We start from the raw sequence: 104,511 nt of genomic DNA on the forward strand, positions 1-104,511 counted from the left end.
AACAAACCATATTAAGTAAAATGGGACAATAAACAAGAAACATGCCAGGCTAACTTTGGGTAAATATGAGACTATTCTCTACATAGTATATGAAATAGATATAATTAAGAAATTAATAGACTACAGCTACAGTGGAAGAAAAATGGGCTTAAGTTTGAGAAGTCTCCTCCCTGGCTAGTTGTTATGTCACTATTTTTTATGTCTTCTATTTTTTTTTGTTTGGTTGGTTTTTTGTTCTGTTTTCTTACATTTAAAATTGTTAAATAAGCCATAATTCTGGAAAATTTCTAAGGCATAAATGCTTATGTCAGTTTAAATGAAAATGCAGTTCATGGTTGTATGGACAGACATTTATTCACAGTGAAAACGCACGTACCCAGAGTGAATGTCACAAGATACAGAGTACCGCCCAGTCTGGTGAGCTCACTATTGTTAAGCATTCTCTCACCTGCACAGGTTCTCTCTCACTCATTTTCACCTTTTCTCCCTTTTTTATCTATTACCCAGGTTTCACCTTAAAAATTAACAAATATTAATGGCTAACCTTCGAGCAGTAGTTACTAAGGGTAAAACAAGTTATCTGATCTTCAGCCCTAGGTATTTTAAAGCGGAATTATCTTCTAAAATAGAAAACAACAGTACATGACAACAGCTGTAACTTAAGTCAGTCAGTGAGATAAGGTTCACAGGTGCTGGGAAAAGAACTCAGAAGTACAGGTCTTCCACTGGACTGAACTTTAATCTGCACGAAGAGAGACGTGGCCGTAATATGTGTAAGGCTCAGCTTGAGTGCCAACATGAAATTCTCCCCTTTCTGTTCAGAATCTAGAACTTGAGCATACATATAATCTAATTTATTATTTCAGTTTCCCAGGCCAACTGGGTAAGAATTCCTGATCTGAATGATAGTTCTCTGAATAGGTTTTCTTTTATTAATTTTGGAGATCGATACCTCACATAAATTAATTACCAAAACAGTGAATGTCCTCATAGGGAAATTCCTCATTTAACACTCCCTGATTAGGTGTTATAATTTTACACTGAAGTATAATGCAACTAAGAATTTTAAAGGAATACCAACCAACTTCTTTTCTTATGGGGTATTTCAGTAAATTGTTAATAAATTTCAAATACTAACTGAAACTAAATCTACATATTTTATTCAACAAAAAAGCTGTAAGACTGACTTAACTGTTAACTGGCTCTGTGAAGCCTTAGTTGGGTATATGGCAAGTTTGCGATCTAAAGGTAATTCACCTTTTGAAAAACTGATTTACTTGGTAATAAAGATATCCCACAGATGTGTACTACTTAATACTTCATCTGCAAATCTGCTTCTCTGTTACCACACACAGAATCAACTGCTATCTCAAAACGCAAGTTTGTCTGAAGGCATACAGAGCCTTAATATTCTGGTACATAAAATTTAGTTCTATAATCCCTACTTGAAACAGTTTGGTTTTTCATGTAAAATTACTCACAGTGTTACTTGTTTGTGCAGGATTATACAACACTTTTTTTTTTTAAAGAACATGGCAACATAGATAGCAACTGAATTCTGGAAAATACTTATCTGATAATTATGTAAGTTCTAAGTGTTCTAAACTTACCCAATTTGAAGAGAATATTTATATTCTTTAATAACTTCACCAATATCCAGGATACCTTTATAACCTGCCCTATTCTTGCACAGGAATAAGACATGCAGGTATCTAGACCCAACAGCAGTAACACTGATATTATTTGGAAGCCTGGCCTGATGGCTGGCCTTTATATTAAATTCTGTATTTCTCTAACTCTTGCTCTTCTCTAAATCTCCTAATCACATTGAACAGTGACTTACTGCATGGAATTCAACATAATTTCCAAAAAAGTTACTTTACAGGTAAGTCCAAACTTTATTTAAAACTACATCTTAAATTTAACGATACCAAACATCACAAGGGGAGGAAAAAAAAAATGACAAAAAAAAAAGGAAAGAAAGAAGAAAAACAACCCCACAGTGTATCAAGGCTTCAATCTGTCCAGAATTCAGTTTCTGATGTTTTAAACTGCCATGGGCAGAAATCAGCACACCTATCAAGAATGCAGTGTCAAACTAATTTACATTTTTATACAGATCAAAACAGATGTTTATTTAGTGCCATATCATATATGCATTGACTATGTAAAGCGAGTTACATGAGCCTCTGAAGACATCTCATACGCTTTGGGCTCCCACTGTTTCTGAAAAACAGAATAATTAATGCACTATAAATTACTGAATTAAGATATTACTTACTAGAATTTATTGTTCTCTTACATTAAAACTTTTAGCATAAAGTTATAAAGGAAATACTAATCTAGTGTAAAAACAGGTGAGGGTTTCTGTTTGAAGATGGCAGACTGAACAGATACTTCCTTGTCTCTTAAAATTCCACCAGAAAAAAAAAAAAAACAAACTATGAAACTAAATGCCGACCAAGAAGAGTGGCTGAGGGAGAGCAGGCCCGGAGACAACAAATCCCTGGAATGCTCAAAGCAGATGGAGGTGCAAGGAAGGGGGGCGGGGCTCAGCCTGGACCCACTGGGAGGGGCGCAGGTGAGGTCAGCTGAAGGTTTGATACTTAGTCTGCCCTTCTCTTCACCCATTTCCAGGAAAAACAAAAATTGATGAATTGATAAAGAATAACAAAAAGAAAATCTTTGATTTTGATGCAAGACACATTCTCCTCTGAGTGGCCCAGGGGTTGTGCTATTAGATCCATAAAGAAGGAAATGTGGGATTATCACCTGACTCTGCAATGAGTCATGTTTACACAGAATGGTCTTCAGAAAAAGTAGTTTTAACTATTACAATTACAAAAATGTGTGTTTGCTTTTATAACTTCAATGTGAGAGGATGAGTAAAACTGAATAGAGAAAGCAGAAGGAAAAGGGAGTAGCAGCTGAGTAATGACGAAAGCTGATGGAACTAGAAAACATATATATTAAAAATAACAAAGGTAACACAGAGAAAAACCAAAAATAATAGTGAAAGAGAGAGGTCCAAATGCTCACTTTTCATAGGGAAGACAAGAGATGTCTGAATTTTTTAAATTAAGAAAAATTTTAATATCATTTAGAGATACAGAGGGTCTCATCCAAAGGAACTAAAAACCAACAGTTAAAAGAAATGGGCTCCCACCAGTTTATCATGAATTCTTTTGTACCTTTCCTTCTTAAAATTGTGCTTCTGTTACCTTGCTTTTAAAACTCTCTAGACTTTTTACAGAATTATGCTTCCCTTCCAATATTTGGATTAAATCTTCCAAGTACTAGTAGTGGATTTAAAAAATAAACTGATGGTATCAAGGTTCCATTAATTTTTCAATATGTTATGGTTGAAAGTGGTAACCCTTACCAGGTTCCTTTAGTGTCTGAGAATTCCCAGCTAATTCTTCAACTTGCATTTCACATAGTATTTCACCAGATAAATGGTTTTTCTGTTCTTCTTCTACCATTTTCTTTCTTAGATCTGCCTTTGAAATAAAAAAAAAAACAAAATCAGTTTTCATCCCAGTAGTATTTGTCATATAAAGACAAGTTTAATTAAAGAGAGCAAAATACCTCTGAATATATTGTCAGTTTAAGTGGTAAATCTTCAACTTTCACAAAGTCTTCTTCATCAGATTTTTGACTTATGTTACCAGATTCCGCTTCCTGTAAGATAAATTATATTTAATGGGGAAGGCAATCCACTCTATCTCTGGATCTAAGCCATCTAAAGTCATACATGCCAAGGATAAAATGGATAAAATGGATTCTTAGATACAAGTATACATCAGTAATTCTGTCCTATTTGGTTTTTTTCTGTGTTCAGCTCTATGAATAAAGCAAAGCGGGAGCGCACAGGAAGGGCCATGTACTTGTAGCTGTGGGCCACACTGTTGAGCGTTTCTGTCCCCATTTGAAAAAACAAAGAGCCAGCTTATACAGGTTAAAGGAAGAAACAGTAGTTACACTGAGGGCTAAAAGCATCAGAACAACAACTCTGGTTTCTTGGTAATGTTTACAGAACACATCAAGAGTGTATCCAGCAGAATTTACATACAGGCTTTCAGTATCAACTCCGTGGAAGCTGAAAAAGATGAGGTATGACTCTAATAGCTCACTTTTGTGATCACTTCAGTGTCTCTCTAACACTTGAATTCTTTTATTCTCCTAGTTCTCCTTTCTGATTTTTAATAGTATCATTTTACCAATTACCCAAGTGGAAACCTTAGATTTTTCCTCTTCTTTCAACATTTCTCACCCACCTCTCTCTCATTAAGCTTGTACTTGGTTCCTATGGTAAGGGAGCCTCCTAATGTAGCATCCCTGACAACAGTCATCAATCATCAGATTCATCCTCAAAAAACCATGACTCTGGCCATTTGACTTTCTTGCGCAAAGAACTTCAGTAGTGTCCCCTGCCTAAATTTCAAATTCAAGTCCCTCTATAATCAAACTTTAAGTTAATTTCACTTGACTGCCTCCTAGAGCAACTCTATGCACTCATTAAATTACAGTAAGAATAAGTCTAACAGGTAACTTTCAGAGTTGTAAATGCTAATTTCACTGTTGGTGAAGCCATCAAAACGGTTAAATTACTCTTTCTAGTAATGGTTTTGAAATATTATAGGCTTCCTTTCTGAGAAATTAGGAACTCATAATTGTAACTCTATCTTTAGGAAGAAAACTAATGTTAATTGAAAAAAAAAAACACTCTATTTAGATCTAAAAGTACATTGTTATAAATTCCTCAATTTTTGCCGACAAGAGAAAGTATACAAAACACAGTCCAAGATCCATATTATAACCTACATGCTATAAAATTAAAGTGAAACAAAAAAGTCCAGAGTAAAACTCAGCTTACCGACCTACATCCTAAATACAGATTTGCTACCATATATTTCCGTCATTTGCAGTAAGGAGTTTACTGCTGTCAAACTGTAAACTTTTAGGTTTATCAAAGATTTATGAAATGTTCTAAAATTGTTGAGATGTCAAGCCTGGGCACTGTAAGAGATTAATGATTCACACATCATCTGTTCGGGTCTGAACTTGAACTCTCTCAAGGTTGCCACCTAAAACTCAAAATCTGGGTCATAAACTTATAAAAAAGTAGAACAGCTTTTAGGTTTTGATATATGATCATCTTAATTCATTATCACCCTTCTGTTCAAGTGTAAACTAAGTAAGAAATTTTTTTTGGCAGTTTCTAAACACAAACACAAACAAACCTAAACACAGTCTGTGTTTACAGACTGAAAATGTTAACCTGAAAAGGAAGAAATCCGCATAGAAATGAAATGTAGATGATACATACATAGTCATTCACTAACACCGGAGATTCAGTATCAGGACTTCCAGCCAGAGAGCTCTCAGGAGTTTCCTGAGCAGATTTAACTTCTTTGACTGTAGGCACCAAGGTTTCAATTTCAGTTAAAGGTAAAGGCAGAGGGTTAGGCTGTTTAGATGAATCAATGGTAGTGAGAGAGTCCTTCTGGACAGCGCTATTTAAAGGTTGCTCGTTTTCCAAAATATTGAGGTAACAGGGTTTCACAGGAGTGCTATCTTGGTCACCTGTCATCAAAAGAAAGTCAACTTTAGTGAAATGCAACAGTTGTTAAATTTCACTATTATACCAAATAGACAGTATGTATGAATGAGTAATCAAGACCTTTAAGACTCAAAAGACAACTACAAATTTTCCTTATCAATGATTCCTAAAACTAGTTGATCAGATTCATCTGGGGATGTTTTAAAAATCAAATTCCTGAAATCCACTCAATTTCTAATGAAGTATGATATTAATGAGTAATACCCAGGAATGGGTATTTGAAAAAAATCCTCCATGTTTGTTATCTAAAGATGTTTTCTTTGAAGATTTTTTCTGTGTGTTTAATTATTTGTCAACTTTTCTTGAGCAGCTGTTTGCAGAAACCTAGCCCTTGTGTTTTCTATAAAGGATTTAGGGGAAGAAGAAAAGACATACATCAGGCCCAAAATACCTTCAAACTTACATTAGCTAAGAATTTAGATTTTTTTTTCTTTAGCTTTCAAGCACTATGGGCACTTTAAATAATCTTAAAATTGAACACTTTAGATTTCTTGCCTTTACTAGTAGTGAGTTCTTGTTCTGATGAGACATTTTTGCTTTCTCCTGATTTTTCAAAGTCATGTTGTAGTACCTAGAAGGAAAAAGTGATGTCTTAATAGCAGGGCCTAAAATATATGGCCATTATATAGGAGATGGTTAGGAGTGTATGGTGTCTGTCCAACCTGAGACCTTCATACAAGGGAATTTAAAAATATCTTCTGAAAGTGTTTCAAGGAGGCTGTAGTTGAAACTTTAAGATGGCTAAGTACAATGTTTCATTTTCTTCTTAACCTCAAAATAATAGAGAACTAGAGTATTATGGATTCCACTATGTTTTTAAATTTTCTTTTTTTCAAATCAGACTTTTTTTAAGATTTTTTAATTTATTTTTTAACAGAGAGAGACAGCGAGAGAGGGAACACAAGCAGGGAGAGGGGGAGAGGGAGAAGCAGGCTTCCCGCTAAGCAGGGAGCCCGATGTGGGACTCGATCCCAGGACCCTGGGATCATGACCTGAGCTGAAGGCAGACACTTATCGACTGAGCCACCCAGGCGCCCAGATCAGACTCTATCTTGAAAGAAAATAAAAGATACCCTTTTATATGTAGATGTTAAGTGAATGGAAGAAGAACTGACCAGGAGGGGAGAAAGATAAAGCCAAGTGCCTTCAGCAGGAGGAGAGAACAAAAATCAGATTCCCCTCATGCTTGGAAGAAGAATACAGTGGTGGATGAAAAGAGGGTGGTGCTGGTGGTTCTCTGAAGCTGTTAAAAGAAAATGCAAACATCGAGGTTCCCTCCCCCAACTTTAACAGAAAATGGGAGATTTTGGATAAACCGAACTAGTGAGCCTCAGACCCGGGGGCTGCCAGGGGTAAGGGTGGGGTCCAGAAAGCACAGAGGAGGACAGGATAAAATGTCATGCTGAAAACAGAAGGATTCAGCACAAGTCTTAGTGATGGACCCTCAGCACCACTCCCACATCTAGCTCCTGAACACAGGCAGCCAAGGAGGTATGAATACCTCAGCCTGGGCAAGAGGAGAATGGAAGACCCTTCTCTGGAGAAACAAACCGCCCCAGAGAAAAGGCCAATCAGTATTAACATTTAGGATTTTCTGTCAAAAAGCTATCTACCCAAGCACCCTAACAGTGAAACCCAGAACAACCCCAACCAGCTTTCTGGTGTATCATTTTTTAGTATAAACACTGAAGGTACCACAGACATTTGAAGAAAGCCTCCAGGTGCATAAGAGAAGATAGCGCTTCTTTGAACTAACAGCATGCTATAAAAAAGTAATCAGAAAATAAAAGTATTTAGAAATTAAAAATATGACATTCATGTAAGTTATTAATCAAAGAAATCTCCCAGAAAGTAAAACAAAAAGAGCAAGGGGATGATAAAAGGAAGAGAGAAGAAAATCAGAAAATCAACCCATGAGGGCTAATAATGTCTGATAATATTAATTCCAAGAGGAATGAAAGGATAAAATGGTGGGGAAGCAATACAAAAAAAAAAAATTTACCAAAATAAAGGACATGGTTATTGACTGCTTACAGACCCACTGAGTACTGAGTACAGTGAATGAAAAAAGACACACAACAATGTCTATCACTGTAAAACTTCAGAACTCCAGGGGGGAGAGCTCTAGTTGGGCAAAAAAAGAACACAAAGAATCAGAACGAAAAAGGCATCAGCCTTCTCAGCAGAGGCACTGAAATGATGTTTCAACCTGGAAGAATTTAAGATTTTCTTAGACCTATAAAGTCTAAAAATATTTATCTTTCATGCACTCTTTCTCAGAGAGGTACTAGAAATGTGCTCTACCAAAATGAGGCAAAAGGAGGACAAGACTGGATTCCAGAAACAGAATAAAGAATGACAAAGGGGATTCCCAGGCTGCTAGCTAGTGAGCAGGTCTAATGAAGAGCAAAGCCAGGATGGAGCAGGAAGGACAAACTGACAAACTGGTACATGCAGAAAAGTCCCCTGAGTTTATACAGCTATTGCTGGGCAGAACAGACTTGGGTATGTGGTCAATCAGGCAAATAAAAAATGGAGACAATTATCAATTTCAAGTGAAAAAAATGTCTGAGACTAAGCAATAAACAGTATTTGCTTAGTTCAACAGCCGGTAATATTTATGTAGTTTGTTTAGATCTATGGTCAAATGTAGGTTTAAGCAAAAGATACAACTGAATGAGGAGGATAGGATTAATATAATTAAATGAGGAGTTTAATTAAGTGACCTAAAAGTCTTCATCTACTATAATAGGAAGTCAACAGAGAATGTCATATTATTCAGAAATACAGTTACATAACCGAAGAAATCATACAAAGTGCTACCTATGGGACAAGATGAGGTGGAGGTAGGAAAGGGAATGATTTTTGTTATATCCTGTTTCCATGTATGACTAGGAAATACATAAAGATACATGAAAAATCCAGATCTTCTAGGTAAGTTGACCCCCCACCCCCCCAAAAAAGATTAAAGTGCTTTATATATAAGCATTGCTAAATATAAAAATAAACTAGTGTTTGACTGAGATTTCAGTAAGGATATTAAAAAGACTTGTTTATTCATGAAAACGAGAATAGGGAAGCCGTAAATTCTGACATCCTTAAGGAGGATCTGCCTTCAGGAGTTAGAAGACGGGGGAAGGTGTGTTAGTGCGGACCAGAATACCTGATCATCATGTTCAGTCTCTTCTATAGCTTCGGTGTTAGCCTGAAGTGAAGTCTGGACGTCCACAGGTCCCTCTTCAAATTCTTCAATTTCTTCATCATCATTCTCATCTTCTCCACTTCCATAATTAGTCAAAGCCTGAGTTTCAGCTTTGGACAAGTCTAAGTTGATTAATACACAGTTTTTAGTAAATTTTCAACACTAAATTTTAAGAGCAGCCACCATGTACTGCATTCCTGCACTGCCCAAGTCCTTTACGTACAGTATCTGAAAGCTTCCCAAACAGCAGGCAGCAGAACACTGCGGTGCAGAAAGGACAGGGCATCTGGTCAGGGCCACACCAGATCGCTCAGAGTTGGTGGACACCTAACTCTACCTTCATTACAATCCACCCAAATGCTGGAATAAGTGACCTATAAAGAGCCAACGTAGAAACCCAGTACGGAGCCTTTACACTTACTAATAGACACCGGACATTCTTCACTTTCTTCATCTTCCTCTTGGTCAGAAACATCCGATCTCACATTTTTGGGACCATCATCGACATACATCCCCGATGTCTGAGTCTGCTTAACTGTTTCAGTTTCATCCTTGTCCTAGCCACAAATACATGTAATGAATTCCTTAAAATACATTTTAAAAGGTATATATAGTAAGCCCATCACAAAAACAGTCATGATCTAATAAAAAATACAAAACGTTGTTATTTTTAAGAGAAAATAAAATTTTGGCAGAAGAAAGGCCATTTGATGATAAAGCTTTCTCTCAAACATTAAGGTAAAAGCTATTAAAGTTATTTAATCTTTTGTCTCAAAAGCATTGTTTTTAGGCACAAATTAATTAGCCACTTACTTTGTCTTCATCATCAATTTCTCCAACAGGTGAGTCATGATCTCCTTCAAGAATCCTTTTGGCCTATAAGCAAATTAAACAGAATTTAGGGGTGACCTTTCAGCATTATACTTAGATATTCAGTAACTTTAACAAATGCTGCAGTTTTTGACCACAGTCCCAAGAGTTGAATGTTTTTAGAAATGTAAATTCAACTCTTTTACTGAAATCTTTTAAATGAGCCAAACAAAAATCAACACTGCTTACCAGACATCTCCCTGAATAATGAGCATCTCAAATTCATTAATTCCAGAACAAAAACCTTGACTCCCTCCCCAAACCCCAGCCTCCTTCAGTCTTCCCAATCTTAGTAAACGGCCCTTAATGCACCCCATGTACAAGTCAGACACCAGGAAGCAGCCTGGGCTCTACCTGTATTATCCACATCTAACCCATAAGAATGCCTCATTGATGCTATCGTCAACATGGATCTGCAGGTGCGCACTCGGAGCTAAGTCACATCATCTCCTACCTGCACTAGGGCCAAGTCTTCAGACTCGTCTCTGCTTCTGTCTCTTCTCTCCTACAGTTCTTATACAACATGGTATCTAGACCAAACTTTTTACTGCACATGAGATTATGTCCCTCCTCTATTTCAAAATTTCCCATGGCTTTCCATCATGCTTAGAATAAAATCAAACAGAAGGTCCTTACCGCTGTTGCTAAGGCCCCATAGTTTGGCCTTACCTACCCAGGTGACCTCATCTCCTACACTCTCACCTCTGGTGAGGTGTTCCTGCTACCCTGGCCTTCTATACATTCTCCAAACTGCTCAATCCTGTCTCCGAGTCTTTGAACTTATAGTTCTCTCTGCCTGGAATGTTCTTCCTTTTCATCTTCATTATAAACTCCTTTCTTGCCTTAGTTCATACTTCACCCACTCAAACAGCCTCATGAGACTGCCTATCTTAAAGTAGTCTTTCCAATCATTTATTATGGTTTTATCCTGTTTTATTTTCTTCAAGCTCTTGGCAATGACTGAAATGATCTGAAACCTATCTATGTCTAGAGTGAAAATATTAAGAAAAGTGTGAAATGGATGGCTTGACTTTCTACTTTAGATTTCAGGGAGAAGGGTTACCTCTTTGTTTTGGGTCTTGACGTGCCTTCCTTCTCATGATTAGACAATCAAGAGGAGGGAAAGGTCTAAGGGAGAAACCTCCTGGTATGCCTCAAGTTGAGGGGAAGAATCCCATCCAAGTTCATATGTGATCAAACTAATTTAACAAGGTATAAGAAGCTACTGAGATGTGCAACCAAAGTCTTAACTTGTAAACAAGCATGTGTGTTGGTTGGGGTGATAAATACACCTGGTAGATCTGAGCTCTGTCAGGGCTGAAATAGCTACTGCAGACAGCTGGTCAGGACAGAACCCCAGTCCTCCTCTCTTCTCTGGAGACGTGAGTGACAACAATGTAAGACAGCTGATAATTCCTGTCACCAATTCCTATCTGCATTCCTGATCTTTTAGCCACTGCTGTCACATCTGAGATTCGTACGTGGCTAGCATATGTACTGATTTAGGTAATCTGATTAACTGCTATTACCTAGAAAATATGTTAGCTGAGGTCAAGTATGGTTTTAGCTAATAATGATCAAGCAATATATTTTAATGCTAATTATAACTACTCCTAAATTCAAAATGAATGTCATTTACCTCTTTGGCATAAGACTGTATCACTCCAGCTGCTTCTATTTTCCTTTTGCACCTCTGTTTAACAGTTATACTATTGTTATCCAAATCTTGCATGAGCTTAAAGAAAGCCAATTCATTAAACAACACTTCAGATATCTCTACGAGAAGATCTTCTCCACAGTCTTTCAGTTTTCTGCCAGCAAATTTTGCCAGTGAATCCTATTCAAAGATAAACCATGTAATTTTAAGATTATAGTAAACTTCAACTGTAGGTAGAGCAATACAGAGGATTAACAAGTTTAAATTACAATACTCACCTAGGGAAAAACAATTTTATTACTTTTTAGTATGCAAAAAGCTAAAACTAATGGCTAAGATTACTACACAAAGAGTAATATTTGTTTTTAAAGATTTTATTTATTTATTTGAGGGAGAAAGATTGAGAGTGAGAGGGCATAAGCAGGCAGAGGGAGAAGCAGACTCCCCGCTGAGCAGGGAGCCCGATGCGGAACTTGAACCCAGGACCCTAGGATCATGACCTGAGCCAAAGGCAAATGCTTAACCAACTGAGCTACCCTGGCATCCCATTCTTTTTTTTAAAGATTTTGTGTGTGTGAGAGAGAGAGAGAGAGAGAGAGAATGCATGAGCAGGGGGAGGGGCAGAAGGAGAGGGAGAGAATCTCAAGCAGACCCCCCACTGAGCACAGAGCCCTACATGAGGCTTGATCTCAGGACCCTGAGACCATGACCTGAACGGAAACCAAGAGGTGGGACGTTTAACTGACTGAGCCACCCAGGTGCCCAAGACAGTAATATTCTTTAGTGATATTAACGTAAGTAGGAATCATGCCAGTCTCCTCTGAAGAGTATACAAAAGGAAAAGAACAGGGCAGGTGATCATCCACAGATTTAGTCCCTAATAGAACTGGTGGCCACAAATGAGTAAACCAGGGGATACATATTTACCACAGTGAGAAGCTGAGGTGCCCAGGAGGAAAATACTAAGTCCTCCTTTTCTCAGTGTTAACATCAGAGTACTTTTCAAGTTCCCCCATTTTATATAAGCCAGGCAGTCATTCTAATTTAAACTTTTTCTTCAGAATCAATTTAAAAGCAAACGTTAGTCCTATTCAAGTTGAAATACAGCATCATCAAATAAGTCAGTCAGCTATATTCTAGACATTTTTTATAAAACTGCATTTCTTTTTCTTCCTAAAAATATGGACTATGCATTCTGAAAACCAGCAAACAAGTATATTGTCTCCTCCCTCCAAAAAACCACCTCATCTAGCATAATTGTGCAAGAAGTACAAATGTGGCTGCCTCATAAAAAAAAAAATTCACTGAATAGGTTTCTTAGAGAAAAAAGTAGAAGATAGTATTTTAAAGCTCTACCTCATGAAAAATTTTCAGTAGTCTGGGCAAGATTTACTGTAAACTAATCTTTATTCTTCTCTAAGTCCCTTTGCGGAAAAAAAAAAATCAGGAATGGGATGTAAGAAAAGCAGCCAAATTTTTCTCAGAAAAAAATCTTATTTTCAAACTAATACTTTGGCATCTGTCTCAATTATGTAACAGTAGCCAAAACTGAGGGAGGATTGCACAGGTCTTGATAAACAAAAATATTTAATTATAAAGGATTTCTCTTTGAGCCTGATTCTAGAATGGAGTTCTTTCTTTCTGTAGGAATAAACTACTTAAATTTATAAAAACATATTTGTCTAAAAATTATCCTAAACATCTTTAAACTGCAGAACAAGAGAGATGTCTTATAGTCCTTATAGATTATGTGTTAATTACAATTAGATTAAATAGAGCCAGCATGACTTAAAACCTATTATTGAATTTTACTTTACCTTAATAAAAACAAAATGGAAAATTATAGTGATGGAAATTTGCGTCAAGCCTCGGGTTTTAAAAGCTATTAATAGACAAAATTATAATACTTTCTCTAAAACCAATTTAAACACAGGAATAGGAAGTAAGGAAGAGTTTTATGGGAAATTTTTGTAATAAAGATGAAAAGAAAAACATAGGGGCGCCTGGGTGGCTCAGTCGGTTAAGCGTCTGCCTTCGGCTCAGGTCATGATCCCAGGGTCCTGGGATCGAGCCCCACATCGGGCTCCCTGCTCAGCGGGGAGCCTGCTTCTCCCTCTGCCTCTGCCTGCCTGCCTGCCTACTTGTGCTCTCTCTCTCTCTCTCTCTGTGTCAAATAAATAAATAAAATCTTAAAAAAAAAAAAAAATTGGCCAAGTGATTGTTTTAAAAAAAAAAAAAAAAAAAAAAAAAAAGAAAAGAAAAACATATTTCCTAGTTTGGAGTAAAATACACATCACTGAACTATCTTAATGGGAAAACATATCAGTGTACTGAACTGTAAAGATGTTTATTATATGAAGTAAGGTACCCTTACTTAACAAAGGGATCCACACCTCAGCACTATTAACATGCCACAGGATGTTAGTACCAGCCACTTTCTGCCTGTGTGACAAATGTCTGTGGGCATTGCAAAATTGCCCCCAGTTCAGAATCATGACCTTAACATTAATTTAAAGTTACTATTACAGCCTAAGAAGTCTCTACAATCAACAGATGGTTTCTGGTTTCTAAAATTTCCCACACTGGAAAAAAATTATTTGAGAAAATATCACAGAATACTTCCTAAACAACAACCTTGAAATGTTCTTACTGGGTAGGAGAAAAATCAAGACAAAATTTTATTATAGTTTGGCTAGGCCTTAGAGATGATCGAGTCAAAGGAAGACATAGGCCCTAATACAATTTTTTTTTAAAGATTTTATTTATTTGGGAGAGAGAGCAGGGGGAGAGTGAAAGGGAGAAGCAGGCTCCTCACTGAGCAGGGAGCCCGATGCTGGGCTCGATCCTAGGACCCTGAGATCATGACCTGAGCTGAAGGCAGACGCTTAACGACTGAGCCACCCAGGCGCCCCATAATACAATATTTTTTTAAACCAGATAAAGGAATAACCTAAAAAGGTACTGAAATGTCATCTCCAATGGATACCAGAATGGACATTTATTTGAATAAATTGCATATTGCCAGGAAATGGCAAAAAAAAAAAAAAAATCCCAACTAGAGGGTGTATGTTGGTAAGTCATACAAGTATAAACTCTTACCTGTAATATACTTCCCAATTGTTTATGAAAGAACTTTACAAATTCTTTGCTCTCATCATTTTGCTGGGTGAGAGTCAAAACCATACGTCTTACTGAAGTTAGAAGTTGAGAAGAGCATACTTCATCCATGTGCTCCTGAGAAAAACCCTAGTTGGTTAGGATGTAAACTTACCTATCATTTAAAAAAATATTAGTTCACATAAGACTTTTTTCTTGCATAGATGCTTCTCAACTTTCAGATACACGTTTAGAAATATCTGTTCATAACAGCCAAACTCCTGCTCTACACATGTTAAGGGGTTTGTACCTTTTGACCCACCACAGCAGGTAACAGCCGGTAAAAAGAAACGAGCTGATTCAATACTTTTCATTACTTCCTTCCTGCATCTTAAGGAGAACTACTCATGCCCTAGTCACCATAGTGCCTGTCTCCCCATTTGCAGTTCAGTTCATTTCAACCACACTCTCACAACTCACCTCGTGCATCTTCAACCTCCGCTTTCTCAGCCCCATTCAGCATTATGGACATTCTGTGCAGTGCGGGAGGTTCAGCAGCACACTCTGGCCTCCACCCACTAGATGCCAAAAGCACCCTCCACTCTCCCAAGTCCTGAGAGCTAAGACTGTATGTAGACACTACAAAATGCTTTTAGGGTCAAAATTACTCCCAACTGAGAACCACTGTCCTAACGTTCCGAACAAGCCTTTTTGGGCATCTCCTCTTCTTCATCTTCCTTTAGAAGCACGTGCAAACTACCTAATAATCCAAATCATGGTTCACTTTCGGAGGTGAGTCCATAAAACACCCACATCAAGTACCTCAAGGTTCTCATCCCTCTTCTGCCACTAAGCTCATCTGGGCAGGTCTTCTAACCTTTACTCAGGTAGGTTCATGTTCTGATTTTGTTTTTTTCTATAGAAATCTATAAAGTGAGGTGACTAAACTAAACTAGATGATTTCTAAGGTTCCTTAAATTGAAAGAATTAAGTTGTTTTTTAAAAAAAAAATCATTTGACAGAGCAGGCAGTTAAAAAAATAAAAACAGAGAAAAAAAGTCAAATACATGAACAATCAATCACTCCATGCTATGCACTGTCCAACAGATGATACTTTTTAATTCCAGGGGCCATTTCTTATTTATCACCTAGCAGTGGCCGGCTCACGGGAGACACTCATTACTTGCTGAATATACGATATCTTAAAAGCAGCACACACTAGGTTCTGCAAGGAGTTATGGTAGCATATTAGAAACAACAGTTATCTCTGAGGAAAGGATATTTCTGCCAAGCAGAAAAGAGTGAAGGAATTTTATATTTTCAATGACAACTTGTACAAAGGGCTGATACATGAAAACGCAATGGCAGGAACAGGAAATGTTGAGTAACCTGAAGTGAGAGAGTGAGTGAGTGAGTGAGGGGACCAGATGGAGAGTGGGGAGAGACAGGGCTGGGGAAGTATACCAGGTCCAGTAGTGAAATCTCTTGAAGGCTAGGGAGTCCGCTTAGTAAACGTTCATTTCATGCCTACCATGACAAGCTGTCTAGGCAAAACATGAGGATCTGAATTAAGGTTATGCTATTGGAGAGAGGAAGGAAAAGTGACTGCTCTTAAGGGGAAAATCAATTTTTGACTCACTGGTGATAGAGGGTATGAGAGTCAAGAAGTCTAGCTTAGGTGACTGGATATAATGCTGACATTAACAAAGAAGTTCTATGATCCTACCAAGAAAGTCAAGATTTGAAGTGAAATGAGACATAACAAAATAGTTAAAATCAGATCATTAGTTCTACTCATTTTGTCGGCCTCAAAAACTTCTTGAAACATTAAATTTAGTTAAGTGAATATTTATGAGGGGGTATCAATTAAATGAGACACAAAATGGTAAAAGCAATAAAATTTCCTAACTGTAGATGACTGCATTCCCTAAGCATAAACCTAAATCATTTAGATTTTTTTAAACCTTAGAAAGTAACTGTACATATTAAATAAATATTGCTAGCCGTATATATAATTTTACCAAAAAAGACATGCTTAAAAGTATTTATTGGATCAGTCATAAAACAAAAATGTAAAACAAAAAAGGCAACACTTAACTATGCCTAAGATGAAAGCAAGTAACCACTTATGTAGTTTAAGTCAACTCACTTGAAGGAATGGTTTCAAACTCTCAAATATATCTACCCATCTATCTACATGAACAAATGCACATTCTTACAACTTACAGGAAGTGAGTACATATTTTACAAATAACGGGAGATAAATTTACAGAATAACTGATGAAACTGATGTTTTTAGCTTTCTTATTTACCTGTTATTTTCTGAATTTACTACAGCGAAGTCTTTTGTAAGAATTAAAGACCAAAACACAAAGTATTTATTTAAAAAAAAATTACTGCTTACCTTCAAAAAAGGAATGACTTCTTTCATAATGGCTTTAATTTGCCGGTCCAGCTGCTGAGTATCAATTCTAGGACATGGGACAGTAGAAACTTCGTTTACGGGTTGTTGTGAACCATGATTTTCAATAGGAGTTTCTATTTTTAAAAAGAAAATGATTTGTTAGCAAAATAAAGCCTGTGACATTATACATACACATTTATTCAGAATTCTAAATATTAAAATCTGATGATTTTACGCTAATACAAAGGAGCATTTATGTAGTTTTAGCACCCTTAATGACTAAAAGAAAGTGGCAATTAAATTATTATATATCAGGTGGGGCTATACATTTTCTTTACACATGGAACTGTAGTTTCTGTACTTTCAGTCAGCGGAAGAACACACCTTCCGAGTTAGTAACCGTACTCGTGGCGGCAGCACCAACCCCATCCTCAAGAATCCTGCAGGTGCATCTTCTATTTGTGCTACTTTCAGCCTCAGTCTTCATACGCTCGTATTCCCTCATTCTGGCTAATGCCTGATCTAAGTGAATCACAGTGTTACCTACATATGAAACAGAAACATTGAGAAAATATAAAAGCAAACTTTATCATGTATTCCTCACAAAAAAAAAAAAAAGTCTAACTGTAGGTAAGGAAAAGTAGCTTTAACAAGTTCCAGACACTATACTAGTTGGGTGACTTGGCATACATTACTCTCTTAGACTCTGAGGTCCATATCGATTTCACTAGTCATCGTATCGCTTCACGTAAAAATAAATCCCAAGATGTCACCCAAATTCTGAGGAAAAGGATCCAACTGAATATAAGCAAGTAAGGTTAGGAAAAGGCCTAAGAAAGAAATTTCCCCGTTTTCCTTTGTCCACTTCAGACAAAGCTAGTGAAGGATTTTGAGGAAAAAAATCAGTAAATGAAACAAAACAGATAGGACTCAAAGCCATTTGTAACTCAGAGAGGGGGAATAAACTCAAGGGGAAAGGGAGATTTTTCACCAAAATGACAGGTATTTTACTCATAAGGGAGCTAGGCTTAGAGTCCATGACAGTCAGGATAAGACAAAAGGAAGACTTCCTGCTTTGGTAAAAGGTGTGTATCTAGTAACAGGGCAAGGCTTGGCCCTTTTTCTTGTAGGAGGTCTTTGGAATTATCTAAATCTTGTTCTCATCATATGAACAAACACTAGAATAATAGGGCTTTGATCCTTTTATCAACTAAGTGCCCTGGAGGTCTGAATGCTTGAATCTCAGTTATCTCTTGATAGGCTACAGCCAGGAAAATGAATCGGGTACCTATACATTTTTCTTTTCCCTACTTTCCTTTCCAAGTCTGGGACTCTGGGTTTTCTTCTTCCCTTTGAGTTATACAACCCTCCAAGCTTCTGTTTTACGAATGATGAAAAAAAAAAGCATAATGCATCATGCACATTCAGTTACCTGGCTTTCTCACTAAAGATTATCTATGCTAAGAAATTTCAGTTATTGCAAATTATGAAGTGAATACTGTTACTGAAAATGTGATTGGATGAGGCCCTGATACCTCTGAATTTTTCCCATTAAGTAACTAGAAAATCTTAAAGGATGACCTTTCCCTTACAGGAAGGAAATCAACATTTCTTCAGCTCCTATTATAAATGCTAGAAAATTCCATATATTTTTCAAAGAACACAGAGCAAGATAGGTAGGACTCCCATTTCCTTAGAACATGTAATCAGAATGATGAGATGATTTGCCAAAGGCTAAAGAGTTAACAGGAGATTCCTGACTTTACACTGAGAGACTTTGAAGTCCAAAGTCTTTCCACCATCTTGCCTTTTTTGGACTTTTGTTTCTTAATCAATGTAATTCAAAGACTGTATTAAAGTCATGTTCTAAGATTATAAAAAATTCTCCTTACCTAGATCATCTGTTGCAAAAGGCTCAAAATTTGAAGACACAGACATGACACTAGCATTATCAGCATCATTTTGCTCACTTATTTTATGTGTTTCTCTCTCAAAGTTCTTCTCAAAAGTTTCCTAAGTTATAGTTTAAAAAAAAATAAAAATCACTAATATTTCTTTTAAAAATTTTATGATGAATATTAAAAATTTAACATAGAAACTAAGTATTTGCATAAAACTACATACTTAAAATTGGGATATAACCAAAGTTATCAAAGGTTGAACAGTCACAAAGAACATTAAAATATTAAATAATCTTGCAGAACATGTCATCAAGTAGATAAAAATACACAGAGCCAGCTACTAATTAAATTTTAACTTGGAAAAGTAAACATTTTAAATTATTTCTACACCCTCAGGGAAATCTTCCCATCTCCAAAGCCTAACAATTACTAGGACCTTACTATATCTGGTTTTATCAGAAGAAAAACATGACAGCATCATTCGTATTTTTTTAATGAACTTTATTGAAATAGAATTTACATACAACAGTGCACCCACTAAGTGTACAGAGTTTGATGTTCTAAAAAAAAATATATATATACACCCATGTAACCACTTTCCCTAAAGATAAAGACCATTTCCAACAGCCCAGAAAGTTCCTTTGTATCCCTTACTGTAGTCAGTCTCCACTACACCCCGCTTGTAAGATTTCTATCACCACAAATCAGCTTTTCTGGCTCTAGAACTTGATATATAAATGGAACAATTCAGAATATACTCTTCAATGTCTGGTTTCTTTTCTTTTGCTCAATAGGCTTCTGACATTAATCCGTGTTGTCATGTGTCTCAGAAGTTCATTATTTCTGAATGGCTGAGTAGTATTCCATTGTAAGGATATACCATATTTTGTTTATCCATTTATCTGCTGATGTTCTGGTTTGAGGCTATCATGACTAAAGATGCTATGAACATTAGAATACAAGTGTTTTTGTGGACATATGTTTTCATTTCTCTTGGATGAATACCTAGAAGAAAAATCCCTTGGTCACAGCCAAGTTTAGGTTTAACTTCTTTTAAGAAATGGCCAAACTGCTTTCCAAAGTGTTTGTACAATTTTATAATCCCATAAGCAGTGTGAAAGTTCTAATTGCTCTACATTCACACCAACATTTCTTACTGTCAATCTTTTTAATTTCAGCCTTTCTAGTGCATGTGAGGAAATTTCTCATGTGGTTTTAATTTGCACACTGGCCACCATTTATAGATCTTCTTTCATGTAGTGCCTGTTCAATCTCTTGCCCCTATCTTACAGAGTTGTTGGTCTTATAAGCAAATTGTCAAAGTTCTTTATGTAGTCTGGATTTGTCATTTATATAGTCATTATCAGATATGTGTATTAAGATTATGTTCTCGTAATGGTGTCTTTTGAAAAGCAGAAGGATTGGGGCGCCTGGGTGGCTCAGTTGGTTAAGCGACTGCCTTCGGCTCAGGTCATGATCCCGGAGTCCCGGGATCGAGTCCCGCATCGGGCTCCCGGCTCAGCGGGGAGCCTGCTTCTCCCTCTGACCTTCTCCCCTCTCATGCTGTTTCTCTCTCTCTCTCTCTCAAATAAATAAATAAAATCTTTAAAAAAAAAAAAAAAGAAAAGCAGAAGGATTTTATTTTTAATCAAGTCTAATTTATCATTTTTTTCTTTTATAATAAGTTAAAGCTTTGTGTACCCTAAGAAATTTTTGCTTATGTTAAATCAAGAAGATTTTCTTTTAGAAGTTTTGTAGTTTTAGCCTTTTCAGGACTTTAATTTCAAAATAATTTTTGTGTATAGTGTGATTAAGGGGAATCTCACATTCTAAAACTCATTTCACAATTGTGTTCTTTCTCCTAGCTACTAATCTTTTAAATTTTTCTCTTCAATTATGAAATGAAAGCTCTGTCTCTGATTAAAGGAAATTCAGGCATTACAGAACACATTTTAGGAAATGGAACCATTCTGTTACTCCTTCAATTAAAACTGGAAGGTAGATGTGCCTTTGCCATTTTATGGCACATGGAATAGAAGATACAAAGTGCTTCTTCCTCTTCTTAAATTTCAATTCTTCATCCCCCCTTTGACTTATAATTCCCGGATGCCTACTTTTACTTCTCTCTTTCCTGGCCATGAAAGCTCTTACACACTCTGAAATGTGCCTATGCAAGCTCCATAAATGGAGCTCAAATGACCTTGGCCTGGGGCGCCTGGGTGGCTCAGGCAGTTAAGTGCCTCTCTTCAACTCAGGTCATGATCCCAGAGCCCTGGGATCCAGCCCTGCATCGGGCTCCCTGCTCAGTAGGGAGTCTGCTTCTCCTCCTCCCTCTCCCTCTGTGATCTCTCTTGCTCTCTCTCTCAAATAAATAAATAAAATCTTAAAAAAAAAAAAAAAAAGACCTTGGCCTAGAAACACGGAGAATGAGAGTCTGTATCTGTCCAATATGGAAACCACTAGCCTGTGGTTATTTATATTAAAACTTAAAACTTAGTTCCTCAGTCCCATTAACCACATTACAAGTGCTTGATAGCCCCAAGTGGCTAATGGCTACCGTTATTAGACAATGCACATATAAAACATTTCCATCACTCTAGGAAGTTCTACTGGACAGCACTGCTCTAGATGTGTGGGTGGGAACACTGGATGCTGTGCTGCTGATGATTAAATAGCGTTAATAAAGGGAGGATGTTAACATTAATGACAAACTTAAGTTTTGGATGAAAGATTAAAGAACTGATTTAGTTATTTAAAAATAATATTAAGTAGAGTTATTTGTGCCAAGTCTATATGGTTATAGATTGAGTCTCTGTGTTCCCCACCCCGCCCCCACCAAATTCATGTCTGAAGCCTTAACTCCCAGTGTATTAGGAGGTGGGGCCTCTGGGAGGTAATCAAGGTTTTAGATGAGGTAATGAGGGTGGAGCCCCCTTGGTGGCATTAGTGCCCTTTTAAAAAAAGAGACATCAGAGCCATGTGAGGACACAGAGAGGAGGTGGCCATCCGCAAGCCAGGAAGAGGGCCTTAACCGAGTACCAAATCTGCTGGAACCATGACCTTGGACTTCCCTGCCTCCAGAACTGTGAGAAATAAATGGCTGTTGTTTAAGCCATCCAGTCTACAGTATTTTGTTGTACCAACCCCAACTAAGACACCTCCTTATTAAGCAGGTCAGTATCTTTAAATTTTATTTAAGTCTGCAGCAGTTATAAGGAAAAACCTTTAAAATCCTGTCAGGTTAACTTTATCATATATTGTAGCTCAATTTCCAATTTTCAATTTGCTATTGATGGTAAAGGCCAATGTGCTCAAATATTTTAAATTAACAAAGTAATACCATCTACATGAAATCTGGATAAACAGGGAGGCAATGGAGTTACGAGAGGCAGAGAAACCATTCAGGCTCTCAGCAAGTTATTTCAGGGCCTAATAAACTTTAATGTAACCGCATATCACCTATTTATCTATACAGCTGGACCACTCTCTTTCATTTTCCACAAAAATTGTACGCAATTTTAATTAATTATAGAAACAATTACTTAATTTACATTTGACACTGTAAAGTGAATTAAAACCATTATCATTTTTACTTTGTGTTCAGAGTGGTAGAAGAGTTGGAGCCTAAGGTTTTAAGCAAAAAAGATGACTTGGGGAAGCACTGTTTTAAACATGAGCATAAGTTAAAGAACAAGAATTCAGGAAAAGTCCTCAACAGTTATAAGGAAATTACTGTATGTGAAAAAAAAAAAAAAAAAAAAAAAAAAACAAGGAATCTTTGGAGGAAAAACTATCTTTTTAAAAAAACTTATAATGCTAATATGTCAGCAATGGCCAGAAACACAGTAATACTGCTTCCAACTCTCTACACAGAGCAGATATTTGCTTATCAATTACAGCACTCTTATCCATGAAAATCCACGTACTAGAGTTGGCATAGAAATGTATTTGCTATCCGAGAACCCCATCATACCTTTTATGATAGAATCAGGGTCTGAACCTTTAAGTAGTGAATTCCAAATACCTAGGCACATTACCTCCTAACCTAGCAGTCTGCCATCCGGTCATTCCCTGCCTTACGCGCTACATGGGGGCTAGCCGGAGAACACAGATTACTGAGAATGCACCATTTTCCTCACCACTCTTTTCCATTCCCCAAGTTTCTTTATTCAAAATTTTCTTCATAAACTTGAATACATTAAAAATTACAATTTTTTTCCTGGATGACTTTCTTTTTGTCCAGGCTTCTCTTCTAACCCAAAGACCTGATTTATCTTGTATTTATTTATTTTAGGGCTCTGTGATCTGACTGCAGTCTGATTTACTGAATGTTTTGAATAAACACAACAAATTTTACTAAATGTCTGTTGTGAGTCAATTCCTATGATGGGCACCAGAAATATAAATACAGCTATTTCACACCTTATAATCTATCATTTATACATAATTTCTGGTATTTGCTGACATATTTTAATTGAGTTTTATACCTCACCTCAAAATAACATGTTACACTTTTTAAGAAAGCTAAAAACCAAGTATCAGGTATATTCACAATGTACAACTACTTATTTAACTTCTGTTCCCTGCATAGTGAAATTCTATCTACGTTCATCAATCATGATCAGCTTACATCATCAGTGGTAGCAAGGCTTTCACTGGGGGTAAGTTCTGAGTTTGATGCTATCCAAGTACCAGAATTCACTGACTTTACATTTTCTCCTCCTTTTTCACGGTTCTCAGAAATATGTCTGGATACTATGTCCTAAATAAGGAAATAAGATAGTTACTTATGTAAAACATTTATTTTTTATCACCAATTTAAACACACAAGCAGACAAAAGAGCAAATGAATGCTCCTCACCTCATAGGTTAATTATGAAGAAGAAATAACATTAAAGATAAAACACTAAAAAACTGCTCAAAGAAAGACTTTATCTAAAGGTTACTGAAGCTACACAAGGAAGTTTTAAATAAAATGGCAAGAAAGCACATGAAAAACAGATCATAATACATATGGAACAGGATGTACTTCAGTCTAAGAAGGCAACCAGATACAATCATGAAGAAAATTGGTACCAGACAGGGTAGGAAAAAGAATGTTAGGTACCAGATACCTGCAATGCATATAAAGCCCTTTGTCTCAAGTAGTCCGTATTAAGTAGCTGAAGTTCATGGAAGAGTTCAATAAGAAAATGTGGACGAGATTCATTTTGAGAAATTAATGTAGCTACTTCAGAATAAATAGTATCCCGCAAAGCTTCGAACATGGAAAAATCACTCCCAGTTTCTGGAAGATATAAAAGATCAGGAAGTTAACAATGATAAAATACATTCCTGACAATTTCTATTACCTTGAATCATTACTCAGGTTTAAATAACTTAAATATCAGAACAGACTTAATTCTATTTTAGGACTTTTAAAGTAGAAAAAGAAAAAGAATCTTAAAAATTACCAAGATAAAAATAATCTCAAGAAATATCAAGATATATACTATATACTAGAGAAATACTTAAATGTATGGATAATATTACCTAGCGTTACTCAGACCATACTTATTTCTCAAAAAAAAAATTATCTGGAAAATTTTACACATTTCATAGGAATAATCAGTAGAAATCTTTCAGCACTTGAATGAAATAAACTGCAAATAATTTTTTTTTTTTTGCTAATATGAACTTTGTTACAGAAAAGGAAATTCATTTAATGTTTAGAATAAACTGAATGCTGGCAATAAAAGCTACTATTTTAAGGTCTATCTAGTCAGGTCTACTAATTCTCAAATCTCAGCTATCATGCTGTATTGATGGAAAATTGAACTTTTGAATGTAACACAATACAGGTCAATTTTGCTACTGTCTTACTGCCACACTCAGTATAAGTTGGACCAGGCATGACCTGATGCACGTTTTCAGTTTCAGAGAATCTAGGCATCACTCAACAATTCTGCTATATATAATTGTTGGTAACAGAATTACCACTCTTAAAGGTATACAGTCATACCTTTATTTTTAAGAGTGCGAATTAGAAACTGTTTCCATTTTGAGTGCTCTATTTAAAAAAAAAAAATCTCTGGGGCACCTGGGTGGCTCAATCAGTTAAGCACCCAACTCCTGATTTAGGCTCAGGTCATGATCTCGGGATCATGAGATTGAGCTCCACGTAAGGCTCCACACTCAGTGTGGAGTCTGTTTGAATTTCTCTCCCTCAGCCCCTACCCCCAACTCCCACCCCTGCTCTTGCACATGTGTGCACACTCTCACTCCCTAAAATAAATAAAATCTTAAAAAAAAAAAAATCTCTGAGTAGTTCTTCTGGCTATCAAACTCTGTACCCTTTCTAGAGCAATAGTAGAACCATGGGTAAATATTCAGGTTCCACAAATATCTGTGACAAGTTTCTAAAAAAGAGAAAGTAAAATGTTGAATGTTTTAATATATTGTGATTTTTAAATAAATATACAAAGATCATAAAGATTTAATTCACCTTTTGTAAGAGAGGGTAAGAATATGCAAAGGAAATGAGGCCTAATGAAAAAACTTCCTAACTTACATCTTATATCTTAACATCTTCAGACCGTAATTTCTACAAGTATCATAATAAATATGCAATTTCCCTATCTTGCCTCATTTATGACTATAAAATAAAATACTAAATTTCTCTTATCAGTTTAAAAATATTCAAATGTGATACCATAAGCAGGAACCAAAACTATCTCTAGGAAATCTCTACTTAAAGGAAAAACCCAGATAAGAAGATATGATTTAATATGCAAACTTCCAATTTATACTATAGTTTGACCAGCTAAATTAGAAAATGTTTATTATTTCAAAGAACAAAGCATATTTAATGACATCTGTCATACCTCTATATGTGATAAAATTATCATTCCAAATTATGTATAATTCATTAAAGATGAAATTATTCCCGAATAATGAATGATGCTGAATACATGCTTTACTGCCCACCTCCCCCAGCCCTGCAATAGACAGGTGGAAAGTTTTTGCCAGTTTCTCCTCCTACTAAAATGCATTAGTGTAGGCTACAAAAATCCTTGATCTCAGTCAGGTTTCTCTGAATCCATCTTATTTTTATCCTATTTTTCAGAGTTCTTTTCTTTAGGACGTGTCACAGATATAATTCAAGTTTTGTCTGTGCTAGATCCTTGTTTTTTCCTTTAGATTCTCCTAAAGATTCATAACAAGCTTTTATTTTTCACTTATGTATAGTGCAGGAGGCGTTAAAGAGTATTTATAACTCTAAATCACACAGAACCATGTTTAAAGAAAATACATAGTGTAAAGCCCAAAACAGTGTTTTGGAATCTTTGTAATTTGCCATGCATTTTTATTTATCATGGTCTTTGCATGTCACTGATTTTATTCAATGGTTTACTGGCTTATTTTTTTTTGTAGATGTTGACTAGTAATGAAAAATAAGCAAGTACAACAGAAGTTACACACAAAACACTGTAAATCAAAGCTAGGAAAAAATAACTATTTTGTTTCAAAAAATATTAATGCTTTTATGCATTTAAGAATTACAAAATAAATAACTTCAAATAAAACAATCAATTATAAAAAGATTTTCTATTATCCTTATGAATGTGTTGGTTGTTACATACAGTAACTGAAAATGAAAACAAGAAAAGCAGCTAATTTTACCACCCAAGTAAAAACTACAAATGAAAGCCTTCAGAATTTTATATGAATTCTCTTTCACTTTTACAAACCAAATGACATATAAACACTAAGCTATATCTAAAAAAATAATAATAATAATCAGAGCAATAAAACTAAGGATATTTAAGACTAATGGAAAAAAATTAACAAAAAGTGGACACCAAAACTAAGCAGATTGTTACCTGGCGCTTCATTGCATGCATTTCTGTTAGACTGCTGTAGTATTCTCCTAGCATGTGCTGTAGGAAAGGGCAGACATAAGGATGAACATAAAATGTATATGAATAGTAAAGACAGGGTCCATAATATGAGTAAGTGAATTTAAAAAAAAAAAAAAGCAAATTTCTTTAAAATTGTTTGCTTGAACTGAAATGTTATCACAGGTATGGTTTATAATTTGTTTAAAAAATAATCTTATTAGGGAAAATATCAAAAGATTTGCTATAAACTTATATATAAACTTAATGTGACTGATGATGACTATCATAATAAACTTCTGCCATTCACTCTTAGAAGCATACACATCAAGGTGAACCTCCCACAACTCCTAAGGGGGGAGAGGACTGTAAAATTCAATACTAGCAGTCATATATGCTACTCTCTAGTAATCACGTAACAAAAACTACTAGTCCATGCTATAGAGAATTTTAGAGTAATGATTAAAACTAAAAATAAGTCTTTTTAGAAAGTGAATATGTAAATACCCATAGGGTATATTTACACAAGTCATTCAATCATTGTATTTTTCTAATAACAGTAATAAGGTCTGAAGTCCTATGACCAACTATCCATTATTTAGGTAACTTGATAATCCAATTAATTAATAAGCCTTTCAATTTAGTGCCCTTCCCCAACCTCCACCAACTGTTTACTCCTTGAAGATCTCACTATTTGATAAAGACAGTGAAAGGAGATAAAAATTATAAAATTTTGGTAAAATACTGGGGTTACATCAGGAAAATTGATAGTTTTGCCAAAAGGATCCTAGACTTAAGAGAAGGCCAGGATTAAAACTTCCACTGTCATTTCTTAGCAAGATGACCTTGAGGAAGTCAGTTCAAAATACAAATGTGATGTTTCTTTTCTGATTACAAAAGCAGTAAATACTCGTTATGAAAGGTTTAGAAAATATACAAGAGTTTAAAGATGATAAAATCACTATTAGCATTTTGATGCATTTTCTTCTAGTCTTTATTCATTCTGATTTTTTGTTTAAACATAGTTGGAATCACAGTTCAGACAACACTAAATCCCAATATTTTTTTCATTTTTGTTTCCTTAGCATAGATAAGTACAATTACTGAGATAAAGCCATGACTTTTGAAGCTTTCCAGAAAAACTGTACCAATTTATGTAGCTAGCTCTTTATGATGCTGGGAAAAAAAAACAGGGATACTCTCTGACCACATTTCCTCATCTGCAGAATGGAAATAAAACCATTTCACAGCATTATGAGGCTCAAATGAGACAAGTAATTTGTTTAATTTGTAAATAGTAAAGCATAATACAAATGGTAGCTGATACTCTCACTTTTCACCAACGATTTTATTGACACCTGAGAATTGAGGGTCTCTATTTACTGCCTGCCTCCCCATGTTTCTTTGAGATGTACTTGTTCTTTATAAATTAGCAAAGTACCAGTACTTAAAATAGTGGAAAACACAAACAACTCCATTCATTCATTCATTCAATTAACACTTAGTAAGTGCCTACCACATGCCCAGTGCCATGGGAACATTTAAGGCACAAATATGAAAAGGTATTTTCTGCTGCCAAGGGACTCAAAAAAGGTGACAAAGACACTTACACAAGTAAACACTATATAATGTGATAGGGGCAACAGAAGAGATTTACACAGGCTACAAGAGAAATGAAAAAGGAGAAAGGGGAAATTATCTGAGCTTCGATGTGATGCAATTTCAGAGTTGCAGAATTAAGATTTTGCAGGCTTACAAAGAGCAAAAAGGACTCCTGCTGAGGTGAGAAACATAGCAAGATAGCTATGGGAAAACTTCAGTTCAGTGCCACAGAAAGAGAAAACTTCAAGGCAGAGAGGGTGGGGAGAAAGAGTCTAGAGATCAAGAGCCAAATCTCTGCTGGCCAGATGTTACATGAAGGCACTTGGACTCTCCCCTGTAAGCATGGTAAAGCCAAAGATTTTAATCAGGGAATGACAGGCTTTTATATCAAATTCTTACTCAGAGAAGATTTTCAGAATTTCAAATCAGCTCCAAATTAATGTCGACGATGCTTTTTTGTTTAAAATTTCATCGGAAAGTGTCAAAAGCTACTATCACAATCTTAAAAAATACTTCCAGGGCGCCTGCGTGGCTCAGCTGGTTAAGCGACTGCCTTCGGCTCAGGTCATGATCCTGGAGTCCCGGGATCGAGTCCCGCATCGGGCTCCCTGCTCAGCAGGGAGTCTGCTTCTCCCTCTGACCCTCCCCCCTCTCATGTACTCTCTCTCTCTCATTCTCACTCTCTCAAAATAAATAATAAATCTTTAAAAAAAAAATACTTCCAGTTCACATTTCTTGATATCAAGGAATGTATGCTGTAATCTCTACTTATATAAAACCTTACACATGACAGAAAAGTGTGACAGACCAATGGCTTTTCAAATCTAAGATGAAGAAGTCCTTAAATTAAAGCAAACCAAAAAAGAACATACCTGAAGATATTTCTGTAGACCTACTGTATTTTATTACTTTTTCCAGCTGCTCATGATTCTTTCTGCTGAATACTTTTGCTTGAACAGGATCTTCAGTCTGGGCTGAATGTCTGTTCCTACTTTTGCAAGGTTCACATGTGCTAGACATACTGGCACTTTCATACCCTTGAGTAAAAAAAGTGACAACTGTTATTAGTTGCAACTAACTCAAACTGAAAGGGAAACTGATTCCCATAGTGCAATAGTACAGGTAACTCAATTTCGAATGCTGTATAAATAGAAAACAGTAAATACAATGTCTTGCAATAACCTTTGGAAGCATGGGGTACAGTAATATATTCTAACGCTTCATCGTCCTTTAGACACCACCTTCATGAGTACATCCCAACTCAAACTATACTGTAAGCCTTATATGACCCAAATCCTCTACTGGTCAGTCTCCAAGTTAACCATTTTTCAATATTAGGAAATACATGAAAGAATCACATCCAATCTACATAAAATGTCCGTAACAGAGAGAATAATGGGCATTAGTCAGATATGTCTGCCTTCTTATAACTTGTGTGTAACAGGACTTGATTTAAAAGGTCTTACCCACTCATAGGTTATCCATATATTCTACTAAATTTTCCTTGCTATATGGCACAAGTCTGGAATTCAACTTTGTTTTACATGGATACTTGGTTATACCTACCCTATTGCCAATGAAATAAAATGCAACCTTGGTCAATATATTAAGTCTCCATATTTCCTGAGGTTTATTTCTGGGCATTCTATCTGTTTATCTATTCCAATGCCATCTTCATTCTTTTAGCCATAGGAGTTTTACAGAATGCTTAAACATCTGGTAAGGCAAGTCCTATGTAGGCAGCTTCTTTTCTTGGCTATTCTTAGATACTTGTCCTTCCATATAAGCTTGGATTTTTTTTTCCAATTTTAAAAATAGTCCACATGGATTCAAAATGGAATCACATTAAAAGTATTTATTAATTCAAGAACTGGTATTTAATAATTTTACACAATTTTTAAAAACATGGTTATGTTTTTTACATTTGTTCAATCTTGCTTTGTGTTCTTCAAAAATATTTACAATTTTTTATGGATCTAGTACTTTCCTTGTTAAATTTATTCCTAAGGATTTCCCCCCCAATAGCTTTGGATACTACTATGGGAAGACTATTTCCCCCTGCTTCCATTCTACTGACTGTTACTATGATAGAGAAAAGTATCTGCATACTTATTTCATAACCAGCTGCTTTACTAATTTACTTTAGTAGCTATTTTCCAGTGTTTCCTGGGCTCTCTCAGAAAAAATTAAAATATTTCCTTTTTCAATATTTATGCCAATTATTTAATTTCTTGTCATAGTGTATTCCAAACAATGCTAGATAATGATGGTGGTAGAGAGGGAACCCCTGTTTAATTTCTAATTTTGATATAGATTATATTTGGAGTATTTTCATTTACAATGTTGTTTATGACTGACATTAGCTAACTGCTTTCATTATATTAAATATTAAATAACTGCCTTCTTTGGTGCATTTTACTTATAATTTTTATTAGGAATGACTTCAAATTTTATCTCATCTACCACTAAGGTTGTATGACTTCTGTCCTTCAATTTACTGACATGAAAATTATGTTGACAGACTTCCTGATAACAAACCATGGTTACATTTCTGTAATAAACCCTACTGACGACAGTCTGATATTCTTTTTGATATACTGGCAGATTAAATTGGCTAATATTTTACTTTTGAGTTTATATTAGTAACTGAGATTTATCTATTGTTTTCTTTAACTGTAAAGGTGTCTAATCTGATTCATATGTTGTTTCTGTTGTTTTCCTGAGATAAGATGCTTGACAAGTGAAGGCTCTAGTTTGAATATAGGATTCTTGAGCTGCAGTACTATTTTTTGTCTGTGTATGGACATTATCTCACTTTCTTCTACTTCTTGTGTTGTCTGTTGTCAGTTTGGTTCTTTCTCATTGTAGGTAACTTGTTCTTGCAGTCTGGAAGCTTATTAGATTTATACTTTCTCCTTGGAATTAAGGAATTCTATTAGAATATACATAAGGATATGTGTATACTTTTCTCCCTTGCCTCCTGGCTGCACAACAGTTAGCTGTTTTGACCTGCAGTCTCCAGTCTTTCTTCATTAAAGATTCCCCTTTATTATTATTTATTTAATTAGTGCCTTTCTACCTGTTTCTTCTTCCTTTGGTATTCCCTATATATCATATCTCTAAGATCTGTCATATAAGCCTCTAATCATTTTCTTCTTGATTTTATCTTAGTACTTTCTGCTCTGTACAAGGGCGTATTTCTCCCCCTCAATTTTCTAGGTCAGTAGTCTGAGACTTACTACCAGTCATCCTCTTTTCTCAACAGTCTAAACATTATACGTGAAAACCATGTTTTCTAGTTCTACAACTCAATCTGCCTAAGTGTTACGATTCTGTTCAAGCATGTATTTTCTTCAATAATAGCTTTTACTCGATTTTACCTGTTCTAGTGTTCTGCTTCTTGTCTCCTCTCTGGCTGCTGGCCCCTTTTACATGCATTTTTACATTGACTGGGCTAGTCAGGACTCGTATCTACCCTTAAGGCTGGACCCAATTGCTGGGTAGCTTCACTGGCATGCTGACAGTACTCGGAAGTCTCATCCCATGGCGAAGCAACGTTTTGGCTAGCAAGCTGTCAGTCTCCCATCGAGAGAGTAAGAAGCTGCTTCTCTTTTCAGTCTCCTCGGCTGCAAAGGCCAAATGCTGTCCCAGATGCAAGGTAGGGAGGATGCCACCTACTTGTTCAGTGGCACCCTTTCCCATTAGTGCCTTGAAATGACAAAAGACTGCTATTCTTGGAAGGAAGGGAGGTGTCAAGAATAGGAGGTGCATGGATGTTGGTCCTCCAAGTTTTCTCCAAGAACTGTAGAACTCTGATCTTTGCCCCTGACATTCACTGAATGAGCCAACAGAACCTAAAGCCTTCCTACGTACATTCTCCAGACCACAACAGCTGCTCTGCTAATAACAAGTAGGTTCCCAATATACTGTCAATTCATTCTCTGTAATATCCAATCTGGAGTTAACCTTCCCTTTTTAAGGCCATCAATCAAGTTGGGACTTTATCATCTCTACTTGGGTTCCTGATTTCTTTGTTGGTCTCTGAGACTAAAGTCTAGCCACTCTGATCCATTCTGCATGAAACTTACTGGAAAAAGAGCTCTCTTGGGTTATTTTTGACCTTCACATAAACAGGTCCAGCAATAAGGGTATACAACTGCCAAAAGTAATAGATAAAACAGAATTAATGAACGGTAACAATACGTCTGAGTTACACTGGCTAGGCCAGCTAGTATACCACCACCACCACCACATGATGGTCATTAGCGTAAGGGCGTGACCTCCTATCCCACTCATCACTCTTTGCCTGGCGCACAATCTGTTTTTCTCAGTACGAGTGGCAGGGTATTTAGGAAAAATAGTACTTCTAGTTGTGTCTCCACTTTTGGGACATGGCTCAGCTGTGACCTGTGGTGGCACCCTGGAGACCTTGCATATATCCACACAGGCCACAAAGGTTAAGGACTGAACTGCAGCTGAGTCTAAGTCTTGACAGAAGGCCTGATGATCCTCCTCCTGGAGCACAGAACACAAGAAAATGGGAGGCCCATGAGGAAATGCTACGTGGCCATTGTTCACCCGTCTCCCGTCCTCCTGTAAAGCTGTCCTGAAGAGGTTCTTATCTCCTCCTGGGTTCTGATGAAATAGGAGACCTCGGAAACCTCTCCTTCTCACTCTGAGGACACACCTCCAGACTATAAAGTGGTCTGTAGCTGCAGCATAGCACCAGCTCCTCAACAACAGGGGTCCCAACACTCATGCTATAATTGTCACCTGGACTCTTTTGTTTCAGTGTTCCCCTGGTGGCCTGTGGAACAAAGAACACAGGGAGTTGGGACTTCCAGCTACTCTTACTTTCCCCGCCTGTGTAAATAATCATCTCTCTGAATCTAAAAAGGATTGTTTCTTTCCTGGCCACATCTGTCAGGCCTTGCCCTTCCTAACACTTAACATCCATTTCATCTCATTCTTCATTCGTAAACAAGAGGAAAGGGAAGAGAAAAGAAATGAAAAGACTCAGGGATGGTTACAGTACATTAACAGTTCTATCCAGTTTTCTAAGAAAAGAATGAGGAAGATCTAGATTATATGATCCCACTACTCTCTAGTAATATCAAAAAAAGAAATGGACCTAGTAGAGTGTAGCCAAATTATAGGTCTGATACCTGAAGCACACAAAGAGGCAAGGAAACATGCTCAACTCAGAAAGTCTGAACTGGAACGAAAGTTTAAAAGATGATTATCACTATCACATAATTTGTAAAACCTTACTTCACATGCAGTGATAATGTACCTTTAATGTATATGTACATATAAAGACCTTCTAAAGATTAAAATACAATCTAAAGATTAAAATTACCATCACTAGAAACAAAGTTAAATGAAGATTTAGCATGCCACCTCTGAAAACTGTCCCCAAGTGCAAAAACACATACCAACAGTTCAGTCTAGTAAATCTGGGACAGCATAACTGGCTGTGCTGTGTCTCTCAAGACAGAAACTGAAGTCCCACCATGCTGGTCTATGTATCATATCCTATTGCCTTCCCCAGCTGTTCTCATCTTCTTTTCCTACCTCTAAACTTCTTTTCATTGTTACTACAGTTTGGAATGCCTTCCAATATTCTCTCCATCCACCTACATTTAAGACAAGTAAATATTCTATTTTCTAAGAAATCATGGCTATTCCTACCCCATAAAATAGCACTGGACTAGCTCAGTGCCTCTCAGACTTTAATGGGAACATTTTCATATTAAAACATCTGCAATCTTGCTAAAATACACACTGAAAAACAATGTGTATTCACTTGGTTCGTGGAAGGTGGGACCTAAGAGTGCATTTTTAATAAGCTCCCAGAGGATGCTAATGCTGCTTGTCCATGGTTCACACTTTGGATAGCAAGGGTTTAGCTGACTAATTTGATTTTGCTACATATTAGTTTGACTCTGCATATATTAGTTAGATTCTACTACCAAGTCTTTTGATTTTTGTGTGTGTGTCTTAAAGCAGGGCTCTCACTGACAGATGGTCTTGAATGCCTGTCAAACAAATAAATGTGTATTATGTTTCTGGTAGGTATTTTTATACTCAGAAGAGACATAGATCAGAATGTCAATCTTTGCCTTGAATCAAAAAAGCTGAATTGTATATACGGAATCATAATTCCTCAGAATAAAGGGGTTTCAAAGTTAAATATACCAATTATTTCTAGGTTTAGGTAGTTATGGCCATTAGTTGGCCTAAGAGTTCCCTAAGACCCTGCTACTTAAAGTGAAATCCACAAACCAAGATTGATGAGACATGGAAACCTGTTAGAAATATAGACCTTTGGGTTCCTACCCAGACAGAATCAATCTGCCTTTAAACAAGATTCCCAAAGAGAAACATTAAAGTTTAAGAAGCACTGCCCTAGCACACTCAACTGGCTGAATGAGAAAATGCTAGAAAATAAGTATTAGTGTTTCTTCATTTATTCATATGACAAAGAGCATTTCTGTGGGGGCAAGGTAATAAAGAAGTTTGATGAGTTACCCAAAGGGCCACTCTCTAAACATGGCCATGGTTCATTATGTACTTAAATGTACTCTGGTGGCACCAAGAGGAATCTTGGAGAAAGCAGAATAGTTGGACTTTCAGTCATTTGAATTACTAATTTGCTACATAAAATCAGCTCCTCCCAAACCTATATAAATGATCGAATATTTTCAAAGATGATAACATGTGTGCTGAGAAAAACTATCATCCCTGTTCAAAGTTGCTTGTTCCACCATCAAATCAGATTCTTCAGATGAGAGTAGCAGTAGCCAAGGACATGAAGGATATATGAAGAACTGAAATGAAATAAAGGAGCAGGTATTCTTTCTTATATCCACAGTTTTCATCAGATTTTTCAAGTGTTTCATTAACCAAAAATGGCTAAGATGAATGCTGCAAATGTTTACAAGTCGATTTTTTACCACAGGGTTTCCTAGGACCTTCATATCCTTGCATATATTGGGAGCTTCCAAGAGAGAGTTAGCTGGTATGTGGTGATTTTTCAAACTTTTCTGATTATAAGTCTTAAATACTTTGTCCTTAAGCACCAAGTACAATCTCCTTGAACCCAGAACAACCTCTCAAAGCCATAGCCAAAAAGCATCCCTTGCAAACTTGAAGGAGCATCCTTTAACTCTAATACTCCAGATTCTAGTTAATAAAACTATTTTTACCTAGCATTAGACTTGAGTAAATTCTTCAAAATTCAAAGAACATCTTTTTTTTTAATGGCATGCAGTTAACACTATAAAAAGAACTTTGATAAGATATCCAATGACAAGATTCAATAAAACATGGGTTAATGTTTCACCTTATTAACTAAAGTTAATTTCCTTAAGGACTAAGAGCAAACTTGTTTTAAAAGTGATTTCATCTATGATATTCAAAGACTGCACTGTAGTTACAGACCCAAACTTCTTTGAATGAATCAACCAAGGATGTACCAGAAGTCATAACTAAAGTGTTGGATGTAAGAGTAGATGTAATATTAAGAAAGAATAACAGTAAAAATTGGACACTGGCAATTTTTAGTAACCTACAAGATTTGGAAAACATCTTCTAAGCTCATAGTAACCACATACACAGGAAATATAAGAAGTTTTAAGAACCACAAAAAGAATAAATATGTCTTAAAATATCTACAACATTAAACCCTATTTGATAAATTTTATATTAAAAAACTGTAAAGGTGACTAAAAATAACTTTATTCAACTAGGTCTAGAACAGTGCTTATCCATTTAGCCACAAAGAAATGAAGTATGTCGACATGCCAGAATAAAGTTACCAACATTTACACTGATCAATATTCAACAAAGTTTAACACTTACCAATATTTTTAACTCTGCTTTTCAGCTGAGTAGAATGCCTTTTCTTACTCTTTGATTTAGGAGTTTTATCTTTAGATGCCAGGCTGGCCTGTGCAGATGCTTTCCTTGTCTTGAATGTTTTGGTTACTGTTGTTGGATCCACTGGATCAGGCATACTGCTAAAGCTTTCTAATGACTCTTCATCAAACTGGTGTCTTCTCCGGCTAGTATCTAATTGATTTTTGCGATTACTATTTGTAGTTTTCTCTACAGACACTGGAAATCCAGTCTTGGTAAATGGTTTTTCTATGTCACCTTCTTGGTCATATAACCACGGTGTCCTACTGTTTTCCACCTCCTCTTCGGGCTGTTTTTGATTCCTTACCAATGGAAATAAATTTTTATAGATATGATGATACAGTTCTAGGCTTACTGGAAAACTGCAGACATAGTTAACAGATTTAGGCAAATAAAAACATCAACAGGCTATAAAAACATTTTCACAGAAATATACTTCAAATATGTAAGTATTATATAGCCTAATGTACTTAATTACTTCAAACTTTTTTGAGAGAGAGCGAGGGAGAGAGAGAACTTTTTTTTTCTTAAGATTTTATTTGAGAGAGAGAGAGTACAAACGACGGAAGGGACAGAGTGGACAAGCAGGCTCCCTGCTGAGCGTGGAGCTGGACACAGGAATCAATCTCAGGACCCTGAGGTCATAACCTGAACTGACGTCTGACGCTTAACTGGATGAGCCACCCAGACACCCGAGAGAGAGAATCTTAAGCAGGTTCCACACCCAGCATGGAGCCTGAAATGGGGCTCGATCTCACAACCCTGAGATCATGACCTGAGCCAAAATCAAGAGTCGGATGCTTAACCGACTGAGCCACCCAGGGCCCCTTTAAACTTTAATCAGACCCTTCTCACTAAACCATTTTCACTGGCAAAAGTTGCAAACAAAAGATCTAGCACTCATGATGAAAAAGAGTGGGAAAGAAAAATTTAAAGAAAGGATGGGACATACAAGGAAAAAACAAAACACTTGGAGGAATAGCTGAGAAAGAGTTATATGTTGTAGAGGGTTTGGGAATATACACAAATCTATGTCACTTAAAGCAGTTCAAATAGAACTGGAACTTGGTGAAAACAATCGTCCATGCAACTCATAATTTATTCCTCCACACATTAAGTAGAGTTTAGTTGTGGTGGTCTGGTGTCATTTTCCAAATTTTTATCTGCTAAACACTGACTTCCTTTAATATGTTAATAGGTATTTACTGATCATCTGAGTTTGGGAAACAATAAAGTTAATCATGTCTGCAAGATTTCTCAAAACTTTAAACATGCTAATGTACTATACAAATGTCTTAGAAGGGAACATAGTAGGCAAGATGTCCAAAACTTTTATCACAGAACCTGACATAAACAATAGTGTTCTGAAGAACATGATTTAGCAGAGACCTACAGGGTTCAAATTAAGACAAGATTAGCAAACCTATAGTCTGCAGGCCAAATTCAGCCTGCTATCTATTTCTGTACAGCCTGAGAGCGAAAATGATTCTTTTTTTGAGGGGGGGAAGATTTTATTTATTCATGTATTTTAGAGAAGGGGGGAGGGGCAGAGGGAGAGAAAGAATCTCAAGCAGACTCAGAACAGAGCCCAACTTGAGGCTTGCTTGATCTCACCACCATGACATCATGACCCAAGCCGAAATCAAGAGCTGGGCACAACTGAATGAGCCACCCAGGTGCCCCTAAAATGATTCTTTCAAAATAAATAAGATAAAATAAAATAAAATAAAAGTCAGGGAAGTCAACCATAGGATTCCTAGAGTCAAATACGAAGTTCAATTATTAGGTTTTGTTTAATCAAGTAAGAAAAAAAAAATCCATGATTTAATAATTAAATAGTGCCAAAATGATTATTTAAGTGCTCCAAGACATGCCCAATCACACAACTAAAGAGAAAAGTAATGTGAGTTTTATATTTGTAAAGGGCTTACGAAAGACAAAATCAAAGAGATACTTCTTACAGAAGAAGTACTAGGCTGAACTAACCTCTAATTTTTCATCCTTCTAAAAAGTTTTTTTCTGAAGTAAATAACAGTAACAATAAAAAGACTATAGTTTTACCAGCTGGCTATCAAAATCATTTTCTGGATTAACACAATCATCAAGAATATTATTTATTGGGCATCTGGGTGGCTCAGTTGGTTAAGCGACTGCCTTTGGCTCAGGTCATGATCCTGGAGTCCTGGGATCGAGTCCTGCATCAGGCTCCCTGCAGGGAGTCTGCATCTCTCTCGGACCCTCTTCCCTCTCGTTCTATCTCTCATTCTCTCTCTCTCAAATAAATAAAATCTTTAAAAAAATATTTATTTAGCTATAAAAATAGAGAATGATTGACCTGACTCAATCCAAATAGTCTTTTACACTATTTGAGTCAAAAATTTTATTTGGGAAGACTATCGTATTAAAAAATAATAACACTGAGGAAAAAAACACGTTAACACTAAGAAACAGAAAGAAATCCTGACTATGACTGATAGCATCTATCAATAATCTAATAGTGCTCAACATTACATTTAAATAGGCCTAAAGAACTTATTCTAATCAGGAGCTATGGATCAAGGAGCCATTACTTTACAACTATCATCTAGTATTTAATATTAGTTTCTCGCCCTAAAGTGAACTTAAGGACAGATATCAAATCATGGCAAAAAGACACTATATGGGTCAGGTCTTATCCTTCCACTCTGATCAAAACACTGAACTGTTCTTGTATCAGGGTAAGTGGCAGGTGTATGCCTGAGAGAGACCTGGTAAGGTGTCAGTTTAATATTCTCAATGCTAACAAGCCAAACAATAACAAGCATCCTTCCTACCTGTTTTCAAATTATGTATAATTAGATATAATCACAAAAGTGACGTTTAAGAAAAGAATGGATTATGTTCACAATCGAGTACCTTTGTTTTTCTGCTCCAATAGAAGAAGTGCTTTCAAAAGGTTTTGGAAAAGCCATATATTCTGTTTTCCCTGAAGAATTCTGTGCTAATGGTTGCTGCTGTTCAGTGGGTGTAGAAATATTCTGAGAAAAGTCTCCAAAATTAGAAGGAAATAAAGGGCTGAAATTCATACCTAATAAATAAAAGCAATGGGTAAGACAACAACAAAGAAGGACCTAAAGGCCTTAACACGATATTAAGACAGTTTTAATTAAATGTGCTGCTCAAATCCACCAAAACAAATAACTGTTACAATAAACTAACATTCATTTGTTCAATCACTGTTTACAGTTCAGCCCACTAGGTTTCTGGCATTGATGATTAAATAAAATAACAGGTAAATGGCTACAAGAGTCTGGTACCCGGTAATTTGATGAATGTCAAATACTATTACCTCTAACTGTTAGCTCTGAAGGGATGAGGATTATTTATTTACCTGTTATTTCATTTAATGCTCAAAACAACTCTATGACATAGGTATTATATTTTACCAGGAAGAAAACTGGCTCAAAGATTAAACAGCTAGTAAACTGAAGAGCAGGTCAGACCTCAGGTCTGCACAATTCTAAAGCTTATGTTCTTTCCACTCCACTTTAACTGAGAAACTAGAATAGAACTAAATTCTTACCATACAGTGTCGTGTCAGATGTATTTGCAAGGGGCGACTAACAACTTGGTGGGGGAAAAGGGGTGAGAGAGGCTTCACAAAATTAGTTCGTGAAGAATGAATAGTCTTTGCCCAGGGCTGGCACAGGCATGAAGCATATTAGTGTAAAGGAACTGCATGTGCAATTTTTAGTATTATCTGTTACCTAGAAATCTACTCAAAAAATGTTTGCTGCCAATATTCATCAGTGTTCAAGAACTAAAATGCTTCTTAAATTTGTTAATGCCATTGTTTTTATTATCCTGCTAAGAAAATACACTGCTATTTTCATTGATTTATATTCAAACAGCCTTCCGGCCCTCCCAGCCCTTTTTCTCCTCCTGTATTCCCTGGCAAACACTTTCAACTCCATCTCTTTCATGACTCACCTTATCTAACTGATCACCTAGTTTATTCTACCTCTAGAAAGTCTTTTGAATTACTCCTAGTTCTGTACCCCTCCTGCCAATGCCTTAGATCAAGCTGTCATTCTTTCTCTGCTATTACTACAACAGCCTTCGGTTTCCTATTCACCAGCGATACTCTTAGCTCCTCTCTCGAATCTCCGCAACGCTATTACTAGTGCGATATTCCTAAAATAGAAATCTCATGCTATCCCCCTGCACAAAATCCTTCAATGGCCCCTCTGGAAAGCAAAGAAAGTCTAAGCTTCTTTGCACTGCACAAAAGGTCCTGCTCTTCTCCGGCCATATCAATTACTCTTCCTCTGCTAAGGCCCTGAACACTAGCCATACTTAATGACTTCTAAATTCCCTACATGACATACTGTTTCATTGCTTTGTAACTCTAAGTGATCCCATTGACTGGTTAGGAAGTCCTTTCTCCTCTAATATCCCTGGAAATAAATTCTGTTCATTCTTTAAAAAACATGCTTTCTGGGGAGGGGGGGGGGGGGAGGAAGACTTGCTGACAATCTCTTGCCCTAAGGAAAGGCCACTCATCTCAAGTTGTACCACGGCTACCGCCCCCATGGCACTGCACTGAGCACCTAATGACATGCTTAGCTTCCCCACTAGACTCTAAATGACTTTAAGCGTTCATTTTACTCATCTGAATCCCAGTCATTTATATGTCTCAGGACATAACGGGTGCAGAAAAAAAAGTCTGAATACAAGCCAAAGCTAAATAAAATTAAATCTAAGCCTAAGCTAAGCTTTAGTCTAGTAACGTCTCCCTACTGCACAGTGCCTGGTGTGTAGCAGCCATGGGACAGGTTAAGTCCCCTCTTCCTTAATAAACCGCTGCTGAATAATTCAAAGGTGTAAGACTGAGAAATCTTTCCTAAGTAGTTGACTTAATTTCATTAGCAACCATTTCAAACTTAAGTTTTCACCATAAAGAATCAATGTAGAGGAGTTCGTAACTTTTTTTGCATACACCTCCTACCATTCCAGAAGAGACCCATTAAACTCCATGCAAGAGACAAACAATACTCTCAGGCATTTTGCATTTATTTATTTTCCTCTCAAGTTTTCAGTCACTTACCTGGTGCAAATGATGAAATATTAGTAAACCCAGGTAGGTTAAACAGATTTACAGGCTGTGATGGAAAGCTGAAAGGACAAAATAAACTGGGAGAAGAAGGGTGTGAGGCACTGCTGCCTCTTTCCTTGCTTCCAGGTTTTTCTGGGTGCTGATTTTGCTGGCGCATAAGTTCATTTAGCATTTGTTTCAACCTATAAATATTTAAGAAGTCAGTAACTTACAAATCAGTTATATTACCTTCTGTTTGCAATACTTTCAGAAAAAATGATTCAAGAGCATGCAAAAGAGAGGAACTGTTTTTGACATTTACTACAACAAACATCTGCTTGTCCTGCAGGCTTACTTCAATAACTTGGCCTTTGGAACAAGAATTGCACTTATCACTTTGACCAGATAAAAAGCGTAACTCTAAGAAACTCATATTTTTGTTATTAAAACTTTACCGAGATATAATTTACATACATACAGTTCACCTAATTTAAGTGTGAATTTGAACACTGAAAATTTTTAAAAACTAAAGTCTACAATATTAACAGGGAACATTGGGAAAAATCACTGTTTATAAAATTTTCGGGTACAGAGAATGTTTGAATATTCAATTTTGCTCATGTCTTTTTCTCCCAGAAGATAACTATAAAACACATGCTCAGTTTTAGCATTTACTATACAGTTTTACTGCTTCTAAGAAACAGATTACCTTTGCACATTATTCTGTTGCCATGTTAGCTGAGTATAGCACTGGTTCAACTGGTGCATTATAAAGTGTACTTGAGGAGATGCAACATTGCTCGGCATAACACTGTAAGGACCCGTAAGAAGAGTTTGTAGCAGACAAGAGAGCGTCTACGGAAAGACAAATTGTCATGACAGTTACTGATGACTTGAGAAAAATGTGCACTGCTTCAAAAACAAGATATAAAAAATGTACTTTCATAGTAAACTTTACCTGCTGGTCTTGCATCAAAGTCTGACAAATGCTGACACTGAAATCAAGTTGTTTCTTTAGCTGATTAATTTGTTCTTGCCATTGTTCTTTCTCCTCTACATAAGAGAGTTCTGACACCCAACGAAGGTTCTCCTGACGCTGCATGCTGATATTCTGCTGTCTTGTCTTGGCTAAAGGACGGTAATTTCCATCTGCTGAAAAAGGCCGATTGTTCTTCCACCTAACACAGATTTAAAGCATTAGGTCATCGTATGTAATTATCTGGTTTTTAAAATCTGGCAATAGGGCGCCTGGGTGGCTCAGTTGGGGTAAGCAACTGCCTTCGGCTCAGGTCATGATCCTGGAGTCCCGGGATCGAGTCCCACGTCGGGCTCCCTGCTCAGCGGGGAGTCTGCTTCTCCCTCTGACCCTCTTCCCTCTCATGCTCTCTCTCAAACAAATAAATAAAATCTTTAAAAAAAAATAAAAAAATAAAATAAAATCTGGCAATAAATCCTGTTACCATGGTTCATAGACCAGTATTTTCTTAAGATCAAAGTTCAAAGGACTTCAAAAGTATGGAAATGAGGGGGAGATGGTTGGGGGAGGGAACTCCAGATTTCTAGCCTTGTGTAATTATCATTTTTAATTCCCCCCCTTTTTTTTACTTATGTCTTACACAGAAGTATCCATGTAATTTTGTATTCTACAAAATGAAAATATATCACAAGCATTTTTCCGTTCTTCATGCTTTAAACTTAACCACATGACATTCCATCATCAAGTGGAACTACTTAACCATCTTCTATTCATGAAACATTTTTCACTGTTAGAAATAACAATGTAATGAATATTCTGTTGCTAGGTCTTTTTCAATATCTGTGATTTTCAGTTTTGCTTAATTCCCTACAACAGAAGCCAAGATCAAAGCTTATATTCAAAGCTTGATTCAGTCTAGCTGGGATCTATCTTGACAAAACTCTTATGATACAATAAAAAGTACATTTGGTCTTTGTCCCAAGTTCCCAGCATAGAGCTCCCAAAACTCTTGGCATCTCCTGAGACCTAGAAGTGTCTTTTGTTATTCATAATGGACACCTTTCAACCATAGCTAAGTTTATGCTAATGACTCTTGGAGGCCCTAGACAGCTTCATGGAGGGGGACTGGTCACTAAAAAAAAAAAAAAAAAAAAAAAATCAACCAGGTATTTACAGGGTTGGAACTTTCAGCCCCACCTCCAACTTCAAGAGGGGAGGGGCTAGAGTGAGTTTAATGTCAATGGCCAATTATTTAATCAGTTGTGCCTAGGGAATGAAACTTCCACAAAAACTCCTTACCAAGCTGCTTAGAAGAGCTTCTGGGTTGGTGAACACACTGAAGTGCTGGGAGGGTGGCACACCCAGAGAGAACATGGAAGCTCTGCACCCCTTCCCCAACCCATCCCTTGCCCTATCCATCTCTTCCATTTGGCCATTGCTGAGGTGCATCCTTTATAATAGGTAGAGTTCGTAAGTTGTTCCAACAAATTATGAAACCTGAGGAGGGCTTGTGGGAACCCCCAAATTTTTAGCAAAGTCAGACAGAAGTGTGAGCACATGGAGACTTGGGACTTGCAACTGGCATCTGAAGTGAGGGCAATCTTGTAGGACTGGGCCCTTAACTTGTGGCATCTGCCCTAATTCCAAGTAGTTAGTGTCAGAACTGAATTAAATTATGACACCCAGTTGGTTCGGAGAATCAGAGAAGTGCTTAGTGTCACAAAGACCTGAGACTTCAGGAATCAAACAAAAAGTTAACACAGTGAAGCTAACCTATTCTTAGTTTCTTTTACGTTGTAAGAGTTATGATTCGCACTGTTAGGAGGATACATAGAAAAGTTATCACTGGAACTGGCATCTTCCTCTTCTTCTTCCTCCTCTTCATCTGTCCGAACAACTCCTTCAGAAAGGTAACCATCTTCATCTCCTTCTTCATCCAGTGCACACTGAGTAGAACCTCCCCAAGTTGCCATTGTTCTAGAGATTAAGAGACAAAAAATAAGAGATCATTTTGGAGATCAGCTAAATACTTTACCATCTAATGTGCCAGACATTGTACCATGTACATATGTATGCATATGAAACATGTTTGCCTGTTTATAAAATTTCACTGAATTCCACTGCTGATATGTGGAATATGTTTATTCTGCCTTCCGCAAAACAATTCTTCAAATAAATTAAAACAGTAATTGTATCTCCTAGAACTTTTTTCCTAAACTCCCTCAGTTTTTAACTTTACCTTGAGCAACAGTTTTCTAGATCAGAGCTGTCCAAAAGAACTTTCTGCAATAGTAGTAATGATCTATACCTGTGTACCCAATACAGTAACCACTAAGTACACATGGCTAATGAGCACTTAAAATGTGGCTGGTGTGACTGAGAAAATGAGTTTTTAATTTTATTTAATTTAAATAGGTACATACAGGTAATGTAACAGCTGCCACACTGGAAAGCCCAAGTCTAGAGCCATGGTTCCCAAACCTAGATGCGTACTATCAAAAATACCCAAAGAACTTTTCTAAAGTTCAGATGTGTGGTACTCAGAATAGAAAAAAAATACTATAAATATAATTTGATAAATAAAGTGCATTTGGGACTTCAAAACAGAACAAGTTCCTGTATGAGGAAGAGAAGTTTGGTGCAATGTTCCATAAATATCATCTGAGGATATCAAAAGGTAAGGTCACAACAAATTTGAATTTCAAAATATTAGCTCTGAATACTCCCATACAGATAATTAACTGACCTTACAGAGGGCCAATTTTTTAGAAATATTCTAAATATGGAAATTTCAAATGTAAGTCCTAAAAACTAAATTTTTTTAAAGCATTACTTTATTAATTTATTTTTATTTTTTGATTTTTGAGAGAAAGAGAGCAATCATGCAAGGGGGGTGTGGGAGTTGGAAGGGCAGAGGGAGAGGGAGAGAGAATCTTAAGCAGGCTCCATTCTCAGCGTGGAGCCCGATGCGGGGCTCAATTTCACAACCCTGAGATCATGACCTGAACTGATATCAAGAGTCGGATACTTAACTGACTGAGCCACCCAGGCACCCCAAAACTAAATTTCCTAATCCTTAGGAAATTTACAAATAGGAGATTCCTCATTTAAGTAAAAATGTGCTTATTTCTGGCCTGATATGTAAGTACTACAAAGTAACGAGCATTTTCACTTTTATAAGCTTAAAACTTAACTAAGAACATAAGGCTTATACACTCAAGAAAATCTGTATCACCATTTGATCAAGTGCCTTGAGAAGTTAGAACAGAAAATAGCTGGATTTAGTTAAACTGAACCACGAAGGTGATGCTTTAACAGAAGCCTCAGGGAAACAGCAGATTTGAGCTGAGAGGGGAAATGAAGCTGCCCACTCTACATGCCTTAGGTAAGTGATGTTAAAAAAAAGATTTAAACACCTCTTACTTTTCGGTTCTACTCTGTTGAGGCGTACACAGGTTCTCAGATCCATCACTTCTCAACGACACGGCCACGGGTGACGTAGTTTCCGCTAGACCCTGCCTCCTCTGATGTTCCGCCATCAGCGCTTCAAGCTGCTTTCTCCTCTGTCGTAGCTCTTCCCGTAACATCTCATGTCTTCGCATTTCTGACCACAGCTATTATTTTAAAAGTCAGAGTCGAGTTAGTATAAATATCTGGATTTGTTTTAGCCTTAAAGACTAAAATACAAAGACTTCTATTCTCACTCTATCCTTTTTACACCAAGATATCCCATGGTGAAAATAGCATTTCCGTGATAAATAAGAAAAAATCAGGCATTAATTCTTAATGAAAGCAGCGGCCAGATATTTAGAGAAAGGTATAAAGTTTTCTACAAATCACACATAAATAAAAGGCCAAAGAACAGGTCTTTCTAACTGAAATGATTGCTGTTCATTGCAACTATCTCTTAAATACAATTCTGCCAAATATTTCCTAATAATTTTGAAATTATTTTGAAAAGATCCCAACTTAATTACTTTTTGAAAAAATTATTTCCTCCCAACTAAAAGACACAAAACAGGCTGCATTTAAAAACATGTTTCATAGATATTCAGTTTTCCTTCTCTAAGATGTGACATGAGACTTGGGAACAACAGGTACAATATACAATACCTCGTTATCTACTACTGAAGAATCTTCAGGCTCAAAACCAGATTTGCTTGTACTGGTTTCATTTCCATTAACAGCTGGGGTTGAAGTAACAGCTGGGATATATTTTTTTGTGGGAAAATTACCCGCACTCGTGGCTGACAGCTAAAAAAGGATTAGTAAAAACCATTATGAGGAATTAGAGCAATTATGTTAATTTCATAAAAGCAGTTATTTTACCATTTCTCTGGGGGCTCTAGTACCATATTTAATTTGTTATTATCAGACCTCAATTGCCATCATGATCCAAAGAAAGCCTGACATAAGGAAAGAAAGAAGAAAACACAGGGTAAAGTGGATGATTAGCAGCCGAGCCTCAAGAACAAAAGAGACAAGAGGGAGGGATAAAATGCTACTGTGGAAAATTTCATATACTCAACCCAACTCTCATATATATTCTTCCGGACATTAGATTAGGGAGAAGGGAAAAGGATTAGATAAAAGTAGAAAAGGTTAAAAGTCTAGGGAAGAAAAAAAAAAAAACTGTTACAGAGAAACATCATTTGATGTGGAAACTTTCTTTGAAAACAAAACCTGAGGAATAAAGCTAACCAAAATATTTTAAGAAAAATCTCAAAAAGACATGGGTGTTTGCTTCCTGTGTTAACTTTACTCCTACTCCTGATTACCTGATATGGTCAAAGATTACTCATTCTCTGTTCAGTCCCAGAGGGTACTACTTAATAAGCGAACTACAAATATTTTCATTAATTTCTTTAGGTAATTCATGATGGTTTAAGGGCTTTATTATGTAATTTTAGGCCAATAAAAGATGGAAATGCTATTCCCTTAAAGGCAAAGCTGAAACCAGAATATTTTAATAGTTATGAATACTCATGTTCTGAATCTAAAGTAGCTAGCCCAGCAAGTGAAAAAATAGAAGTAATGAGAGTCAATTCCTATATGCTATCTTTCATAGTGTAAATGTACATCCCTAACCTGTTTCATTAGTTCATCTGTTTTATTAATCCTAATATTGATATGAATGTGTCATCTCAGTACTAGAAAAGGTAAGAGTACTTTCCAGTGACATTAGGTTTTAAACATCTTTTTTCATACAAACGGAAAGAAAGAACGTTCCTAATTACCTGTAAGTCAGGACATGCCTTCTGCAATGCTTGAATTTTCTCTTGAATCTCAATCAGTTTCTTTCTTTCTTCCTGCAATTGTTTGAGTTCTCTCTGTTGCTGCTGTAGTTTAGCCTCATAAAATTTCTCTCTATAATTAAATTGACATTTGCAGACTCCAATAAATCTGATAGCATTAAGCATGACCTAATATAGAACCTAGTCAAGTAAGTACCTTCTCTACAATAAGCACTAAATTTTTATTAAATGAAACCCATGAGCTTAACATACCTTGCCTTCTCATTTATTCCAGCATCTTTCTGTGTTTTATTGGCATTTCCTCTAGTATTATTTGCATTTTGTTTGTTGTCATCTTCTGCTGGGTAGAAATCATCCAAATTTGAAGTATTGGTAGAGACAACTCCATGATCTGCTGCATCATCATCCTAAAAAGCATCATTAAAATAATCTTGAAATCTAAAGGCATTATCCAATTCAAAGCTTAAATATCACTATTTTGTAAAATTTACATGACATAAAAATTAGAGATTAAGTACATGATTTTTAGAGAACACTGAAGTTCATCCTCTACCAATGACAGGAAACAAAGTACTAAAACAACAAAAAAGTACATTTATAATCTGAGCTGTCAATTACCCAATAATGACTCATGTTACGTTGCCTTTTCTTATCTTGACCAGATATTGAGCTATCAAAGAACAGCTTTATACAGAATACAAAAAAGATCAAAAACACACCATCAGATACGGGAACTCTTGATACTAGATAATTTTTCATAGAATGTAACTTTTTTAAAAGATTTTATTTATTTGAGAGAGAGAGAGAAAACACGTTAAGTGGGGGGAGGAGTGGAGGAAGAGAGAGAGAATCTCAGGCAGACTCTACACTGAGCAGAGCCTGACGCAGGGCTTGATCTCACAACCCTGAGATCACAACCTGAGCCAAAACCAAGTCAGATGCGTAACCAACTGAGCCACCCAGGCACCCCTTAAAATGTAACTTTTACATTAACGATTTCAAATAATCAATGTCCAGTCCACTGTCACTTGCTTACAATTTTCTATTCTCTGCCTTTGGTCTTTAGTTGGCCAAACCAGTGCCAATGACTCACAATACAAGAACGAATGAGAGTATCTCACATCTGTCATGACTAACGGAAAAACAACTAAGTTCTCAGCTTCCTAAGGGTAGGTCCCCATCTTCTGTTAAAATCAATGTAGTTACTAAGGGAGGGAGATTGCTGGGGTGAACTACTACATTTTTAAAAAAACATTTAACTCTATATAATTTTATATTTACTCATGCTTTCTCTGACAACCTCAACTGAAACTTAAACCTTTGGAAATATCATTCTAGTAAAACCTTAAAGAGTTAGAGCTGACTCAATTATAAAACTGGGTAGACAATTTTAAGTTTGTAGATGGTGTTATCTGGTATTCTTATTCATCTAAAAACTAGCCCAATTCATTCCTAATATGGGTAAGAAGATGGAAAAGAAACTGAGTTGGGATTCAGGAATAGAGAAGCTATAATTATGAGGCCTTTTCACATAATAAAAAGTGGAAAAATTAAAGTACAAGAAAAAAATACAAAACAAATCTGCCTGATGTTTCAGAAGGCAGTGAGAAGGTACCTGAACAACTGAGTATCAACTCTGATGCTTAAAGAAATTAAGTGACTCAAGAATTACTGTTTTAACAGTCTTTTGAAAAAATCAAGCAGTATTTACCTGTACCATAGCAACAAGATCTTGCAACTGTCTTAGTTTCTGTTTTGCAGCCATAAGTCTATTAATCTTCTGTTCAAATTCAGCATCTTCGGGAGCCTCATCAACCAGACTGCTCCTATGACTAGTTAATGAAGCGCCACTGACTCCCTCATCTTCTGCTTCTTCCTCTTCTTCCTCATCATCTTCACCTTGTGCACCATGAATCCCCTGTTCTCCTTCTCTATTATAGTGACAATCTGCTAAAAGTATCAATGAAATCAATAATTTAATAAATTTAAGAAGAGCACTAATGAAAGAAAATCCACTTCAAAAAAATAATATGGCAAAATTATCCATCATCATACCATACCATAGTCAATCATACCTAAAGAAGGAGGCATGTTCAGAGCCCTTATGTTGGCAGCAGATCTGTTGTTAATTTCACAATTAGAATTAACTGATCTCCCCTCTCTATTATTAGAAACACATTGTGCATTAGAATTACTATTTACTTCATTCCAAGTGGCAGCTACTTGTGGATTTCTAAAAGAAAGAAGACAGCCTGAAGTTATTTAAAGTAAAAAATTAAAAACTAAAACTCAAAGTTTTAGAACTGCTGATAAAATAATTCTGAACTGTGAATATCACTAGCTATTTCTCCATTTAAATTCATACTCTGAATAACTGGCTCTTGCTTTTCAAAAACTTCTGCTCTTTGGAAATTTAAGAAGAAAAACATCCAAAAAATCAAAGTTATACCTAAAAATAAAGAGGAAGGAAAATGTTAAGTTAGATACTTCTTATGACTTACCTGCATTTGATCCTAACAAACAGCAAATTTACCACACTACTGTACTCAGTGCTTCTCTAGTTGCTTTTCTTCACAAGGCCAGTAAGATCACACTGGCCAAAATAGTAGACTTAAGCAGACTTACAGGAGAAAAGCTTAAATAAAAAGTAAGTAGCATTCTATTGAGGTTTTTCTGCTCCATATTAGAAGCATTAAAAAGTTAGGAGGAACATGTTAGAAAAACAAACTTCCAAGTTCTTACCGAATGTTAGTAATAGGTTCAGAGTTTTCATGTTCAGACTCATACTCTGACTCTTCAGTTTCTTCATCTTTTGTGTTTTCATTTACAGCATCTGTCATCATATCTGATGTTTGTTCATAATAATGAACCAATTCTCTTAGTTCATTCAATCTCTTTCGAACTTCATTTAACTTCCTGATAAACAACAAAAATGTATATATAATAACTATTTTAGCAAAATAAAGCATGCAGTATTTCCATATAAAAGCAGCCAGCACGGACAAAATTCAGACCTAGTGCAATATCAGGGGGTGTGACTATAAAGCAATGAATTCAATTTCAAGGATAGCTTACTCAATATCTCATCACTCCATTTTCTTATAACCTATTAGAGACAAAGGCATTAAAAAAGCAGACTTGGTTTCTTAATAAATAGTGAAGTACTAAATACTCAATTTAAATACTACCTCTCAGGCAAATCAGGGATGCAGACATTATTAGGCATTTACAGAAGGTTCCTAATCTGTAACACACAAGGGATCTGTAAGGTGTATAATATGTTTATCCCAAGTATTAAGTTTGTTGAGTTTCTATTAAGTGCCAGAAACTATGCCAATGTTTTTTAATCTGTAAAATACCTTTATGAACAAGTACATTATTATCCCTATTTTGCAGATGAAGAAACAGAGGCTTAGTGAGGTTATTTGTCCATGGTCACACAGCCTTGTAAGAGGATTTCAGGGCTTTCTGACTCTAGGGACTGGGCTCTGAATTTAGAATCATTTGAAATATAAAAATCTTTTAATGCAATCCCATCTATTTCTAATCCTTTAGCTAGAAAATGGGAATGCATTAGCTCACAAAAATTACCTGTATTACAATGTCACATTTTTCTTGGATAACTCAAAGGATGCAGATGTAACACACACACACTTCTTCTACCACCTCTTAATTTAAGAATATTTATATTATGTAAATTCAGTTTTTCCAGAATTTTCAACAAAGGAAAAAAACATAATTTATCCCCATTATTCAGCTGTATTCTATGTAAACAATATTTGTAAAAATGTTTTACTGGAGTTTTTCAGTTGGATTTAGATGTCCTTCATTTTCACTCTCATTCTGAGAAATTAGAGAAGCAGGAGGATAAGGAACAGATGACGTGAAGCTATTGGATTCTCCATTGACAACTGGTGCTAAGCCTATAGGAGCAGAGGGAGCTGAAGTTGTACTTCTCTGATCCACACTTCTTTGTGGAGAGGCTGAAGAAGGCACAACTACAAAAAAAAAAAAAAAAAAAAGACCAGTTACCATAAACAAATATGGAATCAAACAACACTTACTCAGTTTGCTTACATATAAAAATAAAAAGTAAAAATCATTAACATCTTACATTCTGCAGCTTTAAATTTCAGAAACGTTAAGTGTATAATAGCCAGGCCACTTATTCAACCAAACAGACTTAGGGGGAAGAAAAAAAAGGAAAGACAAGGTGGAAATTGACAAAAACTATTATATTCTACCTTAAAAAGTAACCAGTATATTCTTTGATAAACCTGATTCTAGGTTAAGTTAAACAGGGCAAATGTGGGGCACCTGGGTGGCTCAGTTGGTTAAGCGTCTGCCTTCAGCTCAGGTAATGATCCCAGGGTCCTGGGATCAAGCCCCACAACGGGCTCCCTGCTCAGTGGGGAGTCTGCTTCTCCCTCTCCCTCTGCTACTCCCCCTGCCTGTGCTCTCTCTCTCTGTCAAATAAGTCAATCTTTAAAAAACAAAAACAAAACAAAAAAAACTTAGGGCAAATGTGTATGATGTTCAGTACAGCATCTACAACTCTTTACAACCCCAGGGGTTGAGGCCCCAAAGAATGTCCCAAATCCACAGCTCAGAGTAATTTTATCTAGTCTCCAAGATGGAATTTTCCTTGTTCCAAAAGATAAAACAAACTTAAAGTAACTGTAGTACATTCATACCATGAAATACAACTCAACAATACAATTTTCTAATTAGATGATGGCTTATCTTCTATAGTCTTTGAACTATATGTTAATTACTTTTCTGTCCACATGGATCAAAGATACTTTATGCCTTCAAGGAGAATGAATGAATGATTAAGAATCTTTGCACTTCTCAATCTCCGTCACTTTAAAACTACTGTCATTTATCTCTTTCTCACAGGGACAACCATCATTATTTGTTGCTCACATTACGAATTGCTACAACTGGTTTCCAGCAGTCTCTTTGCTCTATTCCTTGACTGTTCAACCTTTTGCTACTGCTTTCACACTGTTTCCCAGTATGAAAAAAATCATTTTTTAGAGTCATCAGTAGGCAAAGTGCTACTTTATCATGTATGTAAAACTGACCACCGGGCCCCTTCAGTACAACTTTCGAATTTTAAGTTTTTCTTAGCTGTGTCCTTCTGTATAAGATAAGCATGGGGGGGCGGCATCTGGGTGGCTCAGTCGGTTAAGCATTTGCCTTCAGCTCAGGTCATGACACCAGGATCCTGGGATTGAGCCCCACGTTGGGCTCCCTGCTCAGTGGAGAGCCTGCTTCTCTCCCTCTGCCGCTTCCCCCTGCTTGTGCTCTCGCTAATAAGTAAATAAAATCTTAAAAAAAAATAAAATAAGCATTGGGATTAGGTTATACTCTAGAGGAGGAGAGACTCGCAGAGGTCTGGGAAAAGAAAGGAGGATGTTTCAGGAAGAAATACTAAGGTTTTGGGGGGGGATAGCAGAGAAATAGGAGATGGGTAAAGAATAAGGAACAGGGAGACTCCAGAGATGTTTTTCCTATCCCTTGTCTTTTCTTTAATAAGACAGCACCTGGAATACTGAAGAATTATGACCAGCTGGGGTTGACCCTACTGATCAGTTTCCCATGCTAGAGCTCCTACTACTAACTAGTTAGGTAAGAGGCAAAGACCAGGCTTGAGAAGGTGTGAAGACAGCAAATGAGGACTAGTAACTGGATCTCAATCAGACAGAAAACATCTTGCAGCAGAAAAGGTGGTTCCTAAAGTGCATCTAGTACGACTATGCTTTTCCTATTCCTCCTAAGTGACCATATATTTCCAAAAAGTTATAAACTTCTCAGTTTATATAGTCTACAAGTTATAAACTATATAAGTCATAAATTTTTTGCACTAAACCATAAGTACTATATGTTTTTCATGTCTTTTTTTAATAAATACTTTCTAAATCTGTTTGATAGTTTTTAAATCAAAGTACCAATTTGGATTAGTTTTCCTTTAAGGGAAAATGTGAATATGCTAAAAAAATCCAGGAACATATGTTCAAGTATCTAATAATTTACCTTCTCTTTTTCTTTCCCCCGAATTAAAATCCTACCTATTTTTCAAGGCTTAAGTTTATTCTTTTTTTTTTTTTTTTAAAGGGAGAGAGAGAATCTTTTTTTTTTTATTAAAGATTTTATTTATTTCAGAGAGAGAGAGAATGAGAGACAGAAAGCACGAGGGGGAAGGGGGTCAGAGGGAGAAGCAGACTCCCCGCCGAGCAGGGAGCCCGATGTGGGACTCGATCCCGGGACTCCAGGATCATGACCTGAGCCGAAGGCAGTCGCTTTAACCAACTGAGCCACCCAGGCGCCCAAGGCTTAAGTTTATTCTTTACCTTTACTGAATTATAGGAACAGATCTCCCATCTATTCGGTTATCATCATATAAGGACTTGTTACTTAGAAACCTTCCCCATGCAGAGCACCTGGGTGGCTCAGTTGGTTAAGCGACTGCCTTCGGCTCAGGTCATGATCCTGGAGTCTGGGGATTGAGTCCCACATCAGGCTCCCTGCTCGGCGGGGAGTCTGCTTCTCCCTCTGACCCTCTCCCCCTCATGCTCTCTGTCTCTCATTCTCTCTCTCTCAAATAAATAAATGAAATCTTTAAAAAAAAAAAACAAAAAACTTTCCCCATTTGAGGAGAGTCCTATCTCTCCTCAAATATTGTAATTTTCTTGAGGAGCTATGAGTTCATTCATTCACCAGATATTTACTAAATTAACTATTGCATGCCAGCACATATACTCATATGTCCTCTACCTAATACCACTGAGCCGGCTTTACTTACATGACGAATTGTTCAGATGTTGATCTCGAAGTGTATGAAGTTCTCCAAGCAGTTTGTCCATTTTTTGTTTCTTTTCCTGTAATACTTTCATTTTGCTAAAAAGTTGTACTTTCTCATCAGGTAAGCGTTCTGAAACTGAAGGATTCCTGCTCTGGGAAACCTCCCTAGATAATGAAAGACTTTCTGCTTGTCTTCTATTGTCTGGAACAGTTGGAGGCTTATTTAAAATAAAAAAAGAAGATGACCAAGGCAATGAAAGGTTTGATTCTCATTTTAAAAACACATAAATACTCTTTATAAAAAGCAATAAATATTTGCCCAGGTTGTCCTGGTGGGTAAGCATATGCCTTTCCAATTCCCAAATTACATACTATTTCCTGATGTGCCACTATAACATCTATATGGTTTTATGGACACATATTACTACGCAGTGGTCCTGAATTCACTGGACTGAATTACTATCTGGATCTAAATTAAGTGCTAGAAATGTCTTTATAAACCTTATATAAACTTTCAAAAATCTCATTCTCTCTCTCTTGCCAGCTTTTTACAAACATCATCATAAACTTTTTCTTAATCTATCAGTTTTTCCTAGCACTTCTTTCCTATGATCCTCTATTAAAATTTTCAAAAATTCACTACGGCTTAGGAAATCATAAAATGAATAAACACCATTGAGCTTAAATTTTAACATTTTGCCACACTTGTATCAATTCTTTTTATTTTAAGAGAAATAGAACATTACAGGGCGCCTGGGTGGCTCAGTCGGTTGAGCGACTGCCTTCGGCTCAGGTCATGATCCTGGAGTCCCGGGATCGAGTCCCGCATCGGGCTCCCTGCTAGTCAGGGAGTCTGCTTCTCCCTCTGACCCTCTTCCCTCTGTCTCTCTATCTCTCATTCTCTCTCTCTCAAATTAAAAAAAAAAAAAAAAGAGAAATAGAACATTACAGATAAACTAAAGCTCTATACATACCAACCCCCAATTTCATTACTTTCTCCAGAGACAAACACAATTACCATCATCACATATGTTTATATATTATTGTACCTACATAAGATATACATCCTTCATGCATTTTTAAATATCAATCAAGTGGTATCCTTCCTAAACTCGTGTTTTTCATTTATTAACTCTGCCTCATTTACTGTAACTGGCTATAAGATTTCACTCTATGCATATATCATAGTTTATTAATCCATTTTCCTGTTTATGGACATTTAGATTGTTTCTAGATTTTTGCTATTAACAAAACCTGCCATGAACATTCTTATAAATATCTCCTTGTGAACGTGTGAAGAATTTCTCTAAGATGGGGCATTTGCAGGGTCACCAAAAAAATGTGCTAGATATTGCTAAATAATTCTACAAAGCAGTAGACCATATTCATTTATTTTTACCTGGTCAGCAGACAGGAGACATTGAATCTTCATACTCATTACAGTGAAGAGGTAGTAATTCACCCTTTCTTATTCAAGGCCCATAGATTGAAATTTTGTATTTAAATCATTACTTACAAAGGTCATCAAATTATAACAATTAATTCTGAAATTAAACTTAAGAACTTTCTCCAAAATCGTTAGTAAAATATTTAAGGACATAAATTCAAATATAACTTAAGCTTTAGAGGTTATGACCATAAAGAATCTGAGAGGAAAAAAGAACATATTATCTAGTAGCATACAAGGAGAAAGTTTCACTTATCACTGCATTCAACGTAGATTTTCCTCTAATTGTTTCTCCAAGTACACCCCTCAGACTACCAGCAGTGGAATCACACAGTGGGGAAGCCCACCTCAGATGTATGAATCATACAGTGAGGGGATCCCAATGATCAGAACACTACATTTTTTTTTTAAGATTTTTTTTTTTTTTAAACAAAACGCCAGGTGATATTTATGCTACAGTGAAGTTCGGGAGCCACTGGCTTAATTAATATGATTTTAAATTCAACTATACTAAAAAAATTAAATTACCTGAGAATCACGAAGCTGATTATGAAAACGCTGAATTAAATCATTCAGTTCTTCATTTAGTTCAGAGGTGATACTAACTCCAGATAGGCTACCTGTAGTTTCTGTTACAACTGGAAAGAAAATTAACAACTATTCATTAAAGCAAACAAATTAACACTTTTCAATTTCTGAGAAGCTAAAAATAAATTCTGAGGGGGGAGGGGAAGAATTTTAAAAAATCTTACCTAATTTAAAACTAGTTAACCCTCAGATTTACCTCCCAAACAATCATTTTAATAGAAATTTCCATCTAGGGGCGCCTGGGTGGCTCCGTCATTAGGTTGTCTGCCTTCGGCTCAGGTCATGATCCCAGGGTCCTGGGATCGAGCCCCGCATCAGGCTCCCCGCATCAGGCTCCCCGCATCAGGCTCCCCGCTTGGCGGGAAGCCTGTTTCTCCCTCTCCCACTCTCCCTGCTTGTGTTCCCTCTCTCGCTGTCTCTCTGTCAAATAAATAAAATCTTTAAAAAAAAAAAAAGAAATTTCCATCTAACCTGAAAACAAAGGGACACAGAAAAGTCTAATAGAGTGATTCATCTTTTTCTGTCCCATCATTCAAGGAGGGATACTGCTACATTCCAATTAAGAATAATGACTCAATGGAGTAGGGAGTGGACAGGCCTACCAAGTTGGGTTGGGGGAGTGGCAGGGGAAAGTGGTTAATCTGAAAAAGCACAGCTGATATTGACAGGTCTCAATCCCCACCTCCCCCAAACAGAATCAATGCTCTAATACAGGGGCTAGCAAATTTTTTATAAAGATTCAGACAGTACATATGTTAGATTTTGTGGAAATAGTTTTTGTCTCAACTACCCAACTCTGCCATTGCAGGGAAAAAGCAACCACAAATGATACATAAACAAACAGGCAAGGATATGTTCCATAAAACTTTATTTTAAACAGTGGGCCAAATCCAGCTGGCCATAGCCTGCTGACCCTTGCAGTAGAAAATTATTTACTAAAGTAGTTGCTTCTGATACAATGCATACTACAAGACCATAGTTTTTATCTTCCTATAGCAGTATTCCTGAGGCAGTATTCTGATGACAATTTTGATAATGGGTTACTGCTCTACTACCCAACCACCCTGTGCTTATCCTTTCCAGCTCTAAAAGAGACACTGGCTATAACCTGTTTCTGTTTTAAAGGAAAATACTAGCTTTTTCAAAGTGAAATTAGAATTTCAGGGCTAAATAGAATCCCTTTAGCCCTAAGTTAAGTGCAAACTCTATTTTGAAAAGAGAGAAATTACAGTGTAGATTACTAACACACACTGCTAGTTGAGTAAAGAACAACTCTTTCCCATGACTATTACTTTGCCTCGCTTATATACCAGAAGATTAAATACTATCATTCTGGTTTTTCATCAGAAATCTCATAAATACAAGAGAAAATGTTTTAAAATTACTAACCTAAAATTCTTTTTGAGATAACATAAAAAATAAATTTAATCTTAAACCTTTGTTCAATCTACTCCTGGTGTCTGCCTCATTATACTCTAAAGAAAAAAGTTCATGTATTCAGAAAAAGACCTCTGACCTAGAATTCAAGAAATCTGATTTTACTAGTATGTCATATAAGTATAGGCAAGTCACAAACTCTGTTAGAGCTCCTTCTCTCCCAAATGAGACTAAGAAAAAAAGCTCTGGAGACTAACCTACAATTTTGTGATAATCAAATGAGATGATATAAATGTTAAGTATGTGAAATAACATTAGCACCACAGGCTTATCTCTGAAATCTAGAACTTGAAAATTATTTAAAATACTTAAAAGTCATTAGCCATTAACTAGTATGTCATTGTTTAAACATTTTGTTTTATTCTAAATTACCTATTTCCTAAATATAAATGTAAAAGCTAATGAATTCTGGACTTCACAAGGGAAAAATGTGTTGGAAGTGTATATAATTATTACTGTACATATTATATATATAAAATACACAATTATGTAATTATTACAAAAGAATAAGTTACTTGCAAGTCATACAGTTCCATATGAAAATGCAAAATTAAATTATGTATAAGTGATCAGAGGGCTAAGCCACCTGGCTAGGTGTGGACAGCAGCATAAAGTGAGTAATAACAAGGTAACCTCAGTGAGGACCTAAAATACAGAGCCCACAGGAAATAAGTTATTATTAGACTAGGATGATAAGACTAGAAAATAGACCTTAGTTTTACTGAGTTTTAATAGGTAACAAGCTGTTTTCAACTTACTGAGAAATTAAACAGGTTTGAAGATGATGAAACGAACTATAAAATTAGACTCAATACTAAAGAATTCAATACAATTTCCACCTAAATGATACATGACTATGAAGGAAGAAAGAAAAGTGAAAAAAATGTTTCTAAGTCTCAGGAAGACTATATAGAATATAAATACAGTTCAAAGGAACTAGTGTATACAACTGGGCACCTAATTGAAATAACAGAGCTACTACCAACATCAGAAGCTAAAGCAGCTCTACAAATTTATGCACTGTCTCCCTTAATGTTTCGACCTTTCCTTGGAAGGCAATCCCAGATGAATAAAGTACAAAAAGGGGGGGGGGGGGGAACAGAGCCCTATCAGTGTGAGGTACAAAAACAGAACTACAGCCTGTCCCTTTTACCTCTTAAAGGTACTCTCTGATGAAAAGGAGAGCGAGCTGGCTGTCTGCCCGGTACAGTATGATGGCCAGGAGTTGTCCCTGCAACCTTTTCTGCATAACCAGAGAAAAGCACAGGACAGGGTAAGCCTCATATGTAGGTTTCTAAACTAGTCAATATAATCAAGACCCGATCATATCATAACCAGCATCCACCTTGCAATACCATTATTAATTGAGCCTTACTTATAACAACAACATGCTACACTGTGGCATACCAGAATCATCCATCACAGCAATAGCTTGCTCTGCTTTGTGCTGCAGAGCAAGAAGAGCAGCCTGTCTTCCCTGCAGAGCTCTCAGTTGCTCCTGTTGTTGTAACATCCTTTTTAATAAGTCATGTTGTTTCTTCAAATTTTCTATCTCTTCCATAGGCTCCTGCTGAGGATCTCTGGCCTGGAAAATAAGACCAACAATACTTATATCTGATTATTAAAATTCATGTTCCTGTTTCAACTACCAATGGCACAGTACAGACACAGATGATAAATTAGTATTAAATACACAACGGTAAATACAGTTTCAGTAGACTTGAAGAAAAAAAGAATAAGAATAAAACGGTAACACAGAGATAGCCTGCCATGTTGAATTAGATAGTTAAGTAATTTCACAGTAAAAGATCATAAGCAATAGCTTAGCATGAAGAGGAATTAACAACGAAAAAAAAAGGCATACAAAAAAGGAGCTCAAAAGTCCAAAAAGAGCGCGCGCACACACACACACACACACACACGGGATCCAGACCTTATAGAAAAGGAAGAACAGATCATACCAGGTTAATGTCCTAAAAATATCCTTGAAGAAGATCAGACTAAAACACATTCTGCCCCACTTCTAGAAGTGATGTTAAAAAATACTAATAAAACAAAACGAACCCACTATTTTCTAACCAAGGACAAAAACTGCAGAAACACTTCTATTTGATAATTTGATGTAAGTGGCTTCATTTACTTACATCTCATTTCATAAGCATAAAATAAAGCAGAAAACTTTATATTTTGTTTCAAAGATATCATTATGTTTTCTTTTAAATTATGCTTATTTAGCTGAGTCTGAGAAATTAAATAGAATACTTTGAAATTCCCTCCAAAAGTTACCATTTTGCCTAAAGTAGACAAGTAAAATTAGATAGATGCCACTTTTAAAAAATTATAAAATGTTAAGGATCAATCTTAAAACTAGTGAAATTTAACCCAACAAGAAAAAATAAAAGTCAATCAAGCAAAGAAACCAATTTAAATACAACTTGGGAAAAATAAAGTATAAGACAAATTACATATGAAATGTATGTATACCATATTGGAATTTTTCATCATTGATCTCCTTCTTAAAAATCTTATATTTTAAAAGTTTAAAGATTTTACCTAATATTTACAGAGAATATTTCTATTAACTTAGAAACATTCAGTCAATTTTAAATTTGCACTGCTACCAAATTTTGGTTGGGGTTATGTAGATTTTAAGTGAATAATCCCAACTACCAAAGTTATTAAGAAGAATAAAGAAGTTCAATAATTTCATTTCAAGGTAAAATGCACTAATCTACTTTCTCCATGTACATGTGATTCCTGGAAAAGTTATGGAAACACAGATGGCTCCAGAGAGATTCCCTCCTGGGTGACATCCTTTATCGATACTCTGCAAAAATCCCTTCTCTTTACCTTCCCAAGTGAATAAGCATATGGCTCCAAATTAAATACTGGAAGAAAGTAAGATCAAATAAGGAAGTAAAAAGACTGTGGTTGGAGTATCTGATGCACAAATCAGAGAATTCAAGTCAGTGCTGCCTCTATCCTGTATTGACTGACTAGACTTCATAAACATGGAAGAGAAGCAATTATCTTGGTCAAAGCACTGCTTATTAAAGATTTTCTGTTGTCTTGAATTTCTAAAAAACTAAAGCCCTTTTCAAATTAACTACTGTGTACTCAGTCCTCTCTCCACCTATACAAGTGGAGTTAAGTTGCTAACACTGACATTCACTCCTGTTAAAACTCATCTTCTTAGTTCTGGCTTATTTCAATTTATAATCCTCCCATCTCTCAAAAATATGTAGTTCACACTTCAAGGTAACCTTAAAGCTCTCTAATTTTATAGAGTTTACTAAATAACATTCTGGTTTTTTACCCTTTAAGAAGCAAACTTTTAAAAAAAACTTTAATCCTTGTTAGTCATATTTTCTTTTAGATTGTATTTACTTACTTTACTTATTTGAGAGAAAGAGAGAGCATTAGAGAGCATGGGGGGTCGGGGAGAGGGAGAAGCAGGCTCCCCGCTGAGTAGGGAGGCTGAAGGAGGGGGAAGAGGGGAGTATGGATCCCAGGACCCCAAGATCATGACCTGAGCAGAAGGCAGAGGCTTAACAGATTGAGCCACCCAGGCGTCCCTTGTTACTCACATTTGTTTGCAAAACTCTGATACTCAGATTATAAAGAATTCTGAACCATTTATTAAAGGAAATACAATTACCTCCGGATTTTTCACTAATCTAAAAATGAATTCCCAACAATTTTGAAATTAGTAGAGTTTATTACTGCTTAATAACTTTTGCATCCATTTAAGTAACACTTCAGGGGCACCTGGGTGGCTCAGTTGGTTAAGCGTCTACCTTCGGCTCAGGTTGTGATCTCGGAGTCCTGGGATAGAGCCCTGCATCGGGCTCCCTGCTCAGCGGGGAGTCTGCTTCTCCCTCTGACCCTCCCTCCTCTCATGCTCTCTCTCTCTCAAATAAATAAAATCTTTAAAAATAATTAACACTTCAAACTAATATTCAGAAAACCTGAGCTGAGGGAGGCAGGAAGGGACTATAGTCAAATATAAAGAAAGGGAAAATGAGAAAATTGGAATAAAAATACCTAGGGATTAGAACATGCCAAGTAGATGGTGCATGGAATAGGAATCCAAAAGGGAAGCAAAGAATATATTAACCCTTCAAACACATATTTTCACTTAAAGTTTTTAAGTCACCTCCAACAAGTACGTTTTTAGTTTACAGATAAAAAAAACTAACTTAGACATGAAATCCAAAGCTGCATACAGGTAACAGTTCAATTTCAGAAAACTCTGTCTCCCTTTCCTCTAGAAAAATGAGGTTCCTCCAATAATTTTTCATGGATCCAAATTTATTTTTGTAGCTGAAAAGTACTTCAGATAATATGTACTCCATTTTTTCATGTGAAAGGTGTGGATAAAGCTGTGATTTATCCAATATCACAGGGCAAGTTAGGTTCCTAAGTTCTAGGCTGGTGTTTTCCACACCACACTGCCTGCTCCAAAATTATATGCTCAGTAGTTTTAAATACAAAAGTCTAAGACACCATTGTCTGAGGAAACATAGTCTGGTTTGGGAGACAAAGTTAACCCACATGAAATAATTAGAAATGATGAAAATAATAGCGAAAAAAGAGTAGATAATATTTTAAAAAGCTTAATAAAGTCTCTAAAAGCCACGAGTGAATGCACAGGAAAGAAGAGTATGGGAAAATAATGAGGGCACAGGTACTTGTGGAAGGCTTCTTTTTTAAAAACTATGCAAAGTGTCATCATGTCTATAAAATATTCCATAAAATGGATTCTGTCCTTGTAAGCAGCTGGAAAATATCAACCATTTCCTATCAAGCTACCACTCACAAGGTTGGTTTAAGCTCTGAATCTCAACTTTTTTCCTACTCTAACAGAATATGACATCTTGAAAAGATGTTAAGTAGGGAATGAAGGTGAGGTAGGGAGAACACAATTCTGCAGAGCAGAGGAAAAATCAAGTCAGTTGGTGAGAATGAGGAGTTTTTTCTAATAAAATAATATTATGAATAGAGTACTGATAGAACTACCCTAGGATAGCCCTAAGAATCAAAAAACTAAAGAGAATCAATTGGAATAAACTCCAAGAAGAAAGTTCAATAGAGAGTAATATTCACTTATAAAGCTATTATTCAAGGAAACTGAAAAACAGAAAAATGGTTTTTAAAAGTAAACGTATCACCTTAGGAAAAAAAGAAAAGCTGGCAGATTTTCCTGTTTGTCACTGTTCAGAAAACTTAAAGAAAACAGTAAGTTCCAAAGGATATTTACGGTGTCTCACACCTTCTCTTCTCCAATGCTACTCATTTTAAAAATAATCAGCTATTTATTTACTATTCTGTTGTGTTGGGCACCTTTTGCTTAATACTTCATAGGGAGATCATCTTAGTTGATTTCAAACTGTATCCTCAAATTCTTATGGGAGCCAGGAAAAAAAAAAAAAAAACCTGCCAAAATACTTAGAGGTTTTATCATTTTTAAACAGCAAAAAAAAAAAATGCATAAACAAATAGACCAATCCTAGTATATTAATATAAGCTAATAAAACATAAGAAATTAGTCTAATCAATACTTATTAAAATAGTATTGTACTCTTGCCAAATGGGTATGAGCACTTTCTTAAAAATGCTTTTACTGCAACTTCTTTTAAGTGTAACTACACAAAGAGCTGTCTTTAAACCTTTCCTGAGTGCATTTACGCAAATCATGGAAAATTCAGAGCAAACACTGGAGGAAAAAAACCAGCAGAAACATTACCAAACAAGTCAACTTTTTTGCTTAAGTATTTTTCTAAAAAAAAAAAAAAGAATGGAAGGGGTTTCCAACAAGAACAAAAATAAAAATCACAAAAGAAAAAAAAGGAAAAAAGGCACTATAAAAATACTCCATTCTTAGAAAGACAGGAAAGCTAATAGCTTACTCCATTTTCTTTTTCTTTAAAGAATGACTGCAAGAATTAAGACAAAACTTAAAAGTACCACGTTCATACATGAATACAAATATCAAGAAACAAAAGGCAACTAATGGTTAAGGTTAAGAATTCTATTTTGAGTTCTCAATGGCAAAAAAAGAAAATGGATTAAATCCTTTGTTAATGCAAATTAACTAGAGCTGCCACATATAATCCACCGGTAGGAGTGTAAGGAAGCAGAGAAAAATAAAAACACTAAGGGATAGCATTTTACTAAGGCAAATTACAGTATAATTAGCCGTGTTAATAGCTTATATATTTAAGAGTAATAGCAACAACAGAAAGGCAAATAAGGAAGAGGAAATGTGAACAAAAGAGGTGCTCATTTAGAGACTTCCCAGATTAATATTGTGAAATATACCTTTGAGGGAAATCCACGTTTTCGGCTACATTTCCTATTAGGCCTCAGTTCCCTGTCATTCTGAGGAGGTCTGTCACCTTTCCCTTTTGGACTTGTGGTAACGTCAATGTCTGAAACCTGTTCTTGTGAAGCTGAATTCCCTAGTTTGTCCTCAATGCACGGCCGAATTCTCAGACTAAAAGATGCCTCCTTTATTAAATAGTGTAGCATATTAATTTCTTAATACAAACTCCTGTTTAACATACAAGCCAGCCTTGTGAATAAATACAAAAAATTTACCAGTCCATCTCTTTAAAAATCAATCCACCCTCCCCCAAGTGGCAATAAACTTAAGACTTTTAAATTTCTGTAAGACTAGACTAATGCTTACTATAATCAAGTATCATATCATATCCTAGGCAATTTCCAAACTATACAACTGGAGCACATTTTAACATTTATTCTGCTGTTATTAATATCAACTTTCATTATGTCATTTTATGTTATGAAAAAAATTATCACAGTGAACACTATATATGCTAATATATAAATCAAAATAACCAACTATACCATTTCCCACCCCTCCCCAACAGAATTCCTTTACCCACATTCCCCAATTCCTCCATTTCTGCTGGAATGAAACGTGAGGAAAAAAATTATTCCCAGCACCACTGTAAACAGAAAAACAATTTCTCCACAAAAGAATCTATTTTCAACAGTTGTTTGGATCAAGCCCTCTGAATATCTATCTCCTGGTGAAAACAATGTAGGACAAAAATTCAAATTTCCTCTTCAAATTAGGAAGGGCAGGGAAAAGAAAGGAGGCAGGTAAGAAACTACACAGGTCAACACTAAACGGAAACAAACCCTCAAATTTCTCATGCTGAATGGTATTTTGGAACATATCTCAGAAACAAAAGATGGACATCCATGGTTATCATTTCATAAGAAAAGCTTTACTGGTAACAGGTTTTCAAGTTTACTAATGCATGGTTATAGGTGCACCTGTTAAAATAAAAATGCTTAAAAGCATACTAGTTTTGAAGCACACTACCTTCTATGAACTATGTTTATTTTACAAAGCTTTCCTCAAAGTTCTGTAAATTCCTGATTTTTTTCCAAAAGACAGTATTTTAATAAATTTCATTTTGCAGAGTTAGAAATTTTATTTTTCTCACCACAAATAAATCATAATGTAAATGATACCCTGTCCCAATTTCATCTCGATGTTTCAGTCATCTGGTTTTGCTACAGTTCAAAGCTAGCCCGAGATATAAAAAATCCTAGTAGCCCTCAAATGAATCTTCAACAGCAAAAGAACTTGGAGATTTTTCTGAGAGACAATATACTTGTAGTAATGATATTTTGTGCTCCTAGCTCTTATACTCATGATGAATTTTAACTTTCCCAATGCTTAAAATGAGTAAAGCTGTGCTTAATGAAACCAATAGAAAAACTGCTTCTGCAAGCAGATCACAAATTAGATTTTTAAATCAACCATGAAAGCGTTCAATGTTAGTAAGTAAAACTTTTATACTTCCATGCTTTAAAACAATACATACAGCATTAACAATTTGAGGGTTTCTTCCCTGAAATATACTTTTCATTAAGGAATGCCTATAAAAAATATCATCTTGAAAAATGGGGGAAAAGTTTAAATCTTCATTTCCAGCACTTTTAATTACCAAAAAGCCGCTTACCGTGGTATCTGAAGCCTCAGACTGCACATCTATGTTTAGCGATGTGCTCTCAGCTACAGAACCAGATCCCACAGCTGAATCTATAGTCCGAACATCCTCCTCCTCATTTTCTCTAGCCTGAAATATTTTAGTGGTATAAATCATACAACTATTAAAAAGGGCAATAAAATGTTATAATGGATGGCACGATTTTTTGAAAATATATTAACTCCTCTGGGGTGGAATCAGAATGTTATCAGTATATGTACACTAATATACCACAAAAATAATTCAACATATTATTGAAAAGGTCCAAAACTTACAAGGATTTTTTGGAGAAATTTCATATATGACTTTTCTTGTTCTTTAAGGTGATCTATTAGATGAGTAAGGCGCTCAACATTAGCAGATCTTTCATTTTTCTCTACAAGATCTTCCCGCATGGAACTAGCTTTAGTAATATAATCACGAATCTGAACGAGCCTGCTTACAATCTGCATGAAAAACATTTGGTGGAAAAAAAAAAAAACATGAAAATAAACAGTATGTCAAACTAAGCATAATGCATTCCACAGCAACACTTCTACATATTTTTTATTTCACATATAGTCTAGGTTTATCGTTTTACATGCAAAAGATCTGAATCAAATTTAGAATTTAACCAAAACATAATTGGCAATACTATGAATTTCAAAATTTCAAAAGTAGTTTTAATTTACATTACCCAAAAAATTTCACTCAGAGAACTGCATGCCTTTAAACTACAATTTATGTAAATTTCTTCTAATGCTTATATATTATTTCCTTCTGAGTAAAACTATTATACTTTTGAAGGTACTTTTCAAGAGAATTATATAACCATTTAAAAAAATTCTTACAATCTACTAATCACATTGTTTCAAACTCCTCTTTAATAAAAAATTGGTACACAGCCTTTGGCAGGTAAACAGAAGCCTTAATTAACAATAAAACATTTCTATAATCATTTTGGGTAAAGAGAAATTTACCCGATACTGAATAAATCTGAGAGAATAATGAAGCGAGTCCAGAAGTACTCAGCTACAATTCCTATGTGCATAACCCAATAAAACTTTCTTAATCTTAATATTCTACTTTGAAGCTCATGAAAGCAAAGAGCAAAACAAACATTTTTTCACCTGGCTGCTCTCCATTGCAGGCTCTCCTCTTCCATCTTCTTCAGAGACTTGACAGTTTTGCAAAAGGTCATTACTTAAAGCAGAGGCAAACAACTCTTTACATTGTGCTGATCCAATCATTTCTCTCTTTGGAGGACTTATAGCAGCATCTTTGCTCTTGTTCGTATTAATCTGCATAGGCAAAAAGTTGAAGGGCTTTCGGTTTTCACTAAGCTGACGTTTGTTGTTAGCAGCTGTTGCTCTACCTTGAGAATCACTTCCAATGCTTCTCTACATATGAAAAAGAAACCAAATCCCACAAACATTAATTTTTCAATAATTAAAAAAAAAAATTCCAATGTTCTTAATCAGTTTTACCATCAGATATTGATTCAGGAAGTATACATAAACAGCTCTGTCCATAAGATTCAAAAAGATTCAAATCTACAAAAAGTCTTTTACTAAAATATTAACATTTGGTCAATTCGTCCTGTTCCTCATTTCGTCAGACCTAATTCAACTGATGAATATGAGCAAGATCAGTCTAAATGAAGTACTAGGACTACAAACCCTATTTATAACTCACATTGCTAATCATACTTGTTCACCGATTTTGTAAGGGCTTTGGACCCAATGAACAGATCTTAATTAATATAAACATCAGCATTAGGATGTGTCTAGATGAAACACTGCCTGAAAAAGTGCTCAGCTCAGTGCCTGGTATACAGTAAATGTTCAGTAATTATAAACAGATGACTAATTGATGTGCTCACCAGTACCATCATATCAGACTTGAACATACCTTTATGCATATTTGGTAAACTGTTTTATCTCTCTAAAGCACAGATATGACAATAAAACATTTGTTTAGAGTTCATTATCATTTCCATTTACTTTTAGTTCCAAATTTTATTTCAGTGATTATAATACCAACCACAGTTTTATTTTAAACTTGAGTAATCCAGAACATCCCACACTTAGCCAATGATAAATATTCTAAACTGGATCTGCCCTTTTGCTTAACAGCAATCTTATTCAGTTACTAACATGTAAAATTTAGTTCCAGGATGAAATGATTTACACTAGTCATAAAGTATAAGTAATAAAGTCACAGAAGACCTGACCTTAGCAAGTCTAGAAACAGTCTTTTTTGCCCTCCACGGAACATAATACCACTGCCACTAATTAAAATTCTTTCCATATACACAGAAACTAAGAAAAAGGAAATAAAGAGCTCACTTTTTATTCTTAAGACAAATTATTTAATCCATTCCAAATACTTCCCATAGTTCTAACTTGATTTTTGAAAGTAATTCACAAACCTGATCTAAATCACTGAAGTTTATGCGCTGTTTAAGTTTCTCTAATTCGGCCTGCTCTGGAACAGACATCTGAGTCACATATCTACTATGTGGAAACGAATGTGGAGTCTTTGTTCTTCGCCTTCCAACTCCTGGTGAGGACTCCGGAGAAATATCATTAGTTACCCTTTTATCACTTTCTACACCAAACTTTTTCTTATTCTTTTCTGATGATTTATTTGCTTTCTTCTGTTGGCCACCCCAATCCTTTAAAAAAGTAAAGGCAAAAATTAATCTGGCCTCTATCAAACCAGGAAAGTAATTTGATATGCTTAAAATTTTTCAGTCTTAAAGTTAAAAATGACAAAACATTTTTCACGTAAACATACAGCCTTAGAGACAATTATTTACTGTTACTAATGTGTCCCCCCCTGCCATTTCAACCAGCCTAAATTTCATAGACAGTTATTCAGAAAATAGATTACTTTCCTATCATTGATCTTTAACAAACATAAATGCCAAACTACAACCCTAGAGTCAGTCTGAATATCTTCAAAAGCATTTTTAAAAATGGTTCCCTACTATTTATAAATTGGATAGTGAAATAAATTATAAATACCTTTACTGGCCTCCTTTAAAATCAGTGTGTATAAGACAGTTCAGAATCAACCTGGATTCTAAAGTAATTATTGTTATCTGAAGAAATGCTCACTGTGTGACCCTAGGCAATTTACTTAACTTCCCATAGTCTCAGTTTCCTAAACTCTAAAATCGTGTCACCTTTAAAACATGATTAAAAATAATATTCACAAAACATCTAGCGCAGTGCCTAGCATATAGTAAGAAATAAACATAACTATACTTACTTTGCACAGGCAATAATGTATTACATAATAAGACCTTACATGAAACGATAAAAATGATTCATGTTTTAATGGGAAAACATTCTTATTTACTTAGTTATACCCACATAACCTAAATCATTCAACAAAAAGGTCATAAATTCCTACCTTATTCATATTGGAAGAATCATTTAGTTTTACTACAATAAAACCTTTTGGGATATTCTCCTCATTGATAACACAATTCCCTTCTCTACGAACTGTCCCTCCACCCCCCCATCCATGTGTGGGTGTTCTTGCCAACCTGTTGTTCTACTTACCCTACCCCTTCCTGGCCACAGATGCTTGGAAAACAGATGCATATCTAATCCAAATTGGGATAATCGTACTTTAAAATTTTAAATTGGAACTAAAAGATAACTAGTCAGGATATAACTGTAGCAATAAATGAAAACTTTAGAATGAAGGGTCAGCCATAGTACACCACATGAACCAGAGAAGAGAGAAAGCTGGTCTGCAAAAAGAAAGTTGTGTTAAGCAAAGGCACTCAGAAGCAAAGAGACAGGGCGGTGAAAAAGCAATTGTTGACAATTTTCTGGTTCCTTTTTCTAGTCCCTTCCTAAAACCCAGCTATAGTGTTTTAATCTGTTTAACTTATTTTCCATAAAGCATCTTTATACACTTATAATAAATCTCCTTTTTGGCTTGAGCTAACTCATGTTGATATGTTACCTGCAAACAAAAATGTCTTCAACTAATATAACAAACAGCCCAGGGTCATTTAATGTCTTGGCTAGCAAGAAAAAAATGTGTTTACAAAGAGTCTCAGTGAGTTTGATTTGGCTAAGTCAGGGGACAGTTTCATTTTATCATTAGTAGTTAATGGATACACCATCAATAACAAGTTATCGTACCATATTGTTGAGTCGGTCATCAACACCCTCATTGCTCCAGTTTGGTAAATCCTGATCATTCACACCTTCTTCAAAAGGACCTCCTCCTGTGGCCATCCTGGTTTTACTTAATTTTCTGCAAAACAAGTGAAAATTAACATTTTTAACCCATAAAAACAAACTCTTGATTTTTAAATCATTCCAAGAAGCTTAGTGACATAAAAGAATCTCAGAAAAGTTGATTTTACGAAATAAAAAGAGGTAGTGTCAACCACACATCATAGACAAATTGATTTAGCTGCCATACACATATTATGATTAACATGAGTTAAGTAGCTGGAGAGATGGGAAAGGGAAGGAAAACTTCAAAATATCCACTATGTGTACTGGCCTGCATGCTTTCAGGCTATTTTATTTAATTAGTTGAACACAGTCCTAAAAGGTAGAGCAATGAGGTAGGAAAAAGTTATTAACGTCTAGAACCAAAACTGCTCTTAGGAAAAAAACCTAATGTTCCCAAAGACCTGGGAATTTGTTTTGTGTCAAAGTTTCAAGAGCGCAGAACTGCTCTGCATGGAGAAAAGTTTGGTTTTAACAGGAATGTAGTGGTAAGCAAGATAAAGAGAAGGCAGAGAGAGAAGCAGGCCTTTGTCGGTGAATGGACAATAAAAGCCAAGAATACAGAGGCCTAAAACATTTAAGAAGAGTGATGCCTACCGCTTTACTTTAAATTACACTGCTGCTACCTCACAGTTTTCCCTAAATCTTGACCAGTCTACCAAAGTCGCAAATTCTCCCCACTAAAAAAAGAACTGAGGATTTTGTGAATATCTAGGAAGGTACTGAATTTCATACCGGGGTCAAAGAGAAGAGAAAACAAAGAGCAATGGTAGAAGCAGACGTTCAGAAGCAGAGATGATCAGCAGAAAATGAGATTTCTACATAACCTTGTGGAGGACTCTGGCTTTCCACTGGGTGTGGAACTGCGCAAGTTGGAGAAGGACTGACTGAAAGAGATGGGCAGATTAACCTTATCTAGAATTCAAGGGGCAGAGAAAGCCATTAGACAGTAGGGTTATATTGGTTTCTGATTTTACAAATAACACTAACATCAAAGAAGTTAGATAATTTCTCCAAGGTCATTCAGATAAAAATGTCAAAAAGGAATACATATCCAAGTTGCTTTGACTGTAAGATCCAACTTATCCCATTCACTAGAGCAAAAAATTAAAAGCATTATCATCCACGACAAAGTAGGAATTATCTCAGATGTCTGAATGCTAGAATATCTATTAGAATAATCTATTAATAAATTCCAAAGAGGTTAAATTTTATCATCTCAAAAAAATGGTGATAAAATTCAACACTTAATTTGAAAAAAATCTTAAGAAGTACAAATACACTTCCTTACAGTTATATTTACTATTATACTATTTGTTTTTTTTTTTCAGTGAGCACATATTACTTTAATAATTTTCTAAGGAGTTGAAAGAAGTATATACTTTAAACCAATAGTCAATAATATTAAAATAAGAAATGAAGGACATCCCAAATAAAATAAAGACCAAAACAAGAATGTCACATATCAGTTATTTAGCACTGTTTTTAAAGTTCTACAAAATGGAAAAACATGAAACAGAAATATTAACACTGAGAAGACAAAAGGTGGTATTCTTAAAAATATCCATTACAAAACATAGAGAACTTCAAAATATCACCAACAACCACACAGAAAATATACTGGAGAAAAATGATGCCAATTAAAATAGTGACAAAAAAGAAAACATCTAGGAATAATGTAAATTTTGCCCTAAATAAAGAAGCACCAGTAAACTATAAAACAATGTAAGACAAAATTGTGAGAGAAAATTTGTAAGAGAAAATTTACTAAGTAGAAAAACAAACTATCTTCCCTGATGGGAAGACAAATTTTATAAACATACCATTTTTTTCCTAAATATATACTTAATGAATTCCCAATGGGACTCTTCTTAGAATCTGACAAAACAAGTCAGTATAAAAAATTTAATATCTGAAAAATAAAAGCAAAAGTAGCAATAGAAGGGGCGCCTGGGTGGCTCAGTCAGTTAAGCGACTGCCTTCGGCTCGGGTCATGATCCTGGAGTCCCGGGATCGAGTCCCACATCGGGCTCCCTGCTCAGCAGGGAGTCTGCTTCTCCCTCTGACCTTCTTCCCTCTCCTGCTCTCTATCTCTCATTCTCTCTCTCTCAAATAAATAAATAATCTTAAAAAAAAAAAATTAAAAAAAAAAGTAGCAATAGAGGTTGGGAGTTTAGAAAACTAGTCCCAAGAGATATTCAATCATATTTAGTACCTATATGATTAAATTAGTATTAGCTCCCCCCCCCCAGCAAAATCCTGAGATATACCCAATTAGAAAAATGTAATGAAGAAAATTAATCACAGCTAACATCTATTTTGTTTACTATATGCCAAGCACCATGCTAAATATTTTATAAGCATTCTATCATTTAATCCTCATAAAAATACTATGATGGAGGATTATTCACTTGATGGGACAATTTGCTAACAATTTTGAAAAAGATTTAGAGATTTAACAGCACTTCTCAACTAGAATCCTTCATCTCAAATACAGAACACAGAAAAATGATGAGTAACAATTTTTTTTCAATTCTCCCAAGGATGGTACATACCCAGTACCATTCCAGACACAGAAAAGGAATTAATTCACAGTAAACAATAGATGCCTTAGAGCTTAATTCTCTCCCAACTGAAAAAGGCTGCCTTATACCATAACACCAAGATAGTAAGTAGATTAAAAATAGATCAGGAAGATTAAAAAAAATCAAACAACAGACAAGCAAGAAAACAGGATGGGCTTTAAAAATCAAGATCTTACAAATATGGAATGCAGAAATAAAAGGGAAAAAGTTCAACAGATTTTATTCACATAAAAGTAAATCCCAAGTTTATGGAGAAAAAATAATAGTAAATGACAAATCAGGGGGAAAATCTGAAAGAAATATGAAGTATACAGTCAATATCTTTATAAAGAACTTATGGGGAAAAACAAGAAAAATAAAAACACTAAAAAAAAAAAAAAACCCAAACCCAAGAAAAGTAAGTATAAACAGGCAATTTAAAAAGAAGTCAGTAAACATAAAATGATAAAAATATTAACAATAAAGTTCAGCTGCAAATTAAAACGAGAGACTATTAAAGTTGCTATATTACACATATTTCCTAATCCTGATGACAGCAAAGGGAAACTGGAACTCTCAGTCACTATGGTGAGAGGGTAAACTGGCATAACCTTTCTGGAAAGCATTTTGGCAATACTGTATCAAGAACTAAAATGGAGTTTTGACCCAGTAATTCTATCCCTCCAGAGCTAATATAAGAAAACAAACCTAAATAGGGGGGAGGGGGAAACTATAATGCAGGAAATAGTTTATTATGCTACAATTGTGATAAATTGAAAACTAAATGTTAAACCATAGGCTAGATGCTATTAGGAAACAGTACCCTTCAAAACATATATAATTATGAAGGCTGAACGATATTGCCTATGTTTATAATATCATAGAGTATAAAAGAAGAAAAAAAGCAGTATGTAAAATTGCCTGTAGATTAAAAAAAACTAAGAATCTATACTAAAATGCTTGCGTGAAAGCAACTGTTGGTTGTGGGGGTAGGAATGTGATACTTTTTCCCCTATTCTCATATATTTTTAGCAATACTTTGCATTGTTTTTTACACTAGAAATATATTTAAGAACTTTACAAAATAATTGATACCCATAGAGAGGTATGTCCAATGAGCTGAAATGACATTTAGACGAATCATTTTGCACCTGCTATTTCCTAGATGTACCAATGTAATTTATAATACTAAGGAAAAGGCACTCCAAAAACTACATATGCAGTAGAGGCAATACCATCTTCAAAAGTACTAGAAGCTAACTGTAAAACATAACTTAGAGTGGGAAGTTATTAAGGTATTCAAATAAAAACTCTTATATGCCATTTTTTCCTAAAATAGTATATGCTATGCTATTAGTAGAGTAATAAAATTTACTTTAAGATAAATTAAAAATATATTTGGAGAGATAGTTTTTATTTTATTTTTTCTAAAGATTTTTATTTATTTATTTGACAGAGAGAGAATGAGAGACAGAGAGCACAAGAGGGAAGACGGTCAGAGGGAGAAGCAGACTCCCTGCTGAGCAGGGAGCCAGATATGGGACTCGATCCCAGGACTCCAGGATCATGACCTGAGCCGAAGGCAGTCGCTTAACCAACTGAGCCACCCAAGGCGCCCCTATTTTATTTTTATATTATGATAAATTCCTCCTAAAATGAAGAGCTTCTTCTAAGAACCTATTTATAGGCTATATGACTTTAAACACTATTAAGGCAAGTTTTAAAACAATTTAAAACTATTAAAATTAGTTTGGGAAAAATAGGTCAAATTTAAAGATTTTATTTATTTATTTGACAGAGAGAGACACAGTGAGAGAGGGAACACAAGCAGGGGGAGTGGGAGAGGGAGAAGCAGGCTTCCCACTGAGAAGGGAGCCCGATGCGGGGCTCGATCCCAGGACCCTGGGACCATGACCTGAGCCGAAGGCAGACGCTTAACCATCTGAGCCACCCACGTGCCCCTTAAAAAAAAAATCTTTTTTTTTTTTTTTTTTAATTTGAGAGAGACAGAGAGAGAGAAAGCACAAGCAGGGGAGTGGCAGAGGGAGAAGCCAGCCCTCGGCTGAGCAGGGAGCCTGATGCAGGGCTCGATCCCAGGACCCTGAGATCATGACCTGAGCCGAAGGCAGACGCTTAACCAACTGAGCCACCCAGGCGCCCAAAATAGGTCAAATTTAAAAAAAAAATCTTTTTAAAGACCAGTTACTATATAAAGGCTATTGAATTTACAGAATAAACAACTTTTGTCTATAGTTACATTGTGATGATAAACACCCATATGAGGACAGCATATTTAGTAACTTAATAATACCAAATGTGTTTAAAAGGCACACTCCTATACAAGTATTACTATAAAGCTCAAGAAATAATTCCATGTAGATCAATTCTCAAAATAGTAACAGCTGATTTATCTAAGAGGGTAAAAATCTCCCCCCATAAAATGTAGAAAATACAGGCAAGTATTTTCCTCCTCTTCATGCCAACCTCTCTAACCACCTCCAAGTTACCTTTAGAAATAGGTGCCTGCCTTCCAAATTTTGTTCTGTAGATACACTGTTATTATTCATCTAGTTTTTATTATTATTATTTTAAACTATTATATGGAAAGACTTCTAATAATAAAATACTAGGTACGTAGACAAGAAGACCAATTCAAGTAGGCTTCCAATGGCAGAATCAATAGGACTTGGTGACTATTATGATGTGGCAGTGAGAAAGCTGTTCAAGGATGAGTCCTAGGTTTTGAGCTTGAACAATGGGGTGTATGGTGATACATTCACAGTGACTGGAAAAGAAACAGATATTTTTTGAGAGAATATGATTCAGTTTTAGCAACGTTGGGTTTGAGGTGAAATCCAGGCTGGAGATTTGCAAGTCATCCGCTCAGAAAAGTACTTGAAGTGGCACAGAAGGCATTGGGAGAAGAGGAAGAGAGTTAAGACTGAGCCTGGAGGGACACAGATATTTAAGAGACAGGAAAAGAACACTGAAGAAGGTAGAAAAAGGAGGGAAACAAGGAGCATGTGCTAGAAAAGGCAAAGGTGTATAAAGAAGGAGGTTATCAGTAAGAATGCCAGATGTTACTCTGTCACATAAAAAAAAGTACTAAGAAATGTCCACTTGGATATAGCAACAAGGAGGTTACTGATGACCTTGGTATGAGCAATTATAGCAGGCTGGGGAGGGTCAATCCCCTAACTGTAATGCGTTTATTGATAGGAAGCAGCAAAAATAAAAGAAGTCATTAGGTAATTTTTTCAAGGAATTAGTCTATGAAGGGAAGCAGACAGAGATGGGCATGAGGAAAGTTTTGTTAAAAGCATGCTTAAAATTTGTTGGCCAAGAGCTGGTAGAGGAAGATCTTGAAGATGCCGAAAAGAAAGGAGATAGTGTGTGGTCTCTGAAAAAGCAGTAGCAACTGGGACCCAGGGTGTTAAGAAAAACGATGGGCTTTAGACAGAGGAACACCTTTTTCTTTGAACAAAGGGAAAGGAAGGAAGGATGGAAGTATATGGAGGCTAGTTAGGAGACCTGCTGGTAGATAGCTGAGAGAGTCTGTAAGTGACGTGAAGTAGAAAGGATTGATCCTTAAATGTGAGGGTGAGACAGCAGTGTCTGAGATGTGAGAAGAGTAAAGGAGAATGACTGTGGGCAGCACTAAGGACTCCAGTGAGAGCAGAGAACGTGCACAGATATCACTAATCTGCAATGTGAATTTTCTTCCCAGCAGTGCTCATCAGCCCGGGTAGAATACTTCACTGAATCCATCCAAGGTTGGGGATTTTGCCAGGCAGGTTTAATAGAAAAACAATAAAACGGAAAAGCTGAAGCCACTGGAAAACAAACAGCGCAAGTCACAGATGATGGTATGGGAAGAACAGGGATAAAAGTAAAATTCTTCTACTTTAACCAAACACGTCTACCCATGCTCTGACCTACTAAACTGAGCTGAAACTAATTAGAAGTTTCATTTAGCTATTTTTGACAGCCCTATCCTGCTCCCTTATCTCACAAAGATACAAAATGCAAAAGTACTATGGCAATTTATAAACTTTCTGTGACTGATCTTTTTGAAGAAAATCCTGTCATAGGATCCTTACCATAGAAAAGTATTTATATATAAATATATACTTAATACTTTTCTACATGTGTGTGTGTATGTGTGTGTGTGTATATATATATATATATATATATATAATTACCACAGAAATACCTATGATTGACCCAAGGTAAATTTTTGAAATAAGAATATAAAGAAAAAACTAATCAAGTTAAGAAAAAACACTATTTTTCTAAAATCTTTAAATTCAGATATTATCTCTGAAATGGCATTAAATTACTTCTAACCATCTCTGGAAATACCATCTTGACAACTGTAAATGAAGGTTTTAGAAATTACTCATCCTAATAAAATAATGTAGGAAGTACAGTTTTTTTCTAAATATTTACTTACAGTCACAAAATAACCAAAGGTGGTACTTTACATATCTGTACAAGTTTTCTAAAGGTTGCATTATTTAGGGTATTTCTTTTACTAATTATAAAAATACCTGGTACACTGTTTTGAAACTCTTCATACAGTGTCCAAATATACTAAGCACTTTTAATGGAAACTGAGAAGAAAATGCATAAGTATTTGGTTTTATGTATTGTTTAGCCAGTTTCATTTGAGGAACTTCTCAATTTCTTCTCTGTGCTTATGATGGTCAAGTACCTTAAAAAAAAAAAAAAAACCACACACATAGGATCTTTTCCACAGCACTTTCAATTTGAGACTTTCTAAAAATTTTAATAATTTTTTAGAACGTAAGATATCTCTGTAATTACCCTCTTCTAATTAATAAAATAAAAACTGTTAAGACATTGAGGGGAGGGGGATAAAAAGGCGGTAACAAAACACAACACTATTTGAATCAACAAAAATTTTATTAGACCTCACTATGTACCAACTATTGCGTTAGGTCTATCTTACGATATAGTTATTCTGTGTAGAGCATTTCATACCAACAAAATATACCCTTGCTCAGAGAAATGAGAACACCGAGGTCAGTTAAATTCTGCTTGCTAAGACCTCTCCCTCCCTACAATTTATATTCAAAACCTACTGCGTCCTTGTCATGGGTTACATACAACACCCAAATAAATCCACAGACCCTGCTACCACCATCAACTTGGAATCTCAGTCTTCGCTACCAGTCCCATACTCACTGTTATCAGCTCCTCATATCATCCCCTTCCACTGGACCATTACAAACAAACTTCCTATACATCCTCCATCTGTTCCCCAATATTCCTCCTACTTCTTCCAGTTCAATAAAATCTCAAATCCCTCTAAAAGCACTATTTCCTTAGCAATCCTTTCCAAAAGGGGCACTACTCTTCCCCATCCCCAGATTCATGAGGAAAGGATCACATTTATGGACCATTCTTATTTAACTAAGGCTTATTAACCTTCCTCTTCTGAACAAATTAGTCATCAAAAATATCACTCTCCCTACCGTGGGCACCACTTCCTACTGTCCTCCCCAAGACAGTCTTGCACTTTTCTTGGTAATAACTGTCTCATGGTTTCACTCTCGTCATTACCTACTTTCCTTATTTTTCTAAGACTGTGAATGGAGATCCAACATCCCTCTCATCTTCTCTATTCCAATACTGTTTCACTCTGCACTGGTAATTTGTTCAAGATCCTGAAGTTCTGAAATCCCTTCTTCTGATCATAAGTCCCTGCTTCCTACTTCTCTCACTTCGTCATTCCTGCTGAACCTGCTCTTGACCCTACTGCAAACTTCCAGTCCCTTGGCCATTCTTCTTTCCAGGAATCCATTAATCCCTTGCTTCCTTACTCAACCCCAAACACAAACCCAAGTAAATCATTCCAAAAATGCCTTGCAAGCGTCCTTGACTTCCTCACCTACTTGCCCATTCTACCAGTTCAATTCTGGATAAACCCCACTACCTGCTCTCTTTGCATCTACTCACAAACTGTCAAAGAGCAGAGAAATAATTATAAAATGTCATTAGCTATGTTCACTATTAAGGTATATTATCCTGTACACACATAAATACACACTTTCAAAACACAGGTTTGCTCCATGAGATAAGGCACCTTGTCTGTTTTGCTCACTGCCATATCTCCAGTACTTTACAGTCATTAAGTCACCCACTGTAGGCACTCAATTAAATTTGTAAGATGAATGTATTGCTAGGTACTCTGCTGGCTTCTAAATGAATTCCTTAGTGCGATTATTCCAAACGCTTTCTATTTTTCCCAAGTGTCAAATACACTTGTCTCCTTTACAAATGGCCAAATCCTCTAATGAGAAAATCAAGGTCTTCTAAGGTGAATTAACATAATTGCCCTAAATTTTTATTCCATCTCATCCATCCTTCCTAACGTGTTAAAAAGAAAATTATTTTATAAGTGGTTTTATAATTCTTTTTATTTTACTAAATGCCAGCTATATCACTCTAGTGTTAAGAACTCTACTACACACTCACATGTGACCTTTCCTGATTCGATTTTTCTTGTCCTATTAGTCTTCCAACTAAAAAAAATACTGAAAAGTATAATAAAGGTATAAATCAACTGCCAATCTGTATTTTCTCATGATAGCTGGCTTAGTTCATGAAGGAACTAAGGACCTATCTGCTTTCCTGGAAAGCAAGGATATATTAGACTATATTTTGAAAATACGTTGTCTTAAAATTTTAACAGTGGAATTAAATTCAGACTCTGACACTTTTCCTAAAAAAGCAATTATTTCTAACAAAAATTTCTTCGGATCCTCATCCTTTAGTCGTTTAATTTCTAAATTGTCCTTAGCAAATAATTATTTAACTTTTCCTCAATAAACTTTCCTTGACTTTTTTGGCTGGTCAGAGAGCAACTGTACATAACCAGCATTTGACAATGCATAAAAACTAATGTTTAACTTCAGACACCTAAAAGAAAAAAAAGCACAACTTCAGTCAACAGTGTATGTAACAAGCTCAAAAAGCAGAGAAATTTGTGAATAAAAATTTTTGAAAAATCAATAGAAAAGTTGTAGGAAATGACTTAAGATTAAATAGATTTGGAAAGAGGCAAATCCAGTAGCTGTTATAGGACAAATTTTAACTCAAAAGGGCTGAGGAAATGCTGTGACAAAAAAGACATTTCAAAAGGCATTGTTTAAATTATTCTAGTATTTAATAATTAAGAATGACATGGCTCTTTTCTAGCAAAAGTATGAAAGCAGACCAAAGTGACATGCCAAAAAGCAAGGCACACAGGGCAGCAAACCCAGAAGGTCTGTTTACTAAATAGAGTGGGCCCTCAATCATGCACTGCTATGCTGATAGCAGTCTCTATAACATTTATAAAGTCTTCCAACTATGATACAAAGAACAACAACATAGGGGCGCCTGGGTGGCTCAGTCGGTTAAGCATCTGCCTTGGGCTCAGGTCATGATCCCAGGGTCCCGGGATCAAGGCCCACATGGGGCTCCCTGCTCGGTGGGGAACCTGCGTCTCCCTTTCCCTCTCTCTGCCGCTCCCCCTTCTTGTACTCCCTGTCAAATAAATAAATAAAATATTTAAAAAAAAATAAAAACCAAAAGCCAGAAAACAAAAAACCCCCACAAAGAACAATAACATATATAATGATGACAAATTACCTGTTTAAAAACTAATTTTACAGCTCAGAAACGGCTCCTTCCCTGCTTCACACTTCAAAGCTGTTGCCTGCTTGTGATTTAAAAAAAAAATCACTTTAGTGAATTCTTTACTTACACTATGGAGTATAAATAACAAATACTATATACACATATATATATATATAACCTAAAATGTTTAGAAAAATAAAAAAGGAAACATCCAACTTATCAATATTTTAGACTGGTTACTTTAATCCTTTTGGAAAACAATGTGATATACTTGAATGTTTAAATCCTCCAAACTTGTAAGATTCTACCAAACCACAACGTGATCAGTTAATATAGCTACCTTGGAAAGTAATAAAAATCGTTAACCCTAATTACCATGTAAAGATCCATGCCAAAGTTTACTCCTCATATTGTCATTAACTTTCTGCCACTCAAACTATTCAAGAACTTTGTATATTCAATGATTAAAAACCAGATTTACTTGAAAGCTAGCTACTTAAAAAATTATAATAACCTTGTCATATATACACACAAGGTGTACCTGCAGTTCAAAAACTCAGTATTATAATGGTTTCCAGGACTCTCACCAATAAGGTAAGAGGCAAAGAAAAGAGCAGGAGCACCCGAAGCTCTACAACACCCACTCCAGCAACCAGAGAATACCAGAAGGCGGAGTCTGGAAAGCCGTTATGGGGCGGGGGTGACAGGGGCGCCCAGAAAGCCCGCTTCTTCCAGCGCCAAAATACGTTACTCACAGGGCACAAGACGCAAACCTCCAACCGGTCAAAAAAGAATAAAAAAAGAAAAAAAAAAATCGAACAAGGTAAGATCCTCAGGAGTGGGCCACAGGATGAAAAGTTTGGACGACCCGCCTCCCTAGCAGGGCCTACTATCCAATCCCCAAACACCAGTTTCTGCAAAGCAAGAAATCCCACTTGGCGTTTAGTTTTCCCCATCTTAGGCCCTTTCTTACTGGACCTACAGTAGGACACGGAGAAGGGGAGCAACGGGAGGGGGGAGGGAAGAGCTGTTAAATTATCATTCCTCTCGCAAGTATAAGCCACCTCTTCGCCAAAGTCAGGAACGCCTCCCCCCACCCCCCGCCTTTCTGCTCTAAGAATACCCGAGAGAGCAAAAATCCGCTGCTCGCAGCCCAACGCAAAAGTCGCGTCGCTCCTCACCTGGCCTTCTTCCACCCCAAATTCTGGACATCGAGAGCCCCACAGAATGGAACTTGGGGGGGAGAGGTGGGAGCGGGCGCAGTCACGTACACTAAGGCCACTAAGGCCCCTCGCTATGGAGAACTCGAGCCCTGTCCCTGGCAACCAAACCCCCGCTCCGCTTCCTCCACTCGCAAGGGACGTTCCCCTGGAGCACCCGAGACGCAGGGCGGCCTCCTCCTCCGGCCAGAAAATGAGAGGGGCGGGGAGGCAACAAGAGGGTTCTGCAGTCGCTAACGCGTCCCTAGATGCTCACCCGGAGATCGCGTCGGGTGGCCCGAGGTAAGGGGCGGGCTGTCTGCCTAGGGGACCCGAAGATGGTAGCAAGAAGACCCAGAAGCCCACGGAAAGGCGTGGGCCCGAGGCCAGGCCCGACAGGGTCAAGCGTCCCAGAGCCGTTGCTCTCCCGCCCCTGCGCCGCGCTGCCCTCGGTTGCCAAGGGCTGGGGACGCGCAGCATTACCTGTAAACGAAGCAGCCGCTCCTGCCAACGGTGGAGTAGCGGTCAGGCCCTACGACCCGCCACCGGCAGCGGTCCTCCTTTAGAGACCGCAGCAGGGAGCGCCTACAAGTTCCCTGGCTGCCTAGGGCCCAATGGCCGCCTTCTCTACCTTAGCGCCAACCGCCGCAGCCACCGCCATCTTAGGATCTCATTGTGGTGGGAGAAGAGGGGCGGGGGGGGAACTGCAGAGGGGGCAACGCGCCGAGAGACTGCGCCGTCTCCTCGGCAACGGCCGCGCGGGGGCGAGAACTCGCCGGGGCGGGAGCCGCAGTGCGATCAACGTTCTAGACTGGAGTCATGTGACCGCCGGAGTCTGTGGTGTCACCTCGGGCCCTTTAGCCTGGCGCCGCTTACACGAACGACCAACCAGAGACTACATATCCCAGAATGCCAATTCGACCCTGGTCTATAAGCGTCCGCGCGGTCGGTCACGAGAGGGTTAACTATAAATCCCGGCATGCTGTGAACGTCGCGGCGCTGCTCTGCGAGCTGGGGGCTCCGGGCCTGTGCGGAAGTAAGAGTGAACCTCCTCCTTAGCTGGAAAAACTGAGGAGACTCTCGTCCTGGTTTACTGTGTGGCTGTCAGCTCCGGATCCTGCCGGAGGGAGGGGAGAAAGACCTAAGTCGCTCCTCTGGTTCTTTGCCCACCCACATCCGGGTTACGAAGAGCTGGAACCAGAAGGGCCTTTACTATCTAGTCCTGATTTTACACGGTGGAGATTAATCACGGGAAGTTAGTTGGCTAAACTAACTATATAGGTAGTCAGTGGGAGAATCCTAAATGTTAATAATGAACACCACCTTGGATTAATGTCCTACTTTTTGCTTGGAAGAACCAGATGATTTTAATCAAAATCTAGTATAGGGAAATTGTCTCTTAAAACTAGTCTCTGGGGCGCCTGGGTGGCTCAGTTGGTTAAGCGACTGCCTTCGGCTCAGGTCATGATCCTGGAGTCCCAGGATCGAGTCCCACATCGGGCTCCCTGCTCAGCGGGGAGTCTGCTTCTCCCTCTGACCCTCTTCCCTCTCGTGCTCTCTGTCTCTCGCTCTCTCTCTCTCAAATAAATAAATAAAATCTTAAAAAAAAAAAAACTATTCTCTGAATCCTCTCTTGATTTATGCTCCCATCTCCGCGGTGGCTCTATCAGGGATGGTAAATTGACAGGTTCTCTCTTGGTTTAAAAAAAAAAAAAAATCAACTGAGTGAATCCTGAGATCTAACTGGCTTTATTCGACAATTCATGAATTGAGCAGCATTCCATCCAGCAAAGAGAAGGAGATCCTTAGAGCTGCAGAAAGAATGTTTTTAAAAGCAGGAAGGGGTGGAAAAAGAAAATTATTAGCAAAGAATGCATTGCTTCTGGGTAAGGTTGCCTTCCTGAGTGGAAAGGAAAGCCTTGCCAGATGGATTACTGACCTACTGATGACCAAGTCATTCCAGGGTGACTAGTTAAAGGTTATATTACTGGGGTGTTGAAACTGCAGTTAGGTTAGGTATTAAGCCTTAGTTGGCTAATGTGGGGTTTTAGTACACATCACTCCATTGGGGGCCTATTTCCTTTTTAACACTCGTAACAACACACTGGGGGGGAAAAAGTGATAATAACTTTTAAGGCCTTTCGTGTGACTCCCTGAAAAGTTAAAACACCTTCAATTTTACTTGAGTGCAAGAGCATTGTATTTTTAGACAGTTTGTAAGGTGAGTTTGTTTTAAGCAAAAGAGTAGAATGAATAATGGACATTTAGGTTCCAACAACAAATTGTTCTCAATCACCAATAGATACTATTCGAAAAACCAAGTAAAAGAATCCTATCTCAATACCTAATTCAGGTAAATAAAACTCTTCCTGAAACTGTATTCAGATTCAGTCTCATGGCGATGATCTTTGACACTGTCATATATTTTTGAGTACATTCTGTGCATCTAACGGTAATTACTTAGGTAACAAAAACATAGTCCCTGCCCTTGAAGGGCTAATATTTTAGTGAAGGATCGAGAAATAGAATGTGATGTAAATAAATTTTGTTTTGTAAGAAAACAAAGGGCTGTGGAAATCCAAAGCACAGAGTGCTCTAGGCTCCCTTCTAATTCCACCACTCGATAGCTCTAAAATCTTGGGCAAGTTTCTTAACCTTTCTGAGTCTCAGTTGCCCCATCTTTAAAATGAGAGGAGGGAATAATACTGCCTACCTTGCAGGGATTTTCTTTCAAGTAGTATATATATTGTAGAAGGCAGAAGTTAAGCATTTTATTTGTTGTGATTTTCTTAATTCTCCCAACTATCCTGAAGAGATTGATCCCGCATTTGTTCCCTTTTACAAATGAAAGGTTAAATAAATCACCAAAATTCTAACAGCTCCAAGTGGTAGAGCCCTGGTGAAACTGAGGTCTACTGAACTCGTTGGAGGGATTTTTGATTAAATAAGAGAATGAGTGGAAAAAATTACTAGCATATGGGAAGGCCCCAAAATATTAGCTATCTTTATTATCATCACCATAATCATCATTTTGTTTATATATATATATTGTTTTTAAATACGTAGAGGCTGTTGTCATTAAAACAACTCAAATGATTCAAAATCATTACTTAATATGGTCATTATGCTTTTTAAATTCATGGTCTCTAAAAAATGTCAATACTATTATATCTGTTTAGTGGGAGGAGGAGCCTGAGGAATTTTTATATTAAAAAGAGATCCTCAAACTCAAATATGAGAATACTGATCTTAGCAGAGAACAAGGGAAAGAAAAAACCTGAAAAACTATAAAATTATTTCAGATCCCCCAAACCTTAACATCTAACTCAGAAAATAAACCTTAAGCGAACGAATCCATTTAGTATCAGTAGTGTATGAATATGGCAAATAAATGATACCGACAGTAAGTGCTCTGGGAATTCAGAGAAAGAATATTAATATATTGCCTCAGAAATAATGATGGCACAGTTTCTGTGCAGAACGGAATTAGGGGCAACAGTCTAGTGGAAATGTAGATGGGGAATGAGGGGTCTCTCAGAGATACATGTTGAAATTACCTCTGTTTCCCATATTTAAGAACTTAATACACGTATTAAACATAGGAGAGGAGGCCCAAATGGAAAGAAGCACGCTTAAAACACATAGTACATCCAGAATTAGTAATGGATAATGCAAAAACCAGATGGGGTGAAGTGGAGGATTCGTACGGGATGGGGAGCGGAGAGGCAAGAGAAGAAAGCAGGAGTGATGAACACGTTTCTATGTGTTTTGTACAAACTGTAGAAAATCTTAAATGTTGATCCTGAAGAGATTGGGCTTTGTTCTGTGGATAGTGTAAAATCACACTGGGTCTTTAGAAGAAGCAACGAGGGGCACCCGGGTGGCTCAGTCATTAAGCATCTGCCTTCGGCTCAGGTCATGATCCCGGGGTCCTGGGATCGAGCCCTGCATCGGGCTCCCTGCTCGGCGGGAAGCCTGCTTCTCCCTCTCCCACTCCCCCTGCTTGTGTTCCCTCTCTCGCTGTGTCTCTTTCTGTTAAATAAATCTTTAATAGAAGAAGCAGTGATATAATGAGGTAGTTATTTTAAGACTTTAATCTAGTGGCAATGTTTAGAACAAGCTAGGGAGAGCGGGAGATGAGAACAGGTGGTAACTGGCATGAAGTAATTAAGGCCTGGCCTAAGGTAGTAGCAGAATGAATCAAGTCAAGGAGTTGGATTCTGATTGGTTGTCATGCTGCGTAAAATAGCATTTTTATATTTAAGATGACACTGACCAGGGGGTGCTTACAGTAGAACATTTTGTGCTGTATTATTTATTTCTTTAATGTGTTCTGTGTTCTTTCTCCACAGGATTTAAGTAAAGTGAGAGCAGAAACCCTGCCTTTTGTAGTTCTTTATTATCACAAATGCCTCGCAGAGTTCATTTACTGTATTTTGATATTCACGAATTTGGTCTTTGAATAAACAGTTCTTTGCAGTACCCAGTTTTAACCTGAAGGCGGTGATAGAACTTAAAGGAAAAATCTTCAGTGACCACTATACTATTATAACTGAATTTTATGATTGTTTTTATATGTGATTTTTATACACCCAAGAGAAAATTTGACATTTGTGTAAATTATAAAACACAGTAATAAAAGAAACACTCAATAACCCACCATCTAAGCTAAAACATAGAATATAATCAATCTATTTAAGGACACCTCGTGCTTTTCTCCAAGCTCATTCCCTTTTGCAAATATAAATACTATCCTGTATGATCTTGGTGCTATCATTCTTTCATTTTTCTCATATAGCTATATGTGTATATATCCCAAAATAATGTATTGTTTGGTTTCACTTGTTTTCAAGCTTTATATAAATGGCATCATACTGAATATATTCTTGCTTTTTCATTCAGCATTGTTTCTGAGATTGATCCATGTTGATGGGTATAAACACAAAGTCTTAAAGGCAGAATGTAAAATTAATTTTGGAATATTTCGAGAGTTGAATATAAATGATATTATCTTTATTCGTCGTATTAGCTTTGTGAGTAACTGATGGAGGAAGCAACTGATTATATAAACAAGGGATCAGTTGAAGAACTCTGACCTAGTTCTTACATTTTTTTGGTTAAATTTAAACACTTCACTTCTCTTCCTTCTTCATCTAGCCCAGAGTTTCTCAATCATGGTATGATTGACATTTTGGGCTGGATGATTCTTTGTTGTAGGGGGCTGTCCTGTGTGTTACAACATATTTATCTGCATGCCTGACCTCCTCCCAATAGATGCCAGTAACACCCTGCCTCCCGAGTTGTGACAACCAAAGTTGCCTTCTGACATTGCCAAATACCACCCACGCAAGGAGGGTAGGGTCGGGGGTGAGGGCAAAATCACTCCTGAGAAACGCTGATCTAATCTTTGCATTGGGAAAATCATGTTACTGTGGATTTTTCTTATGTGCCTCTTTTGCTCAAAAACCTAAACTTTTGAATAATCAAATCCATTACTACATATAATTATAGCAACGAATTATATCAAATCTACATACATACGTAATGTTTCAAGGCTCTTCCTATCTTCTTGCATTTTCCCCATATCTAATTACCTTGACACCTCTCATTACTGCCTAATGCAGAATTTGTATGACTAGATTCCAAACACCTAATTGCTGCTCTCTAGACATACAATGTTAATGTTTATACCATTCTGAACTGTCCTTTCCTCCATAACCAGTTTGTGTCCTTTTCTTTTACAAATCACTCATTCAATAAATGTACCCTTGTGGTTCTGACAATTCTAACCGTATTTGCATTTCATCAGTCTTAACATGGCTCAGCTCCTTTAATTGCAATACACTATTTCTTATATATGCTTCTGTATATATTCTTGGGGTCTATATATTTTTACCCCACTTTCTCTATTCATCATAAGCCAGACCAGAGCTACAATAGTGTAGTCCTGTGTGGAATGCTTGCTTCCCAGGACAGCACATTAGAGGGGCTTAAATAAAGGGATATTATAAAAAACTACAAAGAAAATCATCTATACTTTACTTCCTAGCCTCCCATCACCCCTACATTATATGATATTTAAAGTATTAAATATACACCAATTAGGTTAATTAAGTAGAGACATCAGGCAATTAGGTAAGAGAGTTCCCAAAATATGAAAATATAGACCAAAGACCAAAATACAGATTTTGTTTTCTAATTTATATGAAAAATATTAGAAAAGTATGAAAATTAGGGGCGTCTGGGTGGCTCAGTCGGTTAAGCCTCTCACTCTTGGTTTCAGCTCAGGTCATGATCTCAGGGTCCTGGGATCGAGCCCCATGTTGGGCTCCATGCTAAGTGGGGAATCTGCTTGAGATTCTCTCTCTCTCCCTCTCCCTGTGTCCTACCCCCTCCCCACTCTCTGTCTCTCAAATAAATAAATAAATCTTTAAAAAATGAAAAGTATGAAAATTAGTCCTCAGCTTTTACTTTAAAAACCCTGTTATTGAAAATAAAAGTATGTGAAATGAAAACTCAACAATTGCCATGGTTATAAGGGAGTAAAGTCTGGAATGACTTTATAAAAGATGAACTGTGAGTCAGAAAAGTATCTTTTCTCACATAAATAAGGAGATCTGCAGGAGACAACTAGATTTGGTATATGCTTGCAAATAAGCATGGGCTAGTGGAGAAGTAGCCAATGTGATTGGGGTACAGTGATCTATATTAAATCCATTGTATTATATAGGGAAGCAACAGCTATATATGTTATAATTTTTGCTCTTTTACCATAAGAAAAGGCTTCCCACACTGTATTTTTCGTTCTGTAAGAAAGAGCCTAAGGTAAGGGGAAAAAAATGGCAAAATATGTGATTTCGGATTAATCATGAAAGAGGTTAGAATGCCTTTCTTTACCACCAGAACACTAAATAATTTCCAGGGTTAAAAACTGGAGGGTGTGGGGTGGCCGGATGGACAATCCAATCTAGAAAAGGAAAAATGTAAATCCCTGACAACAGGTCCAACAGAATGGTATAGGGCAGGGATTGACAAACATTTTCTATAAAAAGCCAGATGTTAAATATTTTAAGTTTTGTGGGCCACACGGTCTCTGTCCCAACTACTTAGTTGTGTGATTGTCGAGTGAAAGCAGCCAGGTGATATGTAATGGATGAGCATGGCTGTGTTGCAATAAAACGTTATTTTTGAATACTGAAATTTAAATTGTATATGATTTTACCATGGCACAAAATATTAATCATCTTCTGGGTCTTTCCAACTATTTAAAAATATTAAAACAGGCAGTGGGCCCAATTTAACCCATGGGCCATAGTTTGCTGACACCTGATGTAGAGTACTCAACATGGGAAGTTTTTAGGTAATTAATGAAAGATCGAAGGAGAAATTAGCAATGAAAGAAAATGCAGTTTCATTACTTTGCAGGAGGGTTATTTTACAAAGAATAGTTTGAACTAATAAGAAAGGGAGTATATAAAGCAAATGTAACTGAACAACATTTGCAGGTATTTTCTTATATGTTCTGTTTCCCCATCCCATCCCCCCCACCCTGTCCTGGCTAGTTGCAGCTGTGTGTTGCCTCCACAAAGGATTGTCACAGCCGCTAATACCAGGAACAAAGGATACAACTTTCAGACATAAGAGAAAAGAGGAAAATCAGTCAGAATAGTTCTCACCGCTCATAATTTGCCCGTGTGGAAAGAGGAAGAACTGATGGGAAAATCAAAGAATTTTATGCTTTTCCCTGCATCTCTGAAAGGGAAGAGGACGAAGGTGCAATCTGTGGGGATCGATGGATCGAGAGCCTAGAAGGTGCCATGGCTGCAGCAGGGATAGGTGGTTTACAGTAACACTCTGCAGACTCACCCGCCACAAGCCCAGGAAGTCACATGGCGCCCTGGGAGGAGAGAGACTCTAACCATCTGACATAATGGATCAAGAGTGAGATTAGGTCTCTCCAAGCCCTATCAAATGTAGTCTTGAAATCCAATCAGAAAAACAAGAGTTACATTCATCTTCCACAGGTAAGTTTGTGGTATAAGACACACGCCCACTTTACTTACATAGTTCAAACGTCAGCTACCTGAGTGTTCCCAAGTCCTCAAAGCTGTTGGCGTAACCATATCTCTGTCACATATAGAGCAGGAAACTTAATTTCATATGCCCACATCTTCTAGCATGCCTCAAGCTGATGTTTTCCTGTTATTTCCTGCTTCTGTTGAATTCTTGATTTCTCTCAAGTCTAGCTTCTTTTGGCTGTCCTTTTTGCTCCATCCCACATCATTCCCAAGGCGGAACACAACCTCTTTCCCTTTATTTTCTTCAAAATACCATGGAGGTCCATTTCTGTATCAGTTAGGGAGGACGTTAGGTTTGAGGTTGGTGTTGAGGAGAATAACTACCATGACTTCCAGTGCTTTGATGAAACCTCAGATGCGAGGCCTTCTGGCCAAGCGTCTGCGATTTCATATTGTTGGAGCGTTCGCTGTATCCCTGGGGGTTGCAGCTTTCTATAAGTTTGCTGTGGCCGAACCAAGAAAGAAGGCATATGCAGATTTCTACAGAAATTATGATTCCATGAAAGATTTTGAGGAGATGAAGAAGGCTGGTATCTTTCAGAGTGCAAAGTGATTTGGGAATGTAAAGAATTTCTTTGGGTGGAGTTCCATTGAAGTCTGTCACTGACCTGTGTTCTGAACTATGAAACACGAATACTGGCTTATGGAATAGTTTGTCTTGATAAATAAACAACTAACAAATAAAAAAAAAAATACCATGGAAACAAGGCACCCCTGTGTGGTTTACTGCTTTCCACTGAAAATTCGCAGTTAACAGTCTAAGATGGGGGAGAAGGAAGAAGAATTTATACTGCAGCAATTCGGACACCCCTGTTCTTTAAAGATCTTTGGACACAATGTGACACTTGTCTCTGGCTGCCTCTTACCCAACTCCCTGTCATTTGGATGCATGCTTTCTTCACATCCTACTTACTCTCATCTCGTTCACTCCTCCCCTTTTACCCTTTGCCTTCTGGGTTACCCACGGAAACTCTAAATTCTTCACTAATTCTTCATTAACAGAACAATTTTGTTCTCTTGATCTTGCCTCTAGCTTCTCCTGGCTAGACCCACTATTAAAATAATGCTCTTCCTCTGCTATGCTGATTAATATGACCCACTTCCTCAGCCTGGAGCTCTAAGAGAGTTACGTCTTCTTTGAATGCTAAAATCAATTGCGTAAGACTCTTCTCTCACCTGATGAGCAGAAATCAGAGGTAGAAACACCTCCATTCCCCTGACATCTCCACCCCCAATCATCAAGAATGGGTGGGGGGAGGGGTGCCTGGGTGACTCAGTCCGGTAGGCATCTGCCTTCGGCTCAGGTCATGATATCAGGGTCCTGGGATCAAGGCCCATGTCGGGCTCCCTGCTCAGCAGGGAGTTTGCTTCTCCCTTTCCTTCTGCCCCTCCTGCCTGCCACTCATGCGCTGCCCCCCCCCCTCCAATAAATAAATAATAAATAAAAAGAATGGAGGGGGGATGGCTTAGTTCTTAGGAGCCAGTCTTTAGTCCAATCCCATAGTGGAGAGAGGTACAGAGACCCTATTCAATTTTACAGATAGGTCCTGTTTGTTGTTGTTCTTGTTACACTGCCCTCGTCTTGTCATTTTTTAAAACATTCCCACATGATCTGGGGCCATCATTGTCCTCTGCAGCAGTGATTCTGTGTCTGGTCCCTCAGAAGCTTCTCATGGACTCTGTGTGTGTGTGTGTGTGTGTGTGTGTGTGTGTGTGTGTGTGTGTGTGTGTTGGGTGGAGGAGTTGTAGGGCACTGAGAAGATGTGGAGACGAGGATTCTCCTTACAATGTTATGGTCCAGGTTTAGGTTATCCTCAGCCACCGCTGGCTTGGGCTTCCACTCCTCTCTGTGTCTGATTAGCCAAATCCCTGCACAGGCTGTAATGCTGTTTGTTGTAAGGCTGGGCAAACCCGCTGCCTCTTGTAAGCTAGTGAAACACTGTAGCAAATGGATAAGAGCATGTTTCCAGGGCCTGACTACTTCAGGTCAAATCCTGTTGTATGTGACCTTGAGCAAAAGTGGTAACCCTCTTTATAGCCCACTTACCTCATTGACAAAATGGAAATAAAAATAATACATATCTCAAAGGGCTGTTACGAGGATTAAATGAATTAATACATGGCTCAGATAGTACCTGGCTCGCAGTAAGTGATTTCTAAATGTTTATACTCATTAAGTTTGCAAAGAAGGCTTTGTGCTAGTATTGACTTGGGCCTCCTCGTTTTCAGAATTCCATCCTGCACTCCCATTTTAGCAGAGATTTCAAAACATTCACACCGTACTCGACTGGCTTTAAACACAGGGACTACATGCCTGCCCCTGGAAACCCACACTGAGGCTGGATCACCACAGGAAAGAAATTGGATTTTATCTTGTCGACGATGGAGCACCACCAAACCTTTTTAAGTAGAAGAATGTTGTGGTCACATTTGTTTTTATGAAGATAACCTTTTTTTTTTTTTTTTTTTTTTTTACCTGTGTAGGAGATGGTCTGCATGGAAAGAAACTGGAAGCAGATTGATCTGCTAGAAGTTACCAGTGGATTACACTAAGGTGATGAGGACATGAATTAAGGTGTCAGTGGCGATGGGGCTGATGAAGAGAGTTTGGCATTTAGAAGGTAAAATCAACAGGATTTATTGAAGAAGGAAGTGAAGGATGAAAGAGAGGAATGATGTCTGATAATGCCAAGCTTTGAAACTGGGTAAATGAATAAGTAGTGGTTTTACAAACTCCTTATATTCTCTCCAAGGGAAGAGGGGAAGGGAAGAGGAAGACACCGTAATGACTTCAGTGGGAAGCTAGTGGGCTATTGGATGAACACTTTCTGGAGTTACAGAGACTTGGAGTTGGAGTTAAATATTTGGGAATTGGTAAACACTGACATTAAATGGACTAGCAGAGGAAGAACAGTCCACAAAAGAAAGATGAAAAACTTGGGAGGAAACCCAGAGAACTAAGAGAGGGGTTTTATGAAAGCATAAGTTTTGAGGAAGAAGGAGCCGTCTGAGAATCAGTGAGAAACTACTATGAGGAAACATGCAGCCTTGTTATGAGCAGTTGCAGTCAAAGGAAGGGGTCAGGAGTCACTGGCTTTGGCTGAGAAGTTAATGGGAAGTGAGACCCTAGAGTCCGTGAGTGTAGATCGCCCTCTTTACAAAGCTTGGTGGAAGGGGAAAGAAAGAAATTGGAGGGTAGATAGAGGCAGGAATAAGGGAAGTTTTCATTTTCTAGGCCTTAAAAGCATTAAGCTTGTTTACCGGTGAAAGGGGCAAGACTCTGGAAGGAAAGGGTGATGTTAAAAGTCAGAAAGGGGAAGGTAATTAAAGAAATGCCATTCTCGAAAAGAAAGGAGGAGCTGGGATTCAGAGCCCAGGTGGAAGGAACATACTAAAATATGACGAGTTGATACCTAAGAAGCAACTCTCCAGCAATGGGGGGCTTGGCATTAGTAGATATATACCCCAGGGCTCTGGTCACGGGAGGGGGAAATTCTGACGTGGGTTTCTCAGAAGCTCAGTTGTCTAAGGCTATAGCCCACTCATGAGGCACCCTTTATTGGCCTTTCTTCCTGTTCCAACTCACTTCACTACTCCCTCACTTATGCTTCCTGGAATCACCACTCAAACTACTTGCATCCAAATCTTTGTGTCATCCTCTGTTTCTGAGGAACCCCAATTTCAATAGACTGTGAGTTAGAACATTATCTCAGGCTTTCTGATTCCAGGTCTTGGGCTTTTTCAGTCAAATCCTAATTTGTCATTGCCCAAATTCAAGTTGTAGCGTTTTGCTTCTCTGTCTTTGTCCATACCAGTCGTGCTGTATCATCGGATGAGTAGTCTAGCCTAAGGACCTCCTCAGGAGAGATCTGTAGAAACTGAAGGAACTAACTGTCAACGTGTGTCACTCTCCTTCACTTCCATTGTTTCTGAATCTGACCCTTCATTTGGGGGGTTAGGTAGATACACTACATCTAGGTCTACTCCATCTATGTCTAAAGTGACATCTCCTTTTTCGTCTACATATACGTCTATATCAAAATCTATATATGTATCCACATTTAATGAAAATAGATATCAGCCAGGGCAGGACAGGGAGTTGAGATATGAGTAGGAACAAGGAGGTAGTAATGTATCAGAGTTCTTTATTGGTTTCTGGCTGGCTAATTTAGGCAAAAGTGAATTTGTTGGAATTTACTGGAGAATGTGGGACTCACAGAATCAAAAGACATCTGGGACATTGGGCTCCAGAGTGAACAGGAATTAAGGGAGCTGTGGAAAGCCAAGTAACAGAAAGCAAGGAACAGAGCTATCATGTCATATCCTGAAGTGTCTGGCCAATACGCTGCCGGCTCTGCTCTTGCTGGGATGAATGGCCTTCCTTCGGTCTCTCCTTAAAGATGTAAATTCTCTGGAGAAAGCACTGACCTTCCTTTTCCCACTGCCCACCAGTGTCCCTGATGGGATGAAAAAAGATCTAGCCATTTTGGCTCCTGCGATGGAAGTGCTGAATTATTTTCCCCAAAAGTCATGGAAAAGGCTCAGCTAGAAATAGAGCTGCTATTGGAAAGGAGGAATAGAAGCCAGGAGACAAAAGAACAATAAATGTCAACTGCAAATCTCATCAGGTAACCAGACAAGGCTATTGGCTGGGGCTGCTTACTGACTGCAGATGATATAGGACTGGTCATTGATAAGTGAATAACCATAAGAACCTTATAATCTAGAATGCACAAGAATCCTTGGCTGTAATATGTATGATATAATATTTAAAGGACAAACTGAGAAATATGGGGGAAAAATGAAATAGGCTTTAGTAGTGGAATAAAATGATGCTAAATAAAATTGCCTTAGAACAGGAAAATAATTATTGACATTTTGCTGTGTTTGGACCTACAGGTCAAAGTTGACTACCACAGACCCAGACCTTCTGCAAAAAGCTTTCTGCAAGGCTGAATGAGCACCATGGGCAAACAGAAGCAGAAAGTACAACTTGTATCTGGGAAATGGCATATATCCAGTCTGGTGGGGGTGCAGGGGACATGAGATTGTTCAGATATTTTCTTGTGGACTCTAATTCTTTTAAAAGCTGAACAAATCTTTTTAAGACAATTACCTGCTTTGCAAAACAGTTTTTAATTCTCACTTAGCCTGTATGATCAGATACTCAAAATTTGACTCTGGATCTCACCGATCAAAGTTCATAGCTCATATTTTGGCCTCTTGTTCTCTTTTATTTTTTAGTAGTCACTAAAAGGAATTAAAGAGCAGCTGACATATTCGTACACCAACGTTCACAGGCATTATTAACAATAGCTAAGAGGTGGAAACAACTCAAATGTCCATAGATGGATGAATAGACCAAATGCAGTCTCTACATATAATGGGATATTATTCATCCTTAAAAGGAAGGAAATTCTGACATGTGCAACAACATCAATGAACCTGGAAGAAATTGTGCAAAGTAAAATTAAGCACAAGAGGACATATAACTGAATAATTCTTCTTGTGTGTGGTAGCTAGTGTAGTCAAATTCATAAAGACAGAGAGTCAAATGTGGTTGCCAGCATTCGTGGGCAAGGAGAAGGGGAGTTAATATTTAAGGCGGACAGACTTTCAGTTTGGGAAGATGAAAAAATTCTAGAAATGGATGGTGGTGATGGTGGCACAGCAATTTAAATGTACTAATGCTACTGACCTATGCACTTAAAAATGGTTAAAATGGAAAAAAAATGGTTAGAATGGTAAATTTTATGCTGTGTATATTTTATCACAACTTTTTAAAAAGGCAACCAAGTCTTTCTCACTGTGTCACCAAAAAGGTTCAGCAATAGGCACTCTTTAGGGTATCTGGACTCTGCTTTCCTCCCCAAAGCCAATGGGGAAATGGTGAAATACCACCTCCAGATCTGCCCTTCATGGGAGAATTTGTTGCCCTGTTACTTGGTGTGTGTGGTCAGCAGTCAGGCCCTTTCAGGATCCTCTCAGCTGGGGTCAGCCACCTCCTGCCAAGGTCTCTCCCTTTCCTTGGGCAGCGCACACATAATGGTCTTGGGGTAAGGCCAGCCTTTTGGCCCAAAGCAGGATACCTCTGATGGACCATTTTAGTTCTGAGGGACCATTTTAACTCCTCATAGGTTCTCCCTATCTCCAGTCCTTTCTCCTTCCTCTCCCTCCCACTGGGAGTGATCACAGACCACTTCCTCATAAACATCCTGTGCACAAAACTCTATCTCAGAGTCAGCTTCCTGGAGAACATAACCTGAATGGACAGACTTAAGTTCCTTTAAAAACAGAAAGAAAAAGATGTACAAAGAAACAAGGATGACAGCAGATTTCTTGTTGGAAACAACATAAGCGAGAGGACAGTGGAGTAACCAAATGCTACCCCGCAACAAAACCCCTTTCAGAATCTCAGGCACAAATATTTTCAGATAGACAAAAACTAAAAAAGTCAATCACCAGCATGTCCACACTACAGAAAAAGTTAGTTTGAGAAAATTCATGAAACTGTGTGCTAATGATTTGCCCACTTTTCCATATTTTTTGCTTTGAGGCATAGTTTATTAAAAAAAAAAAAAAGAGGCAGGAAGAGTAATTTACATTTTTTTTAAGATTTTATTTATTTGACAGAGAGAAAGACAGCCAGAGAGAGGGAACACAAGCAGGGGGAGTGGGAGAGGGAGAAGCAGGCCTCCCACAGAGCAGGGAGCCTGATGCGGGGCTCAATCCCAGGACCCCGGGATCATGACCTGAGCCAAAGGCAGACGCTTAACGACTGAGCCACCCAGGCGCCCCTACATTTATTGTGTTATGAGTAAGGGTAGCTTTCTTCTCTACACAATCTGACCCCTCAAGTCCTGGCTGCCTTAGTTACTCCTTGATGCTTTCATTCAGATGGCAGTTCAGTAACCCTCTAATCAATCCAATTATTTTTTTAAATGTTATCTAACTTTTCAAGATTTTCTTGGTAGCAATGTTGTACTGCTACAAGTTCTTTCATGATAGATTAAAGCAGAGGTTTCTGTTACCTTTCTTTATTGGAATGTGAAATTCTTGTTCTGCTAAAAGTGTGAATGAATTTGGCAATGTTAGAAAATGATTTTAGGAGCAGGGTATTGTTTCCATCTATACTCACTGCTTCTCTAGCTCACAAATAATTATAGATTATTAAAAATCACTTTCCTCCTTCCCATCTAAATTAGCAATATCTTTATAAAACTATTAATTATCTGTGTGTATCTATCACTGCCTCACTCTCTGTCAATAAAATCACAGTCCTGATCTTGTTTCAAGACAGAGGGAAACTAAAATTTATTGCATGCCTTCTGTGTATTAGGCCCTATAGTAAGCACTGCATGTAAGTTACTAAGTTTGATCAGATTATCAAGTTTGAATATTTATAGTATATGCCACTACAGATGCGGAATTTTATTGTTCCATGAATAATAAATGTTCCTGAGCTGCTATTGTATGGTATGTATATGCTGGGTGCTGTGGGTATAGAAATAAGAAAACAAGTCCCTGATCTCTCTCAGCACGGAGAGAAACTCCAGTATGCAATATAGTGATGCACAATGTAAGTAAGACAAGTAAAGATGTAGGAGAACATGTAGTCTAGGTGGACAGGGCTGGGCACGGACAGGTCCCCAGGGGAGGCCTATGTCATTCCGAGAAGGCACATAGAAATTATTGGAATAGGCAAATAGAGTACTGGAATATAAAAGTTCTAGAATTTCCCCTCAATATCTCTAAGAGGGAAGCAGGAAAAAAGCACTTCAATCTTAGAAGATCACTTTAGTGTATATACTCTTGTGTCATGCACCTGTGAATCAGATCCCTATCCTTTGTTGTTGTTGTTGTTTTTTTAAGATTTTATTTATTTATTTGACACACAGAGAGAGACAGCAAGAGAGGGAACACAAGCAGGGGGAGCGGGAGAGGGAGAAGCAGGCTCCTGGCTGAGCAGGGAGCCCGATGCGGGACTCGATCCAGGGACTCCAGGATCATGACCTGAGCTGAAGACAGACGCTTAACAACTGAGCCACCCAGGCGCCCCCTTATCCTTTGTTTTTGATGTAGTCCTAGTGATTGGTAAAGTAATCCAAGTATAAAATGTAAACTTTTTAAATGTAAAGTTTTAAAAGTTTAATATGCCAGTTTCCGGTCTCAAATGTACATGCAGAAAACATAAGTTCATCATAATGACCCATGTGTGGGCTAACCAAAAAACGAAATCAGAATGTGTGTGTAATTGGGCACAATGAGCTTTTCTTTTTCCTCAGCAGATGTACAGTTATTTTGAAGTGAAAGCAAGGAACTCTATCTCAGGGCATTATATTTAGGTGGTCTTATTTTTTCTAAGAAAAAATAATAAAAGGTGAATAAAAAATAAGAATAAATTTTAAATTCAAATATGCAAATGCATTTTTGTCAAATGTATATTTTAAAATTCTCTGCCAGTGTCCAGAAATTTTGTCGGAATAGTTAACAACCCTGGGAACTCCACTTTTAGATGTGGTCATAAAAGTATGAATCGTCATGTGTTTTCCAATTAGTTGGAGAATGTTTTAAGAGGAGATAATATTTAAAGAATCTAAAACCTGGGGGATTAAAAAAAGCACACATCAAGATTGGACTTATGCGGGGTGCCTGGGTGGCTCAGTTGGTTAAGCGACTGCCTTCAGCTCAGGTCATGATCCTGGAGTCCCTGAATCGAGTCCCGCATCGGGCTCCCTGCTTAGCGGGGAGCCTGCTTCTCCCTCTAACCCTCCCTCTTCTCATGTACTCTCTCTCTCTCTCATTCTCGCTCTCTCAAATAAATAAATGAATCTTTAAAAAAAAAAAAGATTGGATTTATGTGGATGAGTGAAAGAGATTTACAGCAAATTTATCAAAGAAAGCAGAGAAGTCATACTGTGAAGCAGAATGAAAAAAGACATCTTGTGTTACTGCCCATCTCTCCTATGTGTAAAGGCATATTTTAAAATGTGACTTTACTTAACGTGGACTTCTGTTTTCTTTTTTTCTCCTACATATTTTTCACAGTATAGTTGAATTTCTTCTTCATGTGTTAAGTGTAAAAAATCTGTTTTCTGTTAGAATTTTAACATTTATTTGGTTGCAATCCTTTAATGACATGTGATCTTACAGGGAGATTCTTCTTTAATAAGAAAGATGTTATTTTTTTCCAAGGCATATAATATATGCAATTCTGAAGTTCTTGCATACACATTGAAAGAAAAACAAACATTCCTTAGCCAGAGCTCTTTTTATTCTTCACAGGGGAAAAAAAATGAATAAGAAAACGTCTTTTGCACTTTTCTGTATTAGGGAACCGATTTAAACTTGGTTAGAGAGGGGAGGGGGGTGGGGGGATGGGTTAGCCCAGTGATGGGTATTAAGGAGGGCATGTACTGCACAGAGCACTGGGTGTTATATGAAAACAATGAATCGTGGATCACTACATCAAAAACTAATGATGTATTGTACGGTGACTAACATAATATAAGAAAATAAAATTTAAAAATCATCCTTAAAAAATAAATAAATATTTAAAAAAATAATGCTAAACTTGGTTAGATACCAGAGAGGGAAAAATCAGATAGACAAGAAACCTCTGAAAAGAAGGGTAGTGAATAAGCATTTCATTTTATCTTAACTAGCATGCAAGGAAGGATACTGTGCAATCTGAAGCTACACATTTTTGGGAATCTGTCAAATGTCTACCAATATTACTTTTTATATGCTTCATGTAGCAGGCCTAGGGAGCGAGCAGTCCAGATCTGAGCAAAAGAACACAGGATTCTGGGACAGAGTTCTCCAGGAAACAACTGCATTTGGAAAATTCCTTCTCAGGAATTTGGTTTTCCTATCTGGGATCCTGTAACAGCTGGAGTTCAATCAGAAAAGCAGAGCCTCTAGAATATATCAGGGATGACCTTATGCAATTCCGGGGGCTGGTGAAGCAGTCTCTAGATGCTGGAGCTTCAAGTATGCAGGGTAGGTAAGGGAGAAGGACAGATGGCCGCTGTAAGGGCAGCAGAAGCTGAAGCCAAGAGGATGGACGGAAACCTATACCAGTTCTTATTGCCTCTGACCTTGGTGATGTTGGTGTCCCGTGGGAGCCAAACCCTTTGTCATGAACTGAAGGAAGACCCAGGGGAAGGCAGAGCACTGGTAGACCTGACCGAAATCTTTTGCAAACAGGATGAGCCAACAGGTAGGCAACAGCCCAGGAGAGCCACAAAGATGGCTGCCTTCGTTTCTGCCCTCCAGATCTACCATGAGAATCTCAAGGGTGGCTGCCCCTAGGGAAACAAAGGAAAAGGGGTTCTGGGAAATGTAGTTTAGCCTAGCCAAGTTGACACGTTACAAAGCCTCCCCCACTTTTTTCTTGGTTCCTTTCCTTGTCTTGCTCTTGATCTTTGCCCTTATTTTTCTAGATGTTGTCAAGAGTCTTTCTCAGAAAGGCTATGTGAAGGTAGGTTTTTTGTTCATTTGTTTTACTTCTTGCTTGTCTGAATTGTCTTTATTCTATCTTCACACTTGATTGCTAGCTTGGCCGTGTGGGGTCCTGATTCAGAAAATATAAATTCTTAAGGCATTCTTTCTGTGGAAAAGCGTGATGCTACTATGAGTCTCAGTTCTTTTTATGTGATTTCGTTCCTTCTGGAAGCTTTTTGTAACTTTTCACTATCACTGTTCAAATTTCCTTCATGATGTGCCCAAGGAGTGGGTGCTTTTCGTCATTTTTTTTTTAATTCATTGTGCTGGACACTAAATAGGCTCTTTCAACTTCATCTCTTTCATTTCTGGGAATTATTTTTCTATTGTTTGACAATTTTCTCTCCATTGTTTCCTGTGTCCTTTTTGAAAGTTCTATTAGGTGCATGCTTGACTCCCTAAATTAAACGTCTAATATTCTTATCTGTGCTCTCCTATTTTTCATACCCTTGTCTTTTTATTCTACTTTCTGGAAGATTTCCTTAAGTATATATTCAAATCCATTCAGTTAAGTTTTTGGTTTTGGTTTTGGTTTTTAATTTCAACAATTTAATTTCTTTGGTGTGTTTCCCATCTCAACAAAACAAAAGCTGTCCTTTACCCCACTTCCCCTTATAGCAATAATACCCCCATGGCTCAGTCCCCCTCATACCCTTTGCACTAGCTGGTCTCTGCCTGGACTGCTTCCTTCCTCTCCTGTTCTAGGTACCCCCATTCCTCGCTTTCAAGCCTTTGTTCAAATGCCATCTCGGTGGAAACTTTCTTTCTTTCTTTCTTTCTTTCTTTTAAGATTTTATTTATTTATTTGACAGAGAGAGACACAACGAGAGAAGGAATACAAGCAGGGGGAGTGGGAGAGGGAGAAGCAGGCTTCCCGAGGAGCAGGGAGCCCGATGCAAGGCTCAATCCCAGGACCCTGGGATCATGACCTGAGCCGAAGGCAGACACTTAACAACCAAGCCACCCAGGAGCCCCTTAGTGGAGCCTTTCTTGACCCACTCTATTTAAATTTGCTTCTCCTTCCCCCACCCACTCCTTAGTCCTCTCCCCTGACTTATTTTTCTTTATGGAATATGATAGACATCACTTTCTAACATAGTGCATAATCTATTTATTTTGTTAAATGTTTACTTCCCCATCTCCCCTAGAATGTAAGCTCTATGAGGGTAGAGACTTGTCTGTTTTGTTCATTGCAGTTTCTACAGCATCTAGAACACTGCCTGGCACATAATAGACCCTTAATATTCCGTTCCTTGGTTCCTTCTTCCCACTACCCTTGTTCTTAATATCTGTTTCTCATATTGGAGTAATTCTTCAAATGTCTGGTGATCCTTGGTTGTCTCTATGTGAAGCACCAAAAAAGTTTACCAAAAGCTAGCTTCATGTTCATGGGTGGAGTTTGTAGACTGCTGAGTTTTAATATATGATTAATTGGTGAGCTGGCATATCTGTAGAAGGAACCACTCTATTTTAGTATCATTAGTTTTTTTCTATGGGGCCATTCCCCATTTCTCCCAAGAAGAATTCTTGTCTCCTGTTAAGAAATATAAGGGTGTCTGACAGCAATCTGTTTGAAAAAGGTGGTTGGGCACAGGATTTCTATCCATATTTTCATTTAACTTCTCTGTTCATGACTCCTACCTTCCAATATTCCTGATATCCCCAAATGAAGTGACTTTCCAAATCAGATTCTTGTGGGAATAAATTGTAATAACTCATAATTTCCTTCCATTCTCCCCAACTTTCAGAACAGTTTTGCAAACATCACAGCCTATTAAAGTCTTGTGTTGGGGTTTCAGAAAGGGGCTTATGACCAAGTCTAGGGTAGATTAGGGAAGGAGGAGAAAGCAGCCTTTTCCCACAACCACCACCTCCATTTAAAAATCTACCTGGTGGCAACAGCACTATTTCAAGACACCACCATGGTCCCAGAACTTTAGGAGCTGGCCAGAAACAGAGCAACAATTTTTTACATAATAATATGGGTCTTCCCTTATATAATGTTATGTATCAATTATATCTCAATTTTTTAAAAAGTTTTACTAGATAAAAAAAATACTAACACGGGTTTTCCAACTTGATAATTACAGTAGTTTTGTCACTGTCTGCTTAGAGCAGCAGGCGAGCAGTGAAGGGGTCCCTAACTTACAGGACTCTGTATCCAAGTCTCAACTCCAACCTAGTTGACTCATCTATTACATATATTTATCAATATTGCCTAGTTATCCATGAAATCCCCTAATTTTGATATAGAATTTTAATCCTCATTATCTTTTAGGGAGGTTCCTTGTAGATAATAACAAATGAGCAAAGGAGAAGAATTTAGGGGCACCTGGGTGGTGCAGTTAAGCTTCTGACTCTTGATTTTGGCTCAGGTCATGATCTCAGGGTTGTGAGATCAAGCCCGCCTCTGAGCTCAGTGTGAGTTAGCTAGTCCCTCTCCCTATGCTGCCCCACCACCACCACCCTCCCCCCTGCTCCCGCTTGCTCACACATGTGCTCTCTCGCTCTCAAATAAATAAACAAAATCTTAAAAGAGAGAGAGAGAGAAGAATTTAAAAGTGGGAATGGGTTTTAGGGACTATTTGATCTGATAGCTTTATTTTATAAATGAGAAAATTGAGGTTGAGAGAGCCATGACAGGGCACAAATAGCAATGCAGTTCTCTCAATTTTTAGTAAATTGTTTCCACTCCTTTGACTATACTATTCATACTGACATGGCATGGGTTAATTAATTCAGGAGCTATTGACTCAGCATCCATTAATTTTAAGTTTTCACTAGTTATACAGATAATAGAAATAGGGTGATTCGCTGTAACATTGGTTTAGTTTTACTAATTTTAACATGCTTTTCTACAGAAATTTCTCAAACCTATGCTATGTGAGAACAAATTTTGTATTCTTTGAGGACTCTGTCTGAGATGATATCTAAACAAACATTTTAGGAAGTTTTATTACCTTCTCCAGAGGAGGCTCTGTTAGTTGCCTGAATGAAGACGGTTCTTGATGACCTCTTTGCTTGATATGCTCCACTCTAAATATTTCAGTAAAAGACATGTTTTGAGTTGAAGACATGATCAATGTATTGAGAGCACAGGGTTTTGAAAGTTCCATAAAGGGTACATCTCCCTCAGTTGGGAGTAAGGTTGGAAAATATAACCGTCAGAAATATATGCTGGTAGTATACATGAAAGGATGTAAGATCAGTTGTCTGAGTCTAGCTCACAATGGGGCTGGGAACAGACACGTGTGCTGCTCCAGCCTTGAGTGGACTGGAGATGGGGAGAGCTGGAATTAAACCTTCCCACTGGGACTGGGTCAGGTATCAGATAATGGGCAGGTGTTCAATCCAGCAGACACAATCCAGGGTTCAGAGGGTTTGGATGACAATTGTGCTATAACTGATGTATGAATTGAGAGAGTTCTCTGAATAAGGTCTTCCAAAAGAAGAAGGAGAGAACTTGTCAGCACTCATCTAATCCTGTCCGGGAGCCAGAGTGACCTGATCTTGGTGCAACTGTACCTGTTGTCCAGTGGAAATATTCTCAGACCAGAAAAGAAAAGCATATCTAATTACTTTGAAAAAAACAAAAAAAGTCTCTAAGATTACCCAGTAGCCTTTATTCATGTTCTTTGTGCACCCAAACTGCTTTTGACTTGCTCTCCAGGGTGATTTTGCCCATCCATGAGGAATCTTCTGTGCAAATTACTAAACAGATCATCTTACTACACAATTCTCTTTTTCTAAATTAATGTGTTGGTTTTTCTGTTTTATATATCCCTTGAGAAACTGTTGAATGTAAGTTAGTTCCCAGGAAACTAATCACGCTTACAGTAAGTGCATAAAATCCAACTTCTAGACAAGCTAATTTAAGATGTCAGCCTTAATAATCTCACTATTCTGTTCAGTGGAGCTGTGTTAAAAACAAAACAAAAAAAACTGTGCCTTAAAGTATGCATTCCAACCCTTCCGTTTCTGGTCCATCTCCTCCAACACTGAATCCAACTTGCTCCTCTTACAGCATTTTCTCACACTTCTTTCAGCCAGTGATCTCAGGTCGCATCCTCATTTTATAGGTTTAGTACAGTTGTGCAAGTTCACAAATTTGACCTTTCCTGTTGACAATTCTTCCCCCACATTCCATCAATGTATCTGTGGTCTAAAAGAATAATATTTCTCCTAGCAACCTCTATATCTGTCATGCTTTCAGGGAACATTGACCCTAGATTCTGTCCTTATTGACTGATTAGATTTTTTCCAGGTTTTTCTTGAGGCAGTGAAGTCTGGTCAAGCCCTCAGTAGACCACATTATCCATCTTTAATGGTGGAGAGCACAGATTCTCAGCCTGACTGTCTTTGAATCCTGGCTCCACCTCTTGCTACTTGTGTGACCCTGGGCAAGTTACTTAAACCTTTGTGCCTTTGTTTCCTCATTTGCAAAATGGAGATGGTAACAATATCTGCTCATAAGGCTGCTGTGGCTGAATGAGTTTCTCTATCTACCATG

General features: G+C 37.1%; 1 protein-coding gene and 1 long non-coding RNA gene across 21 annotated transcripts; one reads left to right on the top strand and one right to left on the bottom strand.

Moving 5' to 3' along the window:
* Positions 1-1,874: 1,874 nt before the first annotated feature.
* On the bottom strand, positions 1,875-82,094 carry PCM1 (pericentriolar material 1). Of its 18 annotated transcripts, none has more exons than XM_073902344.1 (44): positions 81,901-82,093; positions 80,231-80,297; positions 77,122-77,285; positions 69,909-70,023; positions 68,174-68,419; positions 66,873-67,142; positions 66,039-66,209; positions 65,737-65,853; positions 64,058-64,246; positions 59,144-59,321; positions 58,890-58,979; positions 56,240-56,349; positions 54,266-54,482; positions 51,254-51,455; positions 50,200-50,373; positions 49,533-49,690; positions 49,169-49,407; positions 47,710-47,864; positions 47,440-47,569; positions 46,316-46,456; positions 45,626-45,816; positions 43,976-44,179; positions 42,185-42,404; positions 41,936-42,081; positions 41,239-41,429; positions 39,048-39,219; positions 36,096-36,454; positions 29,105-29,269; positions 26,616-26,672; positions 23,868-24,040; positions 23,384-23,515; positions 18,745-18,865; positions 17,237-17,395; positions 16,853-16,986; positions 14,452-14,586; positions 11,335-11,532; positions 9,639-9,701; positions 9,247-9,382; positions 8,787-8,947; positions 6,119-6,194; positions 5,330-5,586; positions 3,589-3,681; positions 3,383-3,500; positions 1,875-2,226 (listed from the first exon to the last, which is right to left on the bottom strand). In XM_073902344.1, the coding sequence occupies exons 4-44, from the start codon at positions 70,002-70,004 to the stop codon at positions 2,201-2,203; spliced, it is 6,570 nt and encodes a 2,189-aa protein (XP_073758445.1). In that variant the 5' UTR covers positions 70,005-70,023; positions 77,122-77,285; positions 80,231-80,297; positions 81,901-82,093; the 3' UTR covers positions 1,875-2,200. The 18 variants fall into 18 exon arrangements, with proteins under 18 accessions (XP_073758445.1, XP_073758443.1, XP_073758447.1 ...); XM_073902342.1 differs by having other exon boundaries at positions 80,231-80,300; XM_073902346.1 differs by lacking the exon at positions 77,122-77,285 and having other exon boundaries at positions 49,169-49,404; positions 80,231-80,300; positions 81,901-82,094.
* Positions 82,095-82,263: 169 nt separating this feature from the next.
* Positions 82,264-94,554, top strand: LOC112834609 (uncharacterized). Of its 3 annotated transcripts, none has more exons than XR_012381134.1 (5): positions 82,264-82,453; positions 88,980-89,441; positions 91,980-92,200; positions 93,948-94,123; positions 94,395-94,554. It is a non-coding gene; the product is annotated as an uncharacterized lncRNA (long non-coding RNA). The 3 variants fall into 3 exon arrangements; XR_003210963.2 differs by having other exon boundaries at positions 91,980-92,116; XR_012381135.1 differs by having other exon boundaries at positions 82,264-82,401; positions 91,980-92,116.
* The last annotated feature ends 9,957 nt before the right edge of the window (positions 94,555-104,511 follow it).

The sequence above is a fragment of the Callorhinus ursinus genome, unplaced genomic scaffold, assembly GCF_003265705.2.
Source record: "Callorhinus ursinus isolate GAN/ISIS: 27379988/994484 unplaced genomic scaffold, GSC_fseal_2.0 scaffold17, whole genome shotgun sequence".
In the NCBI taxonomy this organism is placed as follows: domain Eukaryota; kingdom Metazoa; phylum Chordata; class Mammalia; order Carnivora; family Otariidae; genus Callorhinus; species Callorhinus ursinus.

Excerpts from the sequence above, each read along its gene's own strand:
- PCM1 (XM_073902345.1), bottom strand. The coding sequence starts at position 70,004 with ATGGCCACAGGAGGAGGTCCTTTTGAAGAAGGTGTGAATGATCAGGAT. Across the intron at positions 36,455-39,047 it reads ATTGGAGCAGAAAAACAAAG|GAATCAAAAACAGCCCGAAG; the intron begins GTACTCGATTGT and ends TCCATTGGTAAG. Across the intron at positions 9,702-11,334 it reads TACAGTCTTATGCCAAAGAG|GCCAAAAGGATTCTTGAAGG; the intron begins GTAAATGACATT and ends ATTTGCTTATAG.